The sequence below is a fragment of the Anomaloglossus baeobatrachus genome, chromosome 2 (genome assembly GCF_048569485.1).
Source record: "Anomaloglossus baeobatrachus isolate aAnoBae1 chromosome 2, aAnoBae1.hap1, whole genome shotgun sequence".
Lineage (NCBI taxonomy): Eukaryota > Metazoa > Chordata > Amphibia > Anura > Aromobatidae > Anomaloglossus > Anomaloglossus baeobatrachus.
Genome location: NC_134354.1, coordinates 425,601,876 through 425,746,054, shown reverse-complemented (window position 1 = coordinate 425,746,054; position 144,179 = coordinate 425,601,876). Strand labels below are relative to the sequence as shown.

General features: G+C 46.1%; 1 protein-coding gene across 1 annotated transcript; it reads right to left on the bottom strand.

The window, feature by feature from the left end:
- Nucleotides 1-28,314: 28,314 nt before the first annotated feature.
- NT5C1A (5'-nucleotidase, cytosolic IA) lies at nt 28,315-99,064 on the bottom strand. The gene is made up of 6 exons (XM_075336218.1): nt 98,514-99,064; nt 70,460-70,627; nt 64,341-64,470; nt 41,650-41,772; nt 37,258-37,442; nt 28,315-33,480 (listed from the first exon to the last, which is right to left on the bottom strand). Exons 1-6 carry the CDS (start codon nt 98,652-98,654, stop codon nt 33,136-33,138), a joined length of 1,092 nt encoding a protein of 363 aa, XP_075192333.1. The 5' UTR covers nt 98,655-99,064; the 3' UTR covers nt 28,315-33,135.
- Between the last annotated feature and the right edge of the window lie 45,115 nt (nt 99,065-144,179).

Below are 144,179 nucleotides of genomic sequence, written 5' to 3'. Positions count from 1 at the left end.
GTAGTTTTTCGTTTGTGAACCCTCCCCATACACACCTATTGCCAATCCACATCGTATATATAGCCTGGGTCTCAGCTTCCCATACACGGTAAGTTTTTTAACTGCATGAGAGGACACACACAAGCTAGGGACCCCAACGTAGAGAAATACTTTGGCGTAGTGTTGGGGCTCTATTGCATTGATCAATTCAGTAGCTAAATTTCTCTTTATTCATATATTCATGGCAGTAATGCAGGTTCCATTTTTCACATTTCATTCTTGCGTATAGCTATTGAATTTTTCATGTCAGTATTCACACAGCAGTTTCTGCTATTACATGTATTCCCCTTCCATAGTCACTGGTGTGCATACCTTGTCTCCCCATAGTGATGTTTTTTAGGTTTTTTGCACCCAGTTCAGACATAGAATGGAGTTCCAAACGTTATTCCTTAATGTTAGTAGTTTTTCGTTTGTGAACCCTCCCCATACACACCTATTGCCAATCCACATCGTATATATAGCCTGGGTCTCAGCTTCCCATACACGGTAAGTTTTTTAACTGCATGAGAGGACACACACAAGCTAGGGACCCCAACGTAGAGAAATACTTTGGCGTAGTGTTGGGGCTCTATTGCATTGATCAATTCAGTAGCTAAATTTCTCTTTATTCATATATTCATGGCAGTAATGCAGGTTCCATTTTTCACATTTCATTCTTGCGTATAGCTATTGAATTTTTCATGTCAGTATTCACACAGCAGTTTCTGCTATTACATGTATTCCCCTTCCATAGTCACTGGTGTGCATACCTTGTCTCCCCATAGACATGTCCTGAAGGAGCTGGACGGAAACAAGCAGGAGAGGTGAGTGAGGCTGCTGGCGACTTTCCCATATTAATACCTGTAAGGGCTCATGCGCACGTAACTGCTGAATATTCTGCAGCGATTTGACAGCACATGTGCGCGTCAAATCGCTGCAGAAACACTGCATAATGGATTCAGTTTTTCTGTACAAAAAAAGCCGATTTCCTGCGCTCTGGCTGCTGCCCCCACCATAGACAGAGCGGGAGCTGCATCCATAGCGCACGGAATAATTGACATGCTCATTTTATGAACGCACGGATTTGGGTCAACATTTTAGCACCCAAATCACTGCGTTCATAAAAGCAATGGGTGCACGTATCATGCACAATCTACATAGATTGTATAGGGGACACAGGACGCATGCATTTACACTGCAGTGCTATACGCAGCGTAAATGCATGTAATTACGCAACGTGCGCACGAGCCCTAATGCGTCTGTGTCTGCATGTATGTCAGTGTATATAACTGTGCATATATTTGTCTGTTTATATGTATTTTTCTGAATTTGTCTTCAAATATGTATATACGCATGCCTGTATGTGTGTGTGCGTGTCTGTGTGTGGACTCACCCGGAGGCCACAAAACCCTGGAGCTGGCCCTGGCTGCCTTAACATTGGGATCAATAAAAAATATGTGACAAAAGCGGGCTTTACACGCTACAATATATCTTACGATGTGTCGGCGGGGTCACGTCGTAAGTGACGCACATCCGGCATCGTTAGTGATATTGTAGTGTGTGACAGCTACGTGCGACCCTGATTGTGCGTTAAAACGTTGATTGCATACACGTCGTTCATTTTCTAAAAATTGAACGTCTTTGTTCATCGTTCTTGAGGCAGCACACATCGCTCCATGTGACACCCCGGGAATGATGAACACAGCTTACCTGCGTCCCGCCGGCAATGCGGAAGGAAGGAGGTGGGCGGGATGTTTACGTCCCGCTCATCTCCGCCCCTCCGCTTCTATTGGCCGGCCGCTGTGTGACGTCCCTTTCACTTCAGGAAGTGGATGTTCGCCGCCCACAGCGAGGTCATTTGGAAGGTAAGTACGTGTGACGGGGGTTAATCGTTTGTGCGACACGGGCAACAAATTGCCTGTTCCGCACATACGATGGGGGCGTGTGCGATCGCATACGAGATCGAAATGTGTAAAGCAGCCTTAACTCTACTTTCTGTGTGTAAGTGGACAGCTGTGATTTATCCTGGACTGTATCTGTATTGTAGTACTGTAAATCTGAATGTGGCAGAACAGGATAAGATAAATGTTCATTGGATTTATATCTAAATGCTACGGTTCGTGCTCTACTGTTATGGCTAAAAATGTTAACGTTATGGGGCCCCCACCAGATTTTCTGCCCAGGGGCCCCCACCAACCTTAATCTGGCCCTGCCTCTCGCACACCAATAATTCTATTGTAAGCTAATGTGCAGTTTAATTTGTTTTATATGTTTTTACTGTACAGCATTTTGTTTTAGTGTACTGTAATAATTTTATATGAATACAGTACATTATTTTGTATTACTGTAATAAATTTGTATAAATACAGTAAATATTTTTGGGTTGTGAAACGAATTGTCTGTGTTTCAATTATTTCCTATGGGAAAATTTGCTTTGATATAAGACTAACTTGGTTTAAGAGCACACTCCCAGAACGTATTATGCTCGTAATCCAAGGATCCACTGTATTTGATAATATAATTATTATGCCTACTACATATTGGGATAGGATCTTGGTGATGGGAAAACACCCAACATTAAGGCCTCTGCCACACTTCCGCAAAAAACATGTACGTGTCTCACGTTCCGTTTTTCGGGTCCATGTTCTGTTTTTTATGGGCGTTTGTCCGGTACGTGTGACATTCGTGTGATGGCGTATGCTCGTCGTGTGTGCGTGTGGAATGTCGGTGTATGCATGAGATACGTACATGTAATGTCCGTGTGGTGTCCTTTTGAAATGATACGTGTGTGAGGCAAAGTGTTGTTGCTACATACCCACTGAAAGCAGACAGAGACGCGCGATGAGAATGAACTCGGATGAACTTCACCCGACTTCATTGTCATGCCACGGCTCTGTCTGTGTGTGGTGTCCTGATTAGCGGTCACATGTGAAGGACTCACTCGTGACCGATAATCCCCTGAGTGACTGAAGTTAGCGGTGTGATTAGCGTTGCTGTCACTCAGGCTACCCGCGGCCAGTTGGAGTCCTCCACCTGAGACCGCAACTCTCCTGTGACTTCATTGCAGATCGCTCAGCTCACTTCAGTCACTTGGGCGACTTGCTGTCACAGTTGGAGGATCCAGCGGTGGCCGCAAGTAACCTAAGTGACGTCATCGCTGATTGTGCGGCTCACCTCAGTTGCTGCGTGGAGCTGACAGAGAGCGGTCATGGTATGTGGCCGCTCCTGTCACCTTAATGTAGCAGAGCTGAGAGCGTCGTGGGACCTCTGTGGATTACGCCGGACCTGGATGGGTATTTGTGGCTTAATAAAGTGGTGAAAGAGGATGTTTGTTTTTTTGTATTATTCCAAATAAAGGATTTTTTGTATGTGTGTCTTTATTTTCCTTAACTTACAGGTTAATCATGGAAGGTATCTCGGGAAGACGCCTGCCATGATTAACCCCTTATTACCTCGATTGCCACCGCACCAGGGCAATTCTGGATGAGCTGGGTAGAGTCCCGGGACTGACGCATCTAATGGATGCGGCAATTCCGGGCGGCTGCTGGCTGATATTGTTAGGCTGGGTGGCTCCCCATAACGTGGAGCCCCCCCCATCCTGAGAATACCAGCCTTCAGCCGTGTGGCTTTACCCTGGCTGGTATCAAATTTGGGGGGGACCGCATGTCGTTTTTGTTTATTTATTTTACTGCATGATATAGACCCGCCCACCGGTGTCTGTGATTGGTTGCAGTGAGACAGCTGTCACTCAGTGTGGGGGCGTGTCTGACTACAACCAATCAGGCACCGGTGGGCGGGGAAAGCAGTGAATATGAGATTGAATAACTAGCAGCCGGCATTTTCAAAAAAGTAAAAGCCGCCGGAGGTTTTTGACAGCTGTGCAGTGCCGCACCAGTGATCGGGGATCGGTGAGTATGCGAGAGGGGGAGAGACCGACCGACGGACAGAGAGACAGACAGACAGAGCGACCATCTGACAGCGAAAGATACCGACCGACCGTCAGAGGGAGATTGACCGACATCGCATCCAGAATTCACCAAAAAAACGCACACAGACGGTATGGGTAGCACACGGACATGCTACGTGTTACATACGTGCAGACACGGACCCATTGACTTTAGCGGGTCCGTGCCTGCGTGATGCCGGAGAAAAACGGACATGTTGAGCTTGTGGAAAAACGCACACACGTACAAACGACACGGACACACGTTCCGTGTGGTTTTATGTGTGTGTGCCTGTTATCATAGGGTAACATTGGTGTACGTGTCTCCGTGCCACCGGTACGTGCATAAACGTACCAAACACGTACTGGCGGCACGGATGTGTGTTGGAGGCCTAAGGAAGTGACAAACACTGACAGAGAAGGGCTCTTGTACAAGATCAGAATATGGGCCCTTTGAAGTCAATCACAGAAGCTGCTTGAAAGTCAACCTCTTACATTTTGGGCCCCTGTGCGGCTGCACAGGTTGCACCTACATGGCCACCCCTGCATTGAAGCATACCATGTAACCGCCATGGGACCCTTTTCAGACGGTGGCCTTGCACTCTTTACCTGTCTAACATCCCAAAACCATCATAGCTGTTCTTCCAGCAACCACTAGAGAGAGCTTACTGTATACTTTTTACAACAGCTATTAAAGAGGCAAGTCAGCAGGATATTTGACCTCTAACTAAAGGTATGAGTGTAAAGAACTTATGCTTTTTACATTCATACCTTTATAGTATAACTTCAGTGGGGCATTTTTGACAAATATATTTTTGAAGTTTTATTCTAAAGTGTATTGGGGCGAGCACTTCACTCACTCGCTCTGCTTTACTTTGCTACCCACCGCTGGCATCACTCTTCCTGCAGGTGCCATCACTGCCCAGGTTCGTTTGATCAGAAGCGGAGGCTGAATGTATTCTCTTTATAAATTAACCGCTTTTATAGACATTATATTAATTACCATCTGTTCTAATTTTATGTGTTTTGTATGTTTTTTTTATATGTCTTATACGATATACATATATAAAAGGAAGTGGGATCTAAAGTCAAAGGTTGCACTGAATGATGTGTTATATCGTAGTGTTGTCGCACAGGATGATGTTTCAGACTATATCAAAAAATTACATCGATTCCGCCACTAAAACCTTTTGCATGTTTTTTATTGATGGGTTTCTAAAGGAAGAAGTTAAATTGTAAATTAGTACCATGGCTGTATCATCTTATTAGTCTATATTTTTGGAATGATAATCACTCCTGCATAATGTTGCTGCAACAGCTGTCATATTTAAAGGAACCCATCACCAGGATATTAGAAATGGAATTATCGTTATGGGTATATGTTTTTGTACAACAATAGAAGAAATACCTTGATTGTAGATATGTAAAATGATATTGTGGAGAAATCATGCTTTAATTCCATATGATGACTAGAGTGCAATTGCAGTAGGGGTGGAAGGATGTACTTGCAAAGCCTCAACCCACTACCCTCCTTTCCCTGACTGACATCTTTATTCCCTATTAAGTCATTCTTTTGTCCATTTGACATCTTGAGCTTTCCTTATCACGGTTTGGACCTTTGCATGCATAGTAGAATAATAATGCATTTGCCCCAACATGGCACCTAATTAACATGTGCCAGCCCAAGCAGTTACAAAATTTCAGACCTCAGAATTCATTGGAACTTTACATATGAAGTATTTTTTAAAGGGAACCTGTCAGGTCCAATATGCACCCAGAACCACGAGCAGTTCTGGGTGCATATTGCTAATTCCTGCCCAACCGTCCCTGTATACAGTAGCATAGATAAAGAGATCTGTAGAAAAAGTATTTTTAAAGATCTTATATTGTATGCTAATGAGCAAGGGCACTAATCCCCTGGGCGTTAGTTCCCCGGCCAGCCGCCCCTGTTAGCATGTTAGTACGCCGCTGTGGGCCCCTGTGGGCATGCTAACATGCTAATGAATCCGCAGTGTCACAGGATGATCTCACTCACCTCTCTGCTGACATCGCCACCCGACGCTAGATCTGAGCTCAGTGTGCATGATCCCGGAGTTTGGGTCATGTGCACTATGAAGCCGGGTGTACACGTCCCGGCTTCAAACTGAACTAGTGCGCATGACCCAAACTCCGGGGTCATGCGCAATGAGCTGAAATCAAGAGATGGCAGTGGAGAGGTGAGTGAGATCATCCTGTGACGCTGCACATTCATTAGCATGTTAGTACACCCCCAGGGGCGTACTAACATGCTAATGAGGGGCGACTAAAGCTGGTGTCACACATAACGACGACGACAACGACGTCGCTGCAACGTCACCATATTCGGTGACGTTGCAGCGACCTCAACAGCGACGTCGCTGTGTGTGACACATAACAACGATCAGACCCCTGCTGCGAAATCGTTGCTCGCTCCTGAATGCTCGAAGTCATTTTTTGATCGCTGCTATCCCGCTGCGCCATGCTGATAAGCTGATAATCCTTGTGTTTGACACCGCAGCAGCGACGCTACGCTACGTCTGAAACCACACAACGACCATCGACGTCGCTATGATCGCTGCTCCGTCGCTGCTTTTTCTAACATGTTTGACAGCTTACTAACGATCATCTATGGTCGCTGCTACGTCACAGAATATGGTGACGTTGCAGCGACGTCGTTGTCGTCGTCGTTATGTGTGACACTAGCTTAACACCCATGGGACTAGTGCCCTTGCTCATTAGAATAAGATAAAATATCTTTAGAAATACTTTTTCTAAAGATCTCTTTATCTATGCTAGTGTATACAGGGACGGTTAGACAGGGATTAGCAATATGCACCCAGAACTGCTCGTGGTTCTGGCTGCATATTGCCCCTGACAGGTTCCCTTTAGGCTATGTGCGCACTAGAAAATGGTTTTTATTTAAGAAAAATTCGCACCCTGTGGCAAAATACCACACCCACGGCAAAAACAGTGGTAATAACGCACCTGCGGTATTGCCGCGGTTTTACATCGATTTTTCCACGGGTTGCTACCCTCGTTTTTTTTACCATTATCTACGGCAAAATCCGCAAGTACCTGCGGAAAAGAATTGACATGCACATTAATTCCGCAGCGGAAAATCCGCAGGTAAATCCGCAGGTATACAAAAAACAGTGTGCGCACAGCATTTTTTTAAACCCATAGGTTTTGCTGGGGAATGACTGCAGAAATGTTAGACACATTTTCAGCAGCCAATCCGTGGAAAATCTGCGGTAAAATTCGCAGCGTGCGCACAGGGCCTTAAATGGCTAAGTGCTTATACAGCTAAACTGGATCTATTACTAAAATCCTGATGACCGGTTTCCTTTGGGTATGACACCCGCCTGAAAAAGCACTCAATTGATTTTAAGAATAATGAACATATGTGCATAACTTCCATCTTTAAATTCTTATAATCTCTTCAGGCTTTGAAAGCTGTTCAGGAGCTGAAAGAAGTGACTTGACAATAGCTGCCACTATTTCATATATAAACTGTAAAAAAAACTATATGGTGTACTAGAAGACAGGGAAAAGAAATTCCAAGTGTGGTGAAATTGCAAAAAAAGTTCAATTTCACAATTGTTTTTTGGGTTTTTTATTTACCTTGTTCACTATATAGTAAAACTGACCCAGCAGTGTGATTCTCCAGATCACTACGAGTACACAGATGCCAAGCGTGTGGGTTTTCTTTTAATTGGTGGAAAAAAATCAAAAATTTGTAAAAAATGAAAATAAAAAAAAAAATTTCTTGGATCTGGGGCAGAATAATGCTTATTTTTTCCTCCCTAAGCTGACATTTTTACTGCATTTTTAGGCTGGGGCCACACGGGGACTACTGCGATCCCCTTGCATGAGACTCGGCTCGTGCTGGCAGTACAGCAGAGCCGAGTGTCATGCGTGTGTCCTTGCAACTGAGGTCCGTTTGTGCGAGCAGACCTCAGCTGCGGGGGGCGGGCCGGCACTCAGGAGGGGAGGGAGGGATTTCTCTCCCTCTCGCCTGTGTAGCCGGCTATAGACATTCTCGCTCTGCACGCACGGTACACCGATGTACCGCGAGTGCAGTGCGATTTTTCTCTCGCCCCATTCACTTGAATGGGTGCGAGAGAAAGAGTCTCGGATTACAATCGCAGCATGCTGCGATTGTTTTCTCGGTCCGATTAGGGCTGAGAAAATAATCGCTCATGTGTGCTGTCACACAGGCTAGAATTGGTCCGAGTGGAATGCGATGTTTTATCGCACTCCACTCGCACCGATTTTCTCGCCGTGTGGCTTAGGCCTAACTGATAAGATTTTTGGGTAGATGCAATGTTTTGATCATCTCTTATTGCACTTTATTAGAATATTGTGGCCGCTAAAAAAAATAATTGTTGCAGGGTTTTTTTTCCCATTATGCTGTTTATCGATCGGATTAACTTATTTTCTATTTTGATAGATCAGACATTTCTGATTGTGGTGATGCCAAATATGTGTATTTTTTTATTATTGCTTTATTTTCAGTGGGGAAAAACGGGGGTGATTTGAACTTGGGGGTTTTTTTTCATATTTTTAAAACTTTTTTTCTCTCACTTTATATTGTACTTACTTGAAGCTGTGATCTTCCTGTCCCTTCCAGAAATGATGACTTCTTATGAACTGCAGCTCATAAAGTTGTGATGGGATTAAATGTTATTAAATTAAAAAAAAATAAATTAAATTATGTAAAGCGCTGTGGAATTAACAGCGCTATATAAATGAATAAAATTATTATTATTATTATTAAAGGAAGATACACCAAAAATGATACAAAAACTACAGTTCCAAAAATGCGATAAAAACATATGAAAAAGAAAAGTACACAAAAACGAAATAAAAAAAACACAAGTAACTTTATTTGCATAATAGGTGCAGAAATTCTGGAACTTCAAAAGCGCATTGTGGGAACATAGCCTTAAGGTTGCTTTACACGCAGCGACATCGCTAGCGAAAGCACTGGACCCCGTCGTTTGTGCGTCACGGGCAAATCGCTGCCCGTGGTGACAATATCGCTGGTACGCGTCACACATACTTACCTTCCTAACGACGTCGCTGTGGCCGCCTAACAACCTCTTTTTTAAGGGGGAGGTTCGTGCAGCGTCACAGTGACATCACTCAGCGGGCCACCAATAGAAGCAAAGGGGCGGAGAGCAGCCGCATGAAGGTCACTCCTACCTCGTTGCCGGAGGACGCAAGAACGCTGTTGTTCGTCGTTCCCGGGGTGTCACACGTAGCGATGTGTGCTGCCTCAGGAATGACGAACATCCTGTGTCCTGAACGAGCCACGATATTTGGAAAATGAACGACGTTTCAACAATCAACGATTTAGTGAGTATTTCTGATCGTTAGCGGTCGCTCGTACGTGTCACACGCAACGACGTCGCTTACGAGGCCGGATGTGCGTCACGAATTCTGTGACCCCAGCGACATCTCGTTAGCGATGTCGTTGCGTGTAACGGGGCCTTTAGAGTCTGGAATTACACATGCAGATTTTGATGCCAATTTTAATTAAACATTTTTCCAGTGCAATGATTTTTTTTTTTTTTTTTAAATACATGAGGTGCCCCCTAGCTTCTTGGAAGTCAATAGTCTTAAAAGTGACTAGAAACTACACAGTGCTTTTTTTTCTGGCTAGTTAAAAAACAAAATTGTCTCATTTTGTGCTTATTTATTATTTTATACAGCACTCAGGAAGCAAAACAAAACGTGAGCAGTATTTTTCATTTTGGCATAACCTGGTAAGGAAGCATTTGTTGTATATGATAAGGATTCAGAAAATCTTAGACTCTTATCTCTCTCTCACAGAGGAGGGGTGGTACAAAAGCATGTGTCATAAATCAAAATACCCCTTAAAAACAATTTTTATTTAGATAATTTAAAATCTCAAACCAAGTGTATCATTAGATGAATACCTTACTATAGGTGCACAGAAAAGTGAGTATTGCCAGCCCTATAATGGTTTCTCCCTCCTGTGCCCTACCTACCAGCGGAGGTCTGCACCCTAAATAGCGTAATGGCACCCCCACTCACCGTAGGCTCACCCTAACTAGCCCTGTATGCCCCTGCTGGATAAAGTGCAGTGCCTCAAAAAGTACCTAGTGATATATAAAAGGTGCACTGTGCTTAAATAAATCTATATCGGCAGATACAGGGTGGGTATAGTTGTAGGGTACTTATCACTCTCCAATTTGATAGTTATATTGGGTTAAAGGACTGGAGTCTCTCATGGACAAGAAACCTCAACGCGTTTCCCCTTTTTGGTTCATCAGGAGGTTGATGAAACTGTCCTATTTTATGGGCTAATCACCTTGAAAATACTCAGTATAAAGTTTTCTTTAGAGCCAGTTACTAGCATAATAGCCAGAGATGAGTCCAGCTCCCAGCACAATGGCTAGTGTCAGATGGATGTGATAGCATTGGTATTAGTGAGATATCCCCACACGTATATGGGAGTAGCTACTTCCTCCCATCATTCAAGATAATCCTGGTCGCCTGTTTAGGATAACTCACCCCAATATCTATTTACAGGCTTGATGAGGATTCAAAAAGTTAAGAATCCCTGTAGTCAGGGCTGTGGAGTCTGAGTCGCGTAGTCTAAGTCGGAGGCTGTATAAAAGGGACCAACTCCTAAAATATATGATAAATTGGGTACAGTGGTTCAAAGCAGTATGTGATGAATATTTTTTCATAAGAATTTGGGAAAGTTATGAAATGTCCTATAAATGGCTGTTCTATTCCTGATCAAAGAATCTAAGCTTTTAGTTGAGATGAATCTGTGCTGCACTTCAGCTGCATGATATAAGTAGTGATGTTACCATTTTACTACAGTAAATTTATCACAAACATGAGTCATGTACAGTTGAAACTATAACTGCTGGAGACAGGTTGAACTAGATGGACCTAGGTCTTTTTTCAACCTAAGTAACTATGTAAAAAATATAAGTTTACATACACGATCTAAAAAGACACATATGCAGGTTTTTTTCACTATCTGATATGAAATCAGAATAAACTTTTCCCGTTTTAGATCAATTAGGAACCAACATTATTTATATTTGCCAAATGCCAGAATAATGAGAGAGAATGTTTTTTAAGGCATTTTTATTATTTTTTTGCAAAGTCAAAAGTTTACATACACTAAGGGGTGCTTTACAAGCTGCGACATCACTAGCATTTGCTGGTGATAGCACCCGCTCCCATTGTACGGCCGATATGTGGTGATCACTGCCGTAGCGATAATGTTCGCTACGGCAGCGTCACACGTATATACCTGCCTAGCGACGCCGCTGTGATCGGCAAACCGCCTCCTTTCTAAGGGGGCGGTTCGTTCGGCGTCACAGCAACGTCACTAAGCGGCTGCCCAATCAAAGCGGAGGGGCGGAGATGAGCGGGACGAACATCCCGCCCACCTCCTTCCTTCCTTCCTCATTGCTGGTGGGATGCAGGTAAGGTGAGGTTCCTCGTTCCTGCGGTGTCAGGCATAGCAATGTGTGCTGCCGCAGGAACGAGGAATGACATCGTTACTGCAGCAGCAACGATAATTGGGAATAGGGGGGATGTCACCGATTAGCAATTTTGAACGTTTTTGCAACGATTCAAAATCGCTAATAGGTGTCGCACTCAACGACATCGCTAACGCGGCCGGATGTGCGTCACAAAATCCGTGACCCCAACGAGATCGCTTTAGCGATGTTGTAGCGTGTAAAGCCACCCTAAGACTTCTGTGCCTTTAAACAATATGGAACAGAGCATATGAAGATCTCATGCCTTTGGAAGCTTCTGATTTATCAGCAACATCTGAGTTAGTTAGAGACACACATGTGGATGCATTTTAATGCACACCTGAAACACACTGCTTCTTTGTTTAGTTTCATGGGAAAGTCAAAAGAAATCAGCCAAGATCTTATAAAGAGAATTGTAAACTTGCACAAGTCTGGTTCATCCCTGGGTGCAATTTCCAGATACCTGAAGGTTCCTCGTTCATTTGTACAAACAATTATACGCAAGTACAAACAAGATGAGAATGTCCAGCCATCATACTGCTCAGAAAGGAGACGGATTCCGTGTACCAGAGATGAACGTGCTTTGGTCAGACATGTGCATATCAACCCAAGAACAAAAGCAAAAGACCTTGTGAAGATGCTGACCTGACGGAAGCTAGTAAGATTGTGTCATTATCCACAGTGAAACGAGTACTGTATCAACATGGGCTGAAAGGAAATTCTGCAAGGAAGAAGCCATTACTTCAAAAGAAACATAAAAAAGCCAGATTATTGTTTGCTAATGCACACAGGAACAAATACCTAAATTTCTGGAGCCATTTCATGTGGTCTGCCAAAACTAACATTGAACTGTTTGGCCATAATGACAATCGTTATGTTTGAAGGAAAAAAGGAGAAGCTTTGAAGCCTAAGAACACCATCCCAACTATGAAATAGGGGGGTGGTAGCATAATGTTGTGGGGTTGTTTTGCTGCAGGAGGGACTGGTGCACTTCACAAAATAGATGGCATTATGAGGAAAGAAGTTTATGTGGCAATACTGAAACAACATCTCAAGACTGTAGCGCTCGTCCCCACTCCCAAGTCTCCGGCGGGGGCGTCCTCCTTCTCTCCAGCTCCACAGCTTCCTCTCCTGCTCCAGTCCCTGCAGCAGCCTTCTCACACTCCCAGGCCGCATGCTCTGCTTCTGTGTCCGATCCTAGGGTGTGCACATGGCCACGCCTCCTTTCATAAAGGGTCAGTGTCTCATTACTCAGAAGCTGTTCCTGAGGTCACCTATTACTTTAAAGGTATTTAAGTCCACCTCCCCTGACAGGAGGTGCCTGAGCAATGTTGCTAATAGTGCGTTGCTAGTTCTCAGGTCCCCATACGTCTCTGTCTCTAGTCCTGCCTTGTTCTAGTACCAGTCCATGTTCCTAGCCTCTGTCTCGTCCTAGAACCTGCTCTCCATCTGAGTGCCGTCACATCTGAACTATGACCAGTGTGCCGCCACGTCGGAGCCATTGCCATAAGTACCGTCTCCTCTGAACCATCACCAGAGTGACGCCATGTCTGAACCTACACCACAGTGCCGTCTCGTCGGAGCCTCCACCTCTGTGTGCCATATCTGAGCATTCCTATGCTGGACATTGAGACCTTACCCATCCTAAGAGACTGCCTCTTCCGGTCCCTGGCAGCCGTGCATTTAGGCCTTCTGTTGGACGCGCCGCACAGTACCTGTATAGAGGTTCGCTGCTGGTCGCTCCCTCAGTGGAGTCCGGTGCACGGTCCAGTGGGTCTACCCCAGGCCATGGACTCTGCCTGGACCAAGCCTGCCTGGCAGACGTGCAGCAAGAGATCTCCCGCCAACGAGAGACCCAGGCGAAGCTAGTAGCACACATGAAACCAGTGGAATCCCGCCTGGTATCTATGCAAGCCTCCTGATCCTCTGCGGTCCCCCAACTTGTCGAAATGCAGAGGGAACTTTCCTGCCAGCATGAGGCCAGAGACACATGTCCAAGTACATGGCGTCCGTGGACTCCTGTCTATACGCACTGCAGAACCCAGCTTCCTCTGCTACCCCTGAATCTGCGGAATCATCTACTTGCATTTCCAGATCCCGCCTGGCTTCCCCCACCAATGTATGGAGGTGATCCAAAATTGTGCTTCGGGTTTCTGAACCAGTGCCTTTGCACTTTGAGCTGTCACCTTTGCAACTGGCGACTGACTGCTTGTCAGGTTTCCAGGTTTTCCAGTTCTCTTTTGAATGAGCTTGCCCTCGGTTAACATGGAGTTTACTGTTCTGTTGCCCTACTTCCTGTCCAGCTGCTTAAAAGGCCGCCTCTAAGCCTAGTCCAGTGCCTGAGTATACTGCTTGCTGTGTGCTCCTGCTTTGCTGCTGCTAATCCTGTTTGCCTTTGGATCCTCCTAAAGACTACCGACCGACCGACTCTGGACCTTACCCGGTTTCTCAAGCTGTGCCCGGATTCCGTCTGCCATCTTCGGTCAGCACTCTGCCCGGTTCTCTCTGGTTCGTAACCACTCTGGACATTCATCCCGTACGGACACTCCTGGACTTTTACCGCTTGCCCCTTGTGTCCCGGCTGCTGCGCATTTAGGCCTTCCGGGGTGATTGCCGGACAGTCCCTGTATAGGGGTTCGCTCTGGTGGTCTCCCTGGGGGAGTCCGGTGCGTGGCCCCGGGAATTCCCTTCGCTCCGTTTCGGGAAGGTATTGTGTGTATTTGTACCGCTGTGTTTTCCGTTGTGTATCTACCGTGGTTACATATTATAAAATATCTTGTACCAAGAACTCGTCTCTGATTGTCATTGCCCTACGCTATCGAAATCCTCAGAACATATGTAAGTATTACATTATACTCAGGACATAAGAGGATTTCGCTGGGGCAATGACTGAGACACGAGTAGATCAGCTCTTCTCCATGATTAACTCCCTGCAGCAGGAAATGGAGGCGGTGCAGAATAAACTTAGAGATGTGGAGGCACAGCTGGGCCATGATCACCAGGTACTGGGGCCGGCTATACAGGATTTGCAAGTCAGAGTGGAGGCTCAGGAAGCCGTCCCCACTACGTCCGTATCAACTGCCGGTATGCCTAGGTTACCCCCATTCCGTTTCAATGGTGATCGTAGTCAGTTCCGTGGATTTGTTAACCAATGTATACTGTTTTTCGATGTACATTCTGATTATTACCGTTCTGATCGGTCAAAGGTGTTATGTATCATCATGTTATTAACCTCACGAGCACTGGCTTGGGCTAATCCCATGATAGAGAATCGGGACATCCGTTTGAATCACCTGGATGACTTTCTGAATGCAATGGCGCAAATGTTTGATGATCCGAATCGCCGTGCTACCGCTGAAGCGGCTCTCCTTTCCTTACGTCAGGGAAAGCGTTCTGTTGTTGAATACGCCACTGAGTTCAAGAGGTTAGTGGTAGACACCGATTGGGGAAACAATGCCTTATTGTCTGTTTTCAGAAAAGGTTTGTCCGGTACCATCAAGGACGAGTTAGCCCGTTCCGAATCTCCAGGGGATTTTGAACTGTTTCTCCAGCACTGTGTGCGCATTGATACCCATTTGACGGAACGTAGACAGGAAAAATGGGCAGCTGTAAACCGTGTAAACAATATTTCGTTTCCTTCCAGAGAACCCGCTCTCAGGACGCCACGGGAGGCCGAGGACGTACCTATGCAAGTGGACTCTCTGCAAAAACGAGAGACCAATGAACGTCGTGAACACCGGCTCCGTGAGCGTTTGTGTTTCTATTGCGGTCAATCGGACCATTTCTTGATCGACTGCCCGAAACGTCCAAATCGCCCAAATAAGGTATTGGCAGCCATGGCAGAGTGTGACAACACGGACGCAGAGTCCGATATCTCTGAGGCAAGTGGACACTTGGATGCGGTGTTTCCCTTGACGGTAATGTCTACCTCACCGAAGGACTCAGAGGGGAAATATACCCATTGCTCACTCCCCATTCAGATCCGTTGGGAGGGACAGCTAATTCCTACCTCTGCAATGATAGACTCTGGGGCAGGGGGAAATTTCATGGACTCTTCCTTTGCTAGGAAACACGGTATCCGGACTCAGCAAAGATCCTCACCGGTTACCATGGAGACGGTAGACGGATCTCCGTTAATCTCTGGACCTGTGGATCGGGAAACCGTACCGCTCGAATGCGTGATGAAGCCAGGTCAGCAGGGGACCCTTGTTTTCATGATAATTTCTTCTCCTCATTTTCCGATTATTTTAGGTATTCCGTGGCTACGGTCTACAAATCCCGTCATCGATTGGGACACTAAAGAAATATCCTTCCCACCGCAGAGTGGTCCGACCATTTGTCCAACTGTTCCGGTTCCAGTAACATCAAATACGGAGGGCACTGTACAGGTACCTGTTTTACCCCCGGTTTACCGTGACTTCGCTGATATATGCGACAAAAGAAAAGCTGATCGGCTTCCCCCGCATAGACCGTATGATTGCCCCATAGACTTACTCCCAGGGGCGGAGATTCCGTTTGGTCATGTCTACCCGTTGGCGGCACCTGAGCTAGAAGCACTAAAAGAGTATATTGATGAAAGCCTAGCCAAGGGATTTATTCGTCCGTCTACCTCACCCGCAGGGGCACCCATCTTTTTCGTGAAAAAGAAGGAGGGGACTCTGAGACCCTGTATTGACTACCGGGAACTGAATAAGATAACCATCCGGAACCGGTATCCGTTACCGTTGATTCCTGAGCTATTGGAGAGGGTCCAACAGGCAAAAATATTCACCAAATTAGACCTCCGTGGGGCATATAATCTGCTTCGTATACGTCCCGGAGACGAGTGGAAGACCGCGTTCCGATGTCGGTACGGACATTTTGAGTACCTAGTGATGCCTTTTGGACTTTGTAACGCTCCCGCGGCATTTCAACATCTAGTTAACGATATTTTTAGGGATATCATGGACCAATTCATGGTGATCTATCTGGACGATATCCTAATCTTTTCTGATTCTTTACAGGAACACCAGGAGCACGTTAAGACCGTACTTACCCGGCTGAGGGAAAACCACCTGTACATTAAACTGGAGAAATGCGAGTTCCACTGCTCACAAATACAATTCTTAGGTTATGTCATCTCTCCTCAGGGACTGAACATGGAATCTAGCAAGATACAAGCCATTCTCGACTGGCCGGAACCGGGAAACATCAAAGAGGTACAACGCTTTGTCGGTTTTGCCAACTTTTACCGACGCTTTATCCGTAACTTTTCAGAGATAGTTCGTCCCATCACTCTGTTAACCAAAAAAGGACAGAAGTTTGTGTGGTCCGCCCAGGCCCAGGAAGCATTCCATCGTCTCAAGGTATGTTTTACCTCAGCGCCAATATTAGTACATCCGAATCCCGCACTTCCCTTTATCGTGGAGGTTGACGCTTCCGACTATGCATTAGGGGCCATTCTTTCTCAAAGGACCGGGGACAAGAGTCTCTTGCATCCGTGTGCCTTCTTTTCCCGCCGGTTGTCCCCTGCAGAAAGGAACTATGACATTGCGGACAAGGAATTATTGGCGATTATTTCCGCTTTCAAGGAATGGAGACACCACTTACAGGGAGCCGCGCAGCAAGTGATAGTACTCACAGATCATCGTAATCTGGAATTTCTTAAGTCTGCCAGGTGCCTGTCTCCACGGCAAGCCCGTTGGAGCCTATTTCTTAACCAATTCAATTTTATCGTTACATACCGTCCAGGTTCACGTAATGGGAAAGCCGATGCCTTGTCCCGAATCCACGCCGTGGACTCCGTGCCTGGAACCCCGTCTCAGACCGTGTTATCGGATGCCAATTTCGTTGGAGTAATCCAGGACCAGGACTTGTGGAAGGACATCAAGCTGGCCTATGATGGTGACGTATTTCTTGCTGCCCCCCCGAATGATGTAACTCTTGTTCTTCGGAATGGTGTGTGGTTGAGAGAGCGACGCATTTATGTCCCGGAGGCCGTAAGACTTCGGGTTCTCAAATTGGTCCATGACTCCGTGTTGGCTGGTCATAGGGGGGTACTGAAGACGCAGGAATTTCTGAGCCGTTTTTTCTGGTGGCCTACCTGTTTAAAGGATGTGAAGGACTATGTCCACTCATGTGTGGTTTGTGCCCGGTGCAAGGTCCCTCGTGTGGCTCCTACGGGACTCCTCCAACCGTTACCCGTGCCATCTCGCCCTTGGGGGTCTATCTCCATGGAGTTTATTGTGGAGTTGCCAGTCTCAGGCGGGCACAATACCATTTTAGTGGTGGTGGATCGATTGACTAAAGCTGCTCACTTCATTCCGTGTACCGGTCTTCCCTCAGCCGCAGAGACAGTGGATTTGGTTATCCAGAACGTATTCCGATTGCATGGGGTACCAGACGAGATCATCTCTGACCGGGGCGTGCAGTTCACGTCTAGATTCTGGAAGGGGTTTTGTACGGCACTCCAGATTGATGTCTGTTTGTCTTCTGCATACCATCCTCAGACAAATGGGCAAACCGAACGGACAAATCAAACCCTGGAACAATACCTTCGATGTTATGTCAGCCATCTCCAAGACGATTGGTTGAAGATGCTTCCGTTGGCGGAGTTCTCATACAACAACACTCAGAGCAGCTCCACTAAGGTAACGCCCTTTTTCGCTAACCTGGGTTACCATCCGACTGTTTTGCCTAGGTCACCGGTTGCGGTTTCGGTGCCAGCGGTGGAGGACAGATTGACAGAACTACGACAAAATCTGGAGGTTCTAAAGGACACTGTGGCTACGGCCCAGGAGCGTTACAAGAGGTCGGCAGACACTCACCGGAAACCGGCACCCATGTACAAGGTAGGGGACTCTGTATGGTTATCCACCAAAAACCTGAGATTGGGTGTTCCTTCGCAGAAGCTGGGACAAAAATTCATCGGTCCGTTTAAGATCACCGGGATCGTGAGCCCTGTGGCCTGTCGGCTACGGTTACCGCACCATCTAAAGGTACACCCGGTTTTTCATGTGTCTCTCCTCAAACCCGTTTCCCCTAATACGTTTCATGGTCGTGTTGTGCCTCCTCCTCCGCCTGTGATGGTCGACGGCGAGGAGCAGTTCGTGGTTGAGGACATTATTGACTCCCGGCTCCATCGTCGTCGGCTTCAGTATCTGGTACGTTGGCAGGGGTACGTTCCCGAGGACGATTCCTGGGAACCGGTGGGTAACATTCGGGCACCCCGGAAGATTGCTCAATTTCATCAACATTTCCCGGACAAGCCAGGCCCTGATCCGTCCTGAGGCCGTCTCTGGGGGGGGGAGTAATGTCAGGTTTCCAGGTTTTCCAGTTCTCTTTTGAATGAGCTTGCCCTCGGTTAACATGGAGTTTACTGTTCTGTTGCCCTACTTCCTGTCCAGCTGCTTAAAAGGCCGCCTCTAAGCCTAGTCCAGTGCCTGAGTATACTGCTTGCTGTGTGCTCCTGCTTTGCTGCTGCTAATCCTGTTTGCCTTTGGATCCTCCTAAAGACTACCGACCGACCGACTCTGGACCTTACCCGGTTTCTCAAGCTATGCCCGGATTCCGTCTGCCATCTTCGGTCAGTACTCTGCCCGGTTCTCTCTGGTTCGTAACCACTCTGGACATTCATCCCGTACGGACACTCCTGGACTTTTACCGCTTGCCCCTTGTGTCCCGGCTGCTGCGCATTTAGGCCTTCCGGGGTGATTGCCGGACAGTCCCTGTATAGGGGTTCGCTCTGGTGGTCTCCCTGGGGGAGTCCGGTGCGTGGCCCCGGGAATTCCCTTCGCTCCGTTTCGGGAAGGTATTGTGTGTATTTGTACCGCTGTGTTTTCCGTTGTGTATCTACCGTGGTTACATATTATAAAATATCTTGTACCAAGAACTCGTCTCTGATTGTCATTGCCCTACGCTATCGAAATCCTCAGAACATATATAAGTATTACACTGCTATAAGATAGCATTTATCATGTCACATTTGACCGGTCGGGCCTTGGCATGGATGAATCAGCTCTGGGAGAAGAACAACTCGATCATCCAAAATCTGACCGCCTCCTAGCCTTCTTCCGCAAAGTGTTCGAAGAGCCTGGACGTCTCTCTTCTGCTGCCTGTTCACTCATGAGAATCCGCCAGGGGAATCTCACTGTGGAACAGTACTCTATCGAGTTCCACACCGTCCTCTGAACTCAGATGGAATAATGACACATTAGTAGCCGTCTTCTGGGAAGGATTGTCCGGAAGAATCAAGGATGAACTGGCTGGCCAGGATGTACCTTCCACCTTGAAAGATCTGATCTCCCTGGCAACTCATATTGATCTACGCTTCCAGGAGCATGCCAGAGAAGTCACCTGTGAGAAGAGAACCTTGCTTCTGACGCCAACCTTCCAGCGACCAATGTTGCATCCTTCCAGCAGGCCTACTAATCTGCACGAGCCCATGGAAGTAAAAGTCCAGACTTCGTCAGAGAAATCGGCAGACGGCAGGAGAATGCTTCTACTGCAAAAGTGCCAAGCACCTGATTTGGGACTGTCCAGTGAAGCTGGGAAACTATTGAGCCTAGAGTCCGTTGGAGAGGCCACCCTAGGTCACGCCAAGTTCTTTTCTTTTCTCCATATTCCCGAATCCTGTCCTGCGGTTCCATCCAGTTTACGGAACGTGCGTTTCTGGATTCTGGCTCCGCCGGTAACTTTATCCTGCAGTCTGTGGTGGATCTATATCAGATTCCTGTCCGATGCCTTGCTAACCCCATCCCTACTTTCTAAACCCATCTGGTTCATCACTGAGACCCTTGAGATGAAAGTGGGATTGCTGCAGTCTGAGAATATAGCTTTCCATGTGCTTCCTGGGATGTCTCATACGCTGCTTCTGGGAATACCATGGCTTCAGTCGCACAAGCTGGTATTGGACAAGGATTCAGGAGATATACTCCAATGGGGAGCGCCTTGCTACGATAATTGCCTGATCCCGGTGCGTCTCTCAGCCACCTGCCAAGCCGGCTAATCTTCCTGGTCTGCCTTTTGCCCACTGGGCCTATGCCGACGTCTTTGACAAGAAGGAGGCTGAGACGTTACCACCACATAGGCCCTATGACTGTCCCATTGATCTTCTCCCCAGGATGACTCCTCCTCATGGGTGCATCTACCCTTTGTCGCAGGTGGAGACCCAAGCCATGTCTGAGTATATAAAAGAGAATCTAGCCCGAGGCTTCATCCAACAATCCTCTTCTTCCACCAGAGTGGGCTTCTTCTTTGTCAAGAAAAAAGACGGGTCTCTAAGGCCTTGCATCGAATACTGAGGGCTGAATAAGATCACAGTAAAGATTAAATTATTATTATTATTATTATTTATTTATAGAGCACCATTAATTCCATGGTGCTGTACATGAGAAGGGGGTTACATACAAAATACGTATACAAGTTACAGTAGACAGACTAGTACAGAGGGAAGAGGGCCCTACCCTTGCGGGCTTACATTCTATAGGATTATGGGGAGGAGACAATAGGTGGGGTGTAGGTCAGGCGGCGGCTCCGCACGGTGGTCGGGCGGCAGCTCCGCACGGTGGTCGGGCGGCAGGTCCGCACGGTGGTCGGGCGGCAGCTCCGCACGGTGGTCGGGCGGCAGCGAGTTCATTGTAGATTGTAGGCATACCTGCTGCCTCTTATTCCTGAATTATTTGATCATATTTGAGGTTCTAGGATCTTCTCCAAGTTAGATCTCCAGGGTGCATACAATCTGGTCCAAATCCGGTTGGGTGACGAATGGAAGACGGCATTTAACACTCGTGGTGGTCACTATGAGTATCTAGTGATGCCCTTCAGGCTCAGTAACACTCCTGCGGTCTTCCAAGAGTTTGTGAACAACATCTTCCATGACCTACTGTACTCTTGTGTAGTTGTGTATCTAGAAGACATCCTCATCTTCTCTCCAGATTTGTCTACCCACCAAAGGAATGTTCGTCTGGCCTTGCAGAGGTGGAAAGAGAACTGCCTCTATTCCAAACTCGAAAAATGTCTGTTCGAGCAGACCTTGCTGCCCTTTCTTGGTTACTTAATCTCCAATACCGGCCTAGAGATGGATCTAGATAAGGTGTCAGCCATACTGAAGTGGCCCCGTCCAGATGCGTTGAAGGCTATCCAGCGGTTCCTGGGAATATTACAGACAATTCATTCCACACTTCTCATCTCTGGTGTGTCCCATCTCTTCTCTTACTCGCAAAGGGGAGAACCTGAATAAATGGACCCTGGAGGCTGAAGAATCCTGTTTCTAAAGCAGATCTTCGCTTCTGCTCTGGCATTTCATAGACCCGACACCAGCAAGCAGTTGATTCTTGAGGTAGATGCCTCCTCCTCCGGTGGCAGTGCGGTCCTTACACAGAGGACAACTGAGGGTAAGACAGTAACCTGTGGCTTCTATTCCAGGGCTTTTTCTCCAGCAAATGTAACTGCTCGATTGGCGACCAAGTGGTTCTGGCAATCAAGTTGGCCCTTGAGGAGTGGCAATATCTGCTGGAGGGGTTGGGGCATCTTGTCACCATCTATACCGACCACAAGAACCTGGCTTATCTCCAGACAGCTCAGAGGTTAAACCAATGGCAGGCCTGATGGTCATTGTTCTTCACCTGCTTCAATTTTGTCCTTCACTTCCGTCCAGCTGAGAAGAACATGAAAGCCGATGCATTGTCTCGGTCATTCCTGCTGGTACATCAGGAGGAAGAACCCCAGCACATCATAGAGCCCTCCAAGCTGATGGTGGCCCCAGCTGATGTACACCAAATTCCTCCCGGTAAGACGTCAGTTTCAGAGGCCGATAGAGAACAAGTGCTCCGGTGGGGACACTCCTCCAGAATAGTAGGTCGTGTTGGGCAAAGGAAGTCTCTGCAGCTGATCTCCTGATACTACTGGTGACTGAGACTACGGCAAGATGTCCTAGAATTCATCTCATCCTGTTCTTCCTGTGCCTGGAATAAGACCACAAAGACTCTTCTGACAACATATCGGCATGGAATTTATCATGGACCTACAATGGTCCTCTGGGTGTACTGTCATCTGGGTCGTGGTGGACAAATTCTCCAAGATGGCCCACTTCTCGCCACTCACTGGGTTACCATCCGCTCCAATTCTCGCTAAGCTGTTCATCCAGCACATCTTCAAGTTACACGGCTTGCCCGTCCACATCGTGTCCAATAAGGGGGTCCAGTTCACTGCTCTATTCTGGAGAACTGTCTGCAAGATGTTGGATGTGGCTTTTGACTTTTCATCAGCCTATCACCCACAGTCTAATGGCCAAGTGGCGCGCATTAAGTCCTGATGAATTATCTTCGCCAGTTTGTGGGTGAACACCACAGCAACTGGGTCAGGCTCCTTCCATGGGCCAAGTTTTCCTATAAAAAATAATGTGAGTGAGTCCTCTGCCAAATCCCTGTTCCAGGTGGTTTATGGCCAGCAACCCAAATTTCTGTGTCCTGTGGTGTGTTCTTCCGGCAATCCTGTAGCTGACATCCTTGTGAAGTCCTTCTCAGACATCTGGGCTGAGACCAAGTCCACTCTGCAGCGATCCTTTAACTGCATGAAGAGACACGCTGACAAGAGACGCCTTGATGCTCCCTCCAGCCCGAGATAAGGTCTGGCTCTCATCCAGCTATGTCCGCCTCAAAATGCCTTCATACAAGTTGGGTCCCCACTTTATTGGTCCCTTCGAAGTGCTTCAGCGGATCAACGAGGTGTCTTACAAGTTGAAGCTGTCACCCATGCTACGCATCCCGAATTCCTTCCATGTGTCCCTTCTCAAGCTGGTTGTCCTAAGTCGGTTCCACAGGGATCCTGGTGCCTCTTCTCCTCCTGTCTGTGATGGGGACGTGTATGAGGTAAAAGCCATCCTTGCGGTGAAGGAGGTCTGAGGTAAAACCTACTTTGTGGTACACTGGAAGGGGTTTGGTCCCAAGGAGAGGTCTTGGGAACCATAGCAAAATGTTAATGCCCTCTTCTCCTTAGGAAATTCCTGAAAAGGAGGGGTTGTAAAGGGGGATACTGTAGTGCCTGTTCCTGCTCCCAGGCCCCGGCGGAGGCGCCCCACCTCTCACCTACATGGTTCCAGCATTTTCTCCATGTGCACCTCCACTTCCAGTCTCCGGCGGGGGCATCCTCCCTCTTTCCAGCCCCACAGCTTCGCAGCTTCCTCTCCTATTCTGGTCCCTGCCACAGCCTTCTCACACTCCGAGGCCACATGCTCTGCTTCTGTGTCCATTCCTAGGGTGCGTGCACGGTCACACCTCCTGTCTTAAAGGGCCGGTGTCTCATTACCTGGCAGCTGTTCCTGAGGTCACCTATTACCTTAAAGGTATTTAAGTCCACCTCCCCTCACATGAGGTGCCTCAGCAATGTTGCTAATAGTGCGTTGCTAGTTCTCAGGTCCCCGTACGTCTGTGTCTCTAGTCCTGCCTTGTTCTAGTACCAGTCCACGTTCCTAACCTCTGTCTCGTCCTAGAGCCTGCTCTCCATCCGAGTGGAGTCATATCTGAACCATCACCAGTGTGCAGCCATGTCGGAGCCTTCGCTACAAGTGCCGTCTCCTCTGAACCAGAGTGCCGCCACATCTGAACCTACACCAAAGTGCCGTCTCGTCGGAGCCTTCACCTCTGTGCCGCCATATCTGGGCACTCCTGTACTGGACATTGAGATCTTACCCATCCTAAGAGACTGCATGTTCCGGTCCCTGGCTGCCGTGCCTTTAGGCCTTCTGTTGGAAGCACCGCACAGTCCCTGTATAGGGATTTTCTGCTGGTCGCTTCCTCAATGGAGTCCAGTGCACGGTCCAGTGGGTCCACCCCCAGACGGTCGCCGACCCTCGGTGACCATAACAAAGACACGAGCCAGGAATGACCCGAAGCATACTGCCAAACAGGTTGCAAAGTGGCTTAAAGATAACAAAGTCAATGTTTTGGAGTGGCCTTCACAAAACCCTGATCTCAATCCAACTGAAAATTTATGGGCAAAGTTGAAAAGGCCAGTGCGAGCACCTACAAACATGGCTCAGTTATACCAGTTTTGTCAGGAGGAACGGGCCCAAATTCCTACCAACTATTCTGAGAAGCTTGTGGAAGGATATCCAAAATGTTTGACCCAAGTCATATAGTGTAAGAGCAATGGTACCAAATACTAATGAAATTAATGTAAACTTTTGACTTTGCAGAAAGTAATAAAAATGCCTTTAAAACATTCTCTCTTTCATTATTTTGGCATTTGGCAAATATAAATAATTTTGGTTCCTAATTGACCTAAAATGGGAAAGGTTTATTCTGATTTCATGTCAGAGGGCACTTTTCCACTTGCGTACAGCTTCCGATGTGTGAGCATTGTAAGTGATATACTAATGACCCTCTGCAGGGAGCGTCAGCCGAAGGTCATGCGACTGTGATGCGATCTTGCAATCGCATCAAAGCTGTGGATAAGAGGGAGGGAGCACTTTCTCCCCATCTCCTCCACTGTCTGTCTCCGGGTATATTGCACTGCACTTGGATTACATTGCGTACAGTACGATGTTTCACATGCTTCCATAGGTTTGCATGGGCGTGCGTGAGCTGACTCGCTGCCAAACGCAGCATGCTGCGATTCATTCCGCATGCCGCTGTGGCATGAGAAATCAATCGCAGATGGATGCTGCCCCATAGTTTTGCACTGGTGCGAGTGCAATTCGATGTTATATTGGATAGCACTCGCACATGAAAATCGCAAGCGGAACAGTACCCCGATAGTGAGAAACATGCAGATGTGTCTTTATAGATAGTGTACAGTTAGGTCCAGAAATATTTGGACAGTGACACAAGTTTTGTTATTTTAGCTGTTTACAAAAACATGTTCAGAAATACAATTATATATATAATATGGGCTGAAAGTGCACACTCTCAGCTGCAATATGAGAGTTTTCACATCCAAATCGGAGAAAGGGTTTAAGAATCATAGCTCTGTAATGCATAGCCTCCTCTTTTTCAAGGGACCAAAAGTAATTGGACAAGGGACTCTAAGGGCTGCAATTAACTCTGAAGGCGTCTCCCTCGTTAACCTGTAATCAATGAAGTAGTTAAAAGGTTTGGGGTTGATTACAGGTGTGTGGTTTTGCATTTGGAAGCTGTTGCTGTGACCAGACAACATGCGGTCTAAGGAACTCTCAATTGAGGTGAAGCAGAACATCCTGAGGCTGAAAAAAAGAAAAAGTCCATCAGAGAGATAGCAGACATGCTTGGAATAGCAAAATTAACAGTCGGGTACATTCTGAGAAAAAAAGGAATTGACTGGTGAGCTTGGGAACTCAAAAAGGCCTGGGCGTCCACGGATGACAACAGTGGTGGATGATCGCCGCATACTTTCTTTGTTGAAGAAGAACCCATTCACAACATCAACTGAAGTCCAGAACACTCTCAGTGAAGTAGGTGTATCTGTCTCTAAGTCAACAGTAAAGAGAAGACTCCATGAAAGTAAATACAAAGGGTTCACATCTAGATGCAAACCATTCATCAATTCCAAAAATAGACAGGCCAGAGTTAAATTTGCTGAAAAACACCTCATGAAGCCAGCTCAGTTCTGGAAAAGTATTCTATGGACAGATGAGACAAAGATCAACCTGTACCAGAATGATGGGAAGAAAAAAGTTTGGAGAAGAAAGGGAACGGCACATGATCCAAGGCACACCACATCCTCTGTAAAACATGGTGGAGGCAACGTGATGGCATGGGCATGCATGGCTTTCAATGGCACTGGGTCACTTGTGTTTATTGATGACATAACAGCAGACAAGAGTAGCCGGATGAATTCTGAAGTGTACCGGGATATACTTTCAGCCCAGATTCAGCCAAATGCCGCAAAGTTGATCGGACGGCGCTTCATAGTACAGATGGACAATGACCCCAAGCATACAGCCAAAGCTACCCAGGAGTTCATGAGTGCAAAAAAGTGGAACATTCTGCAATGGCCAAGTGAATCACCAGATCTTAACCCAATTGAGTATGCATTTCACTTGTTCAAATCCAGACTTAAGACGGAAAGACCCACAAACAAGCAAGACCTGAAGGCTGCGGCTGTAAAGGCCTGGCAAAGCATTAAGAAGGAGGAAACCCAGCGTTTGGTGATGTCCATGGGTTCCAGACTTAAGGCAGTGATTGCCTCCAAAGGATTCGCAACAAAATATTGAAAATAAAAATATTTTGTTTGGGATTGGTTTATTTGTCCAATTACTTTTGACCTCCTAAAATGTGGAGTGTTTGTAAAGAAATGTGTACAATTCCTACAATTTCTATCAGATATTTTTGTTCAAACCTTCAAATTAAATGTTACAATCTGCACTTGAATTCTGTTGTAGAGGTTTCATTTCAAATCCAATGTGGTGGCATGCAGAGCCCAACTCGCGAAAATTGTGTCACTGTCCAAATATTTCTGGACCTAACTGTATGTAAACTTCTGGTTTCAACTGTATGATGGAGTTGGAGTCGGAATCAGGAAATTGAGCAGTTGGAGGTTTGGCTTACCGACTCCACAGCCCTGCATGTTCTAGTGGATACAGTCATACCTCCAAACTTTTAAAGAACAAAAAAAGGAAAAAATTTGTAATTATTTTAAAGTACTTTTATAGGAACAAAACAAATCTGACACCCGAAGAGATGAAATAGTTAATTTATTTTGTGCACTGCAGAGATTTTAGGCCCGCCCTCAAGGAGGAGGAGCTACAAAGCAGCAAAGGAGAGGTGAGAAGAAGGGACAAAAACTCAGACTGCCAGGACAGTGCTACTTGGGACAGTTCTGCTGAATCCAGGACAGTTGGGAGCTATGGATACAGGGGATACATAGGAGAGTATACATTTCGTAATTTAGCAGCATAAAGCTGCATCCAAAACTCCCCTAATAAGTGATATGTGAATCCAGCCAAATGGGGACAATGATAGAAGTCATAACATCCAATAGTGGTAACTTCTTCTATGACTATTAAAGGGGGTGCTGGCACCAGGCCATGCAGGCACTGCTCTCCTTTGCCAAGGAGACTGTGTGCAGAACTTGGTTCCAACCTGTGTCCGTCACCCCTGCTGCTGGTCTCTGACTTATTAAGACACGCAACACTAAAGTTCACTTAGCAAACCAGTCTTGTTTACTTTTATTCTTCACACCATTAAGACAAACATGGCCTTCCTTCTGTGGGGTACTAGTCTTCATGCTGTTCTCCGCTATCTTGGACTGAGCCCTCAGGGGTCTGCACCTCCTTCCCCTAATCCTGCACTCCTTCATCCATTTCTGGGCTCGACAGCTCTGTAGCCAGTTGACTCTCTAAGCCTGACGTGGTGAGCCGTAGGCTCTGGACCTCCAGAGGTTACCTAGGGATTCCCTGACTAGCCTTAGCACCGAGGCCACATCTTACTTTGAACCCACTTCTTGACTGACTCCTTCTGTAGCTCCCTTTCCTAAACATCCTCCTCCCTTAACTACTTAACTACTTAACCCTATCTTATCTAACACCTCTTCTAAACTCACTCTACCCCCAGCTAACTTGATCGCTGGATGCAACCTTTGGTAACCTGTTCAACAAGCGTAGCTCTGCTACATCCTAAGGGTATTCTCTTTTTTTAACACTTAAATATTCACACATGCGAGTGAGCACCTCTCGGAGCTTTGACAAATTTCAGACTAGTTTTGAAATTGAAACTAAAAATCCATTTTGTGTTCTTTGATCATGGAATTTGCGGTTTTAATTTTGAATCCGTTGTTTTAGGAAGGTCCAAAAGTTGTGTTCAAAAATAATATTTATGAATAATGTGGTGCTCTTAAATAATAGTCATATTTTGTCTCAATAATCCATGACGCAGATTGTTTATTTTGTGTAGCATACAAGATGCATTATACATTCCATAGTTTACATTCATAGGAAGGCCATACATTGCATTGCACAATTCAGGTCACATAAAGGCACAAGACGCTCAGAAGTGAAAAAATATGTAACAAAAATAAAAACCTATACAAACATAATCAGCAGATTGTCATTCATGTTGCTTCCCTTTTCAGCCATTTTTGGTAATTTGATGTTTACTTACAAGGGTTGTGCCACGAACAAAGTTCATTTTAATCAATAGATTTTTGAAAAATAATAAGTTAAAAAATTAGATGTGTTACAAAAAATGTCCTGTGCTGAGATAATCTTATACATGTGCCCCTGCTATGTCCTGTGTAATGGCTGTATCTGTCCATGTTAGGGACATGGTCTGAACATACCACATCTCCCGGGCAGGGGAGGAAAATAAGTGACTATACAGATGACATAGTAATGGCTTACAGCTGCTGCTTTCTGTGGGGTAAAACATTTTCCTGCTTGTTTTATAACATGAGCAAGTGTTTTTGCTGTATCCCCATTTCCGTGAGCTCATTATAAATCAAGTAAATGAGTTAGGAGCACCGCCTACAGCTGCACTCATATGTCACTGACTTTATTTATGGCTAACACTCAATCATGTGATAAAACAGTCAAAGAAATGTTTTACACCACAGAAAGCAGCAGCTGTGATCCCTTGCTGTAATGTCTCTATACTCTTTTGCTTCCTCTCCTGCCCAGATGTGATATGTTCAGACTATGTTCTTTCTTGGTGAGAGACAGCTATTACACAGTACATAGCAGGGACACATTTATAGGATTATCTCAGCAGAAAAAAAAATATTTTTAACACATTAAATTGTGGAATTTATTATTCCAAGATTTATTAATTTAAATGTACTTTTTTGTTGGGAAACCCTTTTAACCCATTGCTGACTGCTGGTATCATTGCTTAATGAGGTGAATACTACTGCTGCCTAGATACACTATAAAGGATTAGCTTTATGAGCCAGTAATTACAGCCATTCAATAAAAGCAACTCCCACTATGGCAGATTTGAGCCATCCATGTGTTACGAAAATAGTCATTCTGCTGTATAGCCACAATGTAATACAGTGGAACCTCAGTTTAGGAGTAACTTGGTGTGCGAGTATTTCGCTATACGAGCAAAGCTTACTGTAAATTTGTAACTCAGTTTACGAGCAAGCTTTGCTGTACGAGCAAATACCGCACACACTTCCAGTTCCGTACTTTCACCGCGCTCTGACCCGCTCTTGCAGTCCGCACAAACACACACAAACACACACGCACACACACATATTATGCTCACCTTACCTTCAGCTCCATCACCGGCCTCATGGTTTTTGTAGTTCACCAGTACAGGATGTGTATCGGGTAACCATTGCGACCGATGCCGAAACTTCCGCTGTTAGCCGCTACTCAAAGGCAGCGTGCTGGCCAATCAGAGGCAAACGGCTCCTGCCTTTGACGCTCAGCGATCTGGCAGAGGAAACTCCGGCATCGGTCGCGATGGTTACCCTATTCACATTCTGTATTGACGAACTACAAGAACCATGAGGCCGGCGATGGAACGGAAGGTAAGCTGAGTATAATTTATGCGTGTTTGTGCGCGCGCGTGTGTGTGTGTGTGTGTGTGTGTGTGTGTATTTGTGTGTGGAATGGCACAATAGGGGGCCAAGATGGGACATTGCACAAGTTGTGGAATGACTTGTCTGAGCTTGCATTATTTCCTATGGGAAATGTTGCTTTGCTAGACGAGTAACTTGGTTTACAAGCACACTCCCAGAATGGATTGTTCTCGTAAATCAAGGTTCCACTGTACTACATTTCTCCTGCAGGTTTTCCTGCAGGCTCTCCTGCAGCTCTGACCTTGTATACGAGCCAAATTCATGGCCATCAGCTGATCACCAAGATGGCTGTATTCTGAAAGTGGTTATCTTTGATAAGACGACCTTGTTAACAAATTTAGCGCGCCAAACTCTCTGTTCATCATTACTTTAAAAATTATATCTATCAGGATTGAATATATTTAATGTCACTGTGATGGAAACAATATACAGTATTAGGCACCAAAAAAAGTAATAAAAGCTGCCACACTTTTAAAATTGCAATTATTATTATTGTCACAAAGTGTTACACTTATGGGTTTGATTATTGTCACAAAGTGCTACACTTATGAGTTAGACACACAATATCCATGTGCAGAATTTACAGAATAAACATCTGAGGAAAACAGGACCAGAAAATATAAATCCTGGCACACGAATAGAAGAACATCTCCGGATAGAAGCACAAACATTAACACAGTTATAGACACTTTAAGGGGTTGTCCGGCATTCAGCAAATGATGACCTGTCTGTGGAACAGGTAATCAATATGAGATCAATGGGGATCCAGCACCCCCATGATCATCTGATATCTGCTTCTCCAGTGGGCAGGGATGCTATCATCAGAAAATGATCTGTGGACTAAATTAGGTTTGCGTTTGTGTTAAATGTGTTGGAGTTTTTGTTTGGCTTTGTCATATCACGTATCACAATCTGTCTTAGAAAGAAAAAATAGAAATATTGCAATTTTCACACTGGCCACTTCTGCTTTTTTAGTCTAGAACTTCCATTTGATTCAGGGAACAACACATGTACATAAGTTACCATGGTCACATCCGAAACCTATGTTTTGCATTTAAGCATGTAATGAGCGGGTGCACAGGTCACTGTGAACGAATGGGGAGCAGGGTCAGCGGTGATGCCACTTCTGATTGGTTGATCCTGTGTGATCAGCTGTGTATAGAGGCATTATCTGTCTCTACTGATAAGAAAACTCCTGAAAACTTTTTCCATAAGGACATGAAGTGTGAAAATTGCAAAATCAATATTTTTAATTTTTAAATAAAGATTGGGATACGAAAAATAAACACATTGGCAATATTTTATTAAATTAATGTAACACAAAAACCTGATTTAAACAATAGATCATTTTCTAATTGTTTCCCTTTCGGCAATGTATGGAGTGTAACATAGCAGCTACGTACATTGTTTAGTGGCCACTGCCAAATACAGCACTTTTCCATTCACTTGAATGGGAGATACTTTGATAATGCAAAGACTTCTGTAAGATGATATGATAGGAGGTCATATTAGTAACCATTCCTAAGATGCCCTTACAAAGTAAAGGTGTCTTTACACGCTTTGATAATGCATACAATTTGACTAAAGCAATTGTTGCTTACAAGTATCTCAAAATATAATAATTTGCACGCGGGCACTTGACATCAGAGGAGCACAACTTTTTTGGGTCCAAGGCCCACTTTGGAAGGTAAAGCCAACCCCATGGGATACAGTAGTACCAAAGTTTTACCTTCTGGAAAATGTACTGCATATTGAAAGTATGCACCATAAATGTCCAATAGGTGCAGGTTCCATTTATAGGGCTCCCCCTATCAGGGAGGTAGATGCACCCCTCTCATGGCTGTGCAAACCAGGAGATCATGAGTTCAGCTCTCTACATTGTAGTATGTTACAGAAGCTGAACCAGTATTTCCTTCTCCCATAAACTACAATGAATAAAAGCACTCGTGCATGGTTGCCTCTTCTCATCTACGCCCTTCTGATTTATAGAAGTCAGGATCCATTCTGACAAAATGTGGAGGGCCTAGAAATTAATACATCATTAATAATTACCTGGTCTTACAGTGCTACACAGCACTGCTGGTCTACTACATGACAGCAACATACTGCCAGACATTATGCAGATGGTTGGGGGCCGCACAGAAGGGCATCGTGGGTTGAAAGTGGCCCCCAGTCTGCAGTGTGCACCCCGCTTTAAATAGCTATAATCCTGATCTTCAGGTTCACTGATTATTTTGATCATAAGATCTACTAATCGCTGTAAATTAGATTGCCCAATAGTCAGGCTATTGAATAATCCATCCCGATTTTAGTTTCCCGCTTTTGTATTATCTTACTACAATTACAATTTAATAACTATATATAGGAAATACACACAATTCAACTCTTTGTAGACCCTGTAGGAAATTGTCACACAAGCAAAAAATAGTCAAACTGCACATTATTTAAACATGTAAAGCCTCACTAAGTGAAAGTATGAGTCCCCATTATCCAGAATTTGGAGTGTGTCAATGGCACCTTGACGAATTTTACCCCTCCAAGAGGACTAGAAAAGTGCCCATATAGCTAAGATAGGGACAGCAATCTCTTCTGAACCCATTGATGTGCATCTTGGGCAAGCTTGCATGGGGAATTTAAGGGTAAGAAGGGAGTAAATTGCTACTAGACACTTCTTACGATGCATCTTCAGGGGAATCAGAAGGGTCAGGCATTTAAATTGAGAAGGGCAGGGGGAGGTGGTTGAGGAGGCTCCGATACAGATTAAATGGTAGGCCAATCCCACCAAAATTGTCAGGTTTGGTTCACTTGAAACCTATGTGTATAGGCCTTAAACCCTGGAATTATAAAACTGCACAATTTCACTTAGAAGAGAGGGCTTTGAATCCTTAACATGTAGTACACAGTACACACATGGTCACTATTGTCTATCTTTTAATATAATATCATCGCGGGCTTCCATTTATTACATTCTTCAGTTAATTCACAGCAAGTAGTCCCATTGGTCATCTTAAACTTTCAGAATATATATCCAGCTTAATTGTACAGTGTAATACATAGCTTTAAACATAATTTGTAACAGTTCAGTATGTCAGATAAAGAATGAATTCCAGGGTGGTGAGGCAAACAGGACAAGGTTTTACATCAGTCTCACTTAGTGTTTTTGTGCTTGTGTTTTTGTGCCACACCATAAGGGACATGGGCTGCTATAGTTCCCATCTCTTGGGCTCCTTCTATGTGGAACATCTGATCATCAAAGAATATATGAGGGCGTATTTTCTCCAGCATAGGTCCTTTTGGAGCTCCAGCCAAAAACAGTGCCTCATCAGTTTCAAGACCCCAGCTACGTAGGGTTTTAAGGGCTCTTGCCCCAGAACTGGCTGCACTACGAGCAGTGACTAAGTATGTGCGTATTGGGCAGTTCATTCTCATTCCCTTTTGATAAAATTTCTTCTGTAATTTTCCTAGAGATTCCAAGAAACCCTTTAATGGACCCTGAGAATGAAAGATAATGAAGTTAATCAGTAACTTTATAAAAAAAAGTGTCAATAAGATATTTACAAAGTCATCTACCGTGGGATTTAGTAACAAAGACAAAGCTACCAAGTCATCAGCTGGAGGGTTTTTTTTTTTAAGTCCCTTTTCGGTCTTGTGCTTTTTGTTCCAAATTCTTCAAATTGTGCACATGCTTTATAAATTTTGCATAAAATAAAAAAATATGTTTTTCCTTTCAAGCAAATTGAAACAAAGTTAGCCTTGATGAAATGAACGTCCACACATTTTGTATTAGCAATACGATACTGCAGTAATTCCCAGTACTTCTGTACATCAAAGCACAATAAAGCACTGTGCACATTAAATCTTTCAATACTTCTTTTATCAAATCGTGTATCCAGGAACTTTCTTGAACATATAGTCACTGATTCATCAAGGTGCTTATGCATAAAACATCTTAATATGTCACTTTTTTTTTAGCAACTCAACATTCACACAAAAATATGGCAAGTTTTTGTGTTTACACCCCATTCCCAGACAGCTACGCCAATATGGGTGTAGGCTGGATGGGGCACGATAACACCCGTCTGTCAGATTCATCATAAGTTAAACCAATAACATGGTGTAACTTACTCCAAAAATGTACGTCAACAATGGCATACGCTGGGTACCAAACATGGCTGATTCATAAAGAGGCAATCGCCACTTAATGACTCCGATCAATGTAGTCCAGCGAGCGTGAATGAGGTACGCTATGGGAGGGGGGGATGGAGTGTAGCACATATTATGCCAAATTGTAAGACTTTTTAAAATATCACATTTGATGTATCAGTCTAATACATCTGGAAAAGACACATTGACATAAAAATCTGAAAACTAAATAACTTGATAAAAAGTTGCAAATCATTTGATGAATTCGTCAAACATCAATAAGTCACTAACTGAAAGATAATTATGTAAAAAGAACTGACAAAATGATGACTAGCAAGCACAGGAACCACCGGGGTAGCTGAGGCGGATGGCACGGCCGGGGTTGACAGACACAGTCACTAGTAAAGCTGGAACCACTGCAGTGGCTGGGGTGGATGGCATGGCCAGACACAGACAGACACTAGTACCAACAGGGCAGGACAGACCGGTAGAAGGTACCAACAGAGCAGGACGGACTGGAACCAGATACCAATGGAGCAGGACAAACAGATAGAAGGTACCAACAGGACAGGACGGACAGGAACCAGGTAACAACAGGACAAGGGGACCTGACAAGTAACTGGCTAGGGCACAAAACAAATAACTAATTGAACACATTGATCATGCACCACCCCTAGTGGGAGAGTGCCACAGGAAATGGCATACTGGCCCTTTAAGTGAAGGGCAGAGGTGTGCGTGCATGCCCTAGGAGGACTCCCAGAGGGCCTGTACCATATGCACAGGCCCTGGGAGGGGAAAGCAAAAAGTACCCATGTGGAGAAGCGCAGAAACGCCAAGCAGCGTGGTGAGAGTCGGCTGCGAGTAAGCGCCGCTTCCCAGCAGGGAGGAGAACGAGGGGTGCAGGGACGACAGCGCTACAGTTAGTCTAAGGGCTATCTGATGAAACATTGGATAACCCTTATCTGTGTTATACGCTCATGTAAGCGAGACCTAAGGTACATTTGTTCATTTGTTGGGTAGTTGCTGGCATGGTTACTTGTGGCAATGATTTGGTACAAAAGTTCCTGTAAACATTTGTACTAATGGCTATAGAAAATATTAACTAGTATTGGCCACCTTGTGGAATAGTCTAGAGCTAAATAAGAATGACTTTTTATTTTTTTTTAATTCCTCATCTCCATTGCAGAGATATTACCTAAAATGTTTAGATTCTAATTTTTGCAAAGGGGGTTTTAGCATAGATTCTTCACTGGAAGGGTTATTTTTTTCCCATGCGTGTCATTGACTAATCATAAGCAGAAAGCTTGATGCAAGTTAAAAGACAAAACACTCTCCCAGAGAATGTCAGACCCAGCTTTCTCTGTGCAATATGGAAAAAGATGTTAATTACACACAGCCCTGGTTTCCTCAGTGATCTCACTGCTGGTATCTACTGTGATTCCAAGTGTGGCAGGGGAATACATAAAAGTTGTGTATCATTACAAATACTTCATGAAGTTATTTTATGGCAGTCAGTGTGGGGTAGGAGGACTAGAGCAAAGCTGACAGTGCAGTGACACGATAGATGCAGATTGTGATGACATGGACACTCAGTGCCTAGTATGGGTTAAAGTTTCTTAAAATTCAGCCAGACATATTGTTCTTCTGTGTGTTAACTCATGTTTGCTAAACTATTGTTTGGGACCAGACCCTTCGGAGCAATCATTGTAATGTAGTTGTGTATTGCTAATCTAATGTAAATTACCTTAGTAGCCATTGTCTAGTCTGTGACTTGCAGACTACATGTAGATATCCTCAGTCTTTCTATCCACATCATTTAAATGAACATTATCCATGCAGCTTGAAATTCATCCAATAAGAGAAGCAACCCTGTACAACCAATCCGATAAGGGCACAGTTTATCCTAAGGGAAGGTTATGGCTATAAAAGGGATTTCTTTAAGTCACCAATTGTTGATGGATGTGCATGATCCAGTCTAAGCTCTTAGGAGATGGCTAGGGGATCAGGACCAAGATACCTTGTGGACTTAGTCTAGGGACTTTGACTCCGACTAGAGGATCACTTGGCTACATGGCTTCAACCTAGAGACTCCGGTTCCGATTGGAGACCATATCCACAGTCTAGGGATTTCGACTCCGGCTGCCAGGATTATATCATCATACCAGAGACTACTTAAGGAGGAAACCCAGGTTGGGACAATCCAGTCACCTGGCTACAGACTTTGCAGTCCTCAGCCAGCTTCCTAAATCTGGCATTATTCCAGTCTCGGTGGGTGCTCGCCAAAAGCGGGGTGCTGCTGGATTAGAGTAAGTAGCCCTGGAAGCTCTGAAGCACGGACATTCAAATCCCTGGTGAGCCAGCGGAAGGGTGAGACTCTGTTGCCTGTTACATTTGTGTGTTTTGCTGTTTATGTGCTATGCGCCGTTAATATTTTGGGGATAGTGTTCCACCCCCGGTTAAGGAGGTCGTGCGTTCAGTTGGGATGAGCCCTGAGCCACGCTTTCTTTCTAAAGGCGGCTGGGCCAGCGGACGAGAGCACCCACTGAGCCCCGTGTCTCCACACAGATGTGTTTGTAATTACACAAAGCTCTGCTCTACTTCCCTCCCCTCTTGTAATCACAGTATGTGCTAGAAATGAGAATCAGTGAGGAGAGCAGGGCTTTCTCTCATATGTCTCACCCCGAGAAAGCTTTGTCTGACATTCTCTCAGGGCGTGGTCTTTTTTCCCCTTCATGACGCCAACTTCTTATGATTAATCAACGTCATGCAGGGAAAAAAGTTAATGCCCCCTTAGTCTTAACGAAAATTAGACTCGTCTCTAAACTTTATAAGCCAATATGTCCACAAGAGAGATGAGAAATTAGAAATAAAATCTATGTTCATTTCAATTCATTTTGCGGACACTTTTATATGATGTGGCAAGTTTAATGTGCTAAACTTATAATGGTTCTCATTAAGCCAATTTTTTTCATATATATATTTAGAGACTAAATACCCATGGTGGGCATATGTCTGCTTACAGGATAGCGGTAGATATAATTGTACTAAGTCTTGGAAAATATTAATAAACAATGGATAGTAAGGCAGACAATAAAATCACATGTATGTAAAACACCTAGACTATACCTGTGCCAGTGGCTTGTTCTCATAAGCCTTTTCATGCTCAAAAAATTTGTCCAAGCCATGCTCTTTCACAATTTGTTCTGACTCGTCAGAAAACAGAACAGCATCTCCATCAAATGCCACTCGCAGCTGGTCCTCATTTATAGACACATTGTGACTTGGGTTGAAAATTGTTGCAGCAGCAATACCTACAGACATAAAAATGTATAAATGTAGGTCACATAAAAAAATCCTTAAATTATGAAAAGTCATCTTTTCCATTGCTGACAATGTGTGAGAGCTGTAACTGGTATACATTGTATATGCTGAACTAGATCTGATACTGAACTGTAGGAACATAAATCTGTGCAAGATTTATAGAACTCAATATGTGCAAAATGTAGTGACTATAATAAAAGGTATATATAATATACAGTGAATTTTCTCTAAATTACAAATTCTTTAAGACTCAATCCCTATTTAGACCAGATTTACTTGAACAAATTTCAGTTTCACTACATTCTATACATACTAGCCATTTTTTTTTAAGGTAACTACCTCTCAGATGACAACTTTTCGATACAGTTTTAGCATGTTATCTTATAGAAGTTTTTTAATATATTATAATTTTGTACCTGCTTTCACAAACGGCTAGGGGGGTCTTCCAAAATAAGGTTTATTTTTTTCCTGACAGTTCCTGATGTTGAAAAATGGCTCCAGGAACACTTTGGAAAAAGTGTGCAGCATTTGACGGAGACGTCACTGGACGGGGAACAGCGGTCTGCAATAGCGCCTCTCACAGGCACTATTACCAACACAAGGTATTTGAGAGAAATATTGTTTCTCAATATAATATCGAGCTAGACAATAAAAAATATGGGTGAACCACCCCTTTAATATGTTTATCCATCCTGTGATTTCCATAATTCCTCCTATTCCTATTTCCTTCTTGGTGCTACACATTTATCTATCAGACTAGAAGGTGGCCCGATTCTACGCATCGGGTATTCTAGAATTTACGTATTGTGTAGTTCATGTATGATTTTTGTTATATATATATATATATATAGATGTTGTTGTGTGTAGTTACCAAGTGTTTGTGTAGGGCGCTGTACATGTTCTGGGTGTTGTCTGGGTGTGACGGGGGGTGAGAGCGGTGTTGTATGTGTGTTTCGTGTGTTGCGTTGTTTGTGGAGCGCTGTGTGTCTGTAGCGTTGTGTGTGTGTGTGTTGCGCGGTTTGTGTGTGTGGTGTGTTTTGGGGGGAGGTATGTTTTGTGCAGTATGTGTGTTGTGCGGTATGTGCGTATATTTGTGTGTGCCGCGGTGTTTGGGTGTTGTGTGTGTGCAGCGTTGTCTGTGTGTGTGGGTGTCTGTTTAGGGCAAATGTTTGTGGTTCCCAGTGTGTGTGTGTGGTGTGTTGTGCAGTGCGCGCGCGTGTGTGTGTGTGTGTGTTGGGGGAAGGTGTGCACTTCCCATCGTGCTCCATCCCCCATGCAGCGCACTCCCCATCGTGCTCCATCCCCTATGCTGCGCACCCCCCATCGTGCTCCATCTCCCATGCTGCGCACTCCCAAACGTGCTCCATCCACCATGCTGCGCACTCCCAAACATGCTACATCCGCCATGCTGTGCACTCCCAAACGTGCTCCATCCGCCATGCTGCGCACTCCCAAACGTGCTCCATCCACCATGCTGCGCACTCCCAAATGTGCTCCATCCGCCATGCTGCGCACTCCCAAACGTGCTCCATCCGCCATACTCCGCACTCCCCATCATGCTCCATCCCCTATGCTGCGCACCCCCCATCGTGCTCCATCTCCCATGCTGCGCATCCTCCATCGTGCTCCATCTCCCATGCTGCGCACTCCCAAACGTGCTCCATCCGCCATGCTGCGCACTCCCAAACGTGGTCCATCCGCCATGCTGCGCACTCCCAAACGTGCTCCATCCGCCATACTCCGCACTCCCCATCGTGCTGCATCCCCCATGCTGCGCACTCCCAAACGTGCTCCATCCGCCATACTCCGCACTCCCCATCGTGCTGCATCCCCCATGCTGCGCACTCCCAAACGTGCTCCATCCGCCATGCTGCGCACTCCCAAACGTGCTCCATCTGCCATGCTGCGCACTCCCAAACGTGCTCCATCCGCCATGCTGCGCACTCCCAAACGTGGTCCATCCGCCATGCTGCGCACTCCCAAACGTGCTCCATCCGCCATGCTGCGCACTCCCAAACGTGGTCCATCCGCCATGCTGCGCACTCCCAAACGTGCTCCATCCGCCATGCTGCGCACTCCCAAACGTGCTCCATCCACCATGCGCACTCCCAAACGTGCTCCATCCGCCATGCTGCGCACTCCCAAACGTGCTCCATCCCCCATGCTGTGCACCCCCCATCGTGCTCCATCCCCCATGCTGCACCAGCATCAGCCTCTCTACCCGCAGAATCAGCCTCTGTGCCCGCAGCATCAGCCTCTCTCCTCCCAGCATCAGCCTCTCTACCCGCAGCATCAGCCTCTCTCCTCCCAGCATCAGCCTCTCTGTCCCCAGCATCAGCCTCTCTGTCCCCAGCATCAGCCTCTCTCATCCCAGCATCAGCCTCTCTCCTCCCAGCATCAGCCTTTTCTGTCCCCAGCATCAGCCTCTCTCCTCCCAGCAGCAGCCTTTTCTGTCCCTAACATCAGCCTCTCTCCTCCCAGCATCAGCCTCTCTCCTCCCAGCCTACCCCAGCCTCAGCCTCCCCCAGCATCAGCCTCTCTCCTCCCAGCATCAGCCTCTCTCCTCCCAGCATCAGCCTTTTCTGTCCCTAGCATCAGCCTCTCTCCTCCCAGCATCAGCCTCTCTCCTCCCAGCATCAGCCTCTCTCCTCCCAGCCTACCCCAGCCTCAGCCTCCCCCAGCATCAGCCTCTCTCCTCCCAGCATCAGCCTCTCTCCTCCCAGCATCAGCCTTTTCTGTCCCCAGCATCAGCCTCTCTCCTCCCAGCCTACCCCAGCCTCAGCCTCCCCCAGCATCAGCCTCCCCCAGCATCAGCCTCTCTCCTCCCAGCAGCAGCCTCTCTCTTCCCAACATCAGCCTCTCTCCTCCCAGCCTACCCCAGCCTCAGCCTCCCCCAACATCAGCCTCTCTCCTCCCAGCATCAGCCTCTCTCTTCCCAGCATCAGCCTCTCTCCTCCCAGCCTAGCCCAGCCTCAGCCTTCCCCAGCATCAGCCTCTCTCCTCCCAGCATCAGCCTCTCTCCTCCCAGCATCAGCCTCTCTCCTCCCAGCCTACCCCAGCCTCAGCCTCCCCCAGCATCAGCCTCTCTCCTCCCAGCATCAGCCTTTTCGGTCCCCAGCATCAGCCTCTCTCCTCCCAGCCTACCCCAGCCTCAGCCTCCCCCAGCATCAGCCTCTCTTCTCTCAGCCTCCCCATCCCAGCCTTCCCCAGGATCAGCCTCTCTCCTCCCAGCCTCCTCCAGCACGCCGTGCTCCTCTGCCGACACTCACAGATCCGATCGCATACACTCACACACACACACACACACCCGATCGCATACACTCACACACACCCGATCGCATACACTCACGCACACACACATTGACGATATTGCACATACGCGCTCACACTCACAACATCCGGAGATACCACATGCTTCTGGCTATGTGATCCTCCGGCAGGTCCTGGAAGCTCACAGCACAGTATCGCCGCCGAGAAGCAAGCGATATCCAAGGATGTTGTGAGTGTGTGGATGCGATGTGATGCGTGTGTGAGGTGTGTGTGAGAGTGAGTGTGATCTGATGTGTGTGTGTGTATGTGTGTGTGTGTGCTGTTATGTGTGTGCGTGTGTGTATGTTCCGCCGCTGTAGGACCTTGATGCGCTGGTAACTATGCTACCATGGTTACCAGCGTATCTCGTCCCCCGCTCGCACGGGAGCCCACACCAGCATACGCCGGCCAGCCCCAGCAATGCGAGGGTATGTGTCGGCTGGTTTGGCGGCGTACGCTGATGTGGGCTCCCGGGGGTACAGTACTCACCTGGGAGTCGTGGCTCCGTGACCGTGTCGGTTCGGGGAATGCGTGGGGGGGGCGGGGCCAGAGCTAGCATGCATTGCGTGAGGGGGCGGGGCGTGGCCGAGTTGCCAATGCCTGCAGGGTGCCGGGGCGAGAGGCCAATCTGAGGGGGGGGGCGGAGCCTGGGCGAGCGGCCGGCCAATCCGTGTGGGGGCGCAGCCTGGGCGAGCAGCCAATCCGTGCGGGGGGGCGGGGCCATGGCGAGCCCAGCGGCCAATCAGCTTTGTGTCACCGTAAGGACACAATTTTGGAGCAAGACAGACAGACAGACAGAATAAGGCAATTATATATATAGATACATGCTTTATGCTATGTTTGGGAATATATACTTTATTAAAAACACACCGTAGATGTTTTACTTACCTTCTTCTATAGCCTCCTGTACCTTTTGAGCATCAGATGAGAGATATAGGTTTGTATGATATGCTTTCAGATAGCCAATAGGGCTGTTACCACCAGTCATACAGAATCTCTCAATAAACAAGTCTGAAATATGAGGGAAAATGAGTAAGTGACTGACTTTTTTTTTTTAAGCCTTTTAAACAATAAAAATTAATAAAAAATTAATCTCATGCCTTATTTTTTCTGTTAAAGATGAATGTTTCACCAACCTTTTATGTGCTAAACTGAACTGAACAGTGACTGAAGATCTGACAAAGAAAAAAACTTGTTTTTTTAATTTCCCTTCTCCATAGTGGAGAGATTAACTGGTAAACTGTATATGCCAATTTCCACAGTTTGCCTAGATTCTTCACTGGGGTGTTTACTTTTCCATATGTATGTTTTTGCCTACTCATAGGTAAAATTCATAATACAGAAAAAAAAAAATAAAATGTCAAAACAGGTTTTCTTAGGGTGATATGGAAATAGTCATGCTTAACCAGGTCACACAGATCTAATTGACAAGGTTTATTACATGGGGAAGATGCCTGTATACTTCTGTGCACAATACATGAAAGAAACAAAAAACCCCACAAATGACGTTCTGAGAATGTTCTAAAAACGATGCTATCTCCTAGGAATCAATGGGCATCATGGGACATTACACCATTGGATTACGTCGGAAGATTTTTTCAAATGAATAGATTGGTGAATGAGGGAGAGTGGTGCAGTCTTTATTCAAATAAACTATTTTTTTGCTATGTGTGTGTTTAATAACTCTAAACTTGCTGGGTTAGTAATGGGGGTGTCTGATAGACATCTCTCCATTACTAACCAATTCACAGCTGACATCAACCCCAAAAGTATTACCTCAATTGCCACCGCACCAGGGCAATCAGAAAGACTCGGGCAAAGCGTCAGAATTGGTGCATATAATGGATGTGCCACTTCTGGTGCAGCTACAGGCTGCTATTCTTAGGTTGTGAAGGGTCAAATAACCATGGGCCTTCCCAGCCTGATAATACCAGCCCCAGCTGTCTACTTTACCTGTGCTGGTTATCCAAAAAAGGGGGTACCCCACACCGTATTTTTTATTTACTCCCTATGAACATTTGTTTGCAGGGCAATTGTCCTGCTCGTACCCCCATTTTGCTTCCTTTTGCAGCCCCCTAAGCCTTACTACGACCATTTCACAACACCAAAGTTTGGGTCTTCATTAACTTATATGGTGTTTGGGGTCCGAGGTCAAGTACGGGTCACGACTAGTAATGTGCTGACCTGGACTTTATAAGTCTGAATCCACGCAGTTTCAGATGCACCCGAATCCTGGGCCTTGAATTCTCAGGGAATTCCAGCTAATAATCCAGATCCGGCACTTGAGAAACTTTTTAAAAAAAAGGAAAAATAAAGAAAATAAGAATGAAGCAAGTGCTTCATACTTACCGAGGCTCTGGCGCAGCTGTAACTGCTCCCGCAGTCGCTCACTCACTTCTAGGGCCGCTCATTATTGCTCATCCATATGTACTGCTATCCCCGCCCACCGGAAGTCCTGGCATCTGGTTACAGTCAGACACACCCCCAGCCTCTGTGACAGCGTCTGACTGCAACCAATCACAGATGCTGTCTGCAGGTCACTATCATGGTGTAAAAATAAATAAAACATTTGGTGTCGGATCCTCTTATGTTATGATACCCAACACAGATAAAGCATATACAGTGCCTTATGAAAGTATTCCGCTCCCTTGAATTTTTAAACCTTTTCCCACATTTCAGGATTCAAACATAAAGATAAAAATGTTAAAGTTATGGTGAAGAATCAACAAGTGGGACATAATTATGAAGTTGAACGAAATGTATTGCTTATTTTAAACTTTTTTAAAAAATAAATAACTGAAAAGTGGGGCGTGCAATATTGTTCGTCCCTTACTTTCAGTGCAGGAAACTCACTCCAAAAGTTCATTGAGGATCTCTGAATGATCCAATGTTGTCCTAAATGACTAATGATGATAAATATAAGCCACCTGTGTGTAATCAAGTCTCCATATAAATGCACCTGCTCTGTAAGGCTATGTGCCCACGTGTGGGTATTGCATGCAGTTACGCTGCATTCTGCACTGCAGCGTAACTGCATGCGTCCTGCGCCCCCTGCAGTGACTTTACGCTGCGGTGCAGAGTGCACACACGTGGGCACATAGCCTAATAGTCTCAGTGTTCTGTTTAAAGCACATACAGCATCATGAAGACCAAGGAAAACAACAGGCAGGTCCGTGATATTGTTGTGGTGAAGTTTAAAGCCAGATTTGGTTACAAAAAGATTTCCAAAACTTTAAACATCCCAAGGAGCACTGTGCAAGCGATCATATTGAAATGGAAGGAGTATCATACCACTGCAAATCTACCAAGACCCAGCTGTCCATACAAACTTTCATCTCAAAACAGGAAAAGACTGATCAGAAATACAGCCAAGAGGCCCATGATCACTCTGGATGAACTGCAGAGATCTACAGCTGAGCTGGGAAAGTCTGTCCATAGGACAACAGTCGTACACTACACAAATCTGGCCTTTATGGAAGAGTGGCAAGGAGAAAGCCATTTCTCAAAGATATCCATAAAAAGTGTCATTTAAAGTTTGCCACAAGCCACCTGGGAGACACACCAAACATGTGGAAGAAGGTGCTCCGGTCAGAGGAAAAAAAAATCAAACTATTTGGGCACAATACCAAATGATATGTTTGACGTAAAAGCTCATCACCCTGAACACACCATCCACACTGTCAAACATGGTAGTGGCAGCATGATGGTTTGGGCCTGCTTTTCTTCAGCAGGGACAGGGAAGATGGTTAAAATTGATGGGAAGATGGATGGAGCCAAATACAGGACTATTCTTGAAGAAAACCTGTTGGAGTCTGCAAAAGACCTGAGACTGGGACGGAGATTTGTTTTCCAACAAGACAATGATCCCAAACTTAAAGCAAAATCTACAGTGGTATGGTTCACAAATAAACGTATCCAGGTGTTAGAATGGCCAAGTCAAAGTCCAGACCTGAATCCAATCGAGAATCTGTGGAAACTGCTGAAAACTGCTGTTCACAAACGGTCTCCATCCAACCTTACTCAGCTCAAGCGATTTGCAAAGGAAGAATGGCCCAGAATTTCAGTCTCTCGATGTGCAAAACTGATAGACACATACCCCAAGCGACTTGCAGCTGTAATCGCAGCAAAAAGTAGCGCTACAAAGTATTACCTTAAAGGGGACGAATAATATTGCACGCCCCACTTTTCAGTTATTTATTTTTTAAAGTTTAAAATAAGGAATAAACTTCATTCAACGGTGTCCCACTTGTTGATTCTTCACCATAACATTTACATTTTTATCTTTATGTTTCAAACCTAAAATGTGGGAAAAGTTAAAAAAATTCAAGGGAGACGAATACTTTTGCAAGGCACTGTAGCTACAGGCTGCAGCCCTAACCTATGTGCTTATCTTGATTTTGTATCAAAATAGGAGAAACTGTACATGGCTTTTTTTTTTTAATTATTTAAATAAATAATTAAAAAAAAAAAAAAACAGCGTGCGGTCCTCCCCAATTTTGAACCCTGCCATGATAAAGCCCAACAGCTGGGGGCTGGTATTTTCAGGCTGGGGAGACCCATGCTTATTGGGACACCCCCCAGCTTAAAAATAGCAGCCTGCAGCCGCCTGGAGTTGCTGCATCCATTATAGGCAACAGTCCCTGCGCTTTACCCGTCTCTTGTCAATAGCCTAGGTGTGGTGGCAATCGGGGTAATAAGTGGTTAATGTCAGCTCACAGCTGCCACTAAGCCCTAGATTAGTAATGGGAGGAATCTATGAGACCCCCTATTACTAATGTGTAAATGAAAAGAAATAAACATCCCAAAAAAATCTTTATTTGAAATAAAAGACAAAAAAGCACCCTCTTTCACCACTTTATTAACCCAAAACACCCCTGCAGGTCTGACGTAAACCACACGAGGTCCTACAACGATTCCAGCTCTGCTACATCAAATTCACATTGAGCAGCCATAGAACATGACCGCCAGCTGTAAGGTTCAGGCTGAGACTGAGTGAGCCATGTGATCAGTGGTGATGTCACTAAGGCTACTTGCGGTCACAGGTGGAGGTTCACACGGTCCTCCACCTGTGACCGCAAATAGCCTGAGTGATGTCACCATTCATCGCGGCTCAGTCTCTGCCTGAAGCTCACAGCAAGCTGTCATGTTCTATGGCCACTCGGTGTGAATTCAGACATAGCAGGCTAGAATCATCGTGGGACCTCGTGTGGATTACATTGGAACTTCAGGGGTGTTTTGGGATTAATAAGTGGTGAAAAAGGGTGCTTTTTCGCAGCTGTGAGCTGACATTAACTTCTTATCCTGATTGTCACCGCACCAGGGCAATTGGGAAGAGCCGGGTAAGGTGCCGGCATTTTCGCATCTAACGGCTGCAGGCTGCTATTTTTAGGCTGGTGTGGCCCAATAAACATGGGTCTCCCCAGCCTGAAAATACCAGACCCTAGGTGTCAGGCTTTATCATGGCTGGGTATCAAAATTGTAGCGAACCGCACATAGTTTTTTTTTTTTAATCATTTATTTAAATAATTTATTAAAAAAAGCTACATGCAGTTTTTCCTATTTTGATACATAGCCAAGATAAGCGCACGACTGGTGGCTGCAGCCTGTAGCCATATAAGTTATCTGTGCTGGGTATCATAACATGGGGGGACCCTACGCCAATTGTTTTATTTATTTTTACACCATGATAGTGACCCGCAGACAGCGCCTGTGATTGGTTGCAGTCAGACACTGTCACACAGGCTGCGGGCGCGTCTGAATATAACCAATCACACGCTAGGACAGCTGGTGGGTGGGCAAAGCACTGCATATGGATGAGCAATAATGAGCAGCCCTGGAAGTGAGTGAGTGGCTTGTAAGCAGTTACAGCCACGCTGGAGCCTTGGTAAGTATGAAGTGCTTGCTCCTATCCCCCTATCTCTTCTACCACCATTTTTAATTGCCTGATTCTGGTCCCCATAGACTTATATGAGGACCAACATTTGGCCAGATAACTGGGACCAATCTCAGGCCGGAACTGAGATTTTTTTTTTAACCTGGGTTAGACCCGCCAGTCCCGTTTATCTGCGAGTCCACCCATCCCTAGTCCTGAACCAAACTTTTAACTAAAGTCCATCAGAACCCGGGAATCCAAACTTCCACGGGTCTGCTCATCTCTCAGATATTCAGTCACTTCATCATGATATGACTAGTTAACCATGTAAACTGTGGTGAAACGTCTTATTCAAAAGTAAGGTATACATTACATTAAGGCCAGTAGGGCTACACAACATGTGTTGTGCAACAGGAAAAATGAGATGTCATTAAAAAAAAAACAATACAGTGTAGAATAAAGCAACATCCAAAAACCATTACAAATTTGGAAAAAAATTAATTTGGTAAAATAAATAAAAAGCAACTTGCTATATCATGACAGACAAGTAGAAAAAAAATCGAATACACAAAAGTGTAAACAACTTCTAACTGCAATCATAATATGATCAGACACATGAAACCACACAATTTTGGTAAATGATACAAGCCTTAGGCTATGTTCACACACTGCGTTTTTTACCTGCGTTTTGGGTCCGTTTTTGCTGCAGAAATTTCTTGAGAAATTCTTGTAACCTTTCTGCAGACATTCCCCAGCAAAACGTATGGCAAAAAAAATTAGCTGTGCGCACACTGCGTTTTTTTCTTAAGAAAATTCTTTCAGTAGATTTTCTTAAGAAAAAGAATGAGCATGTCACTTCTTTTCTGCAGCTAACTGCGTTTTTTGCCATAGATAATTGGCACAATAACGCAGGGAGCAACCAGCGGTAAAAACGCACCAAAAACGCACTGAAAACGCACCGAAAACGCACCGAAAACGCGGCAAAAACGCAGGTGCGTTTTTGATGCGTTTTTTAATGCAGGTGCACTAATCCTTCACTCTTAAGAAATTTCTTAAGAAATTTCTTAAGAAAAATCATTTTTCTAGTGTGAACATAGCCTTAGGGGCCCTTTGCACACTACGACATCGCAAGCCAATGCTGCGATGCAGAGCGCGATAGTCCCCTAAGGGGGCGGGTCGTGTGGCGTCATAGCGACGTCACACGGCAGACGGCCAATAGAAGAGGAGGGACGGAGATGAGGAGGACGTAAACATCCCGCCCACCTCCTTCCTTTCGCATAGCCGGCCGGGACGCAGGTAGGAGATGTTCCTCGCTCCTGCAGCTTCACACACAGCGATGTGTGCTGCTGCAGGAACGGGGAACAACATCGCGTAACATCGGTCTTTCCCAAATCATGGGAATGTCCGACGCTACTCCGATGATACGATTACGACGCTTTTGTGCTCGTTAATCGTATCAAAAATGCTTTACACACTATGATGTCGACAGCATAGCCGGATGTGCGTCACTTTCGATTTGACCCCACCGACATCACACCTATGTCGTAGTGTGCAAAGTGACCCTTACAGTAGCAGGACGCTACTATCAGCCTAAAATGGGCTAAACATTTATTTATTTATTTATGAAGTTTTACTATTCAATTTATGAATAAAGTCTCAAGGCCTCAAGTCTCAAGGTCTGATTCAATATACTTTTTTTTTAAGTTACTTATTTCTTTGTTGAGTAGTATTTGCTAATGTTTTTGCACCAAATTCTCCTGCATGGCGCATGAAGTTCAAGTATTTGGCACAAAATAAAAAATGCTTCTTATTGTTGTCTTTAAATTGTTTTGCGACTTTTAAATACAAAAAGTCACATGTTACACTAAAGTGACGAAAAAAATTCCAGACATGCAATACATAAACTCACTCTGGAAGGCCTAAAACACACTTCCGCAAAAAAAAACGTCCGTGTGACACGATCCGTTTTTCGGGTCTGTGTTCCGTTTTTTTGGGGCGTTTCTCTGGTACGTATGGCATCCGTGTGATGGCGTATGCGAGCCGTGTGTACGTGTAAAATGTCCGTGTTTGTGTATAAAATGCCCGTGTATGTGTATGTGGAATGTCCATGTGGAATGTCCGTTTGTGTGTTGCACAATGTCGTTGATACATGTCGGCTGACAGCAGACAGAGTTGCGCGATGAAAATGAACTCGGGTGAACTTCACCCGACTTCATTGTCATGCCTTGGCTCTGTCTGTGTGCCACGTACTGATTAGCGGTCACCTGTGAAGGATTCACCAGTGACCGCTAATCCCCTGAGTGACTGAAGTGAGCAGCCCTCTCTTATACTTACCGCTCCCCGATCAACAGCGCGGCGAGGAACAGCTGTGCAGAGAATACGCGGCAACAATTACTTTGAATATGCCGGCCGCTCATTAATCAATCTCGTATTCCCTGCTTTCCCCACCCACAGGCGCCTGTGATTGGTTGCAGTCAGACACGCCCCCCACGCTGAGTGACAGCTGTCTCACTGCACCCAATCACAGCAGCCGGTGGGCGTGTCTATACTGGGCAGTAAAATAAATAAATAAATAATTAAAAAAAACGGCGTGCGGTCCTCGCCAATTTTAATACCAGCCAGATAAAGCCATACGGCTGAAGGCTTGTATTCTCAGGATGGGGAGCCCCACGTTATGGGGAGCCCCCCAGCCTAACAATATCAGTCAGCAGCCGCCCAGAATTGCTGCATACATTATATGCGACAGTTCTGGCTCTTCCCGATTTGCCCTGGTGCGTTGGCAAATCGGGGTAATAAGGAGTTTTTGGCAGCCCATAGCTGCCAATAAGTCCTAGATTAATCATGTCAGGCGTCTCCCCGAGATGCCTTCCATGATTAATCTGTAAATTACAGTAAAGAAACACACACACACCTGAAAAAATCATTTATTAGAAATAAAAAACACTAACAAATTCCCTCATCATCACCAATTTAATAAGCCCGAAAAAGCCCTCCATGTCCGGCGTACTCCAGGATGGTCCAGCGTCGCTTCCAGCTCTGCTGCATGAAGGTGACCGGAGCTGCAGAAGACACAGCTGCTCCTGACAGCTCCACGCAGCTAATGAAGGGAATAGCGCGATCAGCTGTATTCAGCGTTGGCCGTGAGTAACCTCAGTGACAGCTCAGCTGATTGCGCTATTCCCTTCATTTGCTGCGTGGAGATGACAGGAGCGGCGGTGTCTTCTGCAGCTCCGGTCACCTTCATGCAGCAGAGCTGGATGCGACGCTGGACCATCCTGGAGTACGCCGGACATGGAGGGCTTTTTCGGGCTTATTAAATTGGTGAACAAGGCAATTTGTTAGTGGTTTTTTTTTCTAATAAAGGATTGTTCCGGTGTGTGTGTTTATTTACTGTAATTTACAGATTAATCATGGAAGGTATCTCGGAGAGACGCCAGACATGATTAATCTAGGACTTATTGGCAGCTATGGGCTGCCAAAAACTCCTTATTACCCCGATTTGCCAACGCACCAGGGCAAATCGGGAAGAGCCGGGTACAGTCCCAGAACTGTCGCATATAATGTATGCGGCAATTCTGGGCGGCTGCTGACTGATATTGTTAGGCTGGGGGGCTCCCCATAATGTGGGGCTCCCCATCCTAAGAATACCAGCCTTCAGCCGTATGGCTTTATCTGGCTGGTATTAAAATTGGGGGGGACCGCACGCCATTTTTTTAAATTATTTATTTATTTTACTGCACAGTATAGACACGCCCACCGGCTGCTGTGATTGGGTGTAGTGAGACAGCTGTCACTCAGTGTGGGGGGCGTGTCTGGCTGCAACCAATCACAGGCGCCTGTGGGTGGGGAAAGCAGGGAATACGAGATTGATTAATGAGCGGCCGGCATATTCAAAGTAATTGTTGCCGCGTATTCTCTGCACAGCTGTTCCTCACCGCGCTGGTGATCTGGGAGCGGTATGAGCCGGGGGAAGAAAAAAAACGAGCGCCAATGTAAGTATGACTGAGAACCGCAGAAAAAAAGGTAAGTATACTGAATTTAATTTAAAAAAACCCAAAAAATAAGATTGCTAGTGTAAAAACGCACACACACGAAACGTGCTGAACACGGACATACTCCGTGTGCGGTACGTGCAGGCACGGACCCATAGACTAAAGCGGGTCCGTGCCTGCGTGCTGCTGGCCAAAAACGGACATGTTGTCCATGTAGAAAAGCGCACACACGTACTTACCACACGGACACACGTTCCGTGTGATTTTACCATAGACTAACATGGGTCTCCGTTTGTACGTGTCTCCGGTACGTGCAAATATGTACCGCACACGTACAAATTAAACGGATTTGTGTTGCGGGTCAAAAAAAGGCCTAGAGTACATTTCCACCCCCCCCCCTCCCCCATCAAAAAAGAAGCTATTTAAAAACTAGTGATTGATGAATCAGCCGAAAACATCTATAAATTTCAAACCCTACTCACAGTAACAAACATTAAAAAAAGACAAGCGAACATGTAAAATAGATTTTGATTAAGGTATAAATTAAAAGAGTAGGATAAGGTGCAAATAAAACACAGGAGATAAACACCACAAAATAGACAAAAATTAGCCTCATATGTAATAATGAATCCAACCCTTCCTGTAACAAAAAAGATTCAAACAAATAATGCAAAATAAAGGAAATAAGATAAATGGAGTAGGTTATGGTAATGGTTTGGTATGGTAATGTCTATACTGCTAGCAGTTTATAAGGGGTGCATGAAAGCTCAGGTTAGGGGAACAATCCCCACAGGTAAATACATGGTACATGTGTATCCCACCTGCATCTATCTCGTCAAGTACTTCTTACAGTGCAGTTGATTGAAATTTCCATGCAAATGAACGGATATTCTGACCACCTCCCCAATGACAGCAATGCACATCATGGACCACTCGTCAAAAGAGATGTACTGTAGGTCCTATTGATGGGAACCCCATATACTGAATAGTTTTGATATATTTGGTGGATATGCCATAAATGTACAAGATGGAAATAACTCTTTAAATGTATAAAATTGGCATCTTAATTATAATAAACAGTTACATGAATACAGATAAAGTTAGAGTAAGACATTATTGCTACAGAATACTTTTTATGGATAATAACATGAACTCATCTGCTTTTGGAGGCTCAGACTTAATAAATAAATCCAAGAAAAACAAAAAAAAAAAGAAGAAATTTCCAAAAGGTCAAACTGAGTGTAAATTTCACACAGTGCATCTCAAATACCAATCAAATATCAACAAATAAAAACCATCTACATCAGCATCAGAACAGCAGCGCTCCAAATTGTAACCATGTGTGCATTCATAAATTAAATTCTTAGTACCTGGGATCCGTACTGAGCAGTGGATAAGTACGGAACGATGCCAAATCTGAAAATTTTCAGCTTCCTCTACAGCTGAAAGGTTAGCCCTTAGCCCATTTCTAATTGTATCAACATTTAGGCCCAATTCATCAAAGCTGGTGTTTTTTATGCCGGTCTTGATGAGCAAGCGTGCTGAAGTCAAACGCTCCTGATTCATTAAGAGATGCACGCCTCTTCATAAATATAGAGCGTTTGACTAGTGGTGAGCTGCTCCATGTGAATGCCAGAAACCTCACTTTAGGCAACTACTGGAGATTTCCAGTGTACGGAACGCCACAACTTGTCGTGAATAAAGCCTGCTTTACACGTAGCAATTAGTTGTACAATCGCATTTGCGATGTGACACGCCCAGGTTGCATACGGGATCTTATGAGATTGCACGTAGGTCGCTCATTTGCTGTCACACGAGCGTTAGTAGTCTGTTAAATTGATCAATTGTATGTGCGATCCTTTAGATCATGTGTTCTGTGACGTATGCATTGGGCACCTTTTTTTTTTTTTTATTTACTGACTTGACAAGCGTGTGTAATGTGTAGGGATGCGTTTTTACTATGTCATCTGCCATTCAGCTCTGCTACATGGCCGCTAATAGCAGACACAGACAGCCATGTAGCAGAGCTGAATGGCAGATGACAGCAGACACAGACAGAGCCGCACTGTCAGAATGAACTCGGGTGAACTTCCCCCGACTTCATTGTCATGCTGCGGCTCTGTCTGTGTCGCGTCCTGATTAGCGGTCACCTGTGAAGGACTCACCGGTGACCGCTAATCCCCGGAGTGACTGAAGTTAGCAGCCCTCTCTCATATACTCACCGATCCCCGATCCCCAGCGCGGCGCTGCACGGCGTTCACACTGCTCTGGCGGCTTTTACTATTTTGAAAAAGCCGGCCGCCCATTAAACAATCTCGTATTCCCTGCTTTCCCCGCCCACCGGCGCGTATGATTGGTTACAGTGAGACACGCCCCCACGCTGAAGGCTGGTATTCTCAGGATGGGGAGCTCCACGTTATGGGGAGCCCCCCAGCCTATCAATATCAGCCAACAGCCGCCCAGAATTGCCGCATACATTATATGCGACAGTTTTGGGACTGTACCCGGCTCTTCCCGATTTGCCCTGGTGCGTTGGCAAATCGGGGTAATAAGGAGTTATTGGCAGCCCATAGCTGCCAATAAGTCCTAGATTAATCATGTCAGGTGTCTATGAGACACCCTCCATGATTAATCTGTAAATTACAGTAAATAAACACATACACCCGAAAAAATCCTTTATTAGAAATAAAAAACACAAACATATACCCTGGTTAACCACTTTAATCAGCCCAAAAAAGCCCTCCATGTCCGGCGTACTCCAGGATGCTCCAGCGTCGCTTCCAGCGCTGCTGCATGGAGGTGACCGGAGCTGCAGCAGACACCGCCGCTCCGGTCACCTCCACACAGCAAATGAAGACAGCCGCGCGATCAGCTGAGCTGTCACTGAGGTTACCCTGCTGTCACTGGATCCAGCGGTGGCCGCGGGTAACCTCAGTGACAGCTCAGCTGAGATATGTTGTTTTTGTGCTGTATGTCCTGATGAAGGGAGCAGAGCTCCTGAAACGCGTAGACACAAGCTACAATAAAGGAACATTGATCATCTCTCTGTTCTCCATCCTGATGAATAGCGCGGCATAAACCCCTTCTCTATTGTTCTCTGTTATCAACCACGGGGGCTGCAGCAGACTTCATCCCAACAACATAAGCTTTCATAGGAGTTGTGACTGTCACAACTCCTTGAGGTGAGTGCATTCCTTTTTATTTTTCCCCGGATATATACCGGGTAAGACCCTATTGCGCTTTTTCTCTCCACAGTTTACTTCGGCTGATATTGTTAGGCTGGGGGGCTCCCCGTAACGTGGAGCTCCCCATCCTGAGAATACCAGCCTTCAGCCGTATGGCTTTATCTGGCTGGTTTTAAAATTGGGGGGGACCGCACGCCTTTTTTTTATTATTTAATTATTTATTTCACTACACAGTATAGACACGCCCACCGGCTGCTGTGATTGGGTGCAGTGTGACACCTGTCACTCAGCGTGGGGGCGTTTCTCACTGTAACCAATCATAGGCGCCGGTGGGCGGGGATAGCAGAGAATACGAGATTGTTTAATGGGCGGCCGGCTTTTTCAAAACAGTAAAAGCCGCCGGAGCAGTGTGAACGCCGTGCAGCGCCGGGGATCGGTGAGTATATGAGAGAGGGGGATAGACTGACATGGACAGAGAGTGAGGGACAGAGATAGTGACCGACTGACAGAGATTAGTGAATGACAGACATTGTGAGGCGCTTCAGAACGCAGCTTTTCAGCTGCGCTCTGAAGCGGACCTTTTTTAAGCTGCGGTGCAGAGCGCACACCTGCGCACATAGCATCAGACACCAAAATCGTATGAGGGATGTCACACGTTACAATTCACTAGGTTCGTGCAACAAAACGCTCAATTCTAGACAAAGATACGATGTGTTTGCGATCAACGGTTTTGCGTTCAGTCCTGATCGCATGTAGCTGTCACACGCAGATACCTCACAAACGATGCCGGATGTGCGTCACTTACAACTTGACCCCAACGACGGATTGTGAGATATATTGAAGCGTGTGTAGCGGGCTTTAGACAAGCTGTGGTGTCCCCTTCTGAGCTTCACCCATGTTGTTGGATCTGAAAGAATCTGGCGTGAAAATACAAAAAGTAAAACAAATGTAGTTGCGCCTAAATTTTACAACTTTTCAAAGCTTTGACAACAGAATTCTAGTGTGAAAGCTTTGACGAATTAGGCCTGTAGTATATTAAATGTTTCAATAGGTTAATTGCTTGTTTCTGTGAGCAGAAACATGGTGACATGTAGTAAAAATAAATATCAGTAAAGTTAATAGCTCCCTTAGGCTACTTTCACACATCCGGTTTGAGCAGCGCGGCTCAATCCGGCTGTGAAACCTATGCAACGGATGCAGCGAAAACACCGCATCCTTTGCATAAGTTTTTACATGCGGCCCGTCCGTTTTTTTCCGGTTGCGGCACGCTACTGAGCATGGAAGAAACCGCATGCGACGGCCGGATGCGTTTTTTTCCGCATCGCGCCGCATCCGGCGTCCATAGGCATGCATTGAAAAATGCGCCGCATCGGTCGGATGCGGCGCGATGCGTTTTTTTTTGCCGGAGCAAAAAAGGTGCCAGGGAACGTTCCATCGGGCCGCGGCATCGGCTAAATCTGCCGCATGCGGCAAAAACCGGACTGAACGCAAGCCCATGCGGCACAATACGGCACTAATGTAAGTCTATGCAAAAAAAAACGCAACCGGCGGCAAAAAAAACGGTTGCGGTTTTTCTGCAGAGCGCCGTATTGTGCCGCAGAGCAAAAACCGGAGGTGTGAAAGTAGCCTTAGTGGTACATAAGGGTGCATACATGGGGTAGTACAGTCCATATGCAGATCTGGTAATTACTATGTACTCTATCAGTCTTCCTGTGAGTCTTTCATGCCTGGTTTGATGTCAAACATGATCCATATGCAGTGATTTATTACTAAGCTACTGCTGTTGCACATGTATCCTTGCACTCTTTGCATCTTTCGTATACAGCTCTATACAGTAAATGTAAGCACTTAATTAGTTTCCTCAGTCAGGGCTTATATTATTTTTAATAATTTGCATATATGCAAAGTATCATATCCTTTCTTTAAATATCTACAGTAGTAGCTGTACTTTATTTAAACACGTTACATACCATTGAGGCAGCTTTTAAAGGGGCTATCCAGGACCCTTATTATTTTTGTGCATGGGGCTAAGAACTAACAGGCAGGTAATTACTAACTACCTGCCTGTTCTACACGACTATCTTTGCCTGCAATAACCCCCTCGTTAACCGAGCAGTGCTTTCTCTCTGCTCTATAGAGGGGGGGGCGCCACTGCCGATATGATGCTGATTGATAGGGGAATCCCCGCAACGAGGAGCTGGCTGTCTATCAGCATGATATCAGTAGAGATGCTCTGTCAACAGAGCAGATCAGAAGAGAAGATGCTGCTTTGTCAACGTTACGTCAGTGTAAGAAGGTGTATCACTGGTAGTAGCAGCACGTAACTGCTCTTAGCAGGAAGAAATTGTCACCAGGCAGAACAAGAAGGTAGTTAGCCACTACCTGCCTGTTAGTTCCGGATAAACTCTTTACCTTACTTACTGTATATCACCAGCATATTATCACCAGTAGAGAGAGCCCTTGATATATGAACAATAATAATAAATACTCCTCCTATGATTTTTGTTAACATGATGATTCTTTTTATGTTTAATTGAGTTAAATCATGCAACTAATGCTACAATAAAGATTAATTTGTATTCCATTTTGTATGTAGTAGTCATTTTATAGCATTATATATATGCTATTTTTCGTAACTGTTAACTGTACACTTTTTTTCACATGTAGCTCTGCGCCTTAGGACATTTTTGATAAGTAGCAGTATTTATTAAATGTAGCAGTATGAAAACATATGGAACATTCTTATTCTATCCACAATACATGGTGCCGTTTTGTACATGTTGCAAACAGAAATCACATACTCAGAATGGGTGTAACATCCATCAGTTTTTAACCCCATTTTGTGTCACTGCATCTAGCTCATTTTTTCTCAGTCCATCCTGAATACATTATGTAATGTCATTTTTCTCTTCTGATTCTATAGCCTTAGGAGACACTTGTCTCTCTGTTATATATTTTTCCATTTAAGGCAATTTCTTAGCTTTATATCGGCCTTATGCCCATTTCAGGCAAATGCATTGAATGTTTTCAACTCGTTGATATCAATGTACAGCATTTCTCTGGGTTTAAAAGACATCACTATACTAATATAATACTAGATACAGTTAGGTCCAGAAATATTTGGACAGTGACACAATTTTCGCGAGTTGGGCTCTGCATGCCACCACATTGGATTTGAAATGAAACCTCTACAACAGAATTCAAGTGCAGATTGTAACGTTTAATTTGAAGGTTTGAACAAAAATATCTGATAGAAATTGTAGGAATTGTACACATTTCTTTACAAACACTCCACATTTTAGGAGGTCAAAAGAAATTGGACAAATAAACCAAACCCAAACAAAATATTTTTATTTTCAATATTTTGTTGCTAATCCTTTGGCGGCAATCACTGCCTTAAGTCTGGAACCCATGGACATCACCAAACGCTGGGTTTCCTCCTTCTTAATGCTTTGCCAGGCCTTTACATCCGCAGCCTTCAGGTCTTGCTTGTTTGTGGGTCTTTCCGTCTTAAGTCTGGATTTGAGCAAGTGAAATGCATGCTCAATTGGGTTAAGATCTGGTGATTAACTTGGCCATTGCAGAATGTTCCACTTTTTTGCACTCATGAACTCCTGGGTAGCTTTGGCTGTATGCTTGGGGTCATTGTCCATCTGTACTATGAAGCGCCGTCAGATCAACTTTGCGGCATTTGGCTGAATCTGGGCTGAAAGTATATCCCGGTACACTTCAGAATTCATCCGGCTACTCTTGTCTGCTGTTATGTCATCAATAAACACAAGTGACCCAGTGCCATTGAAAGCCATGCATGCCCATGCCATCACGTTGCCTCCACCATGTTTTACAGAGGATGTGGTGTGCCTTGGATCATGTGCTGTTCCCTTTCTTCTCCAAACTTTTTTCTTCCCATCATTCTGGTACAGGTTGATCTTTGTCTCATCTGTCCATAGAATACTTTTCCAGAACTGAGCTGGCTTCATGAGGTGTTTTTCAGCAAATTTAACTCTGGCCTGTCTATTTTGGAATTGATGAATGGTTTGCATCTAGATGTGAACCCTTTGTATTTACTTTCATGGAGTCTTCTCTTTACTGTTGACTTAGAGACAGATACACCTACTTCACTGAGAGTGTTCTGGACTTCAGTTGATGTTGTGAACGGGTTCTTCTTCACCAAAGAAAGTATGTGGCGATCATCCACCACTGTTGTCATCCGTGGACGCCCAGGCCTTTTTGAGTTCCCAAGCTCACCAGTCAATTCCTTTTTTCTCAGAATGTACCCGACTGTTGATTTTGCTACTCCAAGCATGTCTGCTATCTCTCTGATGGATTTTTTCTTTTTTTTCAGCCTCAGGATGTTCTGCTTCACCTCAATTGAGAGTTCCTTAGACCGCATGTTGTCTTGTCACAGCAACAGCTTCCAAATGCAAAACCACACACCTGTAATCAACCCCAGACCTTTTAACTACTTCATTAATTACAGGTTAACGAGGGAGACGCCTTCAGAGTTAATTGCAGCCCTTAGAGTCACTTGTCCAATTACTTTTGGTCCCTTGAAAAAGAGGAGGCTATGCATTACAGAGCTATGATTCCTAAACCCTTTCTCCGATTTGGATGTGAAAACTCTCATATTGCAGCTGGGAGTGTGCACTTTCAGCCCATATTATATATATATAATTGTATTTCTGAACATGTTTTTGTAAACAGCTAAAATAACAAAACTTGTGTCACTGTACAAATATTTCTGGACCTAACTGTATATACCATAAGACACATTGCAAAAAATCTCTGCTACGGATGTGGTTACAAATAAGTAACATGCAGATTTTGTGAAGGATTTGTCTGTTGATTTCACCCTGCTCCATTTACTAAACATTGAATAGGGTGAATAGTGTACAAAAATCAGCATAATAATGAGCAGATATGAAATCCACACCATGCTTTAATTTTTGTGCTGATTATTTTCCGGACTTTATGAATGAGATTTTTAAAACCCCATTTTCTTGTATTGTAAATTGTTGTGGCTCTGCTGTGCACAACCCACACAGCAAATCCGCAGCATGTGAACTTGGCCTAATAGTAATGTATTCTTTGTTACAATTTGATCCTGGAGACTGTGGCTACATTGACACTTCTGTACTGCGTGTACTGGGACACGCAGGAACAGTGGAATGGTGTATAGTTCCTAGGTGTAGTGAGGCGCTTGCCCACTAGGGGTCACTAGTACCAAGGCAGGGATGGTCTGCAGAGTAGTCGATCAAGCCGAGTGTCAGAAGCTGAGAAGTCACGTCAGTACAGAGGAGCAAGAGAAGCCGAGGTCACATGGAAGCCGGTGGTCGGTAAGCCACGAAGTAGCATAAGGTACAGAAGGGTTGTCAGAGAACAAGCCAGGGTCAGAAGCCAAGAGGACACAAAGGTACAGAGGAGAGAGCGGGGCCAGGGTCACAAAACAATGAGGGTTAGGAGATAGGGAGAACAGACAATACGGGAGGGACGGAGGTTAGGGAATGGGACGCAAGGTAACAGGACAAGATCAGAAGAACTCACGAAAGCCAGAAGCGTACACTGCAGAGCAGGAACTATTACTAGCAGCGTTCTGGGTGAAACAACTCCAAGATAAGGCAGAGAGATCACCCAGAATGAAGCACGACCAAATAGGCCCCTCCCACCGAACCTGAAACCAGAGAATATGGACAGTACCCCCTTCTCAAGGGGTGGCCACCAGACCCCAGGTTTGCTAGGGAACCTCCGATGAAAAGCATGAATTAAACGATTATCTCACATGGAGCACGCTGGTCCACAAATCATTCAACAAATCAAATACTGGAGAGAGTTGCGGACTTTTCGAGAATCAACAATGCGTTGAACCTCATACTCAATCTCTCCGTCCACAGGAACAGGTGGAGGTGGAGAAGGAGAGAACAAAACAGAAGGGACGAAAGCTTTGAGCAGAGATATATGGAATACGTTAGGAATTTGCAGGGACTGAGGGAGCCACAACCAAAAGCCACAGAATTGACCACTTCAATAATCTTGTAGGAACCAATAAATTTAGGATGCAACTTGGTGGAAGGGACCTTAAGTTTGATGTTTCTAGCAGATAACCATACCTTGTCCCACACCTGTAAAACAGGATCTGAAGAATGTCTCCTATCTGCTTTTTGTTTGTGCTGACCTTGAGGCACCCCAATATTCTTCTGCATCTCCCCCCAAACATCCCCCAGATGCTGAATGACCGAATCTGCTCCTGGGCACCCAGAGTCCAACCTGGAAAAGTCTCCAAAATGGGGATGAAACCCAACATTACAAAAGAAGGGTGAAATCCCTGTGGACTGAATGGTTTGACTGTTAAAAGGCAAGGATGATCACCACTCCTCCTGCTGAGCAGTAACCAAACATCGCAGGATTTGTTCAAGGGATTGATTAATTCTCTCGGTCTGTCCATTGGTTATAGGATGATAGACTGATTAGACGGCCAAATCAATACCCATCTGTTTGCAGAAAGCCATCCAAAATTTAGAAACAAACTGCACCCTTCTATCGGACACAATATTTATATTTTGAGGGACATCATGCAACCTAACCACCTTCTCGATAAATAATCTGGAAAGTGTTTCGGCATTGAGTAATCCTGTAAGTGGTTTAAAGTGTGCATGTTTGCTGAATCGATCAACTACCACCCAGATCACAGTCTTTCCGTCAGAAACAGGCAAGTCCGTAATTAAAGCCATGGACAAATGGCTCCATGGTCTTTCAGGAATTGGCAGTGGAACCAATTTCCCGGCCGGCCGGTTATGACTGACTTTCATGCGTGCACATGTGACACAGGCAGACACAATACAGCAACATCGGAATACATAGAGGACTACCAAAAAAGTCAGGCAATAGCTCTCCGGGTGGCAGAGATACCAGGGTAACCACTCAACACTGAGTCATGAAACTCCTTCAAAACAGGCAACCTTAGATGTACAGGATCAAATCATTTAGAGTCTGGCACAGTGGATGGAGCCGACGACTGGGCATCATGGATCTCAGTCTCTAACTCAGAAGACAAGACAGCAACAACAACCCCCTGGAGAAGAATGGAAGAAGAAGGCTCAGGAGGAGACATCGAGTCAAGACTGGGAGACAAGGCGTCTGCCGAAAGTAATGGAAAAATGAAATCTTGAAAAAAACAATGACCATCTGGCCTGCCTAGGGGTCAACTGTTTAGCCAATTCAATATACGCCAAATTCTTGTGATCGGTAATAATGGTAACACGATGAACTGCACCCTCCAAAAAGTGCCTCCATTCTTCAAAAGCCAGCTTGATAGCAAGTAACTCACAGTTGCCCACATCATAATTCCTCTTGGCAGAAAAAAATCTCCTGAAGAAAAAGGCACAAGGCCGTAAATTAGACAATGTAGCAGGTCCCTGGGACAATATGGCCCCCACACTCACCTCAGAAGCGTCCACCTCAACAATGAATGTTTCATGAGGTCAGTCTGAACGAGAACCGGAGTGGACATAAAACGCTTTTTTAACTCCAGAAAAGCCTCAACAGCTACAGGCCGTAATAAATTTTCTAAAATAGTTAGCAAACCCCAGAAAACGATACAGCGCCTTAAGATCACTATGTCGATTGCCTAAACCGATTATTGCCTAAACCTTCTCAGGGTCCATTTTGAACCCGTAAACAGACAGAATAAACCCAGAAAGGAGATCTCTTGCACTGTAAAAGTACATTTTTCAAATTTGACAAAGAGTTTTCTCTTAACCTAAATTACACAGAACCAATATGTTCATTATGGGAATCAGGATCAGGCAAAAAAAATCAAGATATTATCGAGGTAGATGACTACAAATCGCCCAATAAAATCTTAGAAGACATCATTCATAAAATTCTGAAAAACATCTGGTGCATTGGTAAATTCGAAGGGCATAACCAAATTTTCAGACAGGCCCTTGGATGTAAGAAATGCAATCTTCCACTCATCTCCCCCTCGGAGACGTATAAGATTGTAAGCTCCCCTGAGATAAAGCTTAGAAAACCATTTAGCCCCAGAAAGTTGATAATAAAGATTAAGGATGTGTGGAAGCGGGTAAGTATTTTTGCAAGTAATCTTATTCAATTATCAGACATTGAGGCAGGGACGAAGAACATCATCCTTCTTATTAACAAAGCAACTGGGGAGGATGAAGGACGGATATGCTTTCATGGTAGCCCGTTCTGGACTAGATAGATTATACAAACGGGCTTCGGGCAATTTGGCGTTAAGAACAAGATTAATTACACAATCATATGGACGATGAGGTGGTAAAACCTCTGTCTCTTTCTCCGAGAATACATCTCCAAAATCCATTAGGTATTCCGGAAGACCCTCCGGACTTGCAGAAAAGATGTGAACAGATTGAAGACAAGCCTTATGACAATCAGGACGCCATATAACAATATCTCGAAGACCCCAATGAATAACAGGCTTGTGCAACTGTAACTACGGAATGCCCAGTCCCACAAAAAGATTATCCATAATAAAGCTAGACGTTATCTCAGTATGCAGGGATCCCACCTTGAGTGCGAAATCCTCTGTGACAAACTGAACCAAATTTTGAGGGAACGGAGTCTTATCAATGGCAATAATTTGAATAGGTCTCTCCAACCTGACTGTCCCTATCTGTAATTTCAGAACCAGTTTGGAGTCAATAAAATTCATAGTGGATTCACAATCAACAAAGGCGAGAAAAGATACAACCAGGTTTTTGAATAGCAGATCAACATTGAGCAAAACCTTATTGGAGGAGTTAAAGGGTACCTGAAAGTCTGGGTGACCTCCTCGATTATCACCCAGACTTAGGCGTTTCCTGGCGGCTTGCTAGCAGGGGGACAAGCCGGACAGTGCTTCCTCCAATGTCCTGCTTGACCACAATAGAAACAAAGCTTGGAGGCAAGGAGAAAGCGCATGTCTGGGGACTCCCCTAAGCAGAGACATGATGATTCCCACTCATTGACACTCACTCCCAGAAGACTGTAGTCTTAAAGTAAAAAGCAGTTTGCAACTCTCCCTAAAGGTCCTGAACTGATACTTATCCCCAGAAAATTTGTCAGGAAACATGACAGTAGGTTCAGGGACACTAACACGTCTGTGGGGTAAATCTTCCCCCTGTATGAGATGAGGGATTCTGAGAAGTTCCATATGCAGAGAAAAGTTGACCCTGTAGTTGGTTATTGGAGGACACCAGGTTTTGGTGTTCCACAGCCAGATCCTGCACCATCTGAGTTAGGTTTTACACCTATTTACTGAGAGTATGTATAGGATCCATTATGTGGAAGGAAAAAATGTGGGGCCAGTAATAATGTAATGCTTACTACCAGTGGGCGCAGGTACATTGGAATGGTGTAGAGTTCCAAGTGTAGTGGCGCGCTGGCCCTCTAGCGGTCACTAGTACCAAGGTGGGGACGGTCTGCAGAGTAGTCAATAAAGCCGAGTGTCAGAAGCTGGGAGGTCACGTCACTAGAGAGGAGCAAGAGAAGCAGAGGTCACATGCAAGCCAGTGATCGGTAAGCCAGGAAGTAGTGTCAGGTACAGAAGAAGAGGCGAGCCATGGTCAGAGAACAAACCGGGGTCGGAAGCTAAGAGGACACAAAGAGAGAGCAGGGCCGGGATCACAAAACAGGTCGAAGATCAGGGAGACAGGGAGAACAGACAATACGAGAGGGATGGAGGTCAGGGAATAGGCCGCAAGGTAACGGGACAAGATCAGAACAACTCACGAAAACCAGAAGCGTACACTGCAGAGCAGGTTTCCGAGTTAAACAGCTCCAAGTTAAGGCAGAAAGATCACCCAGAAAGAGGCATGACCGAATAGGCCCCTCCCACCAAGCCTGAACCCAAAGAATACAGACAAGAAAAAACCTAGAACACAATGGCTCTGCATAGAACAGAGCCATAAGTGAATCATGACAAACACATCCCATGTATAAAATCCTTCTATAAGTCAGAAGATAAACAATCCAATTATTAGTTATTACAAAATATCAAGTGCAAAAAAACCCCTGTCAAGAACCTGCATTATATACAGCATATTTATATAATGGGCACCAGGAAAATGAAAATTATTTTCTTTTTTGTTGATTTGTGAAAATTATAAATATGATAATGTAGATGTTGCTTTTATTAATCAAATGGGAAGCACAGTGACTCAGTGGTTGGAGTCCTGGGTTCAATGCCCACCAAAACAACATCTACAAGGTATTTGTATGTTCTCCCCATGCTTGTGAGGATTTCCTCTGCATTCTTTGGTTCCCTCCCACACTCCAAAGACATACTGTTAGGGACTTTACATTGAGATCCCCAATGGAGACAGTGATGATCTTTATAAAATGCTGTGAAATTAATGGTGCAATATAAGTGAATAAAACAAATATATCATTATATGTACTTTAGGTTTTGCTTAGAATCTTATATTTCTAAACGCTAAATAATGTTATTGGCTGATGGCTGCAAAGAAAACATTGTGTCTTTTGGTAACATTATGGCAAGTATATACTTACTGTAATGGTTTATGGTGTTAATGAGTCTTACTCCCACTTGAGCATGGTTGTTGGTCATGAGGACTATGTCAAACAGATCCTCACTGTCTGGGTATAACTCGCGTAGTTGAGTGTTAACGGCTTCCAGGGCCTGACATGAAATAAGGACAAAAAGAGATTAATATCTAGAAGTGAAAGGTGACACTATCACTACGGAAATCATATGCTTGTGTATTACGCCTTAATTGACTGAATTTCCACCCTTCTTGTTCACACATATCAGGAAATGTAAGATCCAAGTTCCTGTCATATAAAGTGATAAACTGAAAACTTTGTTTTGGAGTGCATATCTCTTGGAAGAACATTCCTTTGGTTGGGGTCTACAAAATAAATATTTTGACTTTACAAAAAGCGTTTTGAGTTCAACATAGTTTATCCAGATTTGTTATCATAATGTACGTGGTACTATCTTTGCAGATAATTTGATTGTTAGCAAATTGTTTTCCGTTCCACTATTATTTGTAAATGTACTAATTTTTCTTAGCTCTTTTACCTAACAGCATTCATTACTTTATAAAATGTTTGTTTTGGTATGTAGACATCTTTGTTAGTGAGGTTAAAACAATGTTCATATATCATTTTAATATGCGTTCATTGTTTCCGCAAGGCTTTCGTTCGACACCTTGCAAAACAGAATTTAGATGTATGTGCTAATCGGGACCATTGACAGCAAAATGTTGTCAACTGCGTCTTGCTGCCCACCTCAAACAGGTGTATCCAGCCCAAAATGATACATAACACAGCTCCGTCTGCATAATTATAGTCAATGGCCTAGTCGGAGCATATATTTGATCTCTTTTTTACAGGGGTTCAAACGTAAGCCTCAAGGGAGCCACTGATCGTATAGTAAAATATGATGTAAACAAAGCTTAGAGTGAACTTATCACCTACTCACCTTTTGAGTAGTCCAATTGACTTGACCTGGCACCCCTGCTATCTAGGGGCGTTCGCCGTCCTCCTTCCCTACTTCGGTGAATGACGCACCCTATGTCATCCACACAGTGTCCTCCATTGCGCTCCTGCACACGCGCACTTCTCCCTACTCTGCCGAGGACAGCTCAAAGTATTGTAGTGTGCATGAATAGGTGTTCATTGGCCTTTTCCAGCGCCTGCTCATTATGGTACTTTGATCTGCCCGCAGCAAGGCAGAAAGAAGTGCGTATACAAAACGGACAATGGAGGACACTGTGTGGATGGCGTATGATGCATCATCCACACAAAGCAGGGAAAGAGGAAGACTATAGCAATAAAAGAGGAGACGCTGGGTCATGTCCGGGAATGCACATTGGACCGGATCGGACTGCCCTGCACTGCATGTCTCTTTAAGCTTTGTTTGCATCATGTTTTACTATACGATCAGAGGCTCCATTGAGGCTTACATTCAAACCCCTTCAAAAAAGGAATCAGAAGTATGCGCCGACAAAGCCATTGAAGCACCTGAAACAGAAAGGAGGACAGCGACTGGAGGAGGCGCCAGGTCAAGTCCAGCGACACCCATCAGACTGGACTACCCTGCAGGTGAGTAGGTGACAGGTTCCCTTGAAGAACTATTTCTTTTTGGCAGTTTTTTATGACAGGCTTAGGCAACATTGTAGGCATGGAGAGATAATTTGGGAGTGTCCAAAGATCTACTTGCTACCAAGATGTGACATGACCATGGAAAAATGGTTTGAAAGTTTCCATATCTTGCTGTATGAAGGTATATGCAATAGCAAAGTCTGATAGCGATATCAAATATATTTATTTTTTATTAAACACTAAATTATTTTTAATCTTTTTTTTTAGATGTCTGAGAGATGTTTAAAATTGTGTTATGCCAGCAAAATAACATGAATTGTAGAAATTACTGGACAAGGGGCTTGATAATTTTTTTTCAGAAACTTTTCAATTACAGCTAACAGAGATTTGTTGAGCCAAAACAATGTGTTTGACTTTTGACATGGGCGTTAAAAAGCCTGCTATGCTTGCCACAAAAAATGAAGGGGGATGTTGGATGGTCACAAAATAACAAACAATTGCTACTAACTCTCCACTCCTATACCAAATGGCTTTCGCCTTGGAAATTTAGGCTTGGGCTAAATGGTGACTGTGAGCTCAACACATGTTGTGTGGCCATAGATAGTGCTATATGTCTGCCACATCACAACATAATGTTAGTGAATGGCTTGGCATTGCGCTGCACTTTAGTAATTACAGAACAAAAACACAATAAAATACTAGTGCATGTGAAATTATATCTTGTGATTTATATTGATCCACTGAATATGCTGGGAATTTAATGGCAGATAATGAGGCAGTGGGGAAAAAATATAAGTGATAAAAAGGGAAGTGGAAGGGACTGACCAAGACGGCCATAAAAAGAACAAATGTGATCTAAAATTATAAATCTTTTTTGAGGATTAGATAGCAACGTGAGGTACAAACATCCATTAAACATTGACAAAGGGCACACACCGAGGATATTATTAAAATCACAGTGGTTTGGGAATCAAATTCTACATAAGAAAATGCAATTTTGCAGTATTAAAGTGAGCAAAAAATTGTATATGAAATTGCAAAATTATACATAAAGGATTCAGTTAGAATCACATCTGTGAAGTAGTATCCTTTAGAAAGAAATTAAGTATCTAATACTGTTGATGAAAAATGGAGGTAGTAGTGCTTACTGAAAACTGACAAGATAATAGAGAGAGGCTCCAACTCCTGGATGGTTACCATCCTGACATGCGTTTCGGCACCAGCCTTCAACAAGGAAAGGACCCCCTGACAAAGGCTAGTGCCGAATTGCATGTTAAGGTGGACGCCAGGGGCATTGCTAAATAACATGATGGCCCCTCCTCCCCTCTTTATATGTTAGGATGGTCCCTCAGCACATCTATGTATAATATGATGGCCCCTCAGCTCCTCTATGTATATTAGGATGGTCGCTCAGCGCTTCTATATATAACATGATAGCCACTCAGCCCCTCTATATATACGATTGGTCCCTTAGCACATCTACTGTATACATAATAGAATGGCCCCTCAGCTCCTCTATATATAATTTGATGGCCCCTCTATATATAATAGGATGGCCCCTCAACATCTCTAAATATAATATGATGGCCACTCTATTTATAATAGGATGGCACCTCTGCATATAGTATGATGGTCCCTCCGCCCCTATATATATAATAAGTTGACCCCTCAGCTCCTCTATATATACGGAGGAGAGAGGGAGGTAAATCCCTCCCTCCCCTCTGCAGCACCGGCCCGCCCCTACTCAGGGCCGGCACACCCTCCGCAGCTGAGATCCACTCGCACGATCGGACCTCAGTCGCAGGGACACTCGCATGACACTCGGCTCTGCGGTACTGCCAGCGTGAGCCGAGTGTCATGCGAGGGGATCGCAGTAATCCCCGTGTGGCCCTAGCCTAAAGGAGAAACTATAAGGGCTCGTGCGCACGTTGCGTAATAGCATGCATTTACGCTGCGTATTGCACTGCAGCGTAAATGCATGCATCCTGCATCCCCTGAAAATCTATGAAGATTGTGCATGACACGTGCGCACGATGCTTTTATGAACGCAGCGATTTGGGTGCTAAAATTTTGACCCAAATCCGTGCGTTCATAAAATGAGCATGTCAATTATTCCGTGCGCTATGGATGCAGCTCCCACTCTGTCTATGGTGGGGGCAGCAGCCATAGCGCATGAAATTGGCTTTTTTCTGCAAAAAAATTGCATTCATTATGCAGTGTTTCTGTAGCGATTTGAATTGCACATGTGCTGTCAAATCGCTACAGAATATTCAGCAGTTACATGCGCATGAGCCCTTACTGTTCTGGGCACAGTGCCAGAGTATGAAGCACAAAAGGTGCCATTATTACTAGTGATGGATGAGCAATAAAATGCTCGGGTGCTGGTTACTCGAGTCAAGCAGGTCAGATGATCTAAAAGGACTCAACTCGAGTAACGTGTATAATGGAAGTCACTGATAGGGCAGTTTGGCTGTCCGCTCACATACAGCCAACCGTAAACAGAGCTGGAAGAGAAAGGGCAGTATTTTATCTTTTGCCATAATACATTCGAAAACTTTGTTTTACCCCAGTGAGAGCCATACAGACACTGTGAATGGCTCTCCCTCGGGTGCCTGCACACACGTAGGGAAGCAGCCTGTCCATTGTGTTCTTGTTTCATGGACGACACAACTGAGCACCCGCGATACTCAGCTGAGCTCCGAGTATCGAACAGGGGTGAGCGTGCTTGCTCAACATTAATTATTATGTGTGTGGCTCAAAAGGGGGGTACAGTTATGTTGTGCAACAAGAGAAGCACATTTACTACATGTGATACTGCTACGCCTGGCTCACTGGGCGTAATATTTTTGTTCAGTGTATGTGGACACAGTATAGTGGTAACAATTAATTTTAGTTTTTTTTTTTTCTTCAGTAACAGTATGGTAGTAATCATCAGTGACTGCAGTGATAATATGTGGTCATGATGTGGCTTTATTAGCAATGTTCGTCTTTGGTTGGTTTTGTCCAGTAACATTATGATGGCAATAATTGCTTTTTTAAGTTTTATTAGGTATAGATTAGTGCTTTTCAAAAGGCAAATTAATTGTATCTCAAGCATTTATGAATATGGTTATCAAGGACCACAGAACAGTATTTTCATTATAAAGTGTATTAATATTAAAGCAGTGCATTGAGGCCTGTAATGTGTTTTTAAAATATAATTTTAGAGGCTCTGACTGTTCCTCTCCAAACTTAGTAATCACCCTGTTTCATGTGTATTATATTGTATACATTTTATCACAAGGTAAGATCTGACCATACTATACATTGCTTGTTTCGCCCCTTCCCCTGCCTTGAGTCCAGCCTAGTCTTCTGCGGTGTTGCTATCGGTGTGTCAAGGGTGAGAGAAGAGGGTTGCATTGACAATCCAACACAATGGGCTGCACTTTCAATACATTTTATAAGTGGTCATAAAAATGTAAATAACTAATGAACAAATAAGTTACGTTAAAACCAATCACACCATTGTTTTTCTTGTGAAATTCTGAATAGGTTTGATGTGTTATATGACGCTCTTCCCATGGGAAAAAATAAAGTTGGATCCAAAATGGCTGAATAAAAATGGCCGCCATGGTCACCACCCATCTTGAAAAGTTTCCCCCCTCCCATATACTAATGAGCCACAAACAGGAAGTTGATATCATCAACCATTCCCAATTTCTTTTACGTGTATCTATATAAATGACCCACCCTGTATTAATGCAACATCTAGCAACATTACATTGAGTCACACATAACATAGTGCTCTTGCTATAATCTCAGCTATATGTTTACTTCATTTTGTTGTACATCTAGCTGTATTGAGTTTTGTTATGCATTTTAGTTTTTTTGCTGTCACGTAGCGTAATATTTGCAATATTTGTATTTCTCTATCTATGCCTGTATAATTGTGTTCATTCACGGTGGCTCAGTGGTTGGAGTCCTGGGTTCAAATCCCACCAAATACAACATCTGCAAGGAGATTGTATGTTCTCCACGTGTTTGTGTGGATTTCCTCCCACACTCCAAAAACATATTAATAGGGACTTTAAATTGCGAGCCCCAATGGGGACAGTATTGCTGATGTATGTAAAGCGCTGTGGAATTAATGGCGCTATATAAATGAATAAATATTATTGTTATTCATTGACAATCTATCTACAGGGCATGGACCTTGCTGTGGAATAGGGTACACCGTGTGGTCCCGGTGAGCATTCACAGTCTTCTACCTATACAGGTTTGCACTTATACTCTATTTTATTTTATTTTTTGTATCTTTTATGTATTTGTATATGACAGCTGCAGTCAATGAAAGCCAGATTTATGTGATAATATATCATCGCAGGAGGCCATGTAAAAGAAGAATGATTAAAGATCAGGGTGATATTGCGACAATTGCCTCAAAGGGTGATATAGTGTTTTGCTGTCTTGACTCTTAATTAAATGCTGTGAAGTCCACAAAAAAAAAAATCTTCACGGCTTTTTAAGCAGCAAATGTCAGACATGTGGATGTACCGTAAACGGATAACGTCTTTGTGGCTTACCTTAACAAATGGAAATGCTGCTCCTGGGTTAAATGGCTCATTCTCATGTTCCAGTTGGTATTTCACATACTCTTCTAGTCCCCGTTCCTCAAAAACCTTTTCTTCTTCTTCCATACGAAAAAGTGCACGAGAAGAAACAGCAATAGTGATTGCATTGTGTGGTTTTGGCTGAAAGTAGAAAAAGCAAATGAAGTCCATTAATAGGCTGGATCACTCATAATAGTAATTTTACTGTACACATGGGGTTTTGCTGTAAATTGTTGACTAACCACCTTCTCTAAAACTGTTGTGTCTCAAAAATATCAATTTATAATTTCACACAAAGAAATCTCCACTTTTATGAAAATTTCCTTTACTGCTAATTTGGAATATAAGCAAATATACGGTACAATATGCATTAGTTCATGCTGGTTTGTACATTGCCTTGCATTATATACAGTTAGGTCCAGAAATATTTGGACAGTGACACAAGTTTTGTTATTTTAGCTGTTTACAAAAACATGTTCAGAAATACAATTATATATATATAATATGGGCTGAAAGTGCACACTCCCAGCTGCAATATGAGAGTTTTCACATCCAAATCGGAGAAAGGGTTTAGGAATCATAGCTCTGTAATGCATAGCCTCCTCTTTTTCAAGGGACCAAAAGTAATTGGACAAGGGACTCTAAGGGCTGCAATTAACTCTGAAGGCGTCGCCCTCGTTAACCTGTAATCAATGAAGTAGTTAAAAGGTCTGGGGTTGATTACAGGTGTGTGGTTTTGCATTTGGAAGCTGTTGCTGTGACCAGACAACATGCGGTCTAAGGAACTCTCAATTGAGGTGAAGCAGAACATCCTGAGGCTGAAAAAAAAAGAAAAAATCCATCAGAGAGATAGCAGACATGCTTGGAGTAGCAAAATCAACAGTCGGGTACATTCTGAGAAAAAAGGAATTGACTGGTGAGCTTGGGAACTCAAAAAGGCCTGGGCGTCCACGGATGACAACAGTGGTGGATGATCGCCGCATACTTTCTTTGGTGAAGAAGAACCCGTTCACAACATCAACTGAAGTCCAGAACACTATCAGTGAAGTAGGTGTATCTGTCTCTAAGTCAACAGTAAAGAGAAGACTCCATGAAAGTAAATACAAAGGGTTCACATCTAGATGCAAACCATTCATCAATTCCAAAAATAGACAGGCCAGAGTTAAATTTGCTGAAAAACACCTCATGAAGCCAGCTCAGTTCTGGAAAAGTATTCTATGGACAGATGAGACCAAGATCAACCTGTACCAGAATGATGGGAAGAAAAAAGTTTGGAGAAGAAAGGGAACGGCACATGATCCAAGGCACACCACATCCTCTGTAAAACATGGTGGAGGCAATGTGATGGCATGGGCATGCATGGATTTCAATGGCACTGGGTCACTTGTGTTTATTGATGACATAACAGCAGACAAGAGTAGCCGGATGAATTCTGAAGTGTACCGGGATATACTTTCAGCCCAGATTCAGCCAAATGCCGCAAAGTTGATCGGACGGCGTTTCATAGTACAGATAGACAATGACCCCAAGCATACAGCCAAAGCTACCCAGGAGTTCATGAGTGCAAAAAAGTGGAACATTCTGCAATGGCCAAGTCAATCACCAGATCTTAACCCAATTGAGCATGCATTTCACTTGCTCAAATCCAGACTTAAGACGGAAAGACCCACAAACAAGCAAGACCTGAAGGCTGCGGCTGTAAAGGCCTGGCAAAGCATTAAGAAGGAGGAAACCCAGCGTTTGGTGATATCCATGGGTTCCAGACTTAAGGCAGTGATTGCCTCCAAAGGATTCGCAACAAAATATTGAAAATAAATTATTTTTTTTTGGGTTTGGTTTATTTGTCCAATTACTTTTGACCTCCTAAAATGTGGAGTGTTTGTAAAGAAATGTGTACAATTCCTACAATTTCTATCAGATATTTTTGTTCAAACCTTCAAATTAAACGTTACAATCTGCACTTGAATTCTGTTGTAGAGGTTTCATTTCAAATCCAATGTGGTGGCATGCAGAGCCCAACTCGCGAAAATTGTGTCACTGTCCAAATATTTCTGGACCTAACTGTATAGGGACTGTAATGATCCCTCTACATCTGCAGTGTTGATTAAGTCTAATATTAATATGCAATTAAATGAGTTTTATATAGAAGGAATCACAAGAGAGTTAAAGCCAACTCATCTTAGGCACTGCATTATGGGCAGTAATTGAAAAGTCCTCATTATACACTACATAATTGCATTTTTTTTTATTAATCCCTATTTTCTGTACTGGTTTGGAAATTATCAGTGGCTGCAATGATCGTTAGCTGGTGTGGTTAATGATATTTTTGGTATTTGCTATTATCAGTGGCAAAAACCCCATTCTGTCAAAGATTTAGGCACACATAAGGGGGATCATAAGGGTTTAGAATTTGCTGAGGATCTAAAGATGGCCTCCTATTGATAGTTACATAGTTACATACCGTAGTTACTTAGGTTGAAAAAAGACCTAGGTCCATCTAGTTCAACCTTCCTCCACCAGTTCTACATTTTGTCACTAAGGGGTACTTTGCACACTGCGACATCGCTAGCCGATGATAGCGTTGCCGAGCGCGATAGTACCCGCCCCCGTCGCACATGCGATATCTTGTGATAGCTGCCGTAGCGAACATTATTGCTACGGCAGCTTCACACGGACTTACCTGCCTTGCAACGTCGCTCTGGCTGGCGACCCGCCTCCTTCCTAAGGGGGCGGGTCGTGCGGCATCACAGCGACATCACACGGCAGGCAGCCAATAGTAGCAGAGAGGCGGAGATGAGCGGGATGTAAACATCCCGCTCACCTTCTCCCTTCCGTATTGCCGGTGGACGGCGGGCGCAGGTAAGGAGATGTTTGTCGGGCCTGCGGCTTCACACACAGCGATGTGTGGAGCTGCAGGAACAACAAACAACATCGTACTTGCGGACGCACCGACATTACGAAAATGAACGACGTGACACAGATCAGCGATTTTTGACTGTTTCACGTTCGTTCATCCTCTCTCCTAGGCTTTACATGTTGTGACGTCGTTACCGGCGCCGGATGTGCGTCACTTTCGATTTGACCCCGACGATATCGCAGTAGCGATGACGCAACGTGAAAAGTACCCCTAAGTCTTTTATAACCAACATTGTTGTGTGTACTGAGGAAATCATCTAGCCCTTTTTTAAAAGCTGTTATAGTATCTGCCATTACTACCTCTTGTGGTAGGGCATTCCACAGTCTGACTGCTCTAACTGTAAAGAACCCTTTCCTATTTAGCTGTCAGAATCGCTTTTCTTCCACTTGCAGTGAGTGTCCCCTGGTCCTTAGTATTGTCTTTGGAAGAAATAAGTCATGTGCCAGTCCTTTATATTGACCACACATGTATCTATATATATAATTGCCTTATTCTGTCTGTCTGTCTGTCTGTCTGTCTGTCTATCTGTCTGTCTGTCTGTCTGTCATGCTCCGAAATTGTGTCCTTACGGTGACACAAAGCTGATTGGCCGCTGGGCTCGCCATGGCCCCGCCCCCCCACACGGATTGGCCTCTCGCCCCGGCTCTCTGCAGGCCCCGCCCCCCTCACGCAATGCACGCTCGCTCTGGCCCAACTGACACGGAGCTCCGATTCCCAGGTGAGTACACACACACATCAGATCACACTCACTCTCACACTCACTCTCACACACACCTCACACATCACAACATCCTGGGATATCGCTTGCTTCTACACCGGCTCCGTCAGGATCCCGGCAGCGCCAGACATAACCTTGCGATGCTGGGATCTTGACGGAGGCCGTGAAAGCTGGTAACCATTATACACATCGGGTAACTAAGGTCCCTTGGTTACCCGATGTGTATCATAGTTACCAGTGTACACCGGCTCACACTCACTCTCACACACACCTCACACACACATCACATCGCATCCACACATCAAGGTCCTGCAGCTGCGGAACATACACACACACACACACACATACACACACAAATCAGATCACACTCACACACACCTCACACATCACATCGCATCCACATACTCACAACATCCTGGGATATCGCTTGCTTCTCGGCGGCGATTATGTGCTGTTGTGAGCTTCCAGGACCTGCCGGGGGATCACATGGCCAGAAGCATGTGATATCCCCGGATGTTGTGAGTATCAGCGCGTATGTGCAATATCGTCAGTGTGTGTGTCTTTGTGTGTGAGTGTATGTGATCGGGTGGGTGTGAGTGTATGCGATCGGGTGGGGGTGTGTGGGTGTGTGTGAGTGTATACGATCGGGTGTGTGTGAGTGTATGCGATCGGGTGTGTGTGAGTGTATGCGATCGGGTGTGTGTGAGTGTATGTGATCGGATCTGTGAGTGTCGGCAGAGGAGCACGGCGTGCTGGAGGAGGCTGAGAGGACAGAGGCTGATCCTGGGGAAGGCTGGGATGGGGAGGCTGATGCTGGACACGGAGAGGCTGATGCTGGGGACAGAGAAGCTGATGCTGAGGACAGAGAGGCTGATGCTGGGGACAGAGAAGCTGATGCTGGGGACAGAGAGGCTGATGCTGCGGGAGGCTGATGCTGGGGACAGAGAGGCTGATGCTGGAGACAGAGAGGCTGATGCTGGGGACAGAGAAGCTGATGCTGGGGACAGAGAGGCTGATGCTGGGGACAGAGAGGCTGATGCTGGGGACAGAGAAGCTGATGCTGGGGACAGAGAGGCTGATGCTGGGGACAGAGAGGCTGATGCTGGGGACAGAGAGGCTGATGCTGGAGACAGAGAGGCTGATGCTGGGGACAGAGAGGCTGATGCTGGGGACAGAGAGGCTGATGCTGGGGACAGAGGCTGATGCTGGGGACAGAGAGGCTGATGCTGGGGACAGAGAGGCTGATGCTGGGGACAGAGAGGCTGATGCTGGGGACAGAGGCTGATGCTAGGGACAGAGAGGCTGATGCTGGGGACAGAGAGGCTGATGCTGGCGACAGAGAGGCTGATGCTGGGGACAGAGAGGCTGATGCTGGGGACAGAGAGGCTGATGCTGGGAGGAGAGAGGCTGATGCTGCAGGTAGAGAGGCTGATGCTGGCGCAGCATGGCGGATGGAGCACCTTTGGGAGTGCACAGCATGGCGGATGGACCACGTTTGGGAGTGCGCAGCATGGCGGATGGAGCACGTTTGGGAGTGCGCAGCATGGCGGATGGAGCACGTTTGGGAGTGCGCAGCATGGCGGATGGAGCACGTTTGGGAGTGCGCAGCATGGCGGATGGAGCACGTTTGGAAATGCGCAGCATGGCGGATGGAGCACGTTTGGGAGTGCGCAGCATGGGGGATGCAGCACGATGGGGAGTGCGGAGTATGGCGGATGGAGCACGTTTGGGAGTGCGCAGCATGGAGGATGCAGCACGATGGGGAGTGCGGAGTATGGCGGATGGAGCACGTTTGGGAGTGCGCAGCATGGCGGATGGACCACGTTTGGGAGTGCGCAGCATGGCGGATGGAGCACGTTTGGGAGTGCGCAGCATGGGAGATGGAGCACGATGGGGAGTGCGCAGCATGGCGGATGGAGCACGTTTGGGAGTGCGCAGCATGGGGGATGGAGCACGATGGGGAGTGCGCAGCATGGCGGATGGAGCACGTTTGGGAGTGCGCAGCATGGCGGATGGAGCACGTTTGGGAGTGCGCAGGATGGGAGATGGAACACGATGGGGGGTGCGCAGCATACGGGATGGAGCACGATGGGGAGTGCGCTGCATGGGGGATGGAGCACGATGGGAAGTGCACACCTCCCCCCAACACACACACACGCGCACTGCACAACACACCACACCACACACACACACTGGGAACCACAAACAACTGCCCTACACAGACACCCACACACACAGACAACGCTGCACACACAAATATACGCACATACCGCACAACACGCACATTGCACAAAACATACCTCCCCCCAAAACACACCACACACACACAAACTGCGCAACACACACACAACGCTACAGACACACAGCGCTCCACAAACAACGCAACACACAAACAACACCGCTCTCACCCCCCATCACACCCAGACAACACCCAGAACATGTACAGCGCCCTACACAAACACTTGGTAACTACACACAACAACATCTATATATATATATATATATATATATATATATGACAAAAATCATACATGAACTACACAATACGTAAATTCTAGAATACCCGATGCGTAGAATCGGGCCACCTTCTAGTTTATACATATAAATGAGATCTCCTCTGAGACGTCTTTTTTCTAAGCTAAACATATCTAACTTTTTCAACCTGTCATCATATGGGAGGCCTTCCATTCCTTGTAATAGTCTAGTTAGCCGCCTTTGAACTGAATCTAACTTCTGAATCTCCTTTTTAAAACGTGGAGCCCAAAACTGGATCCCATATTCCAGATGTGGCCTTACAAGTGATTTATAGAGGGGTAACAATACGTTGGGATCACGGGATCTAATCTCTCTTTTTATACACCCTAAAATCTTGTTTGCTTTAGCAGCTGCTGCCTGACATTGAGTACTGTTGCTCAGCTTATTTGTAATAAGAATACCAAAGTTCTTCTCCTGTTCTGTAGTCCGGAGTTTACTTCCATTTAACCCCTTCAGCCCCCGGGCACTTTCCGTTTTTGCGTTTTTGTTTTTTGCTCCTTTTCTTCCGAGAGCCGTAACTTTTTTATTATTCCATCAATCTTGCCATATGAGGGCTTGTTTTTTGCGGGTCGAGTTGTACTTTTAAATGAAATCATAAGTTTTACCATATAGTGTACTGGAAAACGGCAAAAAAATTCCAAGTGTGGAAAAATTGCAAAAAAAGTGGGATCGTACAATAGTTTATGGGATATTTTATTCACCGTGTTCACTATATGATAAAACTGATGTATCTATGTGATGCCTCAGGTCGGTGCGAGTTTGTAGACACCAAACATGTATAGGTTTACTTGTATCTAAGGGGTTAAAAAAATTCACAAGTTTGTCCAATAAAAGTGGCGCACGTTTTGCGCCATTTTCTGAAACACGTAGCGTTCTTATTTTTTGGGATTTATGGCTCAGTGATAGCTTATTTTTTGCGTCTCGAGCTGACATTTATAATGGTACCATTTTTGCGCAGATGCTACATTTTGATCGCCTGTTATTGCATTTTGCGTAAAACTTGTGGCGACCAAAAAAACCTAATTTTGGCGTTTGGAATTTTTTTGCCACTACGTCGTTTACCAATCAGAATAATTGACTTTATATTTTGATAGATCGGGCATTTCTGAACGCGGCGATACCAAATATGTGTATATTTATTTATTTTTTAACCCTTTAATTTTCAATGGGGGGAAAGGGGGGTGATTTGAACTTTTAGGTTTTTTGTTTTTTTTTTTATTTTTTAAAACTTTTTTTTTTACTTTTGTTTTTTATTTTACTAGTCCCCCTAGGGGGCTATAGCAATCAGCAATCCGATCGCTATCTGCTGATCACAGCAATACAGCTGTAAACAGCAGATTCAGTCACTTTGGTTTTCCCTCTGCTCTCGGCCGAGGGAAAACGAAAGTGAAGCATCATAGCAGCAGGCGTCATCACATGACCCTGTGCTACGATGGCAACCACCGATAGTCACGTGATAACACACGTGACTTCCGGTGGGGGCGGCGGTAAGTAACAAACATGGCCGCGCGCATTTAAATATTGCTGCCAGACTTTGGCAGCAAGATTTAAGGGGTTAATGGCCGCGGGTGGAAGCGATTCCACCCGCGGCTAGCAGGCACACATGTCAGCTGTTGAAAACAGCTGATATGTGTGCCGATCCACGTCGCCTGCCCGCGGCAGGGGGCGGGGCTTAACGGGACACGATCCTGGACGGATAGATCCGTCCAAGGTCGTGAAGGGGTTAATGTATATGCAGTTATAGGATTACTCCTTCCTAGGTGCATTACTTTACATTTATCAACATTAAATCTCATTTGCCAAGTATTTGCCCATTCTGACATCTTATCCAGATCTTTTTGTAATATTGCACTATCAAGGTCAGTTTTTAATATCCTACATAGTTTGGTGTCATCAGCAAAGACTGACACTTTACTATCAATCCCATTCACAAGGTCATTAATAAAGAGATTAAAAAGAATCGGTCCTAGCACAGATCCCTGCGGCACCCTACTGCTGACTGTAGTCCATTTAGAGAATATACAGTTAGGTCCAGAAATATTTGGACAGTGACACAATTTTCGCGAGTTGGGCTCTGCATGCCACCACATTGGATTTGAAATGAAACCTCAACAACAGAATTCAAGTGCAGATTGTAACGTTTAATTTGAAGGTTTGAACAAAAATATCTGATAAAAATTGTAGGAATTGTACACATTTCTTTACAAACACTCCACATTTTAGGAGGTCAAAAGTAATTGGACAAATAAACCAAACACAAACAAAATATTTTTATTTTCAATATTTTGTTGCGAATCCTTTGGAGGCAATCACTGCCTTAAGTCTGGAACCCATGGACATCACCAAACGCTGGGTTTCCTCCTTCTTAATGCTTTGCCAGGCCTTTACAGCCGCAGCCTTCAGGTCTTGCTTGTTTGTGGGTCTTTCCGTCTTAAGTCTGGATTTGAGCAAGTGAAATGCATGCTCAATTGGGTTAAGATCTGGTGATTGACTTGGCCATTGCAGAATGTTCCACTTTTTTGCACTCATGAACTCCTGGGTAGCTTTGGCTGTATGCTTGGGGTCATTGTCCATCTGTACTATGAAGCGCCGTCCGATCAGCTTTGCGGCATTTGGCTGAATCGGGGCTGAAAGTATATCCCGGTACACTTCAGAATTCATCCGGCTACTCTTGTCTGCTGTTATGTCATCAATAAACACAAGTGACCCAGTGCCATTGAAAGCCATGCATGCCCATGCCATCACGTTGCTTCCACCATGTTTTACAGAGGATGTGGTGTGCCTTGGATCATGTGCCGTTCCCTTTCTTCTCCAAACTTTTTTCTTCCCATCATTCTGGTACAGGTTGATCTTGGTCTCATCTGTCCATAGAATACTTTTCCAGAACTGAGCTGGCTTCATGAGGTGTTTTTCAGCAAATTTAACTCTGGCCTGTCTATTTTTGGAATTGATGAATGGTTTGCATCTAGATGTGAACCCTTTGTATTTACTTTCATGGAGTCTTCTCTTTACTGTTGACTTAGAGACAGATACACCTACTTCACTGAGAGTGTTCTGGACTTCAGTTGATGTTGTGAACGGGTTCTTCTTCACCAAAGAAAGTATGCGGCGATCATCCACCACTGTTGTCATCCGTGGACGCCCAGGCCTTTTTGAGTTCCCAAGCTCACCAGTCAATTCCTTTTTTCTCAGAATGTACCCGACTGTTGATTTTGCTACTCCAAGCATGTCTGCTATCTCTCTGATGGATTTTTTCTTTTTTTTCAGCCTCAGGATGTTCTGCTTCACCTCAATTGAGAGTTCCTTAGACCGCATGTTGTCTGGTCACAGCAACAGCTTCCAAATGCAAAACCACACACCTGTAATCAACCCCAGACCTTTTAACTACTTCATTGATTACAGATTAACGAGGGAGACGCCTTCACAGTTAATTGCAGCCCTTAGAGTCCCTTGTCCAATTACTTTTGGTCCCTTGAAAAAGAGGAGGCTATGCATTACAGAGCTATGATTCCTAAACCCTTTCTCCGATTTGGATGTGAAAACTCTCATATTGCAGCTGGGAGTGTGCACTTTCAGCCCATATTATATATATAATTGTATTTCTGAACATGTTTTTGTAAACAGCTAAAATAAAACTTGTGTCACTGTCCAAATATTTCTGGACCTAACTGTACCATTTATGACTACTATTTGTTTCCTATCTTTTAGCCAATTCCTTACCCAGTTTCATGTAGTTTCCCCTAGTCCTTGCTTCTGAAGCTTTAGTATAAGGCTATTATGTGGTACAGTATCAAATGCCTTTGCAAAGTCCAATTAAGTCACATCAGCTGCATTATCAATATCCAGTTTGCACTTACCCCCTCATAGAACCCCAACAGGTTGGTTAGACATGACTTATCTTTCATGAATCCATGCTGTTTGTCAGTTATTATATTATTTTATGCAAGATATTTTTGCATGTCATCCCTTAAAATGCCCTCAAAAATGTTGCATACTACTGATGTCAGGCTTACTTGCCTGGATCTACCCTCTTACCTTTCTTAAATATCGGTACCACATCAACAATCCTCCAATCCTGAGGCACCAACCCTGTTACAAGTGAGTCTAAAAAGATGAGATACAGTGGTCTGTCGATTACAGAGCTCAATTCCCTTAATATTCGTGGATGAATGCCATCTGGCCCTGGGGATTTGTCAATATTAATTTACTCAGACGTAGGCGTACTTCTTCTTGTGTTTCATTAATTATATCGGGTGGTGAACTTTGATTTTTCACTTGTTGAATGATCCCTTGTATAGTCAGTTCCTTGGTGAACAGAGATGAGAAAATGCCTATTTAATATCTCAGTCTTTTGTTTGTCCGCTATAACTAACTTGTTATTATATTTTAAGGGGCCGATACTATCCTTCATTTTCCTTTTTGCATTCACGTATTTATAAAAAAATTTGGGATTTGTTTTAATGTCCTTGGTGATTTTTGTTTCAGTAGCTAATTTTGCTTGCTTGATTTCTTTTTTGCATTTCCTATTGATATCTTTATACTTCTGAAATTCTATTTCTGTATTCTCAGCCTTCAAGATTTTAAACGCCCGTTGTTTTTGTTTTATTATACTTTGTACTGTCTTATTTATCCAGAGTGGTTTCTTTTTATTCCTGGATATTTTATTACCACAGGGTATAGGTTTTTTACAGGACTCTAGTAGTACAGTTATCTTAAACTTACCCCATTTATGTTCGGTGTCCCCAGTTACCATGACTTTGTCCCAATCTACACATTTAAGCTCTTCCCTTAATTTGTAGAAATCAGTTTTCCTAAAATTCCAGGTTTTAGCATTTCCCGTTTGAAATGTTCTATTGAATATTATGTTGAAGTTTACCATATTATGATGGCTGGTGCCCAAGTGATCCCGGATCTGTAGATCTGAAATTGTATCCGGTCTATTTGACAGGACCAGATCTAGCAAATTATCTCCCCTTGTCGGTTCATCTACCATCTGAGAGAGGACATTGTCTTGAAGAACAAGACAAGAACTTACAGCTTTTAGCAAAACCAGAAGATTCTATGTCCCACTATATGTCTGGATAGTTGAAATCCCCCATAATAAGAACCCGATTATTATTACTGTTAGCTGCCTTTCCAATTTGTTTCACCCTCTATTTGTTCAGGTATGTTAGGAGGCGTATAGCAAACTCCAATTAGCATTTTTCCATTATTCCCCTCCCCATGTACATTTATTCATACTGACTCTACAGTGTTACCGTTCCCCCCAATGTCATCATTCAACACATCTTTTAGGTTAGATTTGATAATATACACACACCACCACCTTTTTTGTCTTTCTGTCCTTCCTGAATGTAGTATAACCCTGTATGTTTGTCACCCAGTCATGGCTTTCATCCAGCCAGGTTTCTGTAATGTCCACCACATCATAATCCATGGTTGACATAAGAGTCTCCAATTCATTCATTCTGTTTGCAAGACTTCTTGCAATTGCCAGTAGACATGTAATACTATTAACACATTTATTACTCCTAGCCTCCCTACGTTCCTTGCATGTCCCATCCCTCCCTGATCCTTCATTGACTCCTACCGTCTCATTGTCTCTATCTGCTCTATCTATCCATCACCTTATTTGCTCCACTACCCTCCTTCCCTCCAGATCCTAATTTAAAAGCTTCTCCATCCGTCTGACCATTTTCTCCCCCAGCACAGCTGCACCCTCCCCATTGAGGTGCAGACCGTCCCTACCGTAGAGCCTCTAGCCGACTGAGAAGTCGGCCCAGTTCTCCATGAACCTGAATCCTTCCTTCCTGCACCAATTTCTAAGCCACATATTTATCTCCCTAAGCTCCCGCTGTCTTTCTAGTGACGCTCGTGGCACCGGTAATATTTCTGAAAACACCACCTTGGAGGTCCTGGACTTCAGCTTCTCTCCTAGTATCTGTAATCATTTTAAAGGATCTTCCACCTGCCTCTAACTTTGTCATTAGTACCAATGTGCACCATGACCGCTGGGTTTTCCCCAGCCCCACCCAGCAATCTGTCTATCCGATCCGCAATATGCATAACCCGAGCACCCGACAGACAACACACTGTTCGGAATTCACTTTCTCGGAAACAGATGACCCTGTCTGTCCACCTAATTATAGAGTCCCCTACCACCAACATCTGTCTGGGCTTTGCTGCACTCCTATTTCCCTCCTTCCTACAGCAGTTGTTTTCCTGGTTGCTAGGAGCAACGTCCTGCTGTAGTGACCCTAGTCCTGGCCCTTCATTCCTAATATCAGCCAAACAGGCATAATTTCCAGGTTGTGCCAGGTCAGGACTAGGCTCCCTGACACTTTTCCCCCTACCTCATCTTCTAACTGTTACCCAGCTACCTACCTCTGGGTCCTGATCTTCCCCACCTCCACCCTCCTCTATAGCACTGGCCCCAGCCAGGGAAAGCTCAGTGAGCTCTAAACTCCTCTCCAGGATTGCAATGCCCCTGTGTGTTGCAAGCTGCTAATTTAGATCAGTTACCTGGGCTTCCAAATATGCAACATGCTTGGATCGAGTGCAGACATATTCTCACTCGAACGGCTGCTCAAGGCATGCATACATCTGACAAGATACACACCTGGTAGCATTGTCCATGGAGCACCTATTAAATGGGGATATAAACAGTAAAGTAGAAAAACAAAGAAAAATAAAACAATGGGAAACGTATGAGGATAAATTCAAACTATGTTCTTGTGTTAAACTATGAGATTGTGTTTAAACTATACACTTATCTGCAATCCCCGCACTTTGCTGCAGAACCTCGCATGCTCAGGAACCTCGCTTGTTCTGGCTGGTTTATATAGTTCTACAAGAACTACTAGAAGCACCCAGAAGCTTCTAACTGATCAATTGATCAAAATAATGGAGTGAATTAGAAGCCTAAGTTGCAGAAGCTCTTGGAACAGAGAGCCACAGGATGCCAGATTTCACTTCTGAGGAACTTGATGGCCACAAATTCTTAAACAAGACAACACCTCTAGGGAGTCAGTGTCAAAAGGGTTGTCCACTGTCCAGATGTTATTTTCCCTGATGGCCACCGCATGTAAATTCTTTGAGTAGATCTGCAAAGAACAGATTTTATAAAAAAAAAACAGGATCTGAGCTGCAAAACCCGGCAGCGGCCAAAACACATTGAAGGACCACCATGGCAAATAACAGCTGGTTGGTGGGGGTTGCTAGTATTGGACTTTCACCAAAATGATATTGATGACCTATGAATAGGGCATCAATATGCTGTGACTGGACAACCCCTTTAGGTGTAAGACACATGGCATGACAATCAGTGCGAGTGGAATGCGATAAAACATTGCATTCCACTCAGACCAATATTAGCCTATGTGTCAGCACCCATGATCGATTATTTTCTCAGCCCTAATCGGACCGAGAAAACAATCGCAGCATGCTGCGACTGTAATGCGTTCCTGGTTTCTCTTGCGTCCATTCTAATCTATGGGGCGAGAGAAAAATCGCACTGCACTTGCGGTACACCGATGTACCGCGAGTGCAGGGCGAGAATGGCAATAGCCGGCAATGGAGGAGAGAGGGAGATCAGGCCCTCCCCTCCGCAGCGCCAGCCCTCCCCTCCTCAGCACCGGCCCTCCCCTCCTGAGTGCTGCACCGTCCCCTGCAGCTGAGGTCCGATCGCATGATCGGACCTCAGTCGCAGTGACACTCGCATGACACTCAGCTCCTGCTGTGGTGCCAGTGTGAGCCGAGTGTCATGCGAGGATCACACTAGTCCCCCGTATGGCCCCGGCCTTATAGAAACAATGGGTTTAGAAGTGGAGTTTGGCTTGAAATAGAATCTATGAAGTGATTAACTCTGCATGAATCATGCGCTGCAGGAATCGGGCACAGGATTCCTCATTGCAGGCTTTACTATTAAATGTTGCAGCATTTTGGCTAAAATATGATTTAAAAGATAGCTGAGAATATCTGGGTCATTCCCGCTGGCTTTTCCCTGCACAGCTTAGGTAGATTGACAGGTCTTTTCTAATACACAAAACCATAGATGCCTGCAATGAGGGAGCCTTCCACTGATTCATGTTGCCCATGGTGCAGGCATCAAGAATAGCCTGACAGGTTACCTTTAACCCAATGTACAGGAAATCTTTACGTTTGCATTGACTGTACATACGTTAATGATCTAGGATCACCTATGAAAAGCTGGGAATAAACGTGAAAAAATTACCAGAGTTTTCTACTAAATAGTGAAACCTTTAAGTTTTCTCATTGCAGATAAGCTGGACATTGCCATAGGCTGTACTAATTTCTGCAGCTTTTTAGACCTAATCCAAATCTTGCTGTATGGCACTCTGTATATTTCTCAAATTACATGAATGGTTATAAGGCTAGGAATCATGCTACAGACTTTAGAATCAAATTTAAATAATAACAATGTGCTTGATCAGAATGGAATGCAATGTCACCTAAATAAATTTTTTTGGTCCCTTAAATAGGACTTTTCATCAAAATGTTGATACTGAACTGGACAAACGATGTAATAATAGCGGCAGAGCAAAATAAGACATATTTTTTGTTTAGTTTTTTAACTTGACCTTTTAGTTGCAGAGATATTAGCGATTGAAGTACTGGCACATAATGACTTTTTTTTAATTCCAAATAAGTGTTGTCAGATTGTTTTCACTGGGGGCGTGTACTTCATCTCCTGTATGAGGCTGACCAATCACTGCAGAAAAAGAACACACACCCCCAACATAACATGTTTCTCAGTAGGTGAGATATGAGGATGCCAATGCTGATCTCCTGCTCTCACCTCTTGCATAACTAGGCGTTTCTGAGTAAAGATCACAGATGACGCACACCTTTTTACTCTCATAACCCAGAAAGCTCTGCTGTATTGCCAGCCCTTTCACTGCTTGTCCATAGGTGAGAGCTCAACTTGTAAACTCAGAATGAACAATGCCATAGATCCCACCAGAGGAGGATACAGTGCACAATGAAATTCAGAATTGTACCCATGTCAGACAATGAATGGAATGAAAATTTACCCTGATACATAGCAATATGCATGTGTTAGTCTATTTTATGTGTGGACATGAACCTGGAAGCTCAGGATGCACAATGCTACTTTATACATCACACACAATAAAATATTAATAGAATATACAAAGTTAAATATGCATTTGCACTGATATATAGCAAACCTGCTTATCAGTCTTTACTTTACTTCTACCATTCAGTTCATGAAATAGGAAGTCCAGCCTGAGCGATCCTATAGAACCCAACCAGATAAGCTGATGACACATTACACAATGAAATTCATAACTGTAGCCATAGACCCTGAATGGAATATAAATTTATGATGATACATACAAGTGTGATAGTCTATTTTATATTTAGTATTCATTATATGAACCAGGAAGCTCAAGATGCACAATGCTAGTAACTACATGAATAAGTGTAAATTTATATTTCATTCAGCATACAGTACAGACCAAAAGTTTGGACACACCTTCTCATTCAAAGAGTTTTTCTTTATTTTCATGACTCTAAAAAATTGTAGATTCACATTGAAGACATCAAAATTATGAATGAAAACATGTGGAATGAAATACTTAAAAAAAAGTGTGAAACAACTGAAAATATGTCTTATATTCTAGGTTCTTCAAAGTAGCCACCTTTTGCTTTGATTACTGCTTTGCACACTCTTGGCATTCTCTTGATGAGCTTGAAGAGGTAGTCACCGGAAATGGTTTTCCAACAGTCTTGAAGGAGTTCGCAGAGATGCTTAGCACTTGTTGGCCCTTTTGCCTTCACTCTGCGGTCCAGCTCACTCCAAACCATCTCGATTGGGTTCAGGTCTGGTGACTGTGGAGGCCAGGTCATCTGGCGTAGCATCCCATCACTCTCCTTCTTAGTCAGATAGCCCTTATACAGTGGAGGTGTGTTTGGGGTCATTGTCATGTTGAAAAATAAATGATGGTCCAACTAAACGCAAACCGGATGGAATAGCATGCCGCTGCAAGATGCTGTGGTAGCCATGCTGGTTTAGTATGCCTTCAATTTTGAATACATCCCCAACAGTGTCACCAGCAAAGAACCCCCACACTATCACACCTCCTCCTCCATGCTTCACGGTGGGAACCAGGCATGTAGAGTCAATCGCTCACCTTTTCTACAAAGACACGGTGGTTGGATCCAAAGATCTCAAATTTGGACTCATCAGACGAAAGCACAGATTTTCACTGGTCTAATCTCCATTCCTTGTGTTCTTTAACCCAAGCAAGTCTCTTCTGCTTGTTGCCTGTCCTTAGCAGTGGTTTCCTAGCAGCTATTTTACCATGAAGACGCTGCACAAAGTCTCCTCTTAACAGTTGTTCTAGAGATGAGACGTTGTGTCCAAACTTTTGGTCTGTACTGTATATCATTATCATTAATATTTTGTTAGGTGGGATGCATAGCATTGTTCATCCTGAGCTTTCTAATTCATGGCTAGAATTCCAGATGTAAATAAAACTGACAAACAAGCATTACTATGTATAAGAATAAATATATATATTCCATTCATGGTCTATGGATACAACAATGAATTTCAAGTCCACAAATGTAAACGCACCCTTAATAGGCTTCTTGCTGTATTTTTGATAAATCAGTTTTATCTGCTGCAGATCTACCTGTTGTTTCAATACAGGATGGGGTGTAGATAGAGGTCATAAATATGGGGGGCCACATTGATGCAGATTTGTTATGCCTCTCAGTGCTAATCTTCTAATGAAACAGTGTTTTAGCAGAACTACAGCAAGTAACTCAGATGAGTTAGTAAAAAACTGGTGACAAAGACTTTCTTTTACTTGGAAATATACTTAGGGTATTCATCTATTTGGGCTCCCCCTCACACACACAAACATATATACTTAGGGTATCCATCTTTTTGGGCTCCCCTTGCACACACAAACATAGATACTTAGGGCACCCATCTTTTTGGGCTCCCCCTCACACACACAAATGTATATACTTAGGGTATCAATCTTTTGGGGCTCAGCTCACACACACACAAACATATATACTTAGGGTATCCATCTTTTTGGGCTCCCCCTCACACACACAAACATATATACTTAGGGCATCGATCTTTTTGGGCTCCCCCTCACACACACAAATGTATATACTTAGGGTATCCATCATTTTGGGCTCACCTCACACACACAAACATATATACTTAGGGTATCCATCGTTTTGGGCTCACACACACACACACACACACACACACGTATATATAATTAGGGTTATCATATTTTAGGGCTCCCCCTCACACACACACACACAAATGCATATACGTAGGGTATCCAATTTTTTGGACTTCCCTCACACACAAAGTGCTGCTCATCTGAGTGTTCATGTGTTTTCAATGAGGCAATGCAATGGGGTCCTCTGGCAGTGACTTATCTCACATGGGACCAAAAGGATCAAACATATACTTCACACTACCTTACGCTTCTGTCCCCGAGCATAATCTGTGAAGAACTTGGAAGCCCCACACACATGAAGTGGTTCACCAGTCCCACTGAAATTCACATTTTCAGCTGACTTAAAACTTTGGGGGTTCTTTACACTTGTCCATGTTCTTGTTCCAGTACTTTAACTCTAGGCCTTGCCTTCCAATAGCAAACACAGCTTAGAGGTAAGATGGACGCTCGCTATTCTCTTGATTAGTCTGGGTCGTAGTAGTCAAACCGGCACCATTTTGTTTGCATCTGCCACCTCTGCAGAGCAGAATATAAAGAAATATTTGTCTGTGAAATCCTTTTTTTTCTTACCCATTGTCCCGCCCTCTATAACTGTTGCTTAATTCCTATTTAAAATAAACTGTTTCTTGCTACACTACAAGATGTCACATTTGGAATCATTACAATTAAGGCCATGTGGTTGGATAATGCTATTACTGGGCCTAAAGAGTCCATTTTGGCTGTTTATTAAGGGTTAATTATATTAGGTGCATTCTATTTTAACGTTTGTTTGACTATATAATAGTGGAAATGATCTAAAAACAATCTATCATTTTTATTATCTGAATGGAAAACTACCGTAATTGTTTTTAGTATAATATTGCTTTTATATTAGGCTACACTATAGACACAAATATTCTCTTCCAATAAGATGGTGCTTTTTTCCCCCTCGTTAAGGGATAAATTTAGCATATTTACACAGCTCTGAAGCTGTAGTCTTTAGGACCAATCTGCAAGATAACAGCTTAATAAAGAAATATCAGGATAAATGTAGTGTCCATGACAATAAAATATGGTGGTTACCTGTATACATCATATTGGCAATGGTTGCATGTAATAATTGGAGCCTGTGTTCTCTGTCTTAGGCCCCCTTCACACGTTAATGAAAAACACTGACGTTCTTCACTGACGTGTAAAACACACACATGTCCCTCCGTGTTCCGTGATTCACGGCACACGTGGGTTGTCCATGTGCAATCCGTGATCCGTGTTCTGTGATCCGTGATTGCAAATGGACATTACTCACCTGCCTTCGCTCCTGCTGTCCCTGGTGCTGAACTACTCGGCTCTGCAGCGTCCGCCCACCACTCTCTGCAGCTACTTCCGGGTCGGCTGTTCCTGCTTTCATGAATATTCATGCGCCGGGCAGGAGCTGCAGAGAGCAGAGGCTGCACAGCGCGTCGCTGGAAAGGTGAGTTGAAAATGTTTATTATTTGATATGTCAGTGTTTTTCTGCTACGTGTTTCACGGATCCCACACGGATCACACCATAGTGTGGTCCGTGGGTCATCAGTGAAGCCAGAAAAAAACTGACTTGTCTCCGTGCAGAATCATGGACACGCATGTACGCTGCACGGAGACACGTTCAGTGAAAAATCACTGATGTGTGAGCAGACCCATTGATCATAATGGGTGTGCGTATGTCAGTGATTCTGGTTCGTATAAAAAAAACCACATACGTACCAGAATCACTGACGTGTGAAGGGGGTTTTAAGGCCATGAGCACACATTGAGTATTTGTTGGTGCATTTTTACCTCATTATTTGTAAGGCCACGTTTACACGTTCAGTATTTGTTGACTTTTTTACCTCAGAATTTGTAAGCCAAAACCAGGAGTGGGTGAGAAATACAGAAGTAGTGCCCGTATTTCTATTATACTTTTCCTCTGATTTTTCCACTCGTGGTTTTGCCTTACCAATACTGAGGTAAAAAAAATTACTAAATACTCAACGTGTGCCTAGGGGCATATCTTCAGGAGACGATTAACATTTTTTGTTTCTACACCTTCAGATAGTTAACCAATCAACAGAAAGTGAGCGCTGTGGCTGTCACTCCCTTCCTGTTGCTTCCTCCTCTCTCCGAAGGCAGGGAGACAGAAGCCAATGCTGATTGGATGCAGGGCTCGCGTGTCATTATAATGTCACGTTAGCACCAGGAACACAGTTTCTGACATCATTGGTACCACGCCAGCACCGGAGGTGAGTATAGGCTTTATTATTTTTATGAAGAATGAGAAGGCCTTGTCCAAGTAGTGGACAACCCCTTTAATTCATTTTTCTCACAGGTCAGTGGTGCAAATACAATTAACTTTTGCTTCCTTTTTTTCTTGTCAGCCTTGTTGCATAGTTTGGAACAGGCTAGGAAGTGTTATTTTACTCTTGACTATTAGTATTTTACTGTACTGCCTGTCACTTTGGTCCTCGGAGATACAATGGAGGACTCTGTACTTCATCATTTCCTAGTGACTATTATAGAATTCAACTTACTATAAGGTGCACCTTCAGTTTAAGCAGCAGAAATTAAGAAAAACATATTACCTAATATTTTAAGACTTCTCTGACAGTGTAAAGAAGTGTAAGGGTCAATATCACTAAACTTAATATACTAGGGTAGAATAGGTAGGTAATATATAAAATATTGGTAGTGTTTCTCTCCAGTGTGTGTATTATACATAAAGCTCTACACCACACCCATTATTTACACTGTCTGCAGAGTACACATATTTACAACACTGCTGCATACACAGTACATGCGCACTCAGCTCTGCTGGATATACACACAGCTCTGATACACACATTTGTGTTGCATGCATACACACAAGCATCTGTGCTATATGAGTACACACAGCCCAGGCTACATCAACACATACATCGCTCAGCCTCATCAACACACAAACAGTTCAGCTACATCAACTCACACACCGCTCAGGTACTTCAACAAACACAGTTCAGCTACATTAACACACACACACACACACACACACACACACTCTCACACACACACACTAAACACCACCATATTTTGAAGTTCCTACCAGGCATTGTGATTGATTATGTCACTTGAAAGCTCTTTCAGCTAGCCAGGATCTGCAGCATCCACAGCTTTCGTAATGTGCAGGTCCTGGTAGCCTGCTCTTCTGCCCTGCAATGATCTAACTGATGAAAGAACTGTGCCACTCATGCCACTATTCTACTGTGCATAATTTTCTCAGTTATCAGGGTGGACGCTGTGTTAGAATTCTACTCAATCAAAGGAAGCTGTCTTTCAACTATAAGACATGTACTTTGTTAGCAAGGGTTTTTTTTGCTAAAAATAGTGTTATAGTACAAAAACAAAACAATATACTCTTTAAGGCTCTGTGCCCATGTGTGTGTATTGCATGCAGTTACGCTGCGTTCTGCACCGCAGCGTAACTGCATGCGTCCTGCGTCCCCAGCACAATCTATGAAGATTGTGCATAATCCATGCGCACGTTGCATTTTAGAACGCATCGATTTGCTTGCTGCCAAATTGCTGCGTTCTAAAAAGCAACATGTCTCTTCTTTCGTGCGCTTTGGATGCAGCCCCTGCTCTGTCTATGGGAGGGGCTGCATCCAGAGCGCATGAAATCGGCTTTTCATTACATTGTTTTTCTACAGCGATTTGAAGCGCACGTGTGCTGTTCAAATCGCTGCAGAAATTTCTGCAGGGACAGGACGCAACGTGGGCACATAGCCTTACAATGATCTTATTAAACTGCTATGAAGCACACAAACCTGTCCTGTTTATATAAGGGTACAACTATTTCCATAGAAAACAAGTTATGAACTTGATAAGTGATGTTAAAGAAATAATTTGATCTATGGGCTGAATATTAACATTAACATTATTATTGTTTGAATTTGCTTTAGCATAATAATGCACTCGGCATTAAATATACCATGTTATAATGATGAACTGTTACGAGGGGGACCCGGGGAAGCATGCCAAGATGGGGAATGGACAGCTTCCGCCGGTCAAGGTCCACTGTGCGGTGTAAGGGACCGCTGCTATGGTGGGTGAAGAGTGAGCGGGTTGCTGCTAGCGATCGTCTGGAATGTCACAGACGATCTATGTACACCGGTCTGCCCTAACCCGTGTGGGTTGTATGGCAGGGATCACACGGCTCGGTGTACCTGTTGCACGGGGAAGCACAGAGGTGCCCACGCACGTGTGCCAGTGGAAGTCACGAGAATATGGCACGAGGGTAGCACAGAGGTGCCCACGCACGTGTGCTTTCAATAACCAGGTGAGTCCAGTGGAGACTCGAGGAGCTCACCTGGGACAGGAACACGGCCTGTAGAAGGAGCTACTGCCGGAGCAGCAAGGCAGGGACACGGCCTGCAAACCAGGTGCTGCCTAAGCAGCAAGGGCCAAGCCCACAGAAGAAGATAATGCCTGAGCAGTGGCGTGGCAGCACGCTGCCAGACATCCAAACATAGAAGGACGGTCGTGCGCCGCCATGATGGCAGGAGGAGCTTTTAAGGAGGTGTAGCTCCAGCCAAGGGCGGGCGCGAGGCGGAAATGACGGACTTGACCCAATCAGGATCCACGACATCCCAGCCTGGCCAGTCAGGATTCACCACGTCACCAGCCTTGTCATCAAGCCGTGTGACGTCAGTGGGCGAATCAGGATCCACCAAGCATAGCACATGCTCACCCTCCTGCCTCTGGGAAATAGAGGCGGGATCCTCGGTCTCACAATGTGTAGAGATAACGGGAGTCTCACTGCTTCCCTGAGCAGCAAACCTCTGCACATTGCGCAACCTCACAGACCTTCGAGGCTGCTGAGCAGGAGGAGCTGCGGCAGGCAAGGAATGGGAGACCGCCTCATTTCTTGCAACAGGAGTACCACTAGGTGTCACCCTTGTGCTGCCTCTCTGAGGAGGTTTCTCCTGCACTCTGCGCAGTCTGGCAGACCTTCGGCGCTGCTGAGCAGGAGCGCTCGTGGCAGGCAAGGAGACTGTCTCATTCCTTGCCACAGGAGAGCCACGAGGTGTAACATTGAACCACATTACATTACATAAAATATGTATAAATATATCATCATGTGCATAATACATATATGTAAGTGTTTAAAACAGAAAACCCACATTTGTGAGATGGCATATAAAAAAAGAACATGACTTCACAAGTTCTACACTTTCAGAGAAAGCTCCTAAAACATATGGCAAGATAAGATACAGACACACCAAGCCACTTCTTGGAAGCTGCACAAAGTTTAGGAGAAGATGGTGGGCTGAAGGTAGCAATATATGCAATATGAAATAGCCAATCAGCATAACCATACCTCCCAACTTTTAAAGAATGAAAAGAGGGACAAAGTTTGCAAATTTTTAGGCCACGCCCCCTAACCACACCCATTTCACAGTCACGCCCATATCCACTCCCCATCCACACCCATTCAGCATGGACACGCAGGCAGCCGGCGGGCCTCCAGCATGGACACGCAGGCAGCCGGCGTGCCTCCAGCATGGACACACAGGCAGCCGGCGGGCCTCCAGCATGGACACGCAGGCAGCCGGCGGGCCTCCAGCATGGACACGCAGGCAGCCGGCGGGCCTCCAGCATGGACACGCAGGCAGCCGGTGGGCCTCCAGCATGGACACGCAGGCAGCCGGCGGGCCTCCAGCATGGAGAGGCAGGCAGCCGGCAGGCAGCCGGCAGGCCCCAAGCACGGAGACGCAGGCAGCCGGCGGGCTTCCAGCACGGAGACGCAGGCAGCCGGCGGGCCTCCAGCACGGAGACGCAGGCAGCGGGCGGGCCTCCAGCATGGAGACGCAAGCAGCCACAGTGAGGCGGCCGGTCGCCCGCACAGTGAGGCGGCCGGTCGCCTTCACAGACAGGCGGCGGGCCGCCCGCACAGACAGGCGGCGGGCCACCGCACAGAGAGGCGCGGGCCGACCGCACAAAGAGGCGGCCCGAACAGAGAGGCGGCCGGTCGCCTTCACAGACAGGCGGCCGGCCGCCCGCCTTCACAGACAGGCGGCCGGCCGCCCGCACAGACAGGCGGCGGGGGGCGCCCGCACAGAAAGGCGGCGGGGGGCGACCGCACAGACAGGCGGCGGGGGGCGCCCGCACAGACAGGCGGCGGGGGGCGACCGCACAGACAGGCGGCGGGGGGCGCTCGCACAGACAGGTGGTGGGGGGCGCCCGCACAGACAGGCGGCGGGGGGCGCCCGCACAGACAGGCGGCGGGGGCGCTTGCACAGATAGGCGGTGGGGGGCGCCCGCACAGACAGGCGGCGGGGGCGCCCGCACAGACAGGCGGCGGGGGGCGCCCGCACAGAGAGGCGCGGGCCGCCCGAACAGAGAGGCGGCCGGCCGCACGCACAGAGAGGCGGCCGCCCGCACAGTGAGGCGGCCGTCCGCCTGCAGAGACAGGCGGCCGTCCGCCCGCAGAGACAGGCGGCCGTCCGCCCGCAGAGAGAGGCGGCCGTCCGCCCGCAGAGAGAGGCGGCCGGCCGACCGCACAGAGAGGCGGCCGGCCGACCGCACAGAGAGGCGGCCGGCCGACCGCACAGAGAGGCTCCGGCCGGGGGGGGGAGGGAGGGGAATCAGCGCTGGGGAGATTATGTTTACGTACCTTAGCAGCAGCACAGAGCAGACAGAGACTAGTTTCGGGCAGCGCGCTCCTCTCTGTTATGCCACGTCACGTGTTAGGATGGTAGGAGGGAAAAGCAGGGAGGCGGGGAGAGAGTGGGTGGGCGGAGCCTGGGAGACGGCCGTCCCGCCCGTGGCAACGGGACAAACAATGCAAACCGTGATAGTCCCGCTGTATCCGGGACGGCTGGGAGGTATGGCATAACACACAGACAAGGATGTAACCAATCAATTGTGAACCATTGTGTGAGGATTGAAAAGTAACCAATAATGTTCAAGTTGTATGTTAAAGCTTGTTAATAAATATGACCCCCAGGCATTGCTCAATTGGGGAACCGAAGCATTGTATGAGCTGAGTTTGTGACCTCTTCCTGTCGACGAGGCATTCATTGGGCACGTGGCTTGTGGCTTGGCTGATTGCCATAACAGTGATAACCTAATGTGATCCGCATTGTTTGGCAGAACTTTTATCCCCATTAGAATGGACAAGTAGAACAGCTGCTCGACTACCACTCCATTAATTCCCTATGGGACTGCCGGACAACGCTGAAAGTTCCCCGTAAGGGATAAAAAAATTCTCGTTCTGCCAAACAGTGTGGGCCTCAGCAGTGTTAACCCCACTAGTCAATAAGTTATCACCTATCCTGATAATTGATAACTTTTTTTCACCGGAGAGCGCCTTTAATTCTGCAGTATACGTATTATTCCACTTCCAAGGGTAAGAAAAAAAGCTTTTTCATTACTCTTAGTAAGACTGGTGCACTGTTGTGCCAAGATCAAACACTGCAAGGACCATGCATGAGATAGAGTACTGCACTATGACTGCGTTAGTTATAATGCACTCACAGCTTAGACTGGATTTATACTTGCTGTGGAACCAACACCCAAATAGATATTTATGACATATCTAATAGATGTGCCATAAATGTCTATGGTAAGAGTACACCTTCAAAATAAAAAATATAGCTTGAAAGTGCACCATATTAGTTCCACAAACACAATATATCGTCATAGAAGACTAATAGGTGCCACCACCTGAGGCTGCATGAATGTATCTTCAAAGACCTGTCCCGATATCTGTGATCAGTTAAAGGAGTTGTCCAGCCTTTGGCTAAAGGCCCCGTTACACGCAACGACATGTCTAACGATATGTCGTCGGGGTCACGGAATTCGTGACGCACATACGGTGTTGTTAGCGACATCGTTGCGTGTAACAGCTCCGAGCGAGTGTTAACGATCAAAAATACTCACTTTATCATTGATCGTTGACACGTCGTTCATTTTCAAAATCTTGGTCGTTGTGGACATAGGTTGTTCATTGTTCCTGCAACAGCACACATTGCTACGTGTGACACCCCGGGAACGACGAACAACAGCTTACCTGCGTCCTCCGGCAATGAGGTGGGCGTGTCGTTAATGCGGCTATTCTCCGCCCCTCCGCTTCTATTGGTCAGCCGCTATGTGACGTCGCTGTGATCGCGCATGAAGAACCCACAGCGACGTCGCTAGGAAGGTAAGTATGTGTGACAGGTGCTAGCGATGTTGTGCGCCACGGGCAGCGATTTGCTTGTGACGCACAAACGACAGGGGCGGGTGCTTTCATGAGCGACATGAGCGTGTAAAGCCCCCTTAAGTCTTTAGTCCCTCTATGTGACTGCAGACATGTGAAGCTTCACCTCTCGCACAGAGCACACTGTGAGGATTCTCCGGTGCCAAGAGTATGTTCTGTGCATCAGGAGAGTGCAGTTTTCCTTTGACCAATATGTTTTTCTGAACAAGAAAAATGTCTGTATCCTAATTTTCAGGACAGCACAAAATAGAATTGAAAAACAAATGTGGCCTAACGAGAGCAGACTATGCACAATATACATAAAGGAAATATATGCCTCTAATATAGCAGCTCAAGTAAAGGTATAAGAAGCAAATAGTGTAAAGTATATTAACCACATTATCTCACTTCTACATGCTTAAATCAAATTAATAAAACCAAAATGAAATACATGAAGCAAAACAAACAGCAGGAAACCTCTGTTAAAATAGAGTGTATACTTGTAGTTTTGTGGACAGAGCTTTATATTCTGCTGACATTGACAATTTGGACCTTAGTATTGAAATTGTCTATCAGTGAATGCAGCATTTGGTGATATTAGTGAAATCGCCTAAATCCAGATTACATATGTGATTTTCTGAGTTTAGGATTAAAGATTTTTAGCACTCCAAGTGAAACCCATTATATTTCCTATGTGAACCAGTATAATGCTGCTAAATGTTGTGTGTATGGGGGGGATTATAGCTGCTCTTAAACTATTGAAGATTATTGCTATCTTTTAAGCATACATGTCATCTTCACAATTTAATCTACCTTTGCTTTTCTTTCTCCTATCATTATGTTTGCCCAGGTTTCCATATATCCGCCAGACATAGATCAACCTGAGGATCTGCCTCCAGAGCTTATTTTCAATGAAAAGGATGTTACCATTGTGAGACATGTAGCTCAAGAGAGCAGATTGTCAGTCATTATATGTCTCACACTGTAACACACGCTTTGATTTCGAATAAGCTCTGGAGGCAGATTCAAATCCTTGTGTTATCTGATGTTTTTTAAAAGGACCCATTCACTCGAATAGGTGATTTTTAAAGGAATTTGTATGTAGGATAAGCCGTCTATATGGCCACACAGATCTCGCAAAGGGCGAGTTAGCAGTGTTCCCTATGTCACACCCATAGATCTTAACAGCTCATTGACATATTAAGAAAAACATTGACTTCTGTGGAATAAAACATCGGCTCGAAGATATCAAGCTGTAATTTTTTTCAGCTTTCTAAGACCTGCATGCCCATATAGATGGCTTAGGAGGGTTGATCCTACTGACAGATACCCTTTAAAAGTACCACTGCTGAGACTTCCATGATTCAGGTGCAGTCTATATGGAAATCTGTCCATGACTGTTTAATTTCCCTGCAGCACAATCGCAGGGAAAATATGGCATAAAACAGTGCTGATTCACACCAATAGGTTGCATGCATAATTCAGAGCAAAACAGATTTCTCAGATCTAAAGAGCAAATGCCCTAAAAGGTATATAAAAATGGGTGTAAAAAACAGCAAGGTTTATCTCCTGCATCAATAGCTGCAGTGATTCAGTGATTTTATAGTAATTTTTCTATAAATAGTTTGTAGTTTTCTATGAACACATATCTGCACAGTGATGTTTACAATTATCATGGCTCCCATATCTCCTGTGCTGGGGCTTTTAACACTAGAACTACTGAGGTAGTCATTTTGACTACTTTGCACCATGTATTTCTATATAGGTGTCACGAGTCCAGTAGTTCTAGTGTTAATCTACATGCTTAGTAAAGACCAGCAGTTACAGGTTGTGGATTGGGTACGCTTATAGAAAAGATTGATGATCAACAGATAGTTGAATGGAATTGGTGGTTATTATAGTCACGCTCTTCTACAAATTACCTGGCATTACCCGCACTAGCGTTGACATGTTTTTACATAGACATGTATGTATACATAGCTGCATGACCTTTTTTCTTTTTTTTTTTTTTAAGAGGGTCATAGGTTAGTGACCTTGGCTGGATTTCCTGACCGCATCTGCTGCTAATCCCACGGTTGAAGGTCAATCGCTGCACAATCACCTTCATGAGAACTAGGGACATCAGCTTCTGTCACTGTCCCCTGTCATACTGCATAGACAACATATACACCAGCACATCTCTGCTGGTAGAATTTAACCCCATCTCTACTGACTAATGCAGATAAAAATAGACTATGAAGAGAGAGGGACAGATGATAACATGACTGTATCCATGACATGTAGCGTTAGATGGCTGAAGCAAACATGTTTCCCAATTGCTACAGTACACTGCATTCAATTCTCTTCAGCTGTAAAATCAATATTATTATTACGTTTTTACATAGCGTAGCACATACCGATTTTGGCTTCTTGGTTGGGGTTAAGTTTTCATAGAAAGCTTTGGCTTCTGCCCATTTTTGCTTCTCTCCTGGGCTTTGATCGGAGGCCTGGTTGCTCTTGGGTCCTCCCTCTGCTGCATCCCCGGAGCCAGGCAGCATATTTTCAGTGCAGATTGCTGAGTTGAAAGACTTTAAGTACTGCTTATGCCAATGTGTGATGGAGAGTAGATGAGCAGCTGCGCCCTAGCCTATGTGCCCTCCTTTCTAATTCTCACCCTCTGATTGCGCTATTCTTTCTTTCATCTCTCTCAGTAGGCGTAATGCTGGCCAGATTTTCTATGGGATGCCTGCTTATTTTCTTTCTGTTATCTTGTCATTGTCTTAGCTTGTCTTCATATGTGCCCAATCTCTCTGCCTCTCCCCTCACCAGTGACAGGTCTTTATAAGGCATCCCATAAGCCCCCTGTGTTCTCGCCTCCTGATTCCATGAAATGGAGAAGGGAGGGATAAATATATACTAAGTGTAACTCCCCAGACCAGCTGAACGTTTCCTCCTCTCAGGCTTGAGCACTAAAGCTTTTCTCATAGGCTGGTCAATCTGCCTAGGAAACAGAAATGAAAGGAAAGCTGGAGTCTCCAGAGGGCAGAAGGATCCACCCCAAGCCTAGCAACAAATTGTCTGCATTTACTTTCCTTTTCGATAATGTGTCATAACTCATTGCACATGCATTCATGTATCGTGTTAGTGTTTTGGATCCCTACTTCTTGATGTTTTATTGATATTTGGCTTCATTTTTTCTGTGCCTTATTCTGGTTTTTAACTACTGCAGTGGAGCCAGTGTGGTATGGGTTAACTCCTAACTGTGCTGTTATGTAGTGAAGCCAGTGTGGTAAGGGTTAAATCCTAACTCTGCTGTTATGTAGCATAGCTGGCAAAGGTGAGGGTTAAATCCTTCCTCTGAATGTATTGATTGGAAATGCACCTGTAGTATTTTGTATACACTGTGTGCAGAATTATTAGGCAATTGAGTATTTTGATCACATGATACTTTTTATACATGTTGTCCTACTCCAAGCTGTATAGGCTTGAGAGCCAACTACCAGTTAAGTAAATCAGGTGATGTGCATCACTGTAATGAGGAGGGGTGTAGTCTAATGACATCAACAAACTATATAAGGTGTGCTTAATTATTAGGCAACTTCCTTTCCTTTGGCAAAATGGGTCAGAAGAGAGATTTGACGGGCTCTGAAAAGTCCAAAATAGAGAGATGTCTTTTAGAGGGATGCAGCAGTCTTGAAATTGTCAAACTCTTGAAGCGTGATCACCGAACAATCAAGCGTTTTATGGCAAATAGCCAACAGGGTCGCAAGTAGCGTGTTGGGTAAAAAAGGCGCAAAATAACTGCCCATGAATTGAGGAAAATCAAGTGTGGAGCTTCAAAGATGCCATTTGCCACCAGTTTGGCCATATTTCAGAGCTGCAACATTATTGGAGTATCAAAAAGCACAAGGTGTGCCATACTCAGGGACATGGCCAACGTAAGGAAAGTTGAAAAATGACCACCTTTGAACAAGAAACATAAGATAAAACGTCAAGACTGGGCCAAGAAATATCTTAAGACTGATTTTTCAAAGGTTTTATGGACTGATGAAATGAGAGTGACTCTTGATGGGCCAGAGGCTGGATCAATAATGGGCAGAGATCTCCACTCCGACTCAGACGCCAGCAAGGTAGAGGTGGGGTACTGGTATGGGCTGGTATCATAAAAAATGAACTTGTGGGACCTTTTTGGGGTTGAGGATGGAGGGAAGCTCAACTCCCAAACCTACTGCCAATTTCTGGAAGACAACTTCTTCAAGCAGTGATACAGGAAGAAGTCGGTATCGTTCAAGAAAAACATGATTTTCATGCAGGACAATGCTCCATCACATGCATCCAACTACTCCACAGCGTGGCTGGCCAGTAAAGGTCTAAAAGATGAAAAAATAACGACATGGCCCCCTTGTTCGCCTGACGTAAACCCCATAGAGAACCTGTGGTCCCTCATAAGATGTGAGATCTACAGGGGGGGGGAAACAGTACACCTCCCGGAACAGTGTCTGGGAGGCTGTGGTGGCTGCTGCACGCAATGTTGATCGTAAATAGATCAAGCAACTGACAGAATCTCTTGATGGTAGGTTGTTGAGTGTCATCATAAAGAAAGGTGGCTATATTGGTCACTAATTTTTTGGGGTTTTGTTTTTGCATGTCAGAAATGTTTATTTCTAAATTTTGTGCAGTTATATTGGTTTACCTGGTGAAAATAAACAAGTGAGATGGAAATATATTTGTTTTTTATTAAGTTGCCTAATAATTCTGCACAGTAATAGTTACCTGCACAAACAGATAGCCTAAGATCCTAAGATAGCCAAATCTAAAAAAAGAACCACTCCAACTTCCAAAAATATTAAGCTTTGGTATCAATGTTTTAAAAATGGATGTCCTCCTCAAACTCCTTTTTCTTTTTCAATCAGTTCCTATAGCCGTTCCCAGATTCTTCTTTGCCAATCTTCGACGGATCACGACAGCTTTTGTATGGAAAAAAGGTAAACCCCGACTGGCCTTTAAATACTTGACGAGACGAAAGACAAAAGGGGGCACATGACTCTCAGATTTTCGCTTATACCACACATCAGCTATCCTCACCAGAGTAGTAGATTGGTTTCATGGGGCCGAGACGAAGCAGTGGGTGGATATTGAAGCTAACCTTTTAGATTGGACCTTCACCTCCCTGCCCTGGATCGCAAAACATAGAAGACCTAGGAGAATTTTGAACTCCCCTCTGACAAGGGACCTACTCCTTATTTGGGACAGAACTAAAGGACCCGTTACACACTACGATTTATCTGACGATCTGTCGTCGGGGGTCACGGTTTCCGTGACGCACTTCCGTAGTTGTTAGTGATGTCGTTGCGTGTGACACCTACGAACGACTCTGAACGATCGCAAATATAGCGAAAATCGTTGATCGTTGACACGTTCATTTTCAAAATATTGTTCATCGTTTTGAACACAACAGAAATATTGCTACGTTTGACACCCTGCCAACGACCAACAGCGTCGTTTATGAATCCGTCATCAGCGACGCGGGCCTGTTGTTACAAACAAATCTTCACGCCTCCACTGCTGTGATTGGTGGTCACAACTGCGTTCTGCTTTGTCATGTATGGTTTAAAAGACGGGCACAAAATTTCATTATCGTCCTGTGTGGCTGCCCGCGGTCCTGTGTGCATTTCTGTACAGAGCTCTGGGGTGACGCTTGTGATATTTCACTCTCGAATACTATCATTTATCCTGGTTGATTACATCTTTTGGGTAGGTTTTCATTTGTCATATAATGTTTGTTTGCCATATTTTTGAGCATACTTCCCGAGTTATAAAACACTGAGCTATATCTGCCTTGTTAACATGGTCATACACCTGTTTGCATTTATTTTTTAAGAAAGTTTTATTTTTATTTTATGTTTGTGTTTTATTTTATTTTATTTTTTTAATTTTATAAAGCAAAAATCACTATAAACACAGATTTAACCCCTTCACGACCGCGGGCAGTAAAATTATGTCCTATTTTAACGTGACTTAACGACCAGGGACGTAATTTTACTGCCTAAACTTCATTTGATTGCCGTGGCCATAGCAACGGCTTTCAAATGATGTCCCCTGCTGTTTCTTACAGCAGGGGACCTTTGCTTCACCCCAGGGGGGGTGGCATCGCCACCCCCCATCGACGATCGATGTGATTGGCTGTTCAAATCTGAACCGCCAACCACATCTTTCGCACTGATTTCGGTAAAAATAATGCCGGAAATAGTGCGATACTGTGAGATCCAGCTATGAGATGCCGTAGCAGGTACAGCAGATCATAGGTGGATCTCAAACATGCCGCCCCCAGCACCTGCAGCACTGATTGGAGCGATCGTGCTATGACGCGCAATTGCTCCAATCAGTGTGCAGTGGGGCGATTTGATTTGCTGGTGGCCGCCCTCCCCAGGCCTGTGCTGGTCTGGGGACCCTCCCCCAACATGTCTGCAGCATGCAGCACTGGCTGGTACTAGTGGTACCACGCCACCGCTGCTGCTGCCGCTGCTGTCACGTCACGGAGCAGGAGCGGTGAGTATTGTGCTCACCTTGCAGCCCCTGCGCGCTTCTATGATTGCTCCTGCGCGCTCCCGTAATGGCCCCTGCCCGTGCCCCCCTGCGATCTGCCCCCCCGACATCCCGATCTGCACCCCCGACATCCCGATCTGCCCCCCGACATCCCGATCTGCCCCTCCGACATCCCGATCTGCCCCTCCGAGATCCCGATCTGCCCCTCCGACATCCCGATCTGCCCCCCGACATCCCGATCTGCCCCTCCGATATCCCGATCTGCCCCTCCGACATCCCGATCTGCCCCTCCGACATCCTGATCTGCCCCCCCGACATCCCGATCTGCCCCCCGACATCCCGATCTGCCCCCGACATCCCGATCTGCCCTCCGACATCCCGATCTGCCCCCCGCCATCCCGATCTGCCCCCCGCCATCCCGATCTGCCCCCGACATCCCGATCTACCCTCCAACATCCCGATCTGCCCCCCGCCATCCCGATCTGCCCCCCGCCATCCCAATCTGCCCCCCGACATCCCAATCTGCCGGCCTCCCCCGTGATCTCTATTCTGCAGCTCCTCCGGTATCTCCCTCCTCCTCTGATATCCCCCTCTGCTGTCCCCCTCCCCCTCTGCTGTCCCCCCGACGTCCTCTTACCTGTCTTCACCGGCCGATCACATCTGCCTCCATCGCTGGGTCCTTCTTCCTGGGTCTTCTGCTTAGCTGTCCAACTTCCTGCCTGCTGCTGCTGTAAAGCTGTTCCTCCTGCTAATCCTCTGGGTACTGTGAGTATAACTTTTTTTTCTTTTTTTTTCCTCTATCCCGTGTCCATTTTTGCACCTCATGCGTCCGTACGTCCCGCCGAGTGCTGATCAGGGATGCAGATAACGTATCTGCATCCGTGGTCAATTTTTGGCGTGACTTTTTCCGTATCCCCGATGCTTTTTGTCACGCCAAAAATTGAGCAGGGATGCCGATCCGTTATGTGCATCCCTGATCAGCGCTCGGCGGGACGCACGGACTGATGCGATACAAAAAGCGTCGGGGATACAGGAAAAAAAGTCCCGCCGAAAACTGACCACGGATGCAGATACGTTACGGGACTTTTTTTCCTGTATCCCCGACGCTTTTTGTATCGCATCAGTCCGTGCGTCCCGCCGAGCGCTGATCAGGGATGCACATAACGGATCGGCATCCCTGCCCAATTTTTGGCGTGACAAAAAGCATCGGGGATACGGAAAAAGTCACGCCAAAAATTGAGCAGGGATGCCGATCCGTTATGTGCATCCCTGATCAGCGCTCGGCGGGACGCACGGACGGATGCGATACAAAAAGCGTCGGGGATATGGAAAAAAAAGTAACGCCAAAAATTGAGCAGGGATGCCGATCCGTTATGTGCATCCCTGATCAGCGCTCGGCGGGACGCATGGACGGATGCGATACAAAAAGCGTCGGGGATACGGAAAAAAAAGTCATGCCAACAATTGAGCAGGGATGCCGATCCGTTATATTCATCCCTGATCAGCGCTCGGCGGGACACACGGACGGATACAATACAAAAAGCGTCGGGGATACAGAAAAAAAAGTATCGCATCTGTCCGTGCGTCCCGCTGAGCGCGGATCAGCATCCCTGCTCAATTTTTGGCGTGACTTTTTTTTTTTTCCGTATCCCCAGCGCTTTTTGTATCTCATCCGACCGTGCCTCCTGCAGCGGCCGATCAGTGCACGGCGTCTGTGCGTTTGAAAAGTCAAATGGCGTTCCTTGTCTTCTGAGCCCCGCCATGCGCCCAAACAATTGATTTCCACCACATATGAGGTATCTGCGTACTCGGCAAAAATTGCATAATACGTTTTATGGTGCATTTTTTCCTGATACCATTGTAAAAAGAAAAAAAAAAAGCTACCTTGTTGCTGCAAAAATGTAAAAAAAAAAAAAAAAAAAAAAAAAAATAAATAATTTTCACGGTTCAACGTTATCAACTTTCAGTGGAGCCCCTGGGGGTACAAGGGGCTCACTAAACATCTAGATAAATTCCTTGAGGGGTCTAGTTCCAAAATGGGGTAATTTGTGGGGGAGCTTCACTGTTTAGGCACCATAGGGGGGGGTCTAAAAACGTGACATAGCGTCCGCTAATGATTTCAACCAATTTTGCTGTCAAATGGTGCCCTTCTCTTCTGAGCCACGCCATGCGCCCAACAATTACTTTCCACCACATGTGAGGTATCTGCGTACTCAGGAGAAATTGCACAATACGTTTTATGGTGCATTTTTTTCTGATACCCTTGTGAAAAAAAAGCTACCTAGTTGAAGCAACAGTTTTGTGGTAAAAAACATTTTTTTTCTTTTCACGGCTCAACGTTATAAACTTCTGTGAAGCCCCCAGGTGTTCAAAGTGCTCACCAAACATCTAGAAAAATTATTTGAGGGCTCTAATTTCCAAAATGGGGTCACTTGTGGGGGAGCTCCATTGTTTAGGCACCTCAGGGGGTCTTCAAACCTGACATGGCGTCCGCTAATGAGTGCAGCTAATTTTGCGTTCAAAAATTCAAATGGTGCTCCTTGCCTTTCGACCTCTGCCGTGCACCCAAACAATTGATTTTTACCCCATATGGGGTATCTGCGTACTCAGGAGAAAATGCACAATAAATTGTAGGGTGCACTTTCTCTTTTCTCCCTTGTAAAAATGAAAATTTTATGGCTAAAGTAACATTTTTGTGTTAAAAAGTAAAATTTTCATTTTTTCCTTCCACATTGCTTTGGTTCCTGTGAAGCACCTAAAGGGTTAATAAACTTCTTGGATGTGGTTTTGAGCAGTGTGAGGGGTGCAGTTTTTAGAATGGGGTCACTTTTGGGTATTTTCTGTCACCTCGGCCTCTCAAAGTCACTTCAAATGTGATGTGGTCCCTAAAAAAAATTATTTTGTAAATTTTGTTGGAAAAATTAGAAATTACTGATGAACTTTGACCCCTTCTAACTTCCTAACGAAAAAAAAATTTCTTTCAAAAATTGCGCTGATGTAAAGTAGACAAGTGGGAAATGTTATTTAGTAACTATTTTGTGTGACATATCTCTCAGATTTATGGGCATACATTTTCAAAGTTTGAAAATTGCAAAATTTTCAAAATTTTCGCACAATTTCCTAAATTTTCACAAATAAACGCAAAAAGTATCGGCCTAAATTTACAACTGACATGAAGTACAATATGTCACGAAAAAACAATGTCAGAATCGCCAGGATCCGTTGAAGCGTTCCAGAGTTATAACCTGTCTAAGTGACACTGGTCAGAATTGCAAAAAATCACTGTAGAGATAAAAATATAGCGCATATGAGACGCACCCGTGGAGTGATTTCTGTATATTTATATTATAGAATTGCTCACCTGGTTAGGTTGTGCGCCCTCGCACAACCCTGGTGTTAGATGTATAATTCCTCTGGGGGATGAGGGACTGTCTCAGCAGGCGTTATCCGTTGTTTTGCTGGGTGGATCCAGGTTTGTTGCCGCTGCTGGCTTCAGATTCACCGACTTCTTGAATCCTGGAGCTCTGTGCGGACCTGTGTCCTCCCGTGTCAAGATCGGAGTTGCCCTTGCCTCCAAACTCAGACAATTGTGGCAACATGAACTTTGTGTTTGTAGGAGATGAGGCATTTCCGCTACAAAGCCATCTTCTGAGACCATATCCACAGACGTCTTTGAATCCTTCTCGCCGAGTCTTTAACTATAGACTCTCCAGGGCACGGCGGGTGGTAGAAAATGCCTTTGGTATCATGTCCAGCAGATTCCGAGTATTCTCCACCCCCATCAATTTGAAGCTTTCTTCTATAGACAGTGTGGTGCTTGCCTGCTGTGTTCGTCACAATTTTTTTAAGAAAAAGGGATGCACAGGCCTATATGCCACCTGGCAATGTTGACACTGAGGAAAGTGGATTTGGTGAATTTGTCCCTGGTGCATGGCATGAGCAGGATCCCCAACAAGCCTCCTTGAACCCTCCCCCTCCGGCCGTACCCGTCATGATGCGTTGAGTAATCGTGACCAGTATTGCACATATTTTAATGGTCCGGGGGCTGTGAGTTGGCAGCATAATATCTAATTGCTGGGGTTTTTTTGGTTTGTTTTTTTTTTAATTTTTTTTTTAAATAATTTTAATGCAAAATAGGATAAAATATGTTTTGGCTAACAAAAAAAACATTTTACAAAATAAAGTAAAAGTATCACACACTCATACATACAAATACGGCATGAATTCTTTTATTAAACAAGCATTTGACCTATAACCGTTGACAAATAAAGATTACTGTTCCCCCAATATTGCTGCTTATTCATTTGCCTTACTAATTAATGCACAGTGATGTACAGATATGTGCTTATGTTTCATGCATTGGTATCTGAAAATACTAATGTATAATCAATAACATATTTAAATGGTCTATGTAAACGAATGATATGAAAGCACTAGTGGCCAACACACAAAGAGTCCCACAAATAACATCATTAAAATTACACATCCACAAAGAAATATGTTTTTTAAAACCACAATTAAAAATCAAATCGCCATGTTCAATCTGCGGTTACGTTTGGTCTGAGATGTAGCCGCATGCGCGTATACTTGGTTGCTGTCCTGCGTCTCAGAATACTTCATACTAACTGAGTTTTCTCCGTTTCCATTGAAGTCGCAGAGGCGGTAAATATGGGACCCATCTTATGTTTACTGGAATGCAATAGACAGTGATATCATGATGCCACTTCCTGGTTCTGCTTGACCAGTCACCAGAAAAGAAACATAGAAGAGAAAACATAAATCAATATGGCATCCCGCCAGCAATCTTCAGTATGGGGTGACAGGGAAGTGACCTATCTTGTGGGTCATATGGACATGCTGGATTATGCCTGCACTACTCATCAGGAACGTCCAATGGCCCACAAAAGATCTGAGCTGAGAAAGATCCGTCGATGCCTAGCCAGGCAATATGAAGTGATACGCTCGAGCAGGCAGGTCAGAAAGAAGTGGGCGGACCTGCTGTACAGATCTGCAACACGGATCGACATTATCCGCCCATCTTTACGCAGGCAGCGTGGTGAGTGAATATTGTGTAAACATGTCATAGTCGACTAATGCGTCTTGTGTATATGAATTCAGACGTCGCCGTGGCATTACGCATTCACACACTCAATTGAGAACTCAATGTATGTTGTTTGGGCTTATACATGACGCACATGCAGCTGTAACTTTCATGCGTCAAAATAGTGACGCATAGTGCTAGGATGCTTCGCCATTCCATACACGGTTTACGAACCATGAAAAATTAAATCTTAAATGTGCATAGGGCTGTAATGTAGGACAAATATGCACGGTTTTGAAAAAACTTCATGGTGTGTTTTGATATACCTGGATCTTTAGTTTTCATGAATGTCAACATTGTGTACATGCCAAATAAAGTTTTTAGTTAGGCAAAGTTATTTTATTAAGTACTAGCTGTACTACCCGGCTTCGCCTGCGTTAATAACAGTTGTTAACAAAATAGAATGTATTAAAAAAAATTTATTCTGCACAAAAAAAACACAAAACAAATAGATAGAAATGTATTTATTAAAAGGCAAAAACTAAGCTAAGAGAAGCATTTCACAACATATATTTCAACACCACATATATTCCACACAAATTTAACTAAATTGGCCAAGTAATGTGCTCCGTCTGTCTCTTTCCAGGTCTGTCTCTTTCCATGTCTGTCTCTTTCCAGGTCTGTCTCTTTCCAGGTCTGTCTCTTTCCCCGTCTGTCTCTTTCCCCGTCTGTCTCTTTCCCTGTCTGTCTGTCTCTGTCTGTCTCTTTTTGTCTGTCTCTATCTCTATGTTTCTTTCCCCATCTGTCTCGTTCTAGTTCTGTCTCTGTCTGTCTCTTTCCCCGTCTGTCTCTGTCTGTCTCTTTCCCCATCTGTCTCTGTCTGTCTCTTTCCCCGTCTCTTTCCCCATCTGTCTCTGTCTGTCTCTTTCCCTGTCTGTCTCGATCTCTCTGTCTCTTTCCCTGTCTGTGTCTCTGTCTGTCTCTATGTCTGTCTGTCTCTGTCTGTCTCTCTTTATCCATCTCTCCACCGACATCTTATTACCTCACACATAAGCTTCTTATACTATGAATGTCTTTTGTTCCTATAGCAAACAATCACTGCTCCTACTAATAACCTGTAGCACCAAGCTCCATTTACTTTAATGGAGGCATGTTTTATGGAGAGTAACTGAAAAGCGCGGGGTTAAATTTTCCTGTCAAAAACATAGTTTACGACGTTCCCTGGGTCACATGAGGTGTCTGTGCAAAATTTCGTGATTGTAAATGCAACGGTGCGGATACACTTTTCGTTTCACTTTTTTCCCATTATGTAGATAGGGGCAAAATTGATTGGTAAATTGGAACGCGCGGGGTTAAAATTTCACCTCACAACATAGCCTATGACGCTCTCGGGGTCCAGACTTGTGAGTGTGCAAAAGTTTGTGGCTGTAGCTGAGACGGTGCAGATGCCAATCCCGGACATACACACACACACACATACATACATACATACATACACACATTCAGCTTTATATATTAGATTTAAATTTTAATTACTAGGATGGACTCTTAATAGGTGTTGATTCTTGTCTTTATACAATAGGACAAGAAGCTCCCCGCAGACAACTGCCAGATGGGACCCCATCACCTCCTGCTTCCCCCTCCCCAACTGGAACACCAAGTTATTCCATGAGCCCGTCCTAGCCAGCCACACCACCCCCTGCGGCCACACCTCCTGGGTCATTAATCTCATCACCACCTGCAGCAAGCTCATCCTCTGGCAACCCGCCACCTGCATCCATCTCACCCCATCCCTCACCTGATCCAAGTACATTACCTGCCTCTATTCAGGAGATAAGTGTAGGCTCGCCTCAAGGTGAGTTCACGACATAGTACATTGCCACTAGCAAAACAACATTGCAACTTGGTTTGGCTAAGGTAGATTTCCAGTGTTCAAATATGGTTGTTTTTCATTTCTACTAGCCTTTGGTGCTGCTGCTGCAGGATGGGAGCTAAGTTTTGCCTGTGAAACTGAAGATGACCATGACCGTCCCAACATTCGTAAGTGTAACCTTAACAGAATAATTGTGTGTTTTTCCATTTTTGAAATGTCAAAAAGGTTAAACTATCACATAACTTCTACAGGATACCCAAGTATTTGTGATGTTTGGGCATCGTCAAGGAGACTGCGGGCTGCAGCAGTAGAGCACGAATATGTTCTGCGAAGATATATGGAGGGCCTTGAAGCGGCTACACAAAAATAAATCACTTTTTTTATAAGTAGTTTTAAAGTTAAATGTATCCATGTTTTAAAAAAAACGAAAAAAAACCCCTGTTGATATATTAAAAACTGTTCTTACCTTCATGTGTAGACACAGCCATTATGTCCAAATGTGACCAGATAAGACACATGCTACACACAACACACATATGGGTTTGTATTTTAAATAACGGCATAATCAAAGGATGAAATTCATGTGTGGTGACCACTACTGGTGTGGATTTAGTTTTAATCATGGTGTATTATTGACCAATAGTAATGACACGTGACAGGGGATGGTCTCAAACGAATAATGGGTATGTTTAGGTAAAAATAGCTATTCATCATAATAAGTGTGTGAAACCATAAAAATACCTTTAAGAAGACATATAAGGAGAAAATGTTGATCATCATTGTGGGTTTGTGTTTTGGAAATGTGCAACATACATTTTAGTCATGTGACCATTAATAGAGTCAAGAAAAAAACATTACTAATTTGTAAACTTACAAATAACATGTTTAATCACATGCTCAAAATAATTTATATTACATTTACAAACATAAAATAAACCCAGCTGGGATGCAAAATTATTTTTAAACACAAAAATTATGTTAAAAAAAAACAAAGAAAACCCAAATTTTTAAAAAAAGGGCCATCATTTTTTTCTTTTAAAGACCCATGCACATGTGTATTCTAGTTATTATTTTACTTTTTTCGTGAAATCCTGCCTTTTCTCAAAGTACTAGGAACAGGTTTTTCAGTTTGCGAAGATTCTTCTTGAGAGACAGTAGATGGGCCAGCCTCCTCCCCTACTGCTAATGTTGATGCAGATGTCAACTTCCGATCTTGGGCCGCCTGTACCACCTGAACCATTACACGATGGGCATGCTTTCTTTGATCATCATCCATCACTCTGAATTCGTCATCCAGGTAGTGGGCAAATCCACTTATTGGTGGACTGTTATGTTTCTCCAAAATAGATTTACAAAGCACAGCCAGGTCACTTGCCCTAGATATGTCAGGCCCCCTTCACACGTCAGTGATTCTGGTACGTATGTGCTTTTTTTTATACGTACCAGAATCACTGACATACGCACACCCATTATAATCAATGGGTCTGCTTACACATCAGTGATTTTTCACTGAACGTGTCTCCGTGCAGCGTACATACGTGTCCGTGATTCTGCACGGAGACAAGTCAGTTTTTTTCTGGCATCACTGATGACCCACGGACCACACTATGGTGTGATCCGTGTGTGATCCGTGAAACACGTACCAGAAAAACACTGACATATCAAATAATAAACATTTTCAACTCACCTTTCCAGCGACGTGCTGTGCAGCCTCCGCTCTCTGCAGCTCCTGCCTGGCTCATAAATATTCATGAAAGCAAGAACAGCCAACCCGAAAGTAGCTGCAGAGAGCTGTGGGCGGACGCTGCAGAGCTGAGGAGTTCAGCACCATGGACAGCAGGAGGGAAGACAGGTGAGTAATGTCCATTTGCAATCACGGATCACAAATTGCACATGGACAACCCACGTGTGCCGTGAATCACGGAACACGGAGGGACATATGCGTGTTTTACACGTCAGTGAAGAACGTCAGTGTTTTTCACTGACGTGTGAAGGGGGCCTTAGATGGTTTTCTAGGTCTTCTAGAAAGCAGACGCATGGGAACATGTGATGGACCAGCTGCTTCAAGTTCAGCCACACCGGTTTCAGGTATTGAAGGTGTTGCACTGGGCCAGGCAGAGACATTGAAGCTACACTTGTTTCCTGTAGTTCTAAAAGAAATGGTTAGATTGGTTAATTAAAATATCAAATCAGGTACTACATACATTGAGCAAATACAGTACATCCTTGTGTGTGCCAACAGATAATTTATTTTTTTTTTAAAAAAAGGAGACCCATGCAGTAATACCATATTTGATTGGTTAGAACATAAAAAATTTAGTAGTGTTGTTTATTTAAAAAAAAAAATACAGTTTGTGACAAATGAACTAGGCTGACATGGCATGATTAATTAATTAAAAAAATTAAACCTTAAAAATTAATACATACAGTTAGGTCCAGAAATATTTGGACAGTGACACAATTTTCGCGAGTTGGGCTCTGCATGCCACCACATTGGATTTGAAATGAAACCTCTACAACAGAATTCAAGTGCAGATTGTAACATTTAATTTGAAGGTTTGAACAAAAATATCTGATAGAAATTGTAGGAATTGTACACATTTCTTTACAAACACTCCACATTTTAGGAGGTCAAAAGTAATTGGACAAATAAACCAAACCCAAACAAAATATTTTTATTTTCAATATTTTGTTGCGAATCCTTTGGAGGCAATCACTGCCTTAAGTCTGGAACCCATGGACATCACCAAACGCTGGGTTTCCTCCTTCTTAATGCTTTGCCAGGCCTTTACAGCCGCAGCCTTCAGGTCTTGCTTGTTTGTGGGTCTTTCCGTCTTAAGTCTGGATTTGAGCAAGTGAAATGCATGCTCAATTGGGTTAAGATCTGGTGATTGACTTGGCCATTGCAGAATGTTCCACTTTTTTGCACTCATGAACTCCTGGGTAGCTTTGGCTGTATGCTAGGGGTCATTGTCCATCTGTACTATGAAGCGCCGTCCGATCAACTTTGCGGAATTTGGCTGAATCTGGGCTGAAAATATATCCCGGTACACTTCAGAATTCATCCGGCTACTCTTGCCTGCTGTTATGTCATCAATAAACACAAGTGACCCAGTGCCATTGAAAGCCATGCATGCCCATGCCATCACGTTGCCTCCAAAAAGGAGCCAAGACAAATGATATGTGCACACACAGAATGTGGTGAGCCTTCCTCATAAAGATGGCTGCAGCCGAGGTGCAAGATGCTGATGTCACAGCCACTCAACCTCCACACTAGGGGGGAGGGGTGGCTGCTTAGCATAAGACATGCACACTAATAAGGCTTGCACTGGGAGCCCATCATATAATGAGTGAAATGCACAGTGTCTGAACTGTGACCTATAAATGACGCCAGAAACCCAGGTCAGGCGGGCAAAACAGCACTATATAGGTGCATCTCGCACGGATACACGAGACGCACAGTGTCTGAATAATGGCCTATAAATGACGCACAACACCAGGTCCAGGCGGGTCAGTTAGCACTATGAGTACATAACACATGACAGGCTCACCATTTAACCACCTGAATTCAAAAGGTCCACACACATCCTGCAAAAATGGATAAAATGGATAAAAATGGATTTTATAGTTCTTTGTGGTTTTTCTAACTAATTCAGTGTAGGGACTCGCAAGTGTGAGAATCCTTGACGAACGGATTGCGAGCTTACATATTTTGGGCCAAAATATAAACTAATATCTCACTATTTGAGGTATGGCACATTTTATCCATTTTTGCAGGATGTGTGTGGACCTTTTGAATTCAGGTGGTTAAATGGTGAGCCTGTCATGTGTTATGTACTCATAGTGCTAACTGACCCGCCTGGACCTGGTGTTGTGCGTCATTTATAGGCCATTATTCAGACACTGTGCGTCTCGTGTATCCGTGCGAGATGCACCTATATAGTGCTGTTTTGCCCGCCTGACCTGGGTTTCTGGCGTCATTTATAGGTCACAGTTCAGACACTGTGCATTTCACTCATTATACATACCTCCCAACTTTTAAAGAAGGAAAAGAGGGACAAAGTTTGCGGCGCGCACAGCGCGCCGCGGCAAATTTTTAGGCCACGCCCCCTAACCACACCCATTTCACAGTCACGCCCATATCCACTCCCCATCCACACCCATTCAGCACAAACACGCAGGCAGCCGGCGGGCCTCCAGCACGGACACGCAGGCAGCCAGCGGGCCTCCAGCACGGACACGCAGGCAGCCGGCGGGCCTCCAGCACGGACACGCAGGCAGCCGGCGGGCCTCCAGCACGGACACGCAGGCAGCCGGCGGGCCTCCAGCACGGACACGCAGGCAGCCGGCGGGCCTCCAGCACGGACACGCAGGCAGCCGGCGGGCCTCCAGCACGGACACGCAGGCAGCCGGCGGGCCTCCAGCACGGACACGCAGGCAGCCGGCGGGCCTCCAGCACGGACACGCAGGCAGCCGGCGGGCCTCCAGCACGGACACGCAGGCAGCCGGCGGGCCTCCAGCACGGACACGCAGGCAGCCGGCGGGCCTCCAGCACGGACACGCAGGCAGCCGGCGGGCCTCCAGCACGGACACGCAGGCAGCCACAGTGAGGCGGCCGGTCGCCTTCACAGACAGGCGGCGGGCCGCCCGCACAGAGAGGCGGCCGGCCGCCCGCACAATGAGGCGGCGGGCCGCCCGCACAGACAGGCGGCGGGGGGCGCCCGCACAGACAGGCGGCAGGGGGGCGCCCGCACAGACAGGCGGCAGGGGGGCGCCCGCACAGACAGGCGGCGGGGGGCGCCCGCACAGACAGGCGGCAGGGGGGCGCCCGCACAGACAGGCGGCAGGGGGGCGCCCGCACAGACAGGCGGCAGGGGGGCGCCCGCACAGACAGGCGGCAGGGGGGCGCCCGCACAGACAGGCGGCAGGGGGGCGCCCGCACAGACAGGCGGCGGGGGGCGCCCGCACAGACAGGCGGCGGGGGGCGCCCGCACAGACAGGTGGCGGGCCGACCGCACAGACAGGCGGCCGGCCGACCGCACAGACAGGCTCCGGCCGGGGGTGAGGGGGGAGGGAGGGAAATCAGCGCTGAGGAGATTAGTTTACTGTACCAGCAGCAGCACAGGCAGCGCTCCTCTCTATGCCACGTCTACTAGGATGGTAGGAGGGAAAAGCAGGGAGGCGGAGAGAGAGTGGGTGGGCGGAGCCCGGGAGCCGGCCGTCCCGCCCGTGGCAACGGGACAAACAACGTAAAGCGTGAAAGTCCCGCTGTATCCGGGACGGTTGGGAGGTATGCAGCATGTTAGAATGTGTACATAAGATCCCGCTGGTGGTGGCCGCAGCTTATAGGCCCCAAATCTGGTGACAGGTTCCCTTTAAAGTGAATCTGTCAGGTGCAATATGCACTCAGAGCCAGGAGCAGATCTGGGTACATATTGCTAATCCCTGCCTAACCGTCCCTGTATACACTAGCATAGATAAAGAGATCAAGAACAAATATTTTTAAAGATCTTATATCTTATGCTAATGAGCGCGGGGACTAGTCACAAGGGCGTTACTTCACTTGGCTAGTCGGCTCGCATAGCATGTTAGCATGTTATTACGCCCCTGTGTGATTACTAACACGCTATATGAGCCGACTAGCCAAGTGAAGTAACGCCCTTGGGACTAGTCCCCGCGCTAATTAGCATAAGATATAAGCTCTTTAAAAATACTTTTTCTATAGATGCCTTTATCTATGCTAGTGTATACAGGGACAGTTAGGGAGGGATTAGCAATATACACCCAGAACTGCTCCTGGCTCTGAGTGCAGATTGCACCTGATAGGTTCCCTTTAAAGGGAAACTGTCACCAGAAATTTAGCAAAAAAAATAAAAGATTCCCCTCTGCAGCTCCTGGGATGAATTCTGGAAAGGTTCCTGTTGTTATTGTGCCCCCTTTGAGACCTAAAATAATACTTTATGAAGTCTTACCTTTTTGTATGCAAATCTGTTTTTATGGTCACGGGGGCGGGCTGCCTGGCGTCCGTTATTCCCCCTCCTGCCGTTGTACGCCGTCCCCCATTGCTCATTTCCATACATGAGGACGCCTTCCTCATGTAACTGTCCTCCTTAAGTTTTGTGCATGCCCAGTGCCACTCTCGCGGGAGTAAGCACTGTGCAAAGTGTGAACGCTTTTGAGGTGATTGCGCAGGCGCGAGATTATGGGCGGCGCTGTGATTGTCATCAGCAGCGTTATCCAAGTACCCACCCATAATCTTGTACCCACGCTTCTCACTCTGCCTCCACTGTTATGCGCAAGCACTGTCCATATGAACCATGTTACCTATTACCGTGGGCGCGAGATTATGGGCGGCGCTGTGATTGTCATCAGCAGCGTCATCCAAGTACCCGCCCATAATCTCGTGCCCGCGCTTCTCACTCTGCCTCCACCGTTATGCGCAAGCACTGGCCATATGAACCACGTTACCTATTACCATGGGCGCGAGATTATGGGCGGCGCTGTGATTGTCATCAGCAGCGTCATCCAAGTACCTGCCCATAATCTCGTGCCCGCGCTTCTCACTCTGCCTCCACCGTTATGCGCAAGCACTGGCCATATGAACCACGTTACCTATTACCATGGGCGCGAGATTATGGGCGGCGCTGTGATTGTCATCAGCAGCGTCATCCAAGTACCTGCCCATAATCTCGTGCCCGCGCTTCTCACTCTGCCTCCACCGTTATGTGCAAGCACTGGCCATATGAACCACGTTACCTATTACCATGGGCGCGAGATTATGGGCGGCGCTGTGATTGTCATCAGCAAAGTCATCCAAGTACCCACCCATAATCTCGTGCAAGCAGTAATAGGTAACATGGTTCATATGGCCAGCACTTGCGCATAACGGTGGAGTCAGAGGGAAAAGTGCGGGCACGAGATTATGGGCGGGTACTTGGTTAACGCTGCTGATGACAATCACAGCGCCGCCCATAATCTCGTGCCTGCGCAATCACCTGAAAAAGCGTTCACATGCGCAAAACTTCGGGAGGACAGTTACATGAGGAAGGCGTCCTTGTGTATGTAAATGAGCAATGGGGGACTGCGTAAAGCGGCAGGAGGGGGAATAACGGACGCCAGACAGCCCGCCCCCGTGACCATAAAAACACATTTGCATACAAAAGGTAAGACTTCATAAAGTATTTTTGTAGGTCTCAAAGGGGGCACAATAACAACAGGAACCCTTCTAAAAGCAGCCCAGGAGCTGCAGAGGGGAATCTTTTATTTTTATTGTGAAATTTCTGCTGACATGTTCCCTTTAACTGGTAGGGGAGCCAGGATAAAGCAGAGCTGAAGCTGTTGGGAAGCTAGGACCCAGCAGCTCTGCTCCACAGGCAGGAGACCACTGATCGGTAATAGAAGCCTGCAGATGTCACTCTGCATAGGTTATTACTGGCCAGTGCTATCTGCAGGAGAGAGAAGTGCTGATTGCACGGTCTCCTCAGCGTCCTGACTCCCCGCGTGTCTGCAGCAGTGAGAAGCCGCACACGGGGAATCAGAGAACAGCTGCAGACAAACGCAGGCTCCGGGACTGGGGGGGGTCGGCTCTGGTGCAGGGGGGGGCTCTGCTGCAGGGGGGGGTCGCTCTGCTGCAGGGGGGTCGCTCTGCTGCAGGGGGTGATTCATACCTCAGCAGCAGTCACAGGAGTAGGTGCGCGCTCGGCTCTGTAATGAATAGTAGAAGGGAGAAACAGCGAGGCGGGGCTACAGTGGGTGGGTGGAGCCGGGACAAACAGCCTCACGGGCGGGACCCGGGATCAAAGGCTCAGAAGAGGGACTGTCCCGCTGTATCCGGGACGGTTGGGAGGTATGCATTATATGATGGGCTCCCAGTGCAAGCCTTATTAGTGTGCATGTCTTATGCTAAGCAGCCACCCCTCCCCCCTAGTGTGGAGGTTGAGTGGCTGTGACATCAGCATCTTGCACCTCGGCTGCAGCCATCTTTATGAGGAAGGCTCACCACATTCTGTGTGTGCACATATCATTTGTCTTGGCTCCTTTTTGGTGTTTTTTTATATAGTTCTTTGTGGTTTTTCTAACTAATTCAGTGTAGGGACTCGCAAGTGTGAGAATCCTTGACGAACGGATTGCGAGCTTACATATTTTGGGCCAAAATATAAACTAATATCTCACTATTTGAGGTATGGTACATTTTATCCATTTTTGCAGGATGTGTGTGGACCTTTTGAATTCAGGTGGTTAAATGGTGAGCCTGTCATGTGTTATGTACTCATAGTGCTAACTGACCCGCCTGGACCTGGTGTTGTGCGTCATTTATAGGCCATTATTCAGACACTGTGCGTCTCGTGTATCCGTGCGAGATGCACCTATATAGTGCTGTTTTGCCCGCCTGACCTGGGTTTCTGGCGTCATTTATAGGTCACAGTTCAGACACTGTGCATTTCACTCATTATATGATGGGCTCCCAGTGCAAGCCTTATTAGTGTGCATGTCTTATGCTAAGCAGCCACCCCTCCCCCCTAGTGTGGAGGTTGAGTGGCTGTGACATCAGCATCTTGCACCTCGGCTGCAGCCATCTTTATGAGGAAGGCTCACCACATTCTGTGTGTGCACATATCATTTGTCTTGGCTCCTTTTTGGTGTTTTTTTTATATAGTTCTTTGTGGTTTTTCTAACTAATTCAGTGTAGGGACTCGCAAGTGTGAGAATCCTTGACGAACGGATTGCGAGCTTACATATTTTGGGCCAAAATATAAACTAATATCTCACTATTTGAGGTATGGCACATTTTATCCATTTTTGCAGGATGTGTGTGGACCTTTTGAATTCAGGTGGTTAAATGGTGAGCCTGTCATGTGTTATGTACTCATAGTGCTAACTGACCCGCCTGGACCTGGTGTTGTGCGTCATTTATAGGCCATTATTCAGACACTGTGCGTCTCGTGTATCCGTGCGAGATGCACCTATATAGTGCTGTTTTGCCCGCCTGACCTGGGTTTCTGGCGTCATTTATAGGTCACAGTTCAGACACTGTGCATTTCACTCATTATATGATGGGCTCCCAGTGCAAGCCTTATTAGTGTGCATGTCTTATGCTAAGCAGCCGCCCCTCCCCCCTAGTGTGGAGGTTGAGTGGCTGTGACATCAGCATCTTGCACCTCGGCTGCAGCCATCTTTATGAGGAAGGCTCACCACATTCTGTGTGTGCACATATCATTTGTCTTGGCTCCTTTTTGGTGTTTTTTTATATAGTTCTTTGTGGTTTTTCTAACTAATTCAGTGTAGGGACTCGCAAGTGTGAGAATCCTTGACGAACGGATTGCGAGCTTACATATTTTGGGCCAAAATATAAACTAATATCTCACTATTTGAGGTATGGTACATTTTATCCATTTTTGCAGGATGTGTGTGGACCTTTTGAATTCAGGTGGTTAAATGGTGAGCCTGTCATGTGTTATGTACTCATAGTGCTAACTGACCCGCCTGGACCTGGTGTTGTGCGTCATTTATAGGCCATTATTCAGACACTGTGCGTCTCGTGTATCCGTGCGAGATGCACCTATATAGTGCTGTTTTGCCCGCCTGACCTGGGTTTCTGGCGTCATTTATAGGTCACAGTTCAGACACTGTGCATTTCACTCATTATATGATGGGCTCCCAGTGCAAGCCTTATTAGTGTGCATGTCTTATGCTAAGCAGCCACCCCTCCCCCCTAGTGTGGAGGTTGAGTGGCTGTGACATCAGCATTTTGCACCTCGGCTGCAGCCATCTTTATGAGGAAGGCTCACCACATTCTGTGTGTGCACATATCATTTGTCTTGGCTCCTTTTTGGTGTTTTTTTTATATAGTTCTTTGTGGTTTTTCTAACTAATTCAGTGTAGGGACTCGCAAGTGTGAGAATCCTTGACGAACGGATTGCGAGCTTACATATTTTGGGCCAAAATATAAACTAATATCTCACTATTTGAGGTATGGCACATTTTATCCATTTTTGCAGGATGTGTGTGGACCTTTTGAATTCAGGTGGTTAAATGGTGAGCCTGTCATGTGTTATGTACTCATAGTGCTAACTGACCCGCCTGGACCTGGTGTTGTGCGTCATTTATAGGCCATTATTCAGACACTGTGCGTCTCGTGTATCCGTGCGAGATGCACCTATATAGTGCTGTTTTGCCCGCCTGACCTGGGTTTCTGGCGTCATTTATAGGTCACAGTTCAGACACTGATACAAGTAAAATATATCTTTGTACCGTGTTAGCCAGTAGAGATAAAAAAATTGTTTAAAAGAACAGAGAGTCCTCAGTGGTTGATACCTTTTAATGGCTAACTGAAAAGATGGTAATAATTCATGCCTGATGAAGAGACCTGAGTAGTCTCGAAAGCTTGCAATTATTACCATCTTTTCAGTTAGCCATTAAAAGGTATCAACCACTGAGGACTCTCTGTTCTTTTAAACAATTTTTTTAGTTCAGACACTGTGCATTTCACTCATTATATGATGGGCTCCCAGTGCAAGCCTTATTAGTGTGCATGTCTTATGCTAAGCAGCCACCCCTCCCCCCTAGTGTGGAGGTTGAGTGGCTGTGACATCAGCATCTTGCACCTCGGCTGCAGCCATCTTTATGAGGAAGGCTCACCACATTCTGAGTGTGCACATATCATTTGTCTTGGCTCCTTTTTGGTGTTTTTTTTATATAGTTCTTTGTGGTTTTTCTATCACGTTGCCTCCACCATGTTTTACAGAGGATGTGGTGTGCCTTGGATCATGTGCAGTTCCCTTTCTTCTCCAAACTTTTTTCTTCCCATCATTCTGGTACAGGTTGATCTTTGTCTCATCTGTCCATAGAATACTTTTCCAGAACTGAGCTGGCTTCATGAGGTGTTTTTCAGCAAATTTAACTCTGGCCTGTCTATTTTTGGAATTGATGAATGGTTTGCATCTAGATGTGAACCCTTTGTATTTATTTTCATGGAATCTTCTCTTTACTGTTGACTTAGAGACAGATACACCTACTTCACTGAGAGTGTTCTGGACTTCAGTTGATGTTGTGAACGGGTTCTTCTTCACCAAAGAAAGTATGCGGCGATCATCCACCACTGTTGTCATCCGTGGACGCCCAGGCCTTTTTGAGTTCCCAAGCTCACCAGTCAATTCCTTTTTTCTCAGAATGTACCAGACTGTTGATTTAGCTACTCCAAGCATGTCTGCTATCTCTCTGATGGATTTTTTCTTTTTTTTCAGCCTCAGGATGTTCTGCTTCACCTCAATTGAGAGTTCCTTAGACCGCATGTTGTCTGGTCACAGCAACAGCTTCCAAATGCAAAACCACACACCTGTAATCAACCCCAGACCTTTTAACTACTTCATTGATTACAGGTTAACGAGGGAGACGCCAGAGTTAATTGCAGCCCTTAGAGTCCCTTGTCCAATTACTTTTGATCCCTTGAAAAAGAGGAGGCTATGCATTACAGAGCTATGATTCCTAAACCCTTTCTCCGATTTGGATGTGAAAACTCTCATATTGCAGCTGGGAGTGTGCACTTTCAGCCCATATTATATATATAATTGTATTTCTGAACATGTTTTTGTAAACAGCTAAAATAACAAAACTTGTGTCACTGTCCAAATATTTCTGGCCCTGACTGTACTTCCTCAACTATAGACTCAGGGGGATTCAATTCCATTTCCTCCTCCTGCAGGGGCAACATGCTTGTTGATGGATGAGGAAGCTCCTCGTCCCTAGTAAATGAAGAAGATCATAGTACCATAGCCGTGGTACATAGATGTCCGCCGTGCCTGCCCCCGACCTTTTGGATTCCTCCACCTTATTTAATTCTTTTTTATAAACGGTGCGTAGGGCTTGTAATTTTTTTTTTAATAATTATTTCATCCGCCGGTTCTGTTGCATAATGTTTCTTCAAAACATCAATCATCTGCAAATAAGCATTTTTTTAAGTATCTTGTTGTTATACTCGGCAGATTTCATTTTCCACAGGTAAGGTAGTTTATGATACAATTCCAGGAATTCCCTGATAAAAGCCTCATTCTGGTGGCCAGACATCTGGAAAAATAAAATTACATAACATAAATAAATGTAGGAGGTAAAAATTAAAAAAAAAAAAAACACTAAAAATACAACACAATAGAACATAGGGTAGAAAAGCATGACAGATGGTGCATAGAATGGTCAAGCAAAGAATTAAATTAACACTTAAAAAGAAAAATTAATTTAATATTTAGAATTATAAAGGAAATTAGAAAAAAAATATTTACAAAAATAAATATACCTTGGGGAACACAGAAAGCCGATATGAAAACGAGACACGAAAAAAGATCACGCTTGCGGCATCGGTAGTTGCGCCACACGAGGCTGCCGCAAATGCGTCCTTTTATTTCATAGACAACCAATCAATTAACAGAAAACCAGAGAAGACTTAAACAGTATTGAAGGAGGGGCGTGTAGAGGGCGAGGCCCACACACGCCTGGGTTTATGCTGTGAACAAATATACGCCTTTGTCGTTGCTGGAATCATTTGGAGGAATGCTGTGTGACTGTGTCCACACGACCGCCTTGGTAAAACAATATATCGCTGAACAATGATGCGTCGTTTGTGAGATAGTTACGTGTGACCGCTACTAAACGACCTATGTGCGATCTCGGCAAATCGTTGCGACGATCTGGGCGTGTCACATCGTTAACGAGATCGCTAAAGATGTCGCTGCGTGTAACGGTGCCTATACTCTCATTTTAATCTGTCTAAAGCATGGGGCCCGCTGACACCCCTTTTTGACAATCCCTTTTTTCCGCTGGCTGTTGGTGTCAGGTTTCCGGGTTTTCCAGTCCTCTTTTGAAAAAGCTTGCCCTCGGTTAACATGGAGTTTTGTGTTCTGTTGCCCTACTTCCTGTCCAGCTGCTTAAAAGGCCGCCTCTAAGCTTAGTCCAGTGCCTGAGTATACTGCTTGCTGTGTGCTCCTGCTTTGCTGCTGCTGCTACTGGATTACCTTTGGATCCTCCTGAAGATCTACCGACCGACTCTGGACCATACCCGGTTTCTTCAAACTGTGCCCGGACTCCGTCTGCCGTCTTTTGTCAGCACGTCTGCCGGGTTTCTTCCGGTTCATAACCATTCTGGACTTTCATTCCGTACGGACACTTCTGGACTTTACCGCTTGCCCCTTGTGTCCCGGCTGCGGCGCATTTAGGCCTTCCGGGGTTGATTGCCGGACAGTCCCTGTATAGGGGTTCGCTCTGGTGGTCTCCCTGGGGGAGTCCGGTGCGTGGCCCCGGGAATCCCCTTCGCTCCGTTTCAGAAAGGTATTTTTGTGTTTGTTATACTGTGTATTTCTGTTGTGTATCTACCGTGGTTACATATCATAAACATCTTGTACCACAAACTCGTCTCTGGCTGTCATTGCCCTAAACGCTATCGAAATCCTCAAACCATACAATAGTATTACAGTTGGTGTGGACAGTTTTATGATCTGGTCCTCATCCCAGAGGCCTAGGGTTGGCGCTACCCTGCTGGGAGCGCCTTCTCTGCCAACCTTACAGCATTTCCGAGCCGTCTTCCCTGATCAACAAATCCAGTGGTTCATGTACCTGCAGTTGCAATCGTTCATCTCCTCTGCTCGCTCAGCCTCCGACCTGGCCAGGGTCTGTACCAACTTTAAATCCCTTTTGATCCAACTAGAACCCCCATCCCATGTAATTGCCCAGATTTACTCCATTTTGATTGACCCACTCGATTCGGATCCAGTCTGGTATGTGAAATCCTGAGAGAAAGATCTGGGGAGTGCTTCCTCTGACCTGCATTGGGCAAAAGCTTATATGTGTATACATAAACTTCCCTTGCCTTGTAAAGTGCAGGAACAAAACTTTAAGATCATTTCCCGTTGGTATATTGGTCCAGGTGTCTGAAGGAGCTACACAAAATCTTCCCGACCATCCTTGACACTTGTTGGAGATGTAATGCTGCTGAGGGATCCATGCTACATATCTGGTGGTCTTGCCCGATAATTCAGGAATTGTGGCGTAAAGTTTTCCAAATTTATAACCACATCACGGGGCTAACAATCACATAATCTCCGCAGATCAGTCTCTTGTCCATGATCCCTGGTGCTTTCAAAGAGATCAAGCAAGGTCTTCTCCGTCATTTTGTTGCAGCGACCAGAGCGACCATCCTGAGAAAGTGGAAGTCAGATGTAACCCCGACAATTCTAGAGTGGTTGGCGGAAATGGATCACATTTGCAGGATGGAGAAACTATCCTCCCACTCTGGGCTCCAACTGAGCAAATATTTCAGCTCTTGGACACCATGGCATTTATTTAGAGAATCCGATGATTTTGAGGTAATCCTTTCCTCATAGGAACCAATCGCTTAATTTTTGCTTGGTTCATGCTGAGAGGTGGAGTGTAGACCTCCTTAAACCGGTTGTGTTCCAAGGGTGACCCCAAGCCCCTCCATCCGCTCCCCCCCTTCTGTCCCCCCCTTCTCTTCTCTTTTTTATTTTTCTGATCTGTCTTTCCTCTCATTTGAATTCTTCTTTGCTTCTTCCTAACATTCCTTTCTCTTTCCAGTTTTTATTAATCTAGATTTAGTGCTTTAGAAATCAACATTCTTTTCATTGACTCATTACCTAAGTCCACATGGAGATTGTGTGTACATGATCTCTTATTGCGATTGTCTTAATTTCCTCGATATGTGGAAGTATTCATGCACAAACTGAAAATATGCCACTATGTTATAGAGTTACTTATACTTGATTTTTTATGATATTTTCTCTTTTTCAATAAACATTTTTGAAAAAAAAATATTAAGCTTTGATATTTATGAGTCTTTTGGGTTGATTGAGAACATAGTTGTTGATCAATAATAAAAAAATCCTCTAAAATACAACTTGACTAATAATTCTGCACAAGGTGTATAACCTGGCGTGTGTTGACCTGGAGGGCATGCTTAGAGAAAGCGCATTCTCTCTGTGAGGCAGTTGTAGGTGGCAACTGGGATAGAAAATCAGTCTGAAAGGAGTCTCAGAGAGGGTAAGTTTCTGAGAGATCTGAACGTGGCAGCTGAGACAGAGGGTCTGTCTGAATGAAGTCTCAGGGAGAGTTAGTCTCTGAGAGATAGCTGCATGTGGCAGCTGAGACAGAGGGTCTGTCTGAATGAAGTCTCAGGGAGAGTGAGTCTCTGAGAGATAGCTGCATGAGGCAGGTGAGACAGAGGGTCTGTCTGAATGAAGTCTCAGAGAGAGTGAGTCTCTGAGAGATAGCTGCATGTGGCAGCTGAGACAGAGGGTCTGTCTGAATGAAGTCTCAGTGAGAGTGGGTCTTTGAGAGATAGCTGCATGAGGCAGCTGAGACAGAGGGTCTGTCTGAATGAAGTCTCAGGGAGAGTGGGTCTTTGAGAGATAGCTGCATGAGGCAGCTGAGACAGAGGGTCTGTCTGAATGAAGTCTCAGGGAGATGGAGTCTCTGAGAGATAGCTGTATGAGGCAGCTGAGACAGAGGGTCTGTCTGAATGAAGTCTCAGAGAGAGTGAGTCTCTGAGAGATAGCTGCATGAGGCAGCTGAGACAGAGGGTCTGTCTGAATGAAGTCTCAGGGAGAGTGGGTCTTTGAGAGATAGCTGCATGAGGCAGCTGAGACAGAGGGTCTGTCTGAATGAAGTCTCAGGGAGAGGGAGTCTCTGAGAGATAGCTGCATGAGGCAGCTGAGACAGAGGGTCTGTCTGAATGAAGTCTCAGGGAGAGGGAGTCTCTGAGAGATAGCTGCATGAGGCAGCTGAGACAGAGGGTCTGTCTGAATGAAGTCTCAGGGAGAGGGAGTCTCTGAGAGATAGCTGCATGAGGCAGCTGAGACAGAGGGTCTGTCTGAATGAAGTCTCAGGGAGAGTGAGTCTCTGAGAGATAGCTGCATGAGGCAGCTGAGACAGAGGGTCTGTCTGAATGAAGTCTCAGGGAGAGTGAGTCTCTGAGAGATAGCTGCATGTGGCAGCTGAGACAGAGGGTCTGTCTGAATGAAGTCTCAGGGAGAGTGAGTAAGGCAGCTGAGACAGAGGGTCTGTCTGAATGAAGTCTCAGGGAGAGTGAGTCTCTGAGAGATAGCTGCATGTGGCAGCTGAGACAGAGGGTCTGTCTGAATGAAGTCTCAGGGAGAGTGAGTAAGGCAGCTGAGACAGAGGGTCTGTCTGAATGAAGTCTCAGGGAGAGTGGGTCTTTGAGAGATAGCTGCATGAGGCAGCTGAGACAGAGGGTCTGTCTGAATGAAGTCTCAGGGAGAGGGAGTCTCTGAGAGATAGCTGCATGAGGCAGCTGAGACAGAGGGTCTGTCTGAATGAAGTCTCAGGGAGAGGGAGTCTCTGAGAGATAGCTGCATGAGGCAGCTGAGACAGAGGGTCTGTCTGAATGAAGTCTCAGGGAGAGGGAGTCTCTGAGAGATAGCTGCATGAGGCAGCTGAGACAGAGGGTCTGTCTGAATGAAGTCTCAGGGAGAGTGAGTCTCTGAGAGATAGCTGCATGAGGCAGCTGAGACAGAGGGTCTGTCTGAATGAAGTCTCAGGGAGAGTGAGTCTCTGAGAGATAGCTGCATGTGGCAGCTGAGACAGCCAGTTTAAGTGGAGTCTACAAGAGTCAGCTTGGGAGTTGAAGCAGGCGGCTGCTGAACCAAAGGAAAAAGTCCATTTACTGTTGGACAGTCCAGAGTCTGAGCAGGCTGGGAGGAAACCAACAAATGTGGAGCATACTGGCCCTTTATTTGGAAACGTGATCTTCAGCTAAGAAAAACCCTGACACAGGAATACCTGAAGTGAAAGCGGGATACTTTTATGCTAGACATTTCTCTGTATTGGTGAGCCTGCTCTGTGAAACTGTATCTACTATATGGACTGTTTATTTCCCACCTTTGTGCCAAGAGAAGGTTGTTTATTTTCTGTTTGCTGAAGGTACTTTCTTGTTTTACCTCAAGCAGCTTTGTGCTTTTACCAATCTCAAACGCATGACATAGTGAGTGAATCCCTACAATTGCTGGAAAAAAAGGTAATGATATCCCAGGTGTCATATAAGATTGTACAGCTGTGGTTCCCTGTGTATGTTCCATACTGCTCCTGCCCATGCAACTGGCGGCAGCTGTGGCTGTGTTGCTCCCACAGAGCTAAGGCTGGTTTCACACTACGTCTTTTTAACATCCGTCCATAACGTTTTTTTAGCGGAAGTACGGATCCTGCTTTTACAGCAAATAACGTATGCAAACGCATCTGTTATTTTGCAGGATCCTGCACTGGATGTTTAGGGGCGGGCATTGGAGTCATGTGATCGGGAGTGAGGGGAACTAGACTGGGAGGAGGCTTCTGACAGCTGCAGACGCTGGTAACCAAGGTAAACATCGGCCTTGGATACCCGATATTTATCTTGGTTACGAGTGTCTGCAGCTGCTAGGAGCAGGGCTGCCTGCACGCGTAACCAACGTAAACATCGGGTAACTAAGAGAAGTGGTTACCCGATATTTACCTTGGTTACGAGTGTCCGCAGCTCTCAGATGGGAGAGAGAGGGAGGAGAGGAAGGGGGAAAGACAGAGATAGAGAGAGAGAGGGTGAGGGAGGGAGTAGAGAGATAGACAGATCACGCGAGACTGGTTCTGGGCATGCTCAGTACTTTCTGGGCATGCTCAGTACAAAAGCAGGATCCTGTCTATCAGCACGCCAGCGTTCACCTGCGTTTGCATGCTGTTTAGTCAGGATCCGGTGACTTTCAGTATTTTGACGCAGCTCAAAAACACTACAAGTAGCGTTTTTGAAACATGTTAAAAAACTGCAAGTCACCGGATCCGCACTATAACGCATGCAAACGCAGGTGAACGGATGTTAACGCGAGTCCATTGCAAATGCATTGAAATGAAAACGCATTTGCACTGGATCCGTACTTCCGCTAAAATAACGTTTTCAACGGATGTTAAAAAGACGTAGTGTGAAACCAGCCTAAGTTATAAGAGTATCTAAAGAGTGAATGGTTGGAAGGAAATGTGGACCTCATCTGTGAATAGTGTCCATATAATGGGACTCCTGGACTCGGAGTTTGCTGACCCTGGTAAGAGCCACATTTCCACATAATAGGACTCCTGGACTCAAGGAGTTTGATGATTTCTGCATGTGCTAGTCCCTGGGACAATTTAAAACCCTGTGGGCTTTGTGGGTTGACAGATAATGCCCAGCCTCTGGCTTTGAACAGAGGGGGACAGTATGTAGTGAAGCCTGTATGACGCCCTGGCCGGGCCAGGTAGTCACAAATAGGCCCCTGCACTACACCTTTCCCTCACCGGTGACATCAGCCAACCTTCAAAACCCTAGTTACCCCCCTCAGGGCTGGGTAGACACACCAGGGGGCGGAACCAGGCGGTTGAAAGACGCCCACCGAGGAGTCTAGACAGCCCGGGGGCGGGAAAGTAGACAGATGATGTTAGAGTTCAAGTTGGATAGGAGTGTGGGCTGGAGCTGGGTGCAGCTCCAGCAGAGGCGAATACCCCAAATTGAATGGTCCCAGGGTAGGAGCCCTGGTGCCAGTGGCTAGGAGGCAGACGGCGGTCTCCGTCTGCAGGAGCCGGGAAGACGGCTCGGTGGAACTGAGGTGGACCAGGACAGGGTAGTGGCCTGCTGGTACCAACCCGGGGAACCGACTCGGAAACCGGAGCACACAGGGAGGTACTCGGACCCTGAAGCCGGGACCAGAAGCGACTGTAACCGGTTAATTTCCCGAGTGAGGCCAGGACTAGAGGTCCTGTTCCACCCAAAGTCCCTATTAGAAGACAACAGCCCAACGAGGGGGATAAAAAGGCCACCGCCAGGGCTCAGAGATCCCACGGGCCAGCGTCTGCGGACAAGGGCTCCTTAGGCCTCATCCAGCCAGGAGCGGACTCCTGAAGTTGCAAGCACAGGCAGTCCACCATCTTACAAAGGTGCAGGAGAAAGACAGAGACCACCCGCCGGGTGGGGGACCAGAACGCAGCCGGCTGCGGGCACTGACCACCATCACCTTGGTTTACCAGAGACTCGAGTGTTTCCTTCAATAGTGAGTACACCAGCACCCTGCGATCGCCCATCTCCCTGCACCAAACCCCAACGGGTCCCGGTGCCATCATTCCTGCCCACGGAGGGGTTAACAACTTGCTGCATAACATCTCCCCCGGGTGCCCTGTAGCTGCAGCGGTGGTGTCCAACCTCACTACATACCGTGGGTGGCGTCACGAACTTAATATGGCTCAGCCCATACATATACTGTCACACTCCCCGGGTCCCCTGCTCCGCTCCCCGGCTCACCTGCCACGCTCCCCGCTCTCCAGCCTCCATTGCCCGCGCTTCCCAGGCCTCCTGGTCCCCGCTCCCGGCGCCCGTCGGCTTCCCAGCCCCAGCCCGGCTCTGCTGCTTCCTCCTCACAGCTTCCTGCTCTGGCTTCTGGCACCCGGGCCGCGCGCATGCGCATTAGGGAGCGCACGCGGTCACTGACCCTTTCTTAAAGGGCCAGCGTCCACTGACAGGAAATGAAGCACACAGGTACAGGGTATAAAGGGGTTTAATGTCCAAGTGGGCGGGGCCTGTTCTTCGTGTTTCCCAAGCTAGGAGTCAGGTCTCCTTGTGTTCCTGTGAGATACTTACCTCTCTCTCTTCTAGAGCCGATCCTGCCTTGCCATCCGGTCCTGCCGAATCCCGAACCCCGAACGCTGCCTATCTGCCATCCTGACAGTCCGTACCATCTCTGTTCCCTGCGGTGACCCGTCATCTCGCTCCAACGGTTCCGGACCCCGCCTGACCTCATCCCGGCTTCCGAACCTGAGCTCCGTCACCCGGACTACCATCAGTGACTCCGTGGTCCCAGGGACTTCTCCATTGTGCTCTTGTGCACGGACTGTCCTGCTACCTATAGTGCTCCGGCTACCGGACCCCTTGCCATCATCGGGGAGTTCGGCCCAGTGGATCCACCTCCTGGGTCTGCCCGTCCACCTGGCCCTAACAGTAAGAACAGGCCATGGATCCCGCCGAAGCACTAGCGGCCTTGCATGAGGAACTCCAACGCCAGCGTGAGACCCAGACCCGCATGCTGAACTTTATGACTTCCGTGGACGCCCGCTTGAACACGCTACAAGCATCGGTTACATCTTCAGCGTCTCGGGCCTCCACTAGACAATCCACGGCCCCAGCTCCCGTGGCAGCCTCCTCGGATGCTTCCAGGCTTCGTTTGGCCTCACCAACCCGATACGCCGGAGATCCCAAGACCTGCAGGGGATTTATAAACCAATGCTCCCTCCATTTCACGCAGCTGCCGCATTTGTTTGCCTCCGACCAAGCCAAGGTCGCCTTCATAATGTCTCATCTAGAGGGCGAGGCACTGGCGTGGATGAACCCCTTGTGGGAGAAGGAGGACCCTATGACCAAGAACCCCCAGGAGTTCCTGCAGGCATTTCGTGGCACCTTTGACGAGCCCGGACGCGCCTCCGCGTCTGCCTCATCTCTTCTTCGGTTACGTCAGGGAACTCTGACGGCGGGTCAATACGCCATCCGTTTTCGCACCTTGGCTTCGGAACTCGGGTGGAACAACGAGGCCCTAACCGCCGCCTTCTGGGAAGGACTCTCGGGTCGAATCAAAGATGAGCTGGTTGGTCGTGACGTACCGTCCACCCTGGATGCCCTGATTACCCTAGCGACTCGAGTGGACATTCGCTTTCAGGAGCGATCCAAAGAGGTGTCCCGTGAGAGACGTCCGGTACGGCATTCCTCTCCTCCGCAGAAGCCCGCCGTACTCCAGTCAACGGCATCTGGTGTGTCCGTCCATGAGCCCATGCAGATCGACCGTGTGCGGCAGTCTGAACAACGTCGAGCAGAGCGGCTCGCCAAGGGCCTCTGCTTCTACTGCGGAGAGGGCACACACCTTCTACGCTCCTGTCCAGAGAGGCCGGGAAACTCCAAAGCCTAGGGTTGGTAGGAGAGGCCACCCTAGGTGCTGGGACTCTCTCAGACCCGGTTACATGGACTGTGCAAGTGACAACGGGAGAGACGCGGTTCACGGCTGAGGCGTACCTCGATTCTGGGGCAGCAGGCAATTTCATCCAGCAGGCCACGGTGGACAAGTACCAGGTGCCTGTTACTCCACTCGACAAACCCCTCGTGATAGCCTCTGTGGGTGGGAGACCCCTCTCTGACACCATCTCCTGGATCACCAGGCCGGTCGAACTGCGTATCGGTGCTCTGCACACCGAGAACATCGCTCTATACGTCCTCCCACACATGTCACATCAAATCCTGCTGGGACTTCCCTGGTTACGGACACACGAACCATCAGTCAGCTGGGGCACTGGTGAAATCACCCGATGGGGCTCTTCTTGCCATGAGAACTGTCTGAAGACCATACAACCCATCCGGCGACCTCCGGTTCCAGAGTCCCTACCGGGACTGCCCTCGGCCTATTGGTCCTTCGCGGACGTCTTTGATAAAAAGGAGTCAGAGGTGCTTCCGCCACATCGTCCTTACGATTGTGCCATCTACCTGCTCCCGTGAACTACACCACCTCGAGGACGGATATATCCACTGTCTCCAGCCGAAACAAGGGCCATGTCTACTTACATCACAGAGAGCCTGGCAAGGGGATTCATTCGGAGATCCTCCTCTCCTGCTGGAGCAGGCTTCTTCTTTGTTAAGAAGAAAGAGGGCGACTTACGCCCATGCATAGACTACCGGGGATTGAACCAAATCACCGTGAAAAACAAGTACCCCCTGCCGCTCATCCCCGAATTGTTTGATCGGCTTAGAGGAGCTCGTGTGTTCACCAAGTTGGATCTTCGGGGTGCCTACAACCTGGTCCGTATCCGCTCGGGGGACGAATGGAAGACCGCGTTCAATACTCGCGATGGGCACTATGAATACTGTGTGATGCCCTTCGGCCTGTGTAACGCACCAGCAGTCTTCCAAGAATTAGTGAATGACGTTTTCCGGGACCTTCTCTACGTCTGTGTGGTGGTGTATCTGGATGATATCCTTGTCTTCTCTCCGGACCTCCAGACCCACAGAGAAAACGTGCAGCTGGTTCTACAAAGACTGAGAGAGAATCGTCTGTACGCCAAGTACGAGAAGTGTGTCTTTGAGCAGTCTTCTCTCCCCTTCCTGGGTTACCTCATCACCGATACCGGACTGCAGATGGATCCAAAGAAGGTCTCTTCCATTCTCAACTGGCCTCCTCCTTCTGGACTGAAGGCAATCCAACGCTTTCTGGGATTCGCCAACTATTACCGCCAGTTCATCCCTCACTTCTCTGCTCTGACTGCTCCTCTCTCCGCCTTGACCAAGAAGGGGGCTAATCCAAAGGACTGGTCACCTGCGGCCGACGCCGCGTTTGGCTCTCTGAAGCGGGCATTTGCCTCCTCTCCTGTACTCCACCGTCCGGAGTTAAACCGCCAGTTCACCTTGGAGGTGGATGCCTCCTCCTCGCGAGCCGGAGCAGTGCTCATGCAGAAGTCCTCCTCCGGGAAGATGGTGACTTGCGGTTTCTTCTCCAAGAGCTTCTCAGCGCCTGAACGCAACTACACCATCGGTGACCGAGAGCTATTGGCAGTCAAACTGGCTCTGGAGGAATGACGCTATCTTCTGGAAGGAGCAGTGTACCCCGTTATTATTTACACGGACCACAAGAACCTGGAATACCTGCGGTCTGCTCAGCGACTGAACCCACGGCAAGCCAGGTGGTCCTTGTTCTTTGCCAGATTCGATTTCCAGCTCCATTTCCGACCCGCGGACAAGAATGTACGCGCTGATGCCTTGTCCAGGTCTTTCATGCCCAAGGAGCAGGAGGAGGAGACATCCCAACCCATCATCTGTCCTAGTAAAATCATTCCGGTGGCTCCTGTCACCCTGGCCCAGATACCGCCCGGGAAGACCTATGTCTCTGAGACTGACAGGCAAAAAGTGTTACACTGGGGCCATGCCTCGAAAACAGCCAGTCATGCTGGTCAGAAGAGAACATGGAGTACAATTGTACGTCACTACTGGTGGCCATCCCTTCGCACGGACGTCGCCTCTTTTGTCTCTGCCTGCTCCTCTTGTGCCAGGAACAAGACGCCCAAACACCTGCCATATGGCCGTCTTCTGCCTCTGCCTATACCCTCAGTTCCGTGGCAACACATTGCGATGGACTTTATTACGGACTTGCCATTGTCCTCCGGACACACAGTCATATGGGTCGTGGTGGATCGGTTCTCCAAAATGGCTCATTTCGTCCCTATGGCTGGACTGCCCTCTGCCCAGGAACTCGCGGACGCCTATATACATCACATCTTCCGCTTGCATGGCTTTCCATCACACATTGTGTCCGACAGAGGAACTCAGTTCACCTCCCGCTTCTGGAGGGCTCTCTGCAAACATCTGGGAGTGACTCTGGACTTTTCTTCAGCCTACCATCCTCAGTCGAACGGCCAAGTGGAACGGGTCAATCAGATATTGACCTCCTTCTTACGTCACTACGTCAACGCCCATCATGACGATTGGTCCACGCTTCTTCCTTGGGCTGAATTCTCCCATAATCACCACGTCAGTGAGTCCTCCTCCAGCTCTCCCTTCCATGTCGTTTACGGACTTCAGCCCAGCCTACCGTCCCATTGCCTGTATCCTCTTCCTCGGATATCCCTGCTGCTGATGCTGTAGCCCGTGACTTCACAACCATTTGGGACTCAGTTAAGGCGTCCCTTGCACGTGCCTCCCTGCGGATGAAGAGACACGCAGACAAGAGGCGTCTGGATCCTCCGTGTTTCTCTCCAGGAGATCTCGTCTGGCTTGCTTCCAAGTACGTCCGATTGAAGCTACCATCCTACAAGCTGGGACCTCGCTACATCGGGCCGTTTAAAGTCCTCAGCAAGATCAATGAGGTCTCCTACAAACTGCAGCTCCCGGCCACGATGAGGATACCCAACTCCTTCCACGTCTCTCTGCTCAAGCCGGTTGTCCTTGGTCCCTTCTCCGCTGCTGCCAGTTCGGCTCCTCCTCCTATTGCCGATGACGACATCTATGCGGTAAGGGATATCGTGGCCATGAAGACCGTACGGGGTCGACAGTTCTTCCTGGTGGACTGGGCAGGGTATGGCCCTGAGGATAGGTCCTGGGAGCCCCGGGAGAATGTGGGCACTCCTCTGATCCGTGCCTTCCTGTCCCGGTTGCGGGGAGGGGGGCGTGGGGGAGGGTACTGTCACGCTCCCCGGGTCCCCTGCTCTGCTCCCCGGCTCACCTGCCACGCTCCCCGCTCTCCAGCCTCCATTGCCCGCGCTTCCCAGGCCTCCTGGTCCCCGCTCCCGGCGCCCGTCGGCTTCCCAGCCCCAGCCCGGCTCTGCTGCTTCCTCCTCACAGCTTCCTGCTCTGGCTTCTGGCACCCGGGCCGCGCGCATGCGCATTAGGGCGCGCGCGCGGTCACTGACCCTTTCTTAAAGGGCCAGCGTCCACTGACAGGAAATGAAGCACACAGGTACAGGGTATAAAGGGGTTTAATGTCCAAGTGGGCGGGGCCTGTTCTTCGTGTTTCCCAAGCTAGGAGTCAGGTCTCCTTGTGTTCCTGTGAGATACTTACCTCTCTCTCTTCTAGAGCCGATCCTGCCTTGCCATCCGGTCCTGCCGAATCCCGAACCCCGAACGCTGCCTATCTGCCATCCTGACAGTCTGTACCATCTCTGTTCCCTGCGGTGACCCGTCATCTCGCTCCAACGGTTCCGGACCCCGCCTGACCTCATCCCGGCTTCCGAACCTGAGCTCCGTCACCCGGACTACCATCAGTGACTCCGTGGTCCCAGGGACTTTTCCATTGTGCTCTTGTGCACGGACTGTCCTGCTACCTATAGTGCTCCGGCTACCGGACCCCTTGCCATCATCGGGGAGTTCGGCCCAGTGGATCCACCTCCTGGGTCTGCCCGTCCACCTGGCCCTAACATATACGTCCTACATCGACCACTACAACCCCCCTTTTTTTGATCGGAGTGACCGCGAGACCCCCGGGTCCAGAGACCCTCGAGCCACCCACAGAAGGTCCGGATCCGAGCAGCTCGGCTGCTGCGAGCGGGGTGGTACACCAGTGTGGTAAGAGTTAAATCCTAACTGTTCTGTTATGTAGCATAGCTGGGAAGGTGAGGTATAAATCCTTCCTTTGCATGTATTGTTTGGAAATGCACCTGTATTATTTTGTATGGAATTGTCATGGAAAACCCTTTCCTCGGAGAATTAATTTGAGGCGAGATACAAGGAATCTCCAGATCGGACAGTGTTGGTCCAATTAATAGCGATGCATCAGGGACAAGAACACACAGGCAGTGTCCGTGTACCAGGCTTTGTCTGACTCTCAGATGCCCAAACACCTGGTTATTACTACCACAAAAGAAAGGGGATAGCTTAGGACATTACCCTAAAAGGGTATATAAGTTGAAAATAACAAAATCTTAAATTATGTTTCTGCTTCATTCTTTAAAGCGAGTTCTATCCTGTTTTCTATACCTTCATTAACGAAGACATTTGAAACAAAAGCATCTTTATAACAGAGAATATAGCCTTTGTTATTGCTTCCATGAATAACACTTATAAAGCTAATATAAAAATAAATACAAAATTATTACTTAAATGATAACCAAAACTAGATATAAAATGTTGACCATAACAGAACCAGGCAAAGGTTCATGTAGAGGGTGAGCTCAGAAGGAAAGTTCTCTCCTGGAGGCGGCTGCAAATGGCAGCCGAGACAGAGTCTATCTGAACGGAGTCTCAAAGAGTGTGCTTCTCTGCGTGAGCTGCATGTGGCAGCTGATACTGTGCGTCTGTCTGAATGATGTCTCAGGAGAGATGGCTGTGGATAGTCATGGTTGCGTCAGGATTATTATTATTATTATTTATTTATAGAGCACCATTGATTCCATGGTGCTGTACATGAGAAGGGGGTTACATACAGAATACATATACAAGTTTCAATAGACAGACTAGTACAGAGGGAAGAGGGCCCTGCCCTTGCGGGCTTACATTCTAAAGGATTTTGTGGAGGAGACAGTAGGTGGGGTGTAGGTTGGGCGGCAGCTCCGCAAGGTGGTGGGGCGGCAGCTCCGCACGGTGGTGGGGCGGCAGCTCCGCACGGTGGTGGGGCTGCAGCGCCGCACGGTGGTGGGGCAGTGGGATCATTGAAGACTATAGGCGTTTCTGAACAGATGAGTTTTTAGGTTCCGTTTGAAGTTTGCAAGTGTAGTAGATAGTCTGACGTGTTGAGGCAGCGAGTTCCAGGAGACTGGGTATGCTCGGGAGAAGTCTTGGAGTCGGTTGCGTGAGGAGCGAATGAGAGAGGAGGAGAGCAGGAGATCTTGGGAGGACCGGAGATTACGTTTTGGAGTGTAGCGAGAGATTAGTTTCAGCGTTATATGGAGGAGACAGATTATGGATGGCTTTGTAGGTCAGTGTTAGTAGTTTGAATTGGATACGATGGAAGATTGGGAGCCAATGGAGGGATTTGAAGAGAGGAGAGGCGGGGTGGTATTGAGGAGAGAGGTGGATCATTCGGGCAGCAGAATTAAGGATGGACTGGAGAGGGGCGAGCGTGTAAGCAGGGAGGCCACAGAGGAGGATGTTGCAGTAGTCAAGGCGGGAGATTATGAGAGCATGCACTAGCATTTTTGTATCTGTGGATCTGTGGAGACTACGGATTCTGGCAGTCTGCCTGCTACCTTCTCTGATGTCTTTGATCAGCACAGGCCAACTTGGGCATCATCCTACAGACTTGTAGTTCATATGCAGGATTGCAAGAGCTAATCTCTGCTGGGCTGCTTGTTCTTCTTTGATCACATCCTGTGAGGGAGCCAGTCACATTCACTCCCCTCCTATATAAGCTGGCACTTTCTTTAATGCCAGCTATAGCTTCTCTATACCTGTCTGGGGAAGTGCTGTGATCCAGACTTACTGGTGGTTGTAGTACTTCAATTGAGCAGTTTAGGTGTTAACCCTTGTTGTCCTTTTGTTGTTGCCTCAATCTCTTGCTTTTCTCCTTAGTTTCTTACTGCTTGTTCCTGTGAGTTTGCAGTGTGTCTGAATTTTGGTTTTCCACTGACTGTCTAATTTTGTGTTTCCATCAGACTCCTGCATCTTTCTTCCCTTGGGGATAAAAGGAATCAGATTAAGGGCGCTTTACACGCTACAATATATCTTACGGTGTGTCGGCGGGGTCACGTCGTAAGTGACACACATCCGGCATCGTAAGTTACATTGTAGCATGTAACAGCTATGTGCGATTGTGATTGAACGGTAAAACGTTCATCGCATGCACGTTGTTCATTTCCTAAAAATTGAACGTCAGGTTGTTCATCATACCCGGGGTAGCACACATCGCAGTGTGTGACACCCCGGGAACGATGAACAGATCTTACCTACGTCCTGCGGCTCCCACCGGCAATGCGGAAGGAAGGAGGTGGGCGGGATGTTTACGTCCTGCTCATCTCCTCCCCTCCGCTTCTATTGGCCGGCTGCCGCGTGACGTCGATGTGACGCTGAACGTCCCTCCCACTCCAGGAAGTGGATGTTTGCCACCACATCGAGGTCGTATGGTAGGTAAGTACGTGTGACGGGGGGATTATTCGTTTGTGCGACACGGGTAACAAATTGAACGTGCCGCACATACGATGGGGGCGGGTACGATCGCATACGATATCGTATGCTTAATTGCAAGGTGTAAAGCAGGCCTTTGTTGAGGAGAATAGCCAGACACGGGACTCCAGCATCTCCACCATCAGAGGTAATCCTAGGGCCCCCTAGCGTGAGGGACAGTATAGGAGCCCCAGTCCCTTGCTAGCCTAGAGTCACATTGTGACATTATAGCTGACCATACTGTACCTTTTATTACATTTCAGTATGGATACAGTTGCTGCATTAGGCCCCTTTCACACGTCAGTGATTCTGGTACGTAAGTGCTTTTTTTAAAACGTACCAGAATCACTGACATAACGCAGACCCATTATAATCAATGGGTCTGCTCACACATCAGTGATTTTTCACTGAACGTGTCTCTGTGCAGCGTGCACCCTTGGCCGTGATTCTGCACGGAGACATGTCAGTTTTTGTCTGACATCACTGATGACCCACGGACCACACTATGGTGTGATCCGTGTGTGATCAGTGAAACACAAACAAGAAAATCACAGACATATTAAATATTAAAAATTATCAACTTACCTTGCCTGCGATTCGCTCTGCAGCCTCTGCTTTTGGCAGCTCCTGCCTGGCTCATGAATATTCATGAAAGCAGGAACTGCCGACCAGGAAGTAAGTGCTGAAATGCTGCAGAGCTGGAGACTTCAGCACCATGGACAGCAGCAGTGAAGGCAGTTGAGTAATGTCCATATGCAATCACGGGATCACGGATCACGGATTGCACATGGACGACCCACGTGTGCCGTGAATCACGGAACACAGAGGGACATGTGCGTGTTTTACACGTCAGTGAAGAACGTCAGTGTTTTTCACTGATGTGTGAAACGGGCCATAGTGAGACAATTCCAGACCTTGTCTTTCCAGGTGGCTGAATGAGAAGGGACGATACAGCAGCAAACCCAGTCCACCACATAGATGCAATCTGCTTGGTCTCTGAATTGTCAGAGCCAAAACTGCCTCTTTCAGAAAGATTTGGGGGAAATGCAGGCAGCTACATTCAGATAGGCATGTAAGTTATACTTACATTTACTCCTCTGGTGGTAATGAACAGTGGGTTATCTTTCTTTTGAATGGGGGACCCACAAGCCTTTCCTTGCCTTCTGATTCTCCTGTATTTTGGATGGTGGATGTGTTGTGTCGCCCGTGGATAAGGGGTACTCAGATCCGGGCCACGAGGTCACTTCTGTGGGTATCACGGTGGCGTGACCCGGTCTGTGATCCCAGGCTCCACAGTAAAAAGGGGTTAGGTAAGGGAGATTGTCCGTGACACCACCCACGGTTGTGGTGAGGTTGTGACACCACCGCTGCTCTGGACGGGGATCCCGGGAGCGATGACAGGGAGCAGCGTAGTTGTTATGTCCCCTCCGTGGGTAGGGGGGTTGGTGGTCCCGGGGCCCGTGGAGGGTTTTGGAGCTGGCAGGCGGGTTACGGGGCCTGGAGAGGTGCAGGGTCGCGGGGGCAGCGCTGTGCCGCACGGCACGGTGGTACTCACTCAGCCAGTAATGATGACACAGTTCTCGGTAAAACACACGGCTGGATGGACGGGTCCCACAGGCGGCTGCGGTGTTTTTTCCCTGACCCCAGGTTGGTAATGTAAGTCCTCTCTTTCACCTCCGAGCACGCTCCTCCTGCAATCCGGTTTCCAGCTGGCTCCCCGATTCAGTACCGGTGGGACACCGCCCAGCCCCGGCTACCTACGGTTCAACCAACTGTCTTCCCGACTCTCGCAGACGGCCACTACCGTCTGCCTCACTCTCTGCACGGGGGCCTTAGGCTCCAACCTAGGCCCCTGTCTGCTTCTGTCTCCCTGCAGACCTTCTCTCTCCTCCTCTCCCTGGACTTGACTCCGCTTGTTTCCTGTCTCAGGCCAGCTAAACTCCTGGGTGGGTGTCTCTATCTCCTGACTCCGCCCACCTGGTGTGTCTGTCTGAGCCCGACGAAACGAATCAAGTTTCACTGGGGATGTCTGCTGTGAACTGCTGGGGGTGGGGGTGTGTGTGTGTTGTTACCTGTGGCCCCTGGCTTGTCCAGGGCGCCACATTCCCCCTTAGCAAAATGCAGACCGTCCGCGGGCTGCCCGTCCATCACCGGTTTTATTTTTCTTTTAACTGCAAAAAGTAGAAAGGCATATCAAACATTAAAACACAAGCATTGCTTTTTAACTTCCCATCACGGGATGCATATCACTTTAACGTTGCAGCAACAATCAAACACTTTTAATAATGGCAATGGAACGGGTCCTTTAGTCACCCACCCAAACAACCTGGCCCTGATGCTGCCCCTAAGAAATGGGCAGCACCCGTTGACCCCAGTCTAGAACCAGGCTGCCCAGATAGTTAATGGGATGGGTGCTTCGCTGCCGTTGCGGCCGGGCGGACTGCCGGAGCCGTCGTCATCTCCGTCGCGGCCGGGCGGACTGCCGGGGCCATCGTCATCGGCGGTGCGGCTGGGATGGAAGCCGGGACCGGTGGCAGGACGGTGACGATGGTAAGGCCTGGGCCCTCCCTCACAGACGCTGCGAGCTCCGCTACCGGTGACGGAGGTAATGGGTCGGTCGGGGCGTTGGCCGCGGGCACGGGCACTGAGGTTTCAGCGGTGCCGGACGGACGGGACATCTCGTGCAGCGGTGTTCCAGGAACCAAACACTGGCAGAGTCCTGGCGTCCCTGCTTCCACAGCCGCGGTTCACATGCGGCCGGACGCCATCCCGTCCCCCTTAGTCTCTTTTTAGCACTTCCTTCTTCAGGGGGCGGGGCTCCACTTTCGCGCCTTTCCTGCTCGGGGAAGACGCTCGAGCGGGAAATTTTTCGCGCCCAAGATGGCGGCTTTGCAAAATTTTCGGCCGGACACCTCCGGCGGTAACAAGGCGCACCTCTACCAAACGGCAGAGCAGTAGGATCCTGTTCGTGACGCCAAATGTGTCGCCCGTAGATAAGGGGTACTCAGATCCGAGCCACGAGGTCACTTCTGTGGGTATCACGGTGGCGTGACCCGGTCTGTGATCCCAGGCTCCACAGTAAAAAGGGGTTAGGTAAGGGAGATTGTCCGTGACGCCACCCACGGTTGTGGTGAGGTTGTGACACCACCGCTGCTCTGGACGGGGATCCCGGGAGCGATGACAGGGAGCAGCGTAGTTTTTATGTCCCCTCCGTGGGTAGGGGGGTTGGTGGTCCCGGGGCCCGTGGAGGGTTTTGGAGCTGGCAGGCGGGTTACGGGGCCTGGAGAGGTGCAGGGTTGCGGGGGCAGCGCTGTGCCGCACGGCACGGTGGTACTCACTCAGCCAGTAATGATGACACAGTTCTCGGTAAAACACACGGCTGGATGGACGGGTCCCACAGGCGGCTGCGGTGTTTTTTCCCTGACCCCAGGTTGGTAATGTAAGTCCTCTCTTTCACCTCCGAGCACGCTCCTCCTGCAATCCGGTTTCCAGCTGGCTCCCTGATTCAGTACCGGTGGGCCACCGCCCAGCCCCGGCTACCTACGGTTCCACCAACTGTCTTCCCGACTCTCGCAGACGGCCACTACCGTCTGCCTCACTCTCTGCACAGGGGCCTTCGGCTCCAACCTAGGCCCCTGTCTGCTTCTGTCTCCCTGCAGACCTTCTCTCTCCTCCTCTCCCTGGACTTGACTCCGCTTGTTTCCTGTCTCAGGCCAGCTAAACTCCTGGGTGGGTGTCTCTATCTCCTGACTCCGCCCACCTGGTGTGTCTGTCTGAGCCCGAGGAAAGGAATCAAGTTTCACTGGGGATGTCTGCTGTGAACTGCTGGGGGTGGGGGTGTGTGTGTGTTGTTACCTGTGGCCCCTGGCTTGTCCAGGGCACCACAAAGGCACCAATGACCTAGGGACTGATACCCCGACAAGTGTAGCTGGTCCCTTCAGAGGTTTTTTAGAAATCACCTCAAGGCAGGACCTCTCCTCAGTATGCTCCTCACTTCACCTCACACGACGACTAACTGCCACCAACTCAAATTTACCTCACAACTAAGCTCCTCCCCTTCTTCCTTCTAGGGCTCATCACTGAAGCCACAGATGAAGCTCAAACCAGGAGGACGCAGCGAACGCTGTGGTCTGCGTGCCTTAAAGGGATGGCAGCCACAGTTTCCTGCCGAGGACTGCGGTCCCCAAAACTCGGCCTGGGGGCAGCAGAAGTGACGAAGGTGAATGGGCCCCCCCGGCTGTCCAGGGCCCTGGCATTTGCTTGGGTTTGCCGGGTGCTGACACCAGCCCTGCCCAAAATGCCACCCCCCTAACACGTGCCGCTCGGGGCGGACCGTCCCCTCCACCCCCCTTTTACTACACCACTGACTTAAGCGTTGGGAGCTCAAGAGAATAACCCCAGTAAGGGAGTGTATGCAAATGTGTGTTCTGTTGTGAGCAGCAGAGATAACCATATTCTCATTAAGGCTTACAATACATGTTATACAGATGGCAATACACATGTGATTTTGTGATATTATTTGTGGTGACTAGGCATAGGACGCCACATTATCCTTGTGAAAATAAAAAGTTTTTGGCTAAATTAATATTTTTGTTGGAAAAATTAGATTTTTCATTTTCACTGCTCAACATTATAAAATTCTGTGAAGCACCTTTAGGCGGGCTTTGCACGTTGCGACATCGCAGGCCGATGCTGCGATGTCGCACGCGATAGTGCCCGCCCCCGTCGCAGGTACGATATTGTGTGATAGCTGGTGTAGCGAAAACTATCGCCACGCCAGCTTCACACGCACTCACCTGCCCTGCGACCGTCGATCTGGCCGGCGACCCGCCTCCTTCCTAAGGGGGCGGGTCGTGCGGCGTCACAGCGATGTCACATGGCAGGCGGCCAATAGAAGCGGAGGGGCGGAGATGAGCAGGATGTAAACATCCTGCCCAGCTCCTTCCTTCCGCATATCCTACGGAAGCCGCAGTGACGCCGGTAGGAGATGTTCCTCGCTCCTGCGACTTCACACACAGTGATGTGCGCTGCCGCAGGAGCGAGGAACAACATCGGACCGTCGCGTCAGCGTAATTATGGATTACGCCGACGCTGCACCGATGATACGATTACGACGATTTTGCGCTCGTTAATCGTATCATCCGGGCTTTACACACTACGATAAAGCAGGAGAGAAGCAAAGTCCTGCACCACCGCAGATTACCTGCAATATCGCTTGCGGTACCGCCTGTGCCTGTGCTCGGGTGGAGAGCCTTGAGGGTCCGACAATCCAAAAACGGGGTGCTGGTCATAAGACAAAGTCCATTGATGAAGCGTGAGAGTAGAAAGAGGTGGAAGCCCAATTTGGGCGAAACAGCTGTCGTCCATTCTTGAGGAGCCAGCTCACAGTGTGTCTCCAGCCCTCCACTCTGCACGTGTTTGAATAAAGAAATCCTTCACAGCGGATTGAGTGCGGTCTCTTTCTACTCTCACGCTTCTTTACACACTACGATATCGCATGCGATGCCGGAAGTGCGTCATTTTCAATTTGACCCCACCGACATCGCACCTGCGATGTCGTAGTGTGCAAAGCCCGCCTTAGGTTGAAGGTGCTCACTACACATCTAGATAAATTCCTTGATGGGTGTAGTTTCAAAAAAAATGGGGCCACTTGTGGAGGTTTTCACTGCTTGGGCACATCAGGGGCTCTGCAAACACGACATGTTGTTTGCTATCGATTCCACAAGATTTTGCACTCCAAAATTCAAATAGTGCTCCTTCAATTCTCAGCCCTGTCGTTTTCCACCATAAATGGAGTATCTTTCTACACTGGAGAAATTGCATAACAAATTGAATGGTCCATTTCCTATTTTTACCATTGTAAAAATCAAAAAAATTGGATTTAAAGCAACATATTTGTAGTAAAAATGTAGTTCTTTTGTTTAGTTCAAAATATTCCAGCCAATTTTGCGTTCAAAAAGTCAGATGGTGCTCTTTCCTTTCCAAACCTGGCTGTGCTCTCAGACAGTACTTTTCCATCATATATGAGGTATCAGTGTACTCAGGAGAAATTGCACAACAAATTGTGTGGTGCAATTTCTCCTGTTACTCTTGTGAAAAAGCAAAATTTGGGGCAAAAGTAACAATTTTGTGGGAAGTAGTTATATTTTCATTATACTTGTGTGACATAAATCTCTGGTTTAAGGGCAGAAAAATTCAGAGTATGAAAATTGCTAAATTTTTCCTAATATTTTTCAAAAATAAAAGTAAAAAATATCATCCTAAATTTACCACTTACATAAAGTACAATATGTCACAAAATAAAAAAGGTTCAGAATCACTGGGATCCATTAAAGCGTTCTAGAATTATCTAATATATAAAGCTGAATGTGTGTATGTATGTGTGTATGTATGTGTGTATGTGTATGTATGTCCGGGATTGGCATCTGCACCGTCGCAGCTACAGCCACAAATTTTTGCACACTCACACGTCTGGACCCCAAGAGCGTCATAGGCTATGTTGTGAGGCAAAATTTTAACCCCGTGCGTTCCAATTTACCAATCAATTTTGCCCCTATCTACATAATGGGGAAAAAGTGAAACGAAAAGTTTATCCGCACCGTCGCATTTACAATCACGGAATTATGCACAGACACCTCATGTGACCCAGGGAACGTCTTAGACTATGTTTTGACAGGAAAATTGAACCCCGAGCTTTACAGTTACTCTCCAAAAAACATGCCTCCATTAAAGTAAATGGAGTCTGGAACTACATGTTATTAGTAGGAGTTGTGATTGGTTGCTATAGGAGCAAAAGACATTCATAGTATAAGAAGCTTATATGTGAGGTATTAAGATGTCGGTGGGGAGACAGATAGAGAGACAGACAGACAGAGAGACAGACAGACAGACAGAGAGACAGAGAGACAGGGAAAGAGACATAGAGATAGAGGCAGACAGGGAAAGAGACAGACATAGACAGACGGTGAAAGAGACAGACGGTGAAAGAGACAGACGGT

Excerpts from the sequence above, each read along its gene's own strand:
- NT5C1A (XM_075336218.1), bottom strand. The coding sequence starts at position 98,654 with ATGCTGCCTGGCTCCGGGGATGCAGCAGAGGGAGGACCCAAGAGCAAC. Across the intron at positions 64,471-70,459 it reads CAGCATTTCCATTTGTTAAG|GCCCTGGAAGCCGTTAACAC; the intron begins GTAAGCCACAAA and ends ATTTCATGTCAG. Across the intron at positions 41,773-64,340 it reads TAACACCATAAACCATTACA|ACTTGTTTATTGAGAGATTC; the intron begins GTAAGTATATAC and ends CTCATATTTCAG.